Raw genomic sequence first — 144,179 nt, forward strand, 5'->3', positions numbered from 1 at the left:
TGTCAATTTTTCAGTTTCCTAAATGTGATGACAGGCACTTAGGGTGTTAATAGTGGAAGTACCAGCTCCTTAATTCCAGTCCCTCTTCCAGATCCACTGGCAGCCTTAGAAGGAATATTTCCTTTGGAGGGTCCAAGTCATTCTAGGAGATATTCCTGACAGCTCGGCCTAGAACCTCAGCTACCAATTCTTCCATCAGTTTTTAAGAACACAGTTCCCTGTATTAAATTTATTCTGCTTAAAATATTTTGAACATTTTCTGTGTACCCCTTGAAACCTGGCTAATACAAACTCTAATATAAAGAGCTATAGCAATCTGGAGACTTGTAAGGCAATAGTCATGTACTCTTATGTGCCGCAGTTAATTGCATATGGAGTACACATGCTTTCTTGGCCTTGTATGCCGTAGGTCCTCAGTATCCCAAAATATATAGCATAGAGTCAAATAGAATATCCAGAAAAGTGGATTAATCATGCATTCAGTTCTCATTATCCAGATCCCAGGCAGCATAGGGAGTACCTTCGCTGTTTATTTCTTGTTCTACTGGACTGTTCTTCCTCTACTCCCAAACCAACAATTAGACAGGGAAAGTAAAACATTCTGACACATCATACCATTCCCAATTTGCTAATATGTTCCTTTTGAACATGCTTTAGTGTCAAGGTTGGGGGTGCGGTGGAGAGAAAGAGAGCCTTGGCTCACTGTGCACTTATGGATTTCAAATATCTTTAAGACCCCTTCTCCAAAGACCACAGCTACCTGAAAATGGGATTTCATGTAAAAATTTGCTGGCAGAGAATCCTTACTGTTGATATGGAACAAGTACACAAGAATCAGGACCCAAACTCCGAAAATAATGCCAATAGAATGAAGCATTAAAATGATGCCAAAGAATGTTATTGTTGGCTATTTCTGCAAGTCTCATTGTAATTTTTGTAATTAATATATTTATATTTGTAGTTAAACATAAAACAGAACTAAGAAGAGATCATGAGCTTGAGTTTCATAAGTTGCTGCTTTCCACAGCCATGGGAATTCTGAGGTGTTTTAGGTATTTTATGATGCAATTATTATCTTTTTTAGGCTCCAACTCACAAATATTGAATTTGGTTTCTTTACCCAATTTGTAAATTATCTTTGTCTGACCCATCTGCAAATAGAAAACAGCAAAATATGTGTTATGATTAATTTTCTTTCCCGCATGTTACAAAATTTCTAGTTCAGCCCAAGTACTTGCCTAAGAAATGCAAGAACAGAGTACTGAAAGTTGAGAAAGTTAAAACAATTAGTACATTAATTCATTGTTAAAGACCAGTCTTAATCTAAAACAAAAGCAAGGAACAAGGTGGTATATAAAAATTCGGTAAGTGTTTTTCAAAATGAATGACCAAGAAATGTTTACGTGATCCATTTTTCTTCTACCCTGTCATTTCCACTGGAAAAAGTCCACATATCGTCATATTCAACAAACATAAGCAGCCACTTGAAAATACATATTTGGGTTCTTCACAAATGCCCCAATGTCCCTATCATGTAGATGCAAGTGTCAATAGAAGAAGATACTTAATGCATTAAGTGCTTTGACATTCTGGGCATGTTGACTTAGCCTTTTGGTATGTCATTAGTACTTAAATTGCTACTCCTCTAGCTCAAGTCCGATTTCTTGGGCTTGGCCTTTATGATGGTATTACTGAAATTCATCAATGTTATATCCTCTCCCTTAACTGAGAAGCTACCATATTTACAATTAAAAATCAAGGAACTATCAGGAGGAGTCAACCATTTTCAGTTGCCTCTTGCTTCTTTCACAGAGAAGCTGAGCTCATCAAAGAGAAGCCAGACTTTTTTTTTTAACCAAGGAGGTGCCCATCCCACAGACACATGAGATACACATTTTACTTGTTAATTCATTCTTTCACTTTCCATGTGCTAAACAAGAGGATTATTTTGAAGAAGTCTAGTTTCAGACTTGGAAAGCCCATAGTCGTCTCCTGGGGGAGACAGACACATCAATAAAACTTGCCCAACTCAGTGATGCTTCCTGCCACAGAAGCATCAACAGTGCCCTCTGGGAACACTGGGAAGGGGCAACCCAGAAAGGAGCCCTGAATACATTCTCAGTAAATATGCAAACTTCTCACTAAATGTGTTGTGGTGGCAGTGGAGGACAAGTTGATGTCATTGCATTCCTTTTAGAGAGAGAAAAAAAAAATTCTGAGATGCAGGAAAAAATGGAAGTAAACTTTTCCACAACCATCATACAGAGCTGAGATTAGAACCGCTTCTGATGGCACAGTGACTCAGCCCAGCAAAATAGATGTGCTGTTCCAGCATTGCTTGGCAAAAAGCCCTCCCTGCCATGGGTAGAAAAGATGCTACATTATGCTTCATATTCCAAATATGTTATACAATCCAGCTGGAATTCACTGAAGCTGTGTTTCTCACTTCATTCCAGACTCTTAAGGGACACCTGAAAGTAAATGGTGGGCAAAGTACCACCTATTTTTTTGTGTCTTCTCCTTTACAAAGTCAGCTCTTCCTCCTGACATTCCTATTCATGCTAAAGTGGCTACTATTTCTCTGTTTTACAGGAACAAAGAATCAGAATCAACTGTGAGCCCTTTCTTTTTCCCTTTTACTCCTATTTAATCAGAACCTAAAGTTTATCCATTTTTCTGACTATTACATGCCCATATATTCTTTTCTATTCCCTGTCCCTCTATTCATACCGTGACACCCTGACTCTTCCAGTGGTAGCCCACCTGCCTGTCCATCTCTAAGCTCTTTGTATTAACACCTCTGATTTGTCTTCCTGCATTTCTCCTAAGATCAATTTACCATGTACCCAAGTCCCTGAACACTAGTCTCTCTTCTGCTTTAAAGAAAAAGAATCTTAGCTTGGTCCCCACCACCTTTCTAGACTCAGTCTCATAGGTCTCCTTCTCGCTCCCTAACCCAGCCAGTCACTTCCTCACTGTTGCTCATATTCACCTGGAGTTCCCACATTTTCCTTTTTGCCTGGGTCACTGGAAGAATGAAATTCCATGGATTGCACCTTTCTTTATATCTGCCGTTCTTAAAATCCCACCCTTTGTCAAGGTTCTACTTCATTCTCTTGAAAACTTTCTCGATTATTCCAGATAATCACATTTTCTTTCTGCTCTGACCTCTCAAAGACCTTATAAGCCAAACCCCTACTTTGGTCCTCCCCATTAACAGAGCTGGTAAGGAAATACTGTATTTTCATGCCTGCACATCAAATGTTCTCAGATATTTATTGAAGGCCTAATATATGCCAGTCACTGTGAGAAATGCTTTATTTATATCATCTTAATAAAGTCTTCCAAATACCTCATGCATCAGTAGTCCATTTTCAGGTGAGAAAACTAAGTTCCAAGAAAAGAAATCCCTGAAAGACCTAGATCCACACAGCTAGCAAGCATCAAGTCTGGAATGGAGCTTGTCTGTCAGATGGCAGGTTGATTAGATCTCTATTGATACTATTCTATAAACACCTTGATAATCAGGACTATGCCTAGGACCTCTTTAGAAGCCACCAGTGTTAACATAATGCAAATGCTCAATGGATAAGTATCAATTAATAGCTTTTTTTCAGATGCTCTGCAACCTGTGTTTTAAAAGAGTAACAATGGAGTATAAGCCAACTACAGGCTCTAAGTGTCCAACTATGTTTATATTCTGCAGAAGTCTAAATACAAGCCTATTGCATCCCTCAAGGGAACTACAAGAAAGTAGATTTGTTCATTACTGAGAAAGTAAGGATCTTAGAAATCACACCTGTCTGTAAGCAAAGAGGCCTCAATATGTCCTGGTAGCCTTTTTCTCTTCACCATTAGATTTGGGGTTAGGGTAATGGCACAAATCACCCAGGGTATGTTTTGACAGAGAAGATGGTGACACCAAGTCTGTGAATTTACATCACTCTGCTCTTTGGGATTTGGTCCTCCACAGAAACCTTCCACCTGTTTGCACCAATACAATTAGGTACTCCCAATGGCCCTAGTGAGAAGTGGTGACCTGCTGTTTCACCACAGTGCCAGAGGGAAGGAGTGTCAAGTCCTGCTTGGGACAAGGTTTCTTTGGATATAGAAGTCTTCATCATAACCAGGTTAAAAAAAGGAGAGTTGAGCATCTGAGATTCCTCAAAAAACTGAACAGAGATATGACTTGCTTTAAGTTCAAAAAGTTCATGTCTGCACAGCCAGTGATTAAGGAAATTTTTCATAAACCTCAGAGGTTCTGTGAAGATTCTGGCTTCTAAGAATGTCAGTCTCTGTGATGAAAGATAACTGAAGTCAGGTTAAAGAATAATGTTTGCATCTTAACTGTGTGGGTTCAAGAAGCTGTACCCCACTAGAGTTAGCTAATATTATGCAAGCTTTGAAAAGAGAGATGTTTTTGTGACTAGGATAACCTAGGGAGAATAAAAAGTCTGATTTGATGAAAAGCCTCTGGTAAAATTAGAACCTGCTTCTATGCTTATTCAAAGAAAATGGAAAGTAATGAAAATTAAAAGAGTGGCAAAGGAATCTTGCAAAAATCCTGACAAGATGGCAATCTAGAATTCAATAGAGTTGATTTTGTCTTTCTCTATGGTTTCATCAGATTTTTTCTCTTCCTTTCCATTTCTCTCTCTTTCTGTCTTTCTCAAATAGCAACACATGCCTTCTTTCTTAGCAAATTTATTATATTCATAAAAAAACAATTTTAGAGAGTGCATGTAATCTTTTAAAGAAGAGGCTTTTTCTTTAAACAATGGGCAAACTATGCACATCAGCAATCTATCAACAAACAGTTACCTGATACAAACTTAATTCAAGATGCAGTGCAGGGTTCTACAGAGACAGAAAGTGGCTGATTTTAGGCAATTCTTCAATTTTAAAAATTTAGCCTGGAAAATGGCATTTTCCTGGGATATCATGATTTGAAAACTGTTTATTATATCAAGAACCAGGAATAGAACCTGGAATGGGGATTAGAGACACTGACATGTTTAACACAGCGTGCCAGGAAGGGGCTGAAGCCAGGACACAATTGAGATCAGAGTGTGTTACCCACAGAGGACATCCACACAGTTAAGATCAAAATCAGGAGACATGGAGTTAGCCAATTTTAACCAGCATAATATTCATTAATTGATCAAATCTAATAAGTTCCATACTCTCCACTGCACAGGCTTCAGAGTGTGAATACAGGCCAGACCAGGTGGGCCAAGCCAGATCCTGAAGTCAAAGCTGCAGGTACAAGAATAAGAATCAGGAGAGCAAACTGAGCTATAGAAGTCTAAATCCCAAGACCCTCAGAAAAACACCATTAGGTCACTGTTGAGCCAACCACAGTAAACAGCAGTCTGCTTATTTCCAAGGATTAATGATTAATATTTTATCCCTGGGCAGGGTTCGAACAGGCCAGGGATTTAGTCTGATCCTGGAAGCCAGGGGTATCCCAGGTGCCTGAGGACCTTTCCTCTTGTTTCTTGATCTAGCACACAAGAAAGAAATCATGTCATGGAGAAAGTGTGGACTACTGAGACTTCTTCCCAGGGCTGACGTACGGAGTCATGATCGTTAGAGACAGGAAGCATCTAGGACAGTGCCTGGCAAATACTGGGCTGAAATTTTTATCCTTCAATGTCTCATTAGGCGTCCTTGAGTAAACCACACAGCCCCTCTGAGCCTCAGTTTCTACATGTGTAATATGGGCATCATGATCCCCCATAACTTGTCCTTGGTATGCCTGTCCTCACATCTGATTTCTGCCTGTTCTCTGCTCTGCTCTATATTTCAGGGTGCTGACTCTACAAACAGCATTTCTCTGCTTTCTGGCCAATGAGAGGGACTGGGGGTGGGTGGTATGAAGGGTAAGAGAATGAGAGATTTCCCTCTCAGTCTCACTGCCTTGGATGGCATTTCCAGAAGTAACCGTCTTTCCTCTGTGGTTCTCTATGGGCTTTAGAAATTCCACCTTCTTCCTTTTCCTGCCAATATGAGAGTGCCTCGCCATTCCGGGTTTGGCTTCTCAGTCTTACATTGCCTGTATTAACCATTCACTGTCTTCAGTTCTCTGGATTACCAGTTCTCTGTATCCTATCTTCACTGTTATAAATATTTAGAGGTTTCCTGCTTGGATCCTGACTAATGCACTTTCCTCACAGTGTTGTTGTAAGGGGTAGTGATAATTACAGACACTATGCATCTAATACAGTGCCTGGTAAATAATAAAGTGCTCATTCACTTGCCAAATGTGTATGGTTGTAGAAGGAAGGCCTGCTCTATGTGAGCCTTTCCGGTTCCCATTCCAGGCTCTAGCTCTACTTTGTCTTCATTATGTCTATACTCTGCATGGCATTTTTTGGTAACAACACGTGCATGGCTTTGCATGTGAGATTAGATGGTACTTTTAAATTAATGTTTTATTCCACTTATGGCCATAAATGTACCAGAAATAGCAGGTTCTGATTAAAGCCTTGTTGCTGTAAGTCTGAATATTCACATTTACTTCCCCCTCCCCTCTGAGGGTAGTTTGTGAGAGTGCCCAGTTCCCCAGGTGGTCTGAGGCTGGGCACTCCCTCCTGAGCCCAACTGATGCTTTCTCACTTAGCTTGAGGGGACTATACATGGGCCCATGGCAGCTGGGACAGATCCTGGACAGCTATCACAGGCCAGGGTTTCTTGGCCATGGTGTTAGGCGTCTATGTGCTCACCTAGAGGAATAAGAGCAGTGCAATGTCATTGTTGCTTACAGGTGTCTTTTGCTCCTATAGGCTACCACAAAACCCTTTACCTAGATGTACAATTAGTATCTCTTTCCTGCGCAATTCATTATTAAAACTCAGGAGTGCAGAATAGGTCTTTCAACCACAATTTTACTTCAAGATCAATACTCTTTCCTTGAGAATATGGATCATGACTAGGGACATCCTCTGTATGTCTTTGGCATGATATTTAACCTCTTAGAGCCATAGTGTCCTCAGCTATAAAACCAGCACAACAGGACCTTCCTAATAAGACTTTGTTTTGAATCACAAGTATCAGCTGTTTAAAAATCAAGGGATCCATGAAGTAAACAAGTCATCTCATCTGTGTGGATCTAAAGAATCTTAGATTGGTTAGATGCAGGATGTTTAATCTCAAGACTGTAGGACAGACAGAATCACTTTGGTCTCCAGTGGCTCCTTGCATAACCTTTGTCCTGTTTCTTAGCTCAACTGGAAAACCCAAGATTTACACCATTTTATGTTCTGTGGTAGCTACACAATTAGAATAAAGTATGCCTGTTGCCCACAAGAAAGTTGTAGTTCAGTTGAAGAACAGAATAGTTTCTCTTCCATTCTGCTTAGCTGTCATAAAGAGAAACTCATGCCTGACAAAGTATGGCCTGTTTCTTATAAGATGAGGCCTAGAGATCACTGATAGCAACTATTTCTCATGCTAGAATGTTTTGAATAATGGAAGAAAATTGAAATTTACCAGTAAAACAAATCCCAAGCTAAGTTGCGAGCCCCCAGGCTATCTACTATAAAAACTCATTTCTTAGGGCTAAATTCTCTTGGACTGGCTCACCAGAAGGGTCTCATCATAAAGTCAGGCATCTTTCCTTTTCCAGAAATTAACTCTTTTAACTCTTTAAATTTTTCCCTTTGTGTTTTTCTATGTAAAATCCTGATCTCCAAAACTATGTTGATAAATTTTGTTTAAAAATGTCCAATTTTTGTTTCTAGAAAAATTAAGGTAAGTAATTTATGAGCCCAGCATCTAGTGTTTCCTTCTATTGATTCTTTCCTACGCTAAATAGGAAGACAGGAAACACTTCGACCAAAGGCGATCCTCAGCCCATTGTCCATGCTGGTCTTCCTTTAAAAGAAGGGACTTCAAAATCATACTTAATAGAAATAAATGGCAAACGGGCATGGTGTAGAAACTACAGAGCCTTGAATGCTGGGTTATCTGATTTGGGAAACTCATGCCTACATTCATAGAAATTTGGAGCATTTATGGAGTCATCAGGATAGTTTAGTAGGGCAGGGGAAGGAACAAGAGTGGAGAGGGTGGTGAATGTATTTTTTCCTTTGCCTGGCTCCTAGCATTTTCTTATCTGAAGATCTGGTGATATAAACTTTCAATGGCTTTCTCTTCCTACCACACCACCTTTTCCCTTTTTCTTTTTGTCTTTTCCTTTTTTCTTTCTTTTCAGGTAGCTTCTATCTGTAACGTCAGCAATAATCACTGTGGTATTGTTGCTTAGGCAGTTTTGAAGAGTCAGAAGTGGGCTATAATTGAAGAGTTCATTACTAAGATCAGTTGGTTCCCTGATTACAGTGGCAAGGTGAAATATTTATCCTCCCCAAAAAGCTCCTGCACAACCATTCTCCAAGTCACCCACTTCTCACTCTTTTTTCATTCGAACCCGGATGAGCTTGTCAGCAAAATTAAAGGTATGTCATTCACATCGTGCCTGCATTGCAAAGGACTATAAACCTGCCAACCTCTTTGATGAAATAAAAGGGTTTTATTTATGATTCATGTAGGAATATGAGGTTATTTTTATTCCGTCAGTACACTAATAATCAGACGAGGGCTCGGGAAATGAGGAGCCCACTGACAGGGAAGGTTCTGATAAAGGGGAACCCTCTAGGGTGTTTGCCCCTCTTTGTAATATTCTTTCTAGTGTGAGGTTATGAGCATGGCAGAGTGTGAGCCAGCTATAAGGCTTGGCTGCAGGAACAAAGACAGTTGCAATCCAGCAGGACTTGGGATGCCATCCGTTGAAGGGGAAATAAAAAAAGCAGTCCCTTCGACGAAAAAAAGTTTTTGCTCCGGCCTCAGGTTAGCAATTTGGAGCCTCCCCAGTTTCCTGTGATGTCTCCAGTTCAAAAGACAGCCGATCCTCCAGTCTGCACTCCTACTGGGCATTCTAGCCTAAGTTAAAAAAATACTAATAATATGAAAAGATAAGCAAAAGAAAAAGAGAGAAAGAAAAGCCAATTGGCCAGGTTCCTTCTACAATCATTAACCATTTGTTCCTGCCACCCAACGTCCTTGGTTAAGGTGATCTGACTTAAAGGCAAACAAATGTGGCTGAGTATATTTCAAAGGACACCCTTGTCTTGTTATTTCAAATACTCCCATAATTTTGGGCCCCTTTCATCTTTGTTCCTGCTCTAGGAAGTGCTTGGAAGTTATTTTAATTCAAGCTGGGGGTAAATTCTCATTCTTACCCATTACTCCCATTGAGATGACCTCAAGCAATTCTGAATAAAAAGTTATCACGGCATGAACTGGGCAGCATTAAGGCCTGTGATTTGTTCAACGGTGACATCTTGGCAGAGAAACACAAAGACATACAATCTACTGAGAATGAAGTGCAAGAAAGTTCACTGGAGGAAGGAAAATAATACTAATCCTTTATTCAATAAGCAGTAAGTTGAATAAGGTGCTTTTTTTTTAAGGTTTGGTAAGTGAAAAGTAAATTTTAAAGGCAGTGTCAGTTCAGATGGGGCAGGAGTTGTTATCTGATGGGGTCCTGTCAAGAGATTTGTTTTTAATGACAAAGTGTCAATGAATGTTATCTGTGTGTATTTGTGTATATGCATCCATATGTCTGTCTAGAAAAGACACACTGGCAGGAGGATTTGTCAGAAAATCAGGAGTCCTGGCTAAGTTTTCAGAATCAAGGGTTCGCTATTGGCCTTCCTCATTCCATACAGAAGGGTGCTTTTATCAATGATGTTATTGCATCCTTGACTGAAACATGCGTTAAATGACACCAGAACATTCTTGCAGAATGGCCTAATCCCTGGAAGTGTTATCTCCAGAAGTGAAACCCCTGGCTTCCCTCCAGAGTAACCAAGGCTTGAACCATAGATCCTGTGAGAAAGCACACACAATGTTTCACCCCAGAATCTGTCTGCTTGGCCACCGAGTGGTTAAGTTTCACCTGTCATCCTGTACTACCAGAACAAAGTCAGACAAAAAAATGTCTTGCTTAGGAACTATCTGGTCAAAATAATTAGTCCCTTTAGAAAGCCAAAAAGTAATCTAAAAAAAAGTTTTCAATACATAATCTGATGAAGTAACCCCTTCATTTCAGAGAAATGGCATGTTTGGAAGTGCCCTTTGCTGGAAGCCTGTAAACCTGCATTCTAGTCTGCATTCCACAGCTAAACTTTGATATGGCGTTAGCAAGTAGCCTTACATCTACATGCCTCTGTTTCATCATATCCAAAGCAAGACTCTTTCAGCCCCTCTCTCAACTGCTTGAGCAGCAAAGGATATATTGGGTGTGAATGTTTGGGAAGGGATAAACCTTCATTCAGAAGCTATGGTAAGTGTGAAATTCTAAATTTGGTAATGGGCTTTGTAGTAATGTGTGCCAACCAGTATCTTAGAGCTGGGTTCTAGAAATGGTTTCTACTCTAAGACAGGATCTGTCATTTCCTTGCCACTTGGTGGGTGGAAAAAGCTGGGGAATGATGGGCCTAGGGAGGCAGTTGTGGGGTTGTGCTTGGCACCCACTTCAGACTTCCATTAGATAAATCAAGGGCCCAGTGGTCACTCTCAGAACAAAGTGGGATAAATTCTGGACCCCTAAATATCTTAGAATGATCTAGTTCCTGGGATCCAGAGAGTCCAAGTTTTATTTTTTTATTTTTTATTAAAGAGCACAAAAATGATGAGTCCTTTAGTTAGCAGTAGAGAATTGACAAAAAAAAAATATGCAGGAACTATTTGAGAAATTATAGCATCTCTCTAGTCCCAAATCGTGATCTTTAAATGCAACCTCTTTCACCATGACAAGGAAAACCCTGAGATATAAGGGAAGTGGCCTTATGCCTTTATTTCCCACAGCCATGAAGCTCACCTCCCATGCCTGCCCTACAGCCAGAAGGTAGAGCAGGTAACTACTCCATTGGCCCTAGATTTCATTCTCATGGAGCAGCGAGGTTCATTATACTCTCTTTATCAGCAGCGAGGTTTACAGCTGAAGCCATAAGAGAGATCTGTGTGAAACATGAGCCGAGAGAGAGGCACTGCATCTCACCATTAATAAGCCCTCTTCTGGGATCCGGCATTAGTGAGATTCAGCGGATCATGGAGCACAGGGGTATCATTTTTACATGATTACTCTAAATTCTTAAACCAGAGGCTTAAGAGAGAGGCTTCTCACAAAGGCAGCCATGGGAATTGTTGACTGATTGGTACAATACTTGCAGTGGGTTAAACCACTTCAGGTAGCTCCACTTGTGGGGCTTACAATCAGGTATTTAGCAATCTGCTTTCCAAGGAAGGGGAGAGGGAGCCCAGGAAAGGGAGGGATGTCAGGAGATAACAGGTGAGACTGACTCACTGCTAGCCATGGTGCACTCCTTGTTAGCAGTATCTTCAGCCCCACCGTTCCCTTCTTCCACCTCTGCTGGATTTGTCTGGCTTCTCACCAGTTTGGTAATTGGGATTATCTGCTTTTCGAACACTAATGCCATTACTTGTCTTTGAAAAGGACTGCACCCTGTCCCTGTAAACTCAACCTCTCCCTTCTCTGCAGAAGTGGGAAGCCTGGTTGGAATGACTAGTTCAGACAACTGGAACCTGTCCTCTCAGCCCAAACATGCTTCCATTTTCTAAAATAACATTCATTTTCAGAAAAAAAAAAAAAATACTGATGCTATTTCTTGTCTCCCTTTGATCCAAAATTCCGGCAACTCCCATAGTCTCTAGAAGGCCTCTCTGAAGGTAATGTGCCTAATTATGCCTGGGTCAAACTCCACTGGGTGTCTCTGTCCATGCATCAAGCAAAGTTTGATTTTACCAGCTCAGAACAGGGTTACCTGCCTCCATTCAGAACAAGTTAACACTCAAAGAAGTTTTCTCAGGAGAAATTTGATGCCACTTTCTGCTTTGCCTCTGAAGGTGGTAAAAACCCAGAAAACGGTCTCAGCACAACTTTAGTGTTTGAACTCCAAAGATGCATTCTTATCTGATTGTAAGTAGAAACTTTTTTGAAGCCCACAACTTGCCCTTAATGATATTGGATTTTATACTATTCTCTTGTTGTTTCAGAGGTTAGCATCACCTCCTCACAATGAATGAGTGGCTATGCTCATTGAAGAGCAGGGGCTGTGCTTGTATGCTCCTCTTGAACAACCAAGGCTCCAAGCACAACCCCGGGCAGACTTCAATACAAATTGGTTGACTTCGATGGAAATGCAATTTGCATTTTTCAGGCTCCTTTTCCCAAAGCCACTGGCACTTACTTGAAATGGTGTTCAAAGTGTTTAAATCTGTACGACATCTGGATATCTACATTATTATAGACTGAATTGTGTCCCTCCAAAATTTGTGGATTGATGCCCTAACCCCCCAATATGACTGCATTTGGAGACAGAGACTTTAAAGAGGCAGTTAAGGTTACATGAGGTCAGAGGGTAGGGCTCCAATCTCGAAGGACTGGTGTCCTTACATGAAAAGGAAGAGACAGCAGAGATCTCTCTCTCTCTCACTGAATACACATAGAAGAAAGGCCATTTGCAGGCCAAAGACAGAGGCCTCACCAAAAACCAACTCTGCTGGCACCTTGATCTTGGAATTCCAGACCACAGAACTAGGAGAAAATAAATTTCTGTTGTTTAAGCCAGCTAGTCTGTGGTATTTTGTTATACCAGCCAGAGTAGATGAAAGCATACACCCCATTTTGCAAAAGATTGAGAGATGCAAGTTCGTGGCAGAGCCAGGGTTAAAATACACATGAGTGCTCCCACAGCTGATGCTCCTTTCACTCCACCATGTTACAGTTGTGAGGTGCAGAAAACACCGGCAGAGAATGGAAGGGAATTGGAGTATACACATAAAATATTCATATTAAATCATAGTGAGTTTCTTACATTATGTTTGCCTTTTACTTGTCAATTTATCTCAGATACAACAGTCTTTGGAAACTTACAGATCTGTAGATAGTAAGAAGGAAAGGGAAGAGAAGGCTGATGGCTTCCTCCAAAAGTGATATATATTAGGACGTCCCAAAGATCCACTACAAGAGGAAGTTTTCCAAGGAGTAGTGTCAGGGAGCACCCTCCTAAAGAGATGTTTTGCTTCATTTCATTTCTCCCAGACCATGCATATATATGTAACTGAGATATCTGTTCAGAACTTTTCTCTCACAGAAAATGAGAGAAATGATAACCATTCAGACAACAGACTGACAATATGAAAAATGAAGTTATTCTTCCACATACAATTTCAGATGAATCTAAGATCTAAGTGTAAAAATAAACTGGAAAATACCAGAAGAAAATTTGAGTGAATATTTATATAATTTTGGAGGAGGAGAAGTCTTTTCACATATGACATTGAAGATGGACATTCTAAAAGAACATATTGATTCATTTGTGCCTTATAAAATCCATCATACTTGTACAACAATGAAAGCATATGAGTTAAAAATACTATTAACAATTATTTTAAATGTCTGGGAACATTTGCAAATATGTAGCCAATACAGTTTTAATATATTTAATATATTTGCACATATGCAGTGAACAAAGTGTTAACATAAAATGTAGTCAACAAACTGTTAGGTGTTAGCTTGAAGCTTCTATTTAGTAAGAAAAGGCAAATGCTTCAAGAACATAGTGGACAAAGCATGTCAAAAAGCAGCTCATAACATAAGAATCTGAGGTGGCAAACATACAGTAAGAAATAGAAAAGATTCATTCTCATTCTATGAGTCCAACAACTGCACATTAAAACAATAAAAATAATTTTTCTATCAAAGCATATGGGAATAGTTGTTGTTTTTTTTTAAATTATAATATCCAGATTGGCAAGAGGTGTTTCCTCATTTTTATAAAGTGCTGCTGAGAGAATAAATCAGGAAACATTTCTTGGGGACATTTGGCAATTTATCAAAGCCTTAAAATCTATTATCCTTTGACTTGACAATTCTGCTACTAAGAATCTGTCCTTAGGAAATGATTGAACAAGTAGGCATATGTACAGAAATGTTCATCACAGGTTTGTTTACAATATAGAACTATTGGGAGAAAATCTAAATATTCAGTTCTAGGGCACTGACTGAATAACCATACATCTGTTTAGTGGAACAGCCATTAAAATGATGATGAAGATATTATGGAATTGCCAGTATGCAAAGGCATTTATGATTTATTAAGTGAACTAAACAACCTATAAAGTGTAGACATATACACATACATTTTATATTATGTGTGTGTATACATTTTTAAGAATACACTCAAAAAGTTAATAATTTAACATGAGTTATTTCTCTGGTTGTGAGTTTGATTTAATTTTCATTTTTATCCATCCATCTGTATTTTCTAATTTTCCAACAAGAATCTAATTTTCTTTCAAAGCAACAGTAGTAAAAAGGGTGGGATAAATAAACAGAAGATCTAATTGGAGAAACAATTTTGAGAAATGAAACCTTTTATTCTGCTGGCTTCTCTCGGTGTTCCTTAACGTGTGGTCTGAGCATCGTCTGTATCAAAACCACTCAGAGGCTTTCTTAGAAGTGCAGATTACAGAGCTCAGATGTCAGGTATAAAATGGATCTCTGGGACAGGGCCCAGGAATCTACCAATTTAACAAGCCCAGCCCCTAGGTGCTTTCTGTGTATTGCAAAGGCTGAGTACTATTGGCTGTAGAAATTACCTGGATCCCTTACATCTCAGAGTTACTGTAATATGGTCAGTCATACTGAGTGATAATTCTGTGCTAAGTAGATTCTAGTGGCTTTCTTACCAGTGCAGTGACTATTGGGTGTCCATTAAGGTGTTAAGGGATGCAGCTCAAGGCATTTGTGATGCAAGGAGAAAAGCCACTTCAGTTTGCACTCTTTCCTTCCTCTCCCCAGAGCATCCCCTTCTATGATTTGTAGGCCACAGAAATTATCCTGGTATCTAAGTCTCTTTGCATGTGAGTGTCCCAGGGCACTGTCAACGGACAACAAAGTGGACATTATTCTTAGGAAATGAGCTCCAAGAGTTGGAGAGAAAGCGCCCACTCGGGAGCTTGCCAAGGAGGCAGCATTGGGGTAAAGTGAATACAGAGGCGTTTGAAAACCTAAGCTCTCACAAGGCTGAGGTTGGGTTGGAGTGAATTGAGGAAAAGAGGAGAAAGAGTTCTTTTTTAAGTTAGCCAGTTTTCCAGGAGTGTGAGATGCCAAAACTAAGTTTTCCATAAGTTTCAGCACAAGCTCTGCATCTGTCAGCCCTCCAGACTCTGATGATAAAATGATACCCAAAGAGTGTGGTTGCTCCCAAATACCACAGTGAGTACGTCAGTCCCTGTCTGGCATTTGATTGCTTTCCTAAATTGCCAGCAGGTGGTGCAAGAGTTTCCAAGTCAGTGAACTTCCCCTTCACATGGCTTCTGCTCTGGGAAGTCTGGCAGAAGCCCACCCCTCCTTCTTGAGTTCCTCTCATAATCCTTACATGGCTCCTCTGTGCTCAAATAATCACAAGGGAATGGGAAGCGTCTTTAAAACGCATTTTGTACCTTTTAAAATGTGTTAAATATAAATGTAGAATCAAAGAAACATGCATTAATTATAGAACTGTGTTAAGGAAAAGAAAAAAAAATCCCATTACTAGCAAATCCAGCAGAAACACAAGCCTTCCCCTGTTGGCAAAAGAGGAATGGGGAAAATTAGCAGAAACCTTTAGGATGTAACGCCCTTTGTCTCCTACTAAGAAGACTATGAATATGGATTTGGGAAAAGGGGTTGTGGGTGGGGGGAAGGGATTAAATTAGCTTAACAGGAAAAATCGAAAGGAATGAGAGGATATAAAATTGGCCACATCCTGAATGGCATTGGTAGCTTCATTGGTTATGTAAGAAGTGAGGAAGAATCTCTAATAGGGAATTCCCAGAATGTCGTTTTGGAATATTTCAGGCCAAGGAGGAGTGGGGAAAGTCTGTTTTAAGAAAACACCAGGCAGTCAGAAGGAAGTTCAGCAGGGTTTCCAGACCTAGCTAAGGAAGAGCTGGAAGCAAAGGGGACTAAGGCTTGAGTTTACTTGAAGTGGAATAGAAAACTGCATCTCTAGTTGAGAGTGAAACCCTGACATGGTCACAAGCAGGGATGCTATGGGATTCTCGAATTCAGGCGTCTATTACAAAGTGGTAGCAAACTTGGGACTGTGAGTATTCACACATCACATGCAAGAATTCAGATGTAGAGACAGATTGCATCATCAAATAGACAGGGTATTAATGCAGTTGTATTGTACATCTCTGATTAAAGCTTGGAATTGACACTACAGTCTTGCACAAATAGAACTCCAAAGGAAAAGGAAGAAAAATGATCAGGTTCGACTCATGAGGCAGAATTTAGTCCAGGCTGAATGGATCTGCTTTTCTAAAGATCATCCCCTTTTCTAGGGAACTTTTTCACAGACCCTTTCCAGGCCTGCGGTTACTGTCTCTAAAATTGCTAACTGCTCTAGAGAACCAACCTATAAAGACCATGACCAAGACGATATATTTGGTGACTTTGGGCAACCTATTTAAACACTATGGGCTATATGTTAAGGCCACAAACGTAGAGCCCCCAACTCACAGTGAAAAGTTTGATGTTACTCTGAAAACAATAATTAAAAGGTATATACTGTATACAAATTTGGGGTGGGGAGGAAGGGAGGACACGAAATCTATTCTATTGCACTCAACTACATTTGCTGAAATCATATTATATACAAAAATGTGTTCTAAAATGCAGCTGAAACATGGTTTGCTGCTTGAGATTAGGGCTTGTTATGACAATTCAGAATACACCGATTGTCACTAAAAGATGACTACGGGAGCATAATGAAGTAAAATGTGCTAGTAGATAGGTAGGTGCAGGTGACGTAGTGACAGCTAATGAAACAATATAATGTGTAATTGGAAAATGTACTACCTTGGTTACTGTGAATTTTATTGCCATCCATAATAAAGGGACCAAGATTATACATCAACAATTAGTCCCCCAACATGTGTCAATTCCTGCATAAATATAGTGAGGGAGGTAGGAGCCCAACAAAGAGTTGAGAAACATAGGCTAAGACAAGTATTAGGCAAAAGCAGAGTAAAAGGCCACGTTCTCTACAAAATGGCTCAATTGTCCTACGGCCTCCCTCCATTTTAGAGGGTTTCTTTAGCATCATCTGATATTTTTACCATTTTTCTTGGAGAAAGTGGTATTTCTCCTCCTAAGACTGAATATCAAAAATATTTCTCTTCCATAACACACATCAGTATCTAACAAATTTTATGTTTTACTTATTTCATTTTCTGTCTCTTCCCACTCTAATGTGAACTATGAAAGGCAAAGATCTTTACCTTTTTTCTTTCCTGCTGCTGTGTCTCTAATGCTGAAAAGAATGAGGTTTGCATAGTAGGTGCTCAATAAATAATTTCACATCTTCCTATACCTCTCAGGATCCTTAGGCCTCCCGTCTTCCTGGAGATAAGCCTAGAAATTTGTATTATAAAAATAATAATTCTCCATTAAAGCTACTGTTGTAACGTCCTCTTCCTTTTTTTCCTGCCAGAAATCCCAAATAAGTCTGCTCTTGGCCAACATCCCCATCTTCATCACCTAAAGCTATGTTTTATCCATTGCCCTTCACTCAAAGAGTCTTTCAAAGTTTATTTACAAGTTCATGAGGTCTTTTTATAAACAATACGCTAGCAACTTCTCTGCCACTCTCTTCCTCTTAAAGTTTTCTTTCTATTTTGTCTTCTATGACACTGCATAATCTTGTTTCTCTTCCTATTTCTTCAAAGGATCTATATCTGTCTCCATAAGATACTTATCATTGTGTAACAAATTATAGAAAAATTTAACAGACTAAAGTAACAATGCTTACTATCTCATAGTGTCTACAGGTCAGCAATGAAGGCATGATTTTGCTGGTCCTCTGCTATATGAGCTCTACACCCTACAAACAAACTCAAAATCAACACTTTACAAGACTTCAATCAAGATGCTAAAGGATACACAGTAACAGATAGGAAGAATAAGTTCTAGTGGGCTGGACATAGTGGCTTATATCAATAATCCCAGCACTTTGGGAGGCGGAGTCGGGAGAATTATGTGAGGTCGAGAGTTCAAGACCAGCCTGACCAACATGGAGAAACCCTGTCTCTACTAAAAAAATAAAAAAATTAGCAGGCTGTGGTGGTGCATGGGATGGTGCATGCCTGTAACCCCAGCTACTTAGGAGACTGAGGCAGGAGAATGGCTTGAACCTGGAAGGCAGAGGTTGCGGTAAGCCAAGATTACAACAAGAGCAAAACTCCATCTCAAACAAAGAAACAAAACAAAACGTTCTAATGTTCTGTCCTATATCAATGTAGGATGAGAATAGTTAACAATGTAGAGTTTCAAATAGCTAGAAGGTGGATATGGGGCTGGGCACAGTGGCTCACACCTGTAATCCCAGCACTTTGTGAGGCTGAGACAGGCAGACACTTGAAGTCAGGAGTTCAAGACCTGCCTGGTCAACATGGTGAAAACCTGTCTCTACTAAAAATACAAAAATTAGCTGTATGTGCTGGCACACACCTGTAATCCCATCTCCTCAGAAGGATGAGGCAGGAGAATCACTTGAACCCGGGTGGAGAGGTTGCAGCAAGCCTAGATTGCGCCACTGCAATCCAGCCTCTCAGAGAGAGCAAGACTCTGTTTCAAAGAAAAAGAAAAAAGGAGGAGGATATTGAGGATATTGAACTTTTCCAACACAAAAAAATGACAAATATTTGAGATGATAGATATGCTAATTACCCTGATCTGATCAGATCATATAGATTATATGTCTAGAGACATCACTATGTATGCTATGAATGTGTACAATTATTATTTGTCAATTAAAATTAAAAAAAAATTAACTCAAATTTTTAAAAAGGATATTGGCCCAGGATCTGTGGCATTATCTGAAGGCTTAATTAGGGAAAGATCTGCTTGGCATGAACATGAACTGGTTTAATCTTTCCAAACACAACTCTGAAAGGTAGCAGGTATTTTCACGATACATCAATGCGATTCTAAACCTTGCTGGTTAATTTTACTTAACAAAATAGCCCAGTTCAGGCTGAAACAGCAGTTTCATTTCAGATTCAGGAATCTCCCCCTCTCTACCATAAACCAAACTGTATGTGTTTAATGATGGGTTGTATCTGCATGTTTATTTGTATATACATTTGTGGGGTGGGGATTGAGGGGTGGGTGGTGGTCCCTCTTTTTTATTGTCTTTCACGCTTCATTCTTCTAAGTTCTGTCCTCTTTGTTGTTGCGCACAATGAAGAGATAATTTTTTAAAATTTTTCACTTTTGTGTTTCCTATTTAAAGGGAAATGGCTAGCAGTTGATTGCTCACATAGAGGGCATACTGTTAATTCACTATAGCTCTGGTAGGATTTGTTGCTCACAATTATTTGCACTGTTTGATCAAGAGTGTGAGATACTAGACTCCTCATTTTTTTCATCTCTAAATAATTCAAGAATAACAAGAAACAATCCTTTCAACATTATTAAAGTGATGTGCCCAAAATCTCACAGTTACTAAGTAATGGGGCAAAAGTTTATCTGAGTGTATAGTACTATACTACTACTAAACAATCGAGTCAATATACTCTCCTAGTCATGATATCCTGCACATCTGCGTAACTGCACATCTTCTGATTATGGTGGTTCATTTTTAGATCTGCCTCTAGGAAAAAGATGGGTCATTCCAGCCACTAGAAATATTCTGATTTTTGTGACAGCTATTATTCTCATTGAAAACTGATCATTCTGGTTTCTTCATGAGACTGTGAGCTTGGCTGATGCAACCCTGTCCCTGAGAGATGGATTCATTCTTTCTGTGTTGATAATGTAAACATTTAAAACTTGTAAGTCTGAACAACAGATTCTGGAACTGTGGTGACCTTCCAAAGTGAGAAGCACATTGTGCCTCTTCATAGTGGTACCACTTACAAAGCCAGTAAGCAAACAAACAAATCATCTAGCATCACCAATATCTCAAGCCTTCCACAATAAAGATCAATAATTGTGTAGGTTTACCAAATTATGATGACAACTGAAATGAAAATATCCTTTAATTGAAACAAAATGTATTTTACATAACATATACGTGCCTGAGAAGATCAAAGTCTACTTTAGGTTTTCTTTTTTTTTTAAGTTAACTTATCACTTAAACAAACCCTTTAATAGAATGTTTTCTGTGATATAAATATTTTTATTAATTTATTTGTAGATTACTTTCAATTATCAGTATCTATTTATAATAAAAATACATTCATTCATCCTGCTAGATGGCAGTCATCTCTAGTCTTTCATTTAAACAGTTATTAAATGTCAGCACACACAGACATCATGTTGGAGACAAACTTCTTGATACCTGTTATATACATGCTTTTAAGCGAATCAGTAACCCCCACCCAAAAACAAATTCTCAGACTGTCATTAACTATTTGATAAGTACCATATGTTATTTTAATTTATTAAAACAAAGTTCACACTTTAGATTCTGGCCAAAATAGAGTAATCCCACTATACCTATCAATCCCACTGATTTCAGTTAAAGTATTTAAAAGGCAACTATTGAGAACTCGGTAAAGTTAGCAATAGCAGATAAACTAGAGAGACAGCCAAACCTGAAGAATGACCATAATAGAGATATACACTTTGACCTTAACATGAGGCAGTAAAACCTCTGAGAGAAAAAGAGATCCCTAATAGCTAGAGAATTTTAAGAGAAATCTCAGAAAGGAGAAAGCTAGAGATGACCCCCACTTTATATATGAACAGACACAAGTCCTAGGCTCACTCCTAAGCTGTGTATGTGAGTAATAGACATTAATATGAATCAGCATAGTAAAGGCTTTGGGAATTGAACTGTAATATAAACCACCACCCAAGTCCCAGAATTACCTCTGAGAGATACGTGGGCAAAACAGTCAAAGCAATATAATAAAGTGTTTGAAACCATAGCTGACATTGAAAATACCACACAGAGAAAAAAAGAAAAAATTTTTTAGTCTGAACTTAACTGGGTTAATTGCTTGATAAGTTAAAAATTTGACATTCACAGAAAGTTTTAATGGCACCCAGAGTCTCACAAGATAATATTTAAAATATCCAGGATACAACCCCAAATTACTAGGAAAACAAGTAACCAGAAAAAGATGAGAAATTCTCAAAGGATGGTAAATAATAAGACTTAAAGGAAGAGAAACAGATAAATTCACAAATATACTTCAAGATTGTAGCTCTCTTCTTTGAATTATCAACAAATAAATAGATAGGAGACCAGCATGTATATACAAGATCTGAACAACACTATCAAATAATTTGATGTAACTGACATTTATTGAACACTATACCTAGAAACAGCTGAATACATATTCTTATTAAGTGTACACAAACAATCACTAGAGGACCTATATCATGGCTCTTACAACAAACTATAACATATTGTAAAAATAGAAATAATACAAAATATCTTATTTGATTATAGTGAAAATCAAAACTAAAAAGATATTTGGAAAGTACCAAAATCTTTGCAAATCAAATAGCATACTTCTAAATAGACACAGATAAAGAAAAAGTTAGAAGTAGACAGATAAAATATTTTGAACTGAATGGAATTGATGAGAATGAAGCTAAATTTGTGGAATGAAGCTAAAATAGTGCCTAGAGGAAAATTTATAGCATTAAATGTTTATGTTAGAAATTCAGAATGGTCTCAAACCAATAATCTAAGTCTGCAACTTAAGAATCTAGAAAAAGAGAAATTAAAGCACAAGAAAAAGACAAGGAACAATAAAAAATAACCAAAATTAATGAAAAAGAAAAAGAAATAGAGAAAATAAATGAAACCAAAAGCTGGTTCCTTGAAATAATCAATAGAATTCAAAAATATCTGCACAGACTGACCAAGAAAAAAGTGAGGATATAACAATTTTCAATACCAAGAATAAAAGGGAAATATCATTTCAGACCCCCAGATCATAAAATAGAAGGAAATTGGAAATGATAAGAAAATAATAAAAACATTTTTATGCCTATATATTTGGCAACTTAAATGAACAAATTACTTAAAAAGATAGAAACTACAAAATTTATTCAAGAAGAAATAGATAACTTGAATAGCTTTATTAATTAAAGAACATTATTCATAATTTAAAACTTTGTAGCAAGAAGTCTAGGACCAAATTGCTTCACTGATGAGTTCTGCCAAATTTTTAAGGAATATATAAACTTTATACAATTTGTTTTTCAGAAAATAGAAAAGGAAATATTTTCAACTCATTTTGTCATAAAAAAGCCAGATAAACATAATACAAGAAACAAGAAATTAAAAAACAATATCCCTCTTACACATGGACATACAAATACTAAACAAAATATTAGCCAAAAAATACAGCAGCACATGAAATAATATTAATACATCATGACTTAGTTGAGTCTATCACACTAATGTAAGACTTGCTCAACATTCAAAAGCTAATCAATATAATTTATCATAAGACTAAAAAATGATTATTAAAATAGATAAAGAAAACTCTTTGAACAAAATTTAGCATCCAATTTCCTCATAACAAATGATACTGGGCATTTTTGTATGATTATTTGACATTTGTATATCTTCCTTGGTGAGATATCTCTGCAGGTATTTTGTCCATTTCTTTCTTGGGTTATTCTTTTATTGTTAAGAATTCTTTGTGTATTGTGGATACAATACCTTTATCAAACATGTGTTTTGAAAATATTTTCTCCCAGTTTGTGTCTTGTCTTTTTGTTCTCTTAACAATGTCATTTGCAGAGCAAAAAACTCAAAAGATATAATTTATCATTTGTTTTTCCTCTCATAGATTATGCTTTTGATGTTGTACCTAAAAGCTCATCACCAAACCTAAAGTCACATAGACTGCCTCCTACATTTTTTTCTAGAGATTTTACAGTATTATGTTTTATATTTATGTCTATGATTGATTTTGAGCTAATTTTTATGAATAGTGTGATGTCTGTGTCTAAATTTTTTTTTCTTTTGCATATGGGCATCCAATTGTTCCAGCAACATTTATTGTAAAGACTATCATCTCTTCATCGAATTTCCAGTTTTCCTTTTTCAAAGATATTTGTATTGGTCTTTTTATGAACTCTCTATTCTGTTCCATTGATTTTGCCTATTATTTTGCTAATCCCAGCCTGTCTTGATTACTGCAGTTTTTTAGTAAGTTTCAAGTTGGGTATTGTTACTCATTTAACTGTGTTCTCCTTCAGAATTATGTTGGCTACTTTGATATTTTACCTTTTCATAAAAATTTTAGAGTATATACTCAAAACATCTTATTGAGATTTTCATTGGGATTATATTGACTCTACAGCAAGTTGGGAAATTGACATCTTAACAATATTAAGTATTCCAATCCATGAAGATGGAATATTTCTCCATTTATTGAGAATTGTTTTGATTCTTTCTTTTGATTTTTAGCATTTTCTACATATACATTCTCTATATAATTTTTTGTATCTATACTAAGTTTTATTTTATTTTAAGTTCTGGGATACAAGTGCAGGACATGCAGTTTTGTTACACAGGTAAACATGTGCAATGGTATTTTGCTGAGTATTTTTCTTTTCTTATCATTTGAAACCAATAGTACTTGACTTCTGTCTTTCTCCTTTCTAAAATAGGTGGCACATTTTCTACCATGAAAATAATTCTCTACTGTTCCTTCCTCTTGTGGATACCGCATAATAAAGGAAGAAAGTACGAAATAAGATTTGACAATCCTCTGTTTAGAAAAGTATCTTAATGACTCTAACACAAAACCTGGGAATAGGAACTTGGTGACTATAGAGGTCTTTGAAACTAGACAATTAATAAGGGCAGGTCTTCGAAAGTGGATCAGAGGAAAAAAACCATCCAAAGAGAACTTAGACACAAATACACAATAGCAAAAGGGGTATAGCTATAATAGCAAAAAGCACCTGAAGTTATTATTTAATGACCAGGAATACTTCCCATTCCAATATGTACAACCTTCTGCAATATGACATTGGCATGCCTCCCATTCAGAGGTAGAATTTATATTTCTACCCCTTTGAATCCAGGTTGGTCTTGTAACTTGCTTTGTCTAATAGAACATGATAGAAATAACTTTGTGCAAGTTGTGGAGGCTTGTCCTTAAAAGACTATGCAGCTTCCGTGTTTACTCAATTGGAGACCTGCCTTCATAACACCATAAAAGGAAACCAGCCTTGCCTAGCAGAGGATAAAAGGCCACGTGGAGGAGAATCAAGGTACCATAGAAAGTAGACTAAGAAGTGAGTGAGGTCTTGGAAATTTCAGCCCAGCCAACTCTCCAGCTAAATGCATTCACATGAGTGAATCCAGGCTAAACAAGAAAGGATGCCATGCAGCCAAACCACTGACTGTGAGAAGCAATAAATTGCTATTATTTCAAGATACTACAGTTTGAGGTTATTTGTTATGCAGCAGAAGACAACTGATAGAGTGGCATAAAACAGAAATATTTATGTTTTGAGGTTCACCAAACAATGCAAGAGCCCACTTGTAAGCTCTGAAGCCCCGTTTCCTAAGGTCTGATGGCTTAGAAATTAGATGATAGAATAAAATTTAGATAATAAAAGAAAGGAAGGTGTTCCAGAGATGTAGAACAGCATGAGTATAAGCAAGAGGCAGGACAAAAAAAAACAAAATGAGTCTTTGTTTCACGCATTTTTTTCTTTTCAAAAGAAGTTGTTCTGTGTTCCTCTTTAAATCTTCCAAGATTTTCATCTATTGGGGTATATTTAGTGTATATATCTAAAATAGTAGAATTAGATTGTAAGTTCTGAAGAAGCAGGGAAACAAAAAGACCAACACTCATTGAGCATTCACCATGTACCAGGAACATGATATTGCCTAATCTCATTCAATCATCACAAAACATTCTTATGCTACAGGTATTTTCCCCCATTTTACAGAAGAGGCAACTAAAGCTTAGGGAGAGTAAGTAATTTGCCCAAGTTCACTAAGCTAGTCAATGGTATTGCTTTGCTTCTTTCTCTTTCAAAATCCATACCATTTCCATAATCACCTACTACCTCCCAGACTCTCTATTTAGCTCACTATCAGCAATGCTTAGTTTATTTCCTCTCACAATGAAGCCACTCAAAATGTGCCTCTAAGAGAATTTAGAGGAGGAGAAAAAACTTACCTGAAATATATTTCATTATCTGATAGAATTTATAGGAAAAAACTTACATGAAATAAATTTCATTAATCTTAGACTGTAGTGACATTAACAGATAGTTTCCTGTGTGGAGCTCACTTCCTTTATGTAACCACTAATTCACAACTCAATCATTTACTAACCCATTTAAAAAATAGGTATTAAGCATCTCATAAGTACCAGCTTTTCAGGCACTAACACAGTGGTGGGCATGGGGACCCCATACACATTCACACTCAGAGTCTCTAACTTATGGATGGAGATTATTGGTCACTTTTTTGTCTTTCCTAAAGATATCCTGGGCATTGATGTCAACCTTGACATCACCAAGCAAGTTGGCTTCTCACTCGTTTCCATGTCTGCATGATCTCCTGACAAAACAATGAGGGGGTGGTAAATAATATACTCAACTCTCTTTGATCCTCACAAAAGAATAATAATGATGGAGTGCCCTTAACCAGAAGGAGGAATAGAATATACCAATGATTCCTTGTTTATCTTTAAGAGTTACAAAGCTTAGAACAACTATTTGCTCCTTGTAAGAAATTTACATGTTGTCTAGTTAGAATGGTTTAAAATGATATTAAAAAATTCATTATTCTGTAACACATACCAAAGACCCTGGAACTTAAACTTAACTGAAAACGCACATGTAAGTCAGACCACAGTCTCTTGAAGTTTCTGTGGCAAGTTTGTCAAAGTTGGAGAGTGTCACTTACTCCCAGCTGTTTCTAAGGTTCACAACTTCCACCCCGCCCCCGTACGTTGTCTGAGATTCTTGGCTGAGAGAGCTGTTTGTTTCTTTATTTAGCAAAATCTAGCACAGCTCTGCTTAGCAGAGGGACAAACTGGAATTTGCAAGTTTCTGCATTATCACCCAGGCAATTGCCAACTTGTCACAGGTGTACAGCACGAGAACAATGGGAAGAAGACAGCCGGGGACTGCTATGGACCTGAATGCCGGGGGCACCATCTGCAATGTCCCACGCACCTTACTGCATCTCATAGGGGATCCGCTTTTCGTGATCGGCAGAGGTGGGGGGTGCAGGTCCTACTTGCAGCTTACAAGACATTTTAAGTCAGCAATTATAAGCAGAGCTGTTAACAGAACGCTGCTTAATTATTATGTCATGAAGAAAAGAAAAGAATGGCAAGGGTAACTTGAAAAAATAAATGAAGAGCTGTGAGTTTTCCGAGCAGCAGAGAATGAAACTGAGAGATTCTTGTTATTTTTAAAAGCTGCTGAGTTGGTCTCACTTCTTTGCTAAGTCTCTCAAGTACTTTTTTTTCCCCTCAAAAGGCTTGAATAAATACCTGCCCTGCACTGAAGGGGAAACGCAGAGGCTCAGCTTACCTACAAGTGGACAGGTGGCAAAACAGGTATGGGCATTTCTGTTTCAGGTCAGCTTTTCATGGGACTTAATTGAATAATATCACCTCTCACTTTTTTCCTTTTCCCCCCTCATTGATCAAGCTGCTTTTGAGAAAAGTGATACTTTGCATATCTGGCTAAGTACTGTTAACAGCCTCTGCCTGCGGTTTGTTAAAATTAAAAAAAAAAAAAAAGTGTGATCTTGCCGGAGAAGTAATTTGCTTCTCTCCAACCAATGATGGCTTGTACTTTATGCAAATTGGTATCTAGGGACAACAAATCCCATTTAATACATATGCATAGTTCATAAAAAAAAACGACGTGAGAGAAAGAGGAAAAAAGATAAAGCAACGAGTCAGCAAAAGAACAGGTTCCGAGGAAATTTATTGTCCCAAATTGGACATTTGTAACAGATGATGTGAACAAGTGTTAACTTTGTTTTCAGCAGCTCTTCACGTACATTCACTAGACATCACACAGATTATGTTTTAAGGATCTGAACTGTAATAAAAAAAAGTGTCTATGGGCTTTAGAGTGTTGTGTTCCATATGGTTAGGGAAGTACGGAGTTATTGCGACAAGCATCTTGTGAAGCTCATTACGCGCGGTGGTGTTAGATGCGAATTGCCGCGCATAGCTATAGGGTACGTACATGACATCCCACAGTCAGCAGATAGCAACTGGAAATGAAAGATATGAAGGCACAGAGTACAGCTTCAGGGAACATGTTAGACAAAACATCTGCTGGTATCAGAACACTGCATTATCAGATCATTGTGGCCATGAATTTTTTATAGACACTTTTTTCCCCCAAACTGCAACTTTGAAAGTGACATTTTGTGCAAAAAGTTTTTGATTGAAGTGTGATGTCAGGAGGAAGTCCAGTGCTGTAAGTCATTGTATAGAAAGCTGACACTGGCAGCCCAAGAAAACTCCTTTTTGCAAAGTGGGGCAACCTCGACTAGGAAAATTTATGCTGCAGTGCATGCACACGGGAACGCAGAAGCAAGGAAGTTTTCTAAGCAAAAAACTTGATGGAGATGCTTTGGTCTTTCTGTGCCACTCAACGTGTGGACAGGTTCATATTCTAGACATTCCCTTAACACGTCCTTTCTTCATATGGACAGAGGGTTGGTCAGCAGCTCCCATTAAGCAAGAAGGGCATATTCCATCAACTCATCTCTGGTATCTGCTTGTTAATGGAAGCATTTCTCTTGTGCCACTTCTGCCTGAGAGTGGCTCTTGTAAGAGGTTCCTTCATTGCAGGAAACATGCATGGATGAAAAACTAGTTGAGTTCTGATTATCAGGAGTGTACGTTAACAGCCTCACAGTCCTTGAGAGAGGGTGACGGGAAGGCCTGAAGAGAGGGAAGCAGTGGGGAGATGGTTCTCACCTTGAGAAAAGCTAAAGGTCCTGATATTTAGGACCCATTACAGGATGTCATATATTTCATCTTGGAAGATAATAAAGTGCTTCTAAAAGCATTATGACTTATGGAAGAATCAGGCTATCGATAGCCACCTTTCTATTAATGTGGTTCTGAGAAATGGAATGATTTCACTGATTCTGACCACCCAGGCCACGAGGTGCAGGCATAAAAATGTATTAATCTTAAAAGAGCTAATGGGAAAGAGGAGTAGAGGAAGAAGAGCTCAAAGACAAGTGGCAGGTCCTTGAAATGGATTCTGGAGAACTAGAGGAAGTACTTTTCTCTACAATGCAACCAGTATTCAATTTAATGTCCTTTTCAATAAACCACTGGATTCTTCTTTTAGCCCATTAGAGAAGTGACATACTAGATGAGATCAGAGTGTGAGGCTCAGAAACTCTCAAGAGTCAGAATATATCTACTTACGCAGTAGATACACAGGAACATCTGTACAATAATTGGCAATAGTTCCAGATATGAAAGAGAAAAGTAAAAGGTACTCATGAATGAGTAAGCACCAACTACAGAGACGTGTACTTCACAGCTCCAGCTGTTCTCTTATTCTACACATTCCTTCCATTTTCTTTTTGTCTTATTTTCTTCTTTCTTTCTTATTATCTTTTAGCAAAAGCAAAGTGAGGAAGAGAGTTTCTTTTCATTTTCGATAATTCCTTTTTTCTTCTGCTTTATTAGAAGAGATATGGGTATAGCGAAATGCCTTCTGGGAAAAGGATATATTCTCTATTATTCTCCCTGAAAGTTTTGATGAGCAATCGACTGTATTCAGGAAGACGTGAAAGCTCATTCATTCAATAAATATTTACTGAGCACCTACTACTGCAAGTGGCCCTTGTGCCAAGAACAACTACAAATTTTAATAACAGTATTTATTTATTTTAAATATTATTTTTGAGACAGGGTCTTGCTCTATTGCACAGGCTGGAGTGCAGTGGCACAAGCATGACTCGCTATAGTCTTGACCTCCAGGCTCAAGTGATCCTCTCACCTCAGTCTCCCAAAAAGCTGGGACCACAGGTGTGCACCACCATGCCCAGATACTTTTTAAAATTATTTGTAAAGATGAGTTCTCACTATCTTCCCCAAGCTGGTCAGGAACTCCCATATTGAAGCAATCCTCCTGCCTCAGCCTCCCAGAGTGTTGGGATTATACGCATGAGCCATTGAGCCCAGTCTTATATTTGTTTTTGAAAAAATTATAAATAACAAATTAATAAATAATACTCAAAGGAAAACATCAAGTAAAAGGGGAAAAAGAGTTAGGTAACCTTGAACCTGATTTTGTCTTGAGAACATTTGCTATTCCAAGTAACTTTAGCTCTGTTTTTCTTGATCTCTGAGGGTATGGAAAAGACTTCATCTAGGGATTATCCTAAGTGGGAAATATAGATGGAAATATCCCTACATCTAATCCCTCCAAAGGCCACATGCTCAGTGTCACATAAAACACAAGTAAGCACATCCCAGTCACCAGCTCACAACACAATAAAACAAAGACTTCAGAAAACATATTTATCAGGTATAAAAGAAATATGTCTAATTAGTGCTAAGAAGGTGAATAAGAGACAAATTATAAAAAATACTTAAAGGTTATAAAAATGTAAAAGCATATTTGAGTAAGAAACGAAACAAAATGAACATATAGAAATAACATATAACTCAATGAATGGGTTTAACAGTTGAATACAAATAAAGACAGAAATTTTGTGAGCTGGAAGAGAAGCAAAAAGTTTTAAAAGTTAAATCATGATGGGGAAGAAAAAAGTTTTAATTTATGCCTAATTAAGTTTCAGAAACAAGAGAGAAGGGGGCTGCAGTAGTATTTGGAAGCATACCAGTTTAGAATTTTCTAAAATTTATTATTTTTAATACCAATTCTCAGACTTATGAAGCTAAATGAATCCTAACCAGGAAAATAAACACCTAGAACACAAAACTGCAGACCATAAAAGACATAAATGTATTAAAGTACCAAGACTAAAAATGAGAACTTTCAACGTTTGATGAACTGACAGTAAACTTCTCCACAGCAGCTATGGAAGCCACACACTGTGGTAACATCTTCAATGTGCTCAGAGAAAATAACTGTCAGCTGAGACTGCACGTTAATCAAAGTGCTTTTCAAGAAAGTGGGTAAGATAATGATATTTGTTGACACAAAATTAATAGTTCACTATCAACAGATCTTCTTTGAATGAACTTTTAAGAAATGGAATTCACAAAAAAATGAAAGTGATCTCAGATGTTAGCTTTGAGTAACAGGAATATATTAGGAGCAAAGAAAATGATAATATGTGGATAAATTTAAATAAACTTTGGTTGCATAAAATTACAGTGGAATTCTTCATGAGGTTAAAAAACAAATAGAAAAAACTAATAAAGACACAAAAAAGGTAAAATGAGGGGAATGTTTTTATTAAGATAGTCTAGGCTGGGTATAGTCGCTCATGCCTGAAATCCAAGCACTTTGGGAGCCCAAGGTGGGCCAATTGCTTGAGCCTAAGACTTCAAAACCAACCTGAGCAACGTGACAAAACCTTGTCTCTACAAAATATACAAAAACTTAGCCAGTGTGGTGGCTTGTGCCTGTAGTCCCAGCTACCCAGGAGGCTGAAGTGGGAGGATCACCTTAATCTGGGAAGTCAAGGCTGCAGAAAGCTGAGATCTTGCCACTACACTAAGACCCAGTCTCAAAAAAAAAAAAAAAAAAAAAAAAGTACACAATTTATTGAATGTTTAGGTTGAAAGGAAAGCTAACAATTTAAAGTTGATAAATAATGTTTGCATGCTAAAATATTTAAGGGAACCGTTGAGCTAATACAAATAGGTCATAACATTTATTAATAAGCAGCTAGGGGGAAAATGGAAATAAAAATATGATAAGCATTCCAAACAAAAGCTATAAGGGAAGAGGAATGTGAAACAAAATTTGGAGCAAGTAGAAGCAGAAATTAAAATGGAATATATACCTTCATATAAATTACAGTAAATGTAAGTCAACTTTACGATCTAGTTAAAAGACCAAGATTGTCCAATTGAGAGCGACTGGGAGAGAGAGAGTGACAGACAGAGACAGAAGGAGAAGGAGAGAGAAGGAGGAAAAACAAGAAGAATAAGGAGGAGGGGAGAAGGCCTGAAGAAGAGCAGGAATATAAAAAGAAGAAGAAAAAATAGAGGAAAGGAAAGATAAAAAATGAGAATAAGAACAAGAAGAAAAAATGTAAAAGAGAAAAAAAGAGAAAAGATAAACCAGGAGATTGTTAATCAAAAGAAAGATGGTATATAAGGCAAAATAAATATTATTCTTGTGAAAGATAAAGAGAGTTGCTACATAATGATAAAACATTTAATTTTAAACTTGCATGTACCTAGTAATAGCTTAGAACATGTAAAGTCAAAACTGACTGAAGAATGTAGGAGAACTCGACAAACCCACTATCATAGCAGCATATTTTAAGGCCCCTCCCACAGTTATTGATAGATCAAGAAAATAAAAACATTAAAATTTGAAGTTTTTAGGCAATATAAATAGTATGCATGATATAACGGGCATATATAGACTAAGGTACCAATAACTACATAATATTTTTAGATACTCATAAAACATTTACAAAAATTGACTATCTTTAATTATAAAGCATGTATTAATGAATTTCAAACTTTTATGTATTATACATTCTCTAACAAAAGTAAAGTCAGAAATAAATAATTTAAAATTTAAGTAGGAAACCTATGTAATTTGGAATTTAAAAACATATTTCTGAATATCTTATAAGTGAAAAAGCATTGCAGAAAACAGAAAATGTTTAGATTTTAATAGAAATAAAAATACCTTCGATCAAAAAACTATAGAATACAGCTAAATTGTAGCTGTAGACATTTTATTAGAAGAGAATACATTTTAAATATTTCACTACAAAATTGATAAATGAGATGATGAATATGTTAATTAGCTTTTTAAATTATTCCACAGTGTATACATATATCTAAACGTCACATTGTACCACATAAATGTATGCAATTATAATTTGTCAATTAAGAATGTTATTAACAAAAAAGAAGAGAATAAAGGCTAACAATTAATGAGTTAAATATCTGTAATGGTTAATATTAGGTGTCAGCTTGATTGAATTGAAGGATACCTAGATAACTGTTAAGTATTGTTTCTGGGTATGTCTGTGAAGGGTTGCAGAAGAGACTAACATTTGAGTCAGTGGACTGGGAGAGGGAGACCCACCATCAATGTGTGTGGTCAACATCCAATCGGCTGCCAGCTGGCTAGAACAAAGCAAGTGGAGAAGGTGGGATAAGCTTCTGGCTTTCATCTTTCTCCCATACTGGATGCTTCCTGTCCTTGGACATGAACCTCCAAGTTCTTTGGCCTTTGGACTCTTGTTTTTACACCAGTGGTTTGCCTGGGGCTCTCAGTACTTCAGCCACAGACTGAACATCTGCACTGTTGGCTTCCCTACTTTTGAGGCTTTTGGACTTGGACTGAGCCACTACTGGCTTCCTACCTCCTCAGCTTGCAGGCAGCCTATTGTGGGACTTCATCTTGTGATCCTGTGTATCAGTTGTCCTTAATAAACTTCCTTTCGTGTATACATACATTCTATTAGTCCTGTCCCTCTTAAGAACCCTAGTACAATACCCAAATAATCAAATTAGAAAGAGAACACCACTACCGAAATAAATGGTGAAGGACGAAAATAACAATGAAACAGTAGAGATTAAGAAACTATGTAACAAAAAAATCCAATAAAGCCATTGACAAATCTATGCTATTGACAAAGATTGTTTTCCGAAAAGCAAAATGTGAAATTCCTGTAGCACAATTCATCAAAGAGATGAAAAATTAATTAAAACCATTAGAAGTAAATAATCCATAATTCTAGATATTAAATATGGTATGAGTAACTTTATGTCAGCATACCTGGAAACATAAAATAATCAACCTCAGAAGAAAAAAAAAGTAGAACTTTCCTCTAAAGAAACTGAATTATCCTCCAAAGAAACTCCAAACCCAAGTTATGTTAAAATTATGTTCTACCAAATATGCAAGATATAAATAGTCTTAATCTCACACACAATATCTCAAAGCATAAAGTGGGAGTAATATGCAACACAATTTGGTGGGCCAGCAAATTCTTAACAACATAACCTGGCAAGGACAACATAAAAAATCAGATTATATCTATAATTCACTCTTGAATAGAGGTGTAAAAATTCCAAACAATATATAAAATAAAACTAGCATTGTGATGATTTTCAGATCTACTCACAAATATGCTTACACTGGCTTTTCCTGGGCAGGTAGTAGGATTTAACTTCCCTACATACTTATGGTTAGATTTTTTAATGTAATGTTTTGGCCAATAAAATGTAAATAGAAGGGCTGTGTGCCAATTCAAATCAGATGCTTCTAGAGTCAGAATGCAAGGACTTGTGTAATTTCTTTCTTTACAATACACCTCATCCCCTGCCACTTCCATATCCTCTCCAAATGGTGAAGGTGCCATCAGCCTGAGTTCCTGTTGAAGACAAGATAGAGCAGAGACTCAATCTGACCCACAACTGACATATAACATTATTGAGAAATAAACCTTTGTTATATAAATTACAAAAACACAGAGGTTGTTTGTTATAGCATTATATCCCAAACCATTCTACCTGGTGGAAGCATTGTAAAAAAAAATGAATTTACTTTGTAACTGAAAGAAATTTATCACAGAAACATAATTGTTGCTTCACATTGGAAGATCAGCACATTAAGAGATTAAGAGAAAAAATATACAATCTTCTCAACAAATGAAGAGAAAGATTTGATAAAAATAAAAATGTATTTATATAAAAGCTCTCACAAGACTATTGATAAAGACAACTTCCTTCGTGAACAATGTACACCTTTAGAAAACATGAAACCTGGAGAGAGATCCAAGATGGCTGATCACTAGCAGCTCGGGCTCCTAGCTCCCAGTGAAAGCGCAGAGAACGAGAGGATGCCACACTTTCAGATGAACATTTGTTGCTCACGGACCAGGAGATTCCCAGCAGAGGAGCCCCACATGTCACCAGGGCGACTCTTGTGGCTGGCGTGGCGGTTTTGCTGGCGACTCAGCGCGCCAGTTTTTGGTGCAGAGTCCGGAGATTCCCGGGCAGAAAAGCACCATCAATCTTAACACCGCTATTTTGGCCAGTGCAGTGGACTGCTCAGATTTCGGCGCTGGGAATCAACAAGTTGGACATCCACTCAGAGACCTAGTTAGAAAGTCGGTAATTACAAAGACAACAGACGGATAAATATATAATGAAGGGAAGAAATCAGAGTAAAAAGGCAGAGAATACTCAAAATCAGAATGCCTCTTCCTCTACAGGGGATCGCAATTCCTCATCAGTAACGGAACAAGGCTTAATAGATTACAAGTGTGTTCTAATAACAGAAGCAGGCTTCAAAACGTGGGTGATAAGAAACTTCTGTGAATTAAAAGAACTTGTTCTAACCCAATGCAAAGAAACTAAGAACCTTGAAAAAAGGTTTGACGAAATGTTAACGAGAATGGACAATTTAGAGAGGAATATAAGTTAATTGATGGAGCTGAAAAACACAACACGAGAACTTCGCGAAGCATGCACAAGTTTAAACAGTCGAATTGATCAAGTAGAAGAAAGGACATCAGAAGTCGAGAACCAGCTCAGTGAAATGAAACGACAAGACAAGATTGGAGAAAAAAGGATGAAAAGGAATGAGCAAAGTGTCCAGGAAATATGGGACTATGTGAAAAGACCTAATTTACGTCTGATAGGTGTACCTGAATGTGACGAAGAGAATGAATCCAAGTTGGAAAATACTCTTCAGGATATCATTCAGAAGAATTTTCCCAACCTGGCAAGGCAGGGTAATATTCAACTCCAGGTAATACAGAGAACACCACAAAGATATTCTTCAAGAAGACCAACCCCAAGGCACCTAATTGCCAGATTTATTAGGATTGAAATGAAGGAGAAAATACTAAGGGCAGCCAGAGAGAAAGGTCAGGTTACCCATAAAGGGAAACCTATCAGACTTACAGCAAATCTTTCAGCAGAAACCCTACAAGCCAGAAAAGAGTGGGGACCAATATTTAACATCCTTAAAGAAAAGAACTTTCAACCCAGAATTTCCTATCCAGCCAAACTAAGCTTTATAATCGAAGGAAAAATTAAATCCTTTGCGAACAAACAAGTACTTAGAGACTTCACCACCACCAGGCCTGCTTTACAAGAGCTTCTGAAAGAAGCACTATACATATAAAGGAACAACCAATATCAGCCTTTCCAAAAATATATCAAAAAGAAAAGAACATTAACACAACGAAAAATTTACACTAATGGGCAAAACAGCCAGCTAGCATCAAATGCCAGTATTAAAGTTATATATATTCTAATCGGATAAAAAGCCAAAACCCATTGGTATGCTGCATCCAGCCCCATCTCACATGCAACGATACGCAAAGACTCAAAACAAAGAGAAGGAAGAAGATTTATCAACCAATTAGAGAGTAAAAATAAACAAATAAAAAGCAGGAGATGCAATTCTCGCCTCTGATAAAGTAGACTTTAAAGTAACAAAGAGCAAAAGAGGCAAAGAAGGACATTACATAACGGCAAAAGGATCAATGTAACAGGAAGAGCTAACGATTTTATAGATCAACGAGACAGAAAATTAACAAGGACATCCAGGACTTGAACTCAGACCCGGAACAAGTAAACTTAATAAACATTTATAGAACTCTCCACTTCAAATACATAAAACATACATTACTACCTCACACCTATTCCATAAGTGACTACATAATTGGAAGTAAATCACTCCTCAGTAATTGCATAACATTTCATAGGTTTAAATGAAATATTGGTTGGCTGCTCGTTTGTTATTTTCTTCCCTTATTCCTTCCTGTTTACATCAAGTATAATTATTGGTATAAAAGAGGTTTTCAATACCCATTACTAAACTGCATTCTAGCCTGGGCAAGAAAGCAATACTCCCATTCTCTCTCTCTCTTTCTCTTCCTTTTTCCTTCTCTTCTTTATTCTTTTTCTTTCTTTCAAAAAAAAAAAAAAAAAAAAAAGAAAACATGAAACCTACATTATACTTCATAGTAAATGTTGATAGTATGCTCTTTAAGGTCAATACAAATGGCAACCATGCTCTTCATGATCATTTCTAATTGGCATTGCATAGAAGACCTTAGAGCACTAAGGCAAGAAAAAGAAATAAAAAGTAGAAGGATTAGAAATAGAGATACAAAAACGTATTTACTCACAAATAAAATTTATATAATTACCGTGGTAGAAAATCCAAAAGAATCAGTAAGTAAATTGTTAGAATTAATAAGATAGCCTAGGAAGACCTCTGACTATAAAAATCAATTCAAAAACTATTTGGAAATCTATTCAATAGAAAGGAATATGTAAAATGTGATTTTAAAGGAGATGCCATTTACAAAAACATTAAATATACCATATACATGGATAAATCAAGGTTATGAAGAAAATTATAACATAATTGGAAATAATCAGAGATATCAGTTAGTGGAAAGGTATGTCATACTCAAATATAAAATTTTATGTTCAAATATTGGGGAAAAATAATTGCAAAAATTTAAATTGATTTATGAATTCAATGTAACTTATCTAAAATTTAACTCTATGTATCTGCCAATGAACAAGCTGGTTCCTAGGTAGGTTGGTGCAAAAGTAATTGTGGTTTTTGCTATTACTTTCAATGGCAAAAGCTGGAATTACTTTTGTACCAACATCATATATATGGAGAGCAAAAAATCAAAAACAGTCAAGACATTGTCAACTATCAGGAATCATCATAAAGCTGCCTACATGTGTATGCCAATGTAATATGTGACTTATTTTCCATTGCAGTTCAATGGGAAATAATAGATTGTTAAATAAATGGTGCTGAACCAAGTGTTTTTCTACATTGTAAAATATATAATTTAGAGCCAAACCACACCACACATAGCAAGATCTGTCTCCAGAAAAAAATAATAATTAAATTAAATTCAGTTGAATTTAAGACTAAAATTGGAAAGACAAGTTATAAAGCTTTTTAGGACAATATAAGAGGTAGAAAAGTCATTATCTCAGGGTGGAGAATAAAAATGTAGAAAGTGTAAACCATAATGAAAAAGCTCCATAAATTTAATTATACTGAATCAAGAATTTAGATTAATTATAAAGAAATCAGAGAGTGAAAGAAAAGCCTAAAAAGTGAAAAAAAAAAACATTTATGACATATATAATTCAAAAAGGATTATTATATAGAATAGTAACTAGATTAGGAATTAGGCCCCTCCCTGGAATATTCCCTGCCCCACAGTGATTCCAATCAAGCATACACAAAACACTTCCTAAAGGGTAGTGACTTATCTTGACATTTGGGGTTGTTATCTCTTGGTTTTGGTGGTTGATGCAGAAAAACTGGGGATTCATGGACAGAAACAGAATTCTTCCAAGATCCTCTTTGGGTCAGATAAGCAGAAATAGTGGGCCTATGTGAAGAATCATGCAAAGGAGTCAATTACACAAGAAGCAACAGGAATCTGGGTAGGGAAGCAAAGAAAGAGACAGCCTTTAGGATATGAAGATGAAAGCTGACCCTGGCCCATCCTCTTCCACAGGCATCTCTTGCAAGACATGTACATAGGTCATTAAAGGTCTCACATATGTCATTCAAGTTTATTCCTATGTATTATTCGTACCTGTTGTTATTGTAAATGGAAATTTCATGTTACATTTTTAATAGGTTGTAATTTTTACACATGAAATATATACATTGTTTATTGTACCACTCTACTACTGAATTGCCTTTGTTTGGGGTATATTTTCACTTGATTCTTCGGGGTTTATTTAGATATACAATCACGTTATTTGTAAATTGGAAAAGTTTACCTCCTTTTCAATATTATCTAGTTAATTGCTTTTTTCAAGTTTGCAGTTAGTAATTGTGATAAAAATGAATGTTCTTTGCATTTTTTATATTTTAATGGAGACATCATTTACATTTGGGCAGGGATAAATAAGTTTTAATTATTTTAAAGTCGTATTAATAAATTTCTATTTTAGTAAATTTTTTCAAAAACATTAAATTTATCAAATATCCTTTGGAGTCTGTGAAAGCAATCAAATGAGTTTTATCCTTATGTTTATTTATTTAAAAAAAAATTAGACACAAGATCTCATTCTGTTGCCCAGGCTGGAGTGCAGTGGTGCAATCACATGTAATTGCAGTCTAGAACTCCTGGGATCCTGGGGTCAAGGGATCCTCTTGCCTCAGCCTCCCAAGTAGTGAGGACCACAAGTATGTGCCACAACACCAGGCTAATTTCTTTTAATTTTTTTGTAGATACAGGGTCACAAGATGTGTCCTTGTCTTGAATGCCTGGCCTCAAGTGATCCTCCTGAATTGGTCTATCAAAGTGCTGGGATTACAGGTGTGAACCACTGCACTTGGTCTTTACATTTATTTACATAATAAATTATGTAACTAGATTTTTTGGTATTAACTAACCTATTTTCCTGGCCACTTATTTATGAAGTACTATTTTTTAATGTTATTCCAAAATCTGTAAGCTGATGTTTTATTTAGAATCCTTGCATTAATATTCATGAGGTTTTGGTCTGTAGTTTTCTTTCTTCATAAAATCATTTTTAGTTTCAGTATTAATGTTACACTCAGTACATACAAATATATAAATAAGAAGAATGTCAACACATTGGAATTTTCCACTCCTTAAAAGTTTCTTACTAACATTTCTGGACCTAGTACTTTATGGGATATGGAGCATGGACACATGCTGAACAGGAAAAAAGAGTTTTTATTTTATTTTATTTTTAAACAGCTTTGCTGAGATACAATATACATAGCATAAAGTTCATCCACCTAATATGTACAATTCAATGATTTTTAGTGCACTTGCAGAGTTATGTAATCATCACAATAATCTAATCATGTAATATTTTTAATATGCCCAAAGGAAAACACAAATCAATTAGCAATCACTCTAACTCCCCTCCAGTTCTAGGTGATCACTAATCTCTTTTCTATCTCTATAGATTTTTCTATTGGGACATTTTAAATAAAAGGTTTTATACAACACATGGTGTTTTGTGACTAGATTCTCTCATAGCATAGTGTATTTTGAGGTTCATCCATTTTGTAGTATGTATCAGTACTTCATTTTTTATATTGCCAAATAATATCCATTGAATGGATAGAGCATGTTTTATTTATCCATTCATCAGTCGATGGGCATTTGGGCTGTTTCTACTTTTGGCTATCATGAACAATGCTAATGTGAACATTTGCACACAAGTTTTTCTGTAGACAAATGTTTTTATTTTTCTTGGTTATATACCTAGGCAGGTGTAGAGAATTTGAAGGGCTTAGTGGAGGTTCAATAGGAATTTTAGAAGTTGAGATCCTTTGGGGAAAAATTAAGAGATGATTGAAAAATATTTAATACCAAAAAATATTTTGAGGATACATAGAAAGATACCAAGTGGATTACCTGGATTATATAACAACTCTATATTTAACATTTTCAGCAACTCCAAAACTGTTCTCCAAAGTAGCTGCACTATCTTATATTTTTTTAGCAATGTATAGTTCCAATTTTCCACATCCTCACCCATACTTATTATCGCTTGTCATTCTGATTGGCGGCTTTGAGTGGTATCTTATGATTTGCCGTCTACCTAGTGACTAATGGTATTAAGAATCATTTTATGTTTATTCACAGTTTGTATATCATCTTAAAAAATATCGATTTAAATATTTTGCCTATTTTTAATTGGGTCACTTATTTTTTTTAACAAATACTTTTAAAGTTCAAGGGTACAAGTATAGGTTTGTTACATAGGTAAACTTGTGTCATTGGGGTTTGTTGTACAGACTATTTCATCACCTAGAAATTAAGCCTAGTACTCATTAGTTATTGTTCCTGATCCTCTCCCTCCTCCCACTCTCCACCCTCCAAAAGGCCCTAGTGGGTGTTGTTCCTCTCTATGTGTCCATGCGTTCTCATCATTTAGCTCCCACTTATAAGTGAGAACATGTGGTATTTGTTAATTTGTAAGAGCATTTTATATATTCTGGATACAAGTCCCTTATCAGACATATTATTTGCAAATATTTTCTTGGTACATAGGTTATATTTTTACTTTCTTATGAAGCTTTTTTAAAGCAAAACATTTTTAATTTTGACAAAGTTCTATTTGTCAATCCCTTTTATCACTTGTGTTTTTGGTTAGCATATCTAAAAAGTGATTGCCAAACCCAACACACAGAGACTTACTCTTTTATTTTCTTTTGAGTTTTATAGCTTTAGCTTTTATATGTAGGTCTGTGATCTACTTTGAGTCAATTTCCGTGTATGATGTGATGCAGGGGTGTAAATTCACCTTTTGCATCTGGATATTCATTTGTCTCAAATACAAATTTTTGTTAAATGTTGTTAATATTTAAACTATAAGAATACATTCAAAAATATTTGGATAAATGAGCAGGGAAGAGAACCACGCTATTCACAAAAAAAATTGCAGAGAATAAAATCCCTATTCTGTTGATATTTATAAGATAATAGATATAATTTGGTAATCCAGAAGTAGATTTTATTTTATTTTTTCAAAATTCCAAAACTATCTATGAAAGGGTTATCTGGTAATAAGATTTTTAAAAATTACTTACAATATGTCTGTACAATGAAATATTCTGTAGCTACTAAGAAAAATAGCTTATTTCCACATGTATGAATATGGAAAGGTTCTAAAATATATTAGATAACAAAATTAAGTTGTAGAAATGTCTTTATATCTTGTAAACATTTGTATGATAAACATATATAAATATATATATATAATACAAATGCAGGCAAATGTATAGAACATTTCTTGAAGACTATATCCAAAATGATAGTCAAGAAATTGGCAAAATGTTTGCCCTAGATGAAAGCATGGGTGGTTGGGTGGTCAAAAGAGAGATAGAAACTTACTGTTCACTTAATGCCATTTTCTACCTTGTAAGTTTTGAGCAAAGCATATGTCTTACATATTTAAAACTTAATAAAGCTAATAAAATGGCTTATTAATTTTACTAAATTTTAGTAGAAAATGTCTTTCTCAAGTTGCCTGTAAGATATTGACTGTAGAACTCTAATATATTTCCTATTAAATAATATGACTATACAAATGATTCCACAGAAGTTACCAATCCAAATTCCTTGAACATTCTAACACTGCAGCCAGAACCCACTCAGTATGAAGCAACATTCAGAAATCACCCAGAAAGAGCATATTATATAGTATTCTTCTTAAAGAGAATGTGGCACATTAGCATACATTACATTTGCTTGTTCACAAATCTCAGAACATTAAACCAAAAACTCTCCTTGAATTTTGAGAAAGATATAATGACATGATACATAGGAAATTTATAGAGGCCAAGGAGTCATAAATCACATTCTTTATCAAGAAGACATTAGATAAAGGTGTTGACTTCAGTGAAGGAATGCTGTGGATGTTTGGGAGATCATTTTCTAACATTATTTTGATGTTAATGTCAGAAAACAAATCATTCACTCACAAATATTATGCTTTTTACTCATCACTATCCCTTTAAAACAATGGGTCGAATAGACTCACAGATCTGACTCTATGTGGCATCCTCTGATGTTCTCAAATCAGCTTAGAGATGGTGACTAAATAGTCCTTTAACCATGGCCATTTCTTATGATAACTCTGTTACCTGAATTTGGATTCTAAAAAAGGAATCCAAATTTCTACGTGTTTATTACAGTGCCTTAGCTGCCTCAGGAGATTTAATCTGTCTGACTTACTGTAATTTGAGAACCATTCTTTGCTAGTCTGCATTTTATTTTAAAGTTTACGAAAAATAAAGATTAAAATGTCAATGTAAATGAAGCATGCTTTGCTGTAAAAGGCCAGTTGCACCTGTTTCAGACATTCTTATATTTTGTTATCAATTTGTTCCAAAGTCCAAAACTGTTCATATATCACAGAAGATACTTAAACAACAAATGGCTAGTTTCTTTCAGTTGGAACCCTGACCTCCTCAATGGCAGACTGTGGGAACATAGACTTCTTAGTTTTAAAGAGGCAAATAAATTTACAAATGAAGTTACCTGTTGGTAAGTTCCATAATGGGAACAAAGAGAGGGCCTCTGTAAATATTCACCCCACTGCCAGGTCTGTCCATCTGAAGGTTGTGATTGATGATGTCACCAAAACAAAGGAGAGCATTTAGTCTAATAAGCCAACTTGAAAAGACATTGAAAGGTTGGAATTATGTATGGCAGAAGACAATTACGCAAGCTACATGATTCTTTAATTAATAATGAGATCCATCACAGACTGAAGAGAAAGACTCACAGGATGGAAAGCATTGTAATTTACTCTGTGTGTGGCCATATGTGTCTGCAGTGTATATATTTTGGGATATAAATGATATATGCAGTGTGGGTGCTGTGGCATCTGAATCTATATGCTTGTTGTCTGAGATCATGACTCATTTTTACATTGGGTGGGTGGCTGTCTAGAATGTACTAATTGTTTCTTAAGAGATAGAAAGCTTTGCCTGGTTCCTAAAGCCATATGTTTTTATTAGAAAAACAGTTGAATTTCATTGATGTCATGTATGTTTCCCTATTTTCAGAATACAAGTAGTTGCTTTATGCTGTCCCAATTTAATTTTTTTTAAAGGTTGGATCAAACCATGGAAGTACCCATACATCAATATCAATGTAAATGCATAAATAAACAAAATGCCACTTACTGCACTTTTAAATGTTTCCAGTGATATGGTTTGGCTGTGTCCCTACCCCAATCTCATCTTGAACTGTAGTTCCCATAATCCCCATGTGTCCTGGGAGGAACCTAGTGGGAGGTAATTGAGTCATGAGGGTGATTACTTCCAGGCTGTTCTTGTGAGAGTGAGTGAGTTCTCACAATGTCTGATGGTGTAAGTCAGTTAACCTTTTTCCCTTCATAAGTTACCCAGTCTCGAGTATGTCGGGTATGTCCTTATGGTAGTGTGAGAATGAACTAATACACCCTGTCTCTGGATGAACACAGGCTTCTAACTAACTAATGAAATTTGTTTTCAAATTTCAGATATCTTAGAACAACATTGGTTTTCAAACTGTGTTATATGGAATGCTAAGTATTCAATAGAGCTCACCCCTTCTTCTTCTCCACCCTCTTAGAAATGACAAAGTGTGGGAAGTAAGGGAAACAATGAGACAGAACTCCAACCCAAAGAGCTGCAATTTTATTTGGGGGAAAGGGGGATTTATTTTATGGTTTTGTGTAAACAAAGATTTCTATGGCTATAAATAGTTTTAAAACCACCATTAAAATGCATTTGAAACAAAACTAAAGTTAGTTTCTTACTTCATATTATATATGAGAAAAATTCACATAAAACATAAAACTCATACTATGAAAGCACAAGAAAAGATATTAGGAGAATTTTAAAAATAATTTTGATTTATTAAAACAAAGCCTATGCACACCCACCATGCATGCATGCATGTGTGCACGCATGCACACATGCACACACGTACACGCACGTGCGCGCGCGTGCGCACACACACACACACACACATATATACCTTGCCGGAATAGAAAAAACTTAAACTTCTACATAGCACAAAATAACATTTAAAAGTAAAAGAGAAAGTTATAATAAAAATAGCATAGTGGGACGAAATATTTTCAGCATTCGTAACAGACAACAGATTACTATCCATAGTAAATACAGAACTCTTAAACATGTATTCAGAAGCAAGTAACTAGATTTAAAATGATGGAGGACATTAACGAAAGATATATTAAAGAATAGAGATGGTCACTACATATAAGATGCTAAATTCACCAGTAACCAGGTAAAAAGAAATTTTATTAAATACATTGTTTTTACCGTATTAGACTGGCAAAATATAAAAACAGGCCTGCTAATGTCAAATGTTCATGAGACTGTAGAAAAACAAGCAATACTTAAGGTCTTTGTGGAGTTTTAACCTACTTTTTGGAGGAAAATATGGCGATACCTTTCAACTTTTGAAATATGCATAGGGATTTATTCAGCAATTCCATTTCTAGTAATATATCTGAGAAATACTTCATGTCATTTACTTATTTGTTTACTTGCTTATTTTTTGTGGTGGTGTTTTAAAACATTTCAGCAAATTATTTGACACTCCTTCCTTAAAAAGGTAAAGTGGAATTCACCTCCCGTGGAATGTTGGCCAGAATTTTTATTGATACATAATAGATGTGAGTATTTTCAGGATATATAGGATAATCTTTTACATTCTTATCATCAAATCAGGGTAATTGAGATACCGTTACCTTAAATATGTATGTTTTCTTATGTTAAGTACATTTGAATTATTCTCTTCTAGCTATTTTGAAAGGTACAATAGAGTCATGTTAACTATAATCACCCTATTAATTCCCCTCCCTTGAATGTTGGACAGATTTTGTAACTTACTTTAACCAGGAAAATGTGATGGTAGTGATGCTAGGTGACTTTCAAGGCTAGGTCTCAGAAAGGATAGCTTCTACCTGGCTCTTGCTTTCTTGGATAGCTCATGTTGGGGAAGCCAGCTGCCATATCATGAGGACATTCAAGCAGCCCATGTTGGAAAGAACTGAGGCTCTATGGAGAGGCCTACGCTAAGAAGAACTGAGGTCTCCCACTAACATCTTGCATCAAACTACCAACCATTTAGTGAGCCATCTTAGGTCCTCCAGCCCCAGTCCAGTCTTCAAATGACTGTAACACCTTGACTGCACCCTAATGAGAGATTCCAATCCTAAACTAGCCAGCTATGCTGCTTCAAGATTTCTGACCAGCAGGAACTATGAGCTAATGAAGATTTGTTATTATTTGAGGCCACTAACTTTTAACATAATTCGTTATGTGCAAAGTGTATGGTTGAATTAATTGTGGTTAATCCATTTCATGAAACATATGCAACTGTTAAATTAATACAGTAGCTCTATGTATTCTAAAATAAAAATGTCTTCAGGAAATATTAAATAATAAATCATTCAAACAATATAAATTTCATCTTATTAAGATATATTTGGATAGATATAGTTTACATACACACCTACATACAGATGTCGTAATTCCATATGTAAATGCTTTCAGAAACCTATGGAATAGAGGATTGGACTATGAAAGATAGCAAGGAGAGTTCCACCTTATGTATTTCTGTGTATTTGAAATTTTTAAATTACAAACATGTTTATGCATCCATATTTACTTTTATAATTTTATTTTTAAAAATTTAACTAATGAAAAATAAATGAAGTAGCATACTCTTCTTTGAAGGGCTTTCATTGTTATTAGTGAATTACCAGGTAGAAGACAAGAAAATGGGATGAGTTAAGATGCATAATTTACTTTAATAGCTTTGTGGCTGAGAGGAAGCAAGTAAAATGACTGTTATAGTTTTGATTCATGGCCAGGTAGCTTTATGTCATTCTATGGCCACAGCCTACCTGTTTGTCAAATGGGACAGTGAGTGTGGAGAGGTAAGCTGCGGAGGGAATGAGGATAACTTAGTCTGAATACACCCCTATCAGTGGACAAAGTCCAGAACCCACACCAGATGCCAGATGAATTGTAGGTCGATAGCGACATCTCCATGTACAAAGGACAGCACATTAAAGAGGGGGATGAAATAGATATCTACCTGTGGGAGCTATTGATTGGATTTAATGTTAGGGCTTTTATCCCATTATGCTGCATGTAATATGCTGAGGATTTCAGAAAAAAATAATACATGGGCTGTCCCAAGAACTATAGGTCAAAAGGGAGTGGATAATAGAATTTGAATAAAAAGGAAAAATTGATTAGCTGATAGTGATTATTAGGCAAGATTATAGAAGGCAATATTACAACGAGCAGATCATCACTAAATGATGCCCATTACTTAATACAAAGCCGTCTGAATCAACCTGAAGTACAAAAGATGAAGACTCAAGTGACCAAGGCAAATTTAAATGGGAATCACAAATATCATTTGGCAAAACATGGCAAATAAAACGATCCTTGAGAGTATTTATGTAAAATCTTATGTTTTTCTTTCAAGATTTCTTGAAAGGAGTTCCAGAAAATATCTTTAATTCCAGTTTATAGAATTTCCTTATTTTAATGTTTGCATCTCTAGTGTAGGCATATTATAAATGGAATTAACTACATTACAAATGCTTTTAATCTGATTTTACTGGTGCCTAGGGCTGATGACTAGGAATCAGCATGTGTGTCATTAAAAGAAAAATAAAGTTATATAGAAGCTAAATTACATGTCCAAATAAACACATTTATCTGTGTGCTTTATTTATTATCCCAAGTAGCCAAAGCACAGAGTCCTGACTACCTGTCTTCAAAAATAAAGTCACTACAAAGCAGTTAGTCTGGCTACTGGAATCAAAAACTCTCACTTGACACAAGAACTGACAAGAGTAGCCCAATATGTTATGATGTATTCCTTTGTTTATAATTCCTGGATCTTAGGCCTGGAACTAGACATTTGTGGGCCACTGCATGCATTTTTGTAAGACTATTTATATTAAGGAAATAACTGACAGTGTTTTAGTCACTCAAATCAATTGCTGAGCAATCCATTGAGCTGCCGCACAGTCGATCTGAGTTGGCTCTTCAGACAAGTGAAGTATCAGCATTTACTGGGTACAATTAATTGAAAGTCTTCTCCATGAGCCTATGATTTTGGACCTGGTGGAAGATAAGGACAGAAATGCTAGAGTATGTGGGCTGAGAATTTTGTATGAAATAAGTAAAAAGGAAATGAGGCACTGTCCAAAATGTCAAATCTGATTCCTGAAATCCCAAGAGACTTTTTCTCAACTTGCATTTGATTATATTTACTTTGGAATATTTCCAAATTCTGTACTATATCAATCATAAATCAATGCGTCCTAAATGCTGTCTCATCTTCCTACTCTCTACCAAATCTACTGCAAAGACCTACCGGTGACTTTGCCACCTGCAAAATACCTGCTCTGACCACCTCTGGTTGAGGGGTTTTGGTTGACCTGTGATGACAATTCTTTTCTGAAAAATTTAATGGGAAGCACCTCCCTTTTTTTTTAGCCATTGCTTCTGTTGTTATTTTGGATTATTATTTAAATTATGTGTGCTATCATTTGACTTTGTACATTGTTTATAACTCAGGTACATAAAAAGCTTTCAGAATGCAAATGATTGTATTTTATCTTGTTTCCTTTTCTTTCTTTTTTTTTTTTCCCTTTCTCACTCCTCCTCCCTCCCAGCGACTAAAACCTGTGCCTTCCAGGTCTATCACAGTGCCATACACTTAAGAGATTCTTATACATATTTGTTGTTTTGCAATTTGAAATTCATAATACATTCTGCCCTCAGAAATTTCAGATCTTAGTTGTGTCAGGACCACATGTACACCCCAAAAAATCTTTTTAACCAATTACAGAGACAAAGGAAAGGGAAATATATGTAAGAACGAGAATATTTTCACAGTACAATTTACTCTTCCCAAAATCTGCACAATGAGGTGGGTATTATTGTCGTTTTTACTTTACAGATAAGGAAACCAGACTGATAGATCTTAAGCAATTTGCCTAGCCATACTGATTTTAATTGGCAGATCTGATTCAAACCCAGGTCAGTTGGATTCGATCCTCTGGACCAGTTCAACAATAAACAATATTAAAGAAGCTGCACTAATATCCCTAAAAAGCAGGGTAACCAGTGAGGGAATGGGGAGTGAGGGAAGCATGTGGAAATGGGTCATGAATTGGGAGAGGCTTACTGGGTGAGGGAACGTTGAAAGGAGCGAGAGACAGAGGGAATAGAGCTCTGAAAAATAGAGGATGAAATAAGTGGAGCAAGGTAATAAAGAAAAGAAAAAGCCTTTGCCATTAAGGCTGTGGAAATATTTACAGTTGGTTTCCAATTTCCTCATATTTTCTATCTAGCCAAACAGCAATAAAGGTATGTGGAAAAAACATATATATTAAATTACTAGGTGTCAGATTTCTGATTTGATAACACTTGGTGTAAAAATAACAGTTATTATTACTCTTCATTTATCTAGCTCTGAGAGTGTACACAGCACAGTATAATAAGTAGAATTTATCAGAAGAGGGACAAGATCGGTGCCCTGAGGGCTTTTCCACTTGAGTAGAGGCTCAAGTGGAAACTGCGACACCCAAGAAGCAGGGCACTGCCATCACAGAGATGTAGACTCTCCCGCTCTCTCAGACTGCAGCTGAAGATACGTAGTCTTATTGTGGGTGGCGTTTTTCTTTTGTAGGAAGATATGGAAAGAGATTTTAATGTCTGTCTTCTACACAGAGATGTTAATTGAAATCTTTTTCTAACATTATATGTCCCACATTACTACAGATGAAAAAAAAGAGATCCCTTTTTTTTTTCTTTAAGAGCCTGCTTTGTGTCTTCTGAGCAGTGGGCAAGGTTCACTCATGATCCAGTGAGACTGACCATCTGGGAGCAAGGGCAGATGGACAGCTGTCTTCCTCAGGGTGCTCAGGAATACGAATTTAGGCTCATAACAATTCAGTGTTCTAATTACAGAGCATACACCTGTACTAGTAAATATGTATACAAAAATACCCTGCTTACGCGCTGTCACCCAGACATCCAGAAGATAATCAAGAAATAGCGATTAAGGAAAACAAGGATAAGAAACCTAGTTTCTTCACTCAAATTTGAGCACAGAGTCTCAATCTTATCTGGTTAACTTTTACTCTAGACGCAAGTTTAATAAACGTGGTTTATAGTTGTCTAGCTCCCATTCAGTACTTCAGCAGCAGCAAATGAGAAGTATGAGGGAAGACATGGCAGAGAGCTGGACGACCAGGGAGGAAAGAGAAATGCTGAAAACTTATAGCTAGAACTGGGGATGAGGGGGAGGCCACAGCACAGAGCAGACAACGCTGTAACTTCAGTGGTTTCTGAGGGTGTCAGCACTTCTGCAAAAGGTTATAACTCAGAATTCAGTTTGTTTGTTACAGATGCTATACGTTACATGTTAAGTGTAATAAAATAATTATATCTTAATTGAAAAAAGAATTGTATATTCTGCAAAAACAAATATGGAACCAACTACTCCATTTGAAAGAGAAAACTAAAATAATAGAAATATAAATGTGAGAATAGAGAAGTCACGGTGTAGAATAGAAGTGGCAAGTAAAATTTGGAATTAAGTTTAAATAGTTGCTATTAATTATGATGAAGATTTAAGGCAAATGTTATTAACAATTTCTTAAATTAGCTTGTAAATGCAAAATTCTAATGATCAATTGGCAGAAAATTAAGGTTATTCCAAAGACATTATGAAGTAAGAGATGTCAGAAACTAAAATCATATTCAAGTTTATTTAACACTGAATAAATATTTATTGAACCCCTATTTTGTGTCAGAAGCTATACCAAGTGCTAGGATCTTAGTACAAAACAGTACAAACTTATAAGCATAAACATGACATTCTACTTTAGAACTGGACAATAAACAAATAAACAAATATGTAACTGTATAATTTCTGTTTGTGAAACATGCACTGAAGAATAAACCAGGGTAAGATTGTCAAGAGACAGGCAAGCGGGGAGACTGCTACTATGTTAGCTGTGTTATTCTTAGAAATCCTCTCTTTGAAGGTCACATTTGGACAGAGCCTATGTAAACAATATGACCATCCAGAGGAAGAGGATTCCAGGAAAAGTGCTAGCTGAGTGCAAAGGCCCTGAGGCAGGGTTGAGTTTGATGTATTTCACAAGCAGTAAGAAGCAGAACGAGAGAGGAAGAGGAGGTAGCCGACTTTGACAGCACAGACGGTATTCCAGAGGAACAGGATCTACCATTGAATTAGATGTGGGACATAATGAAAGGAGAGTGGAATCAAGGAGAGTTTACGCATTCTCCCTACTCTCACCCTCCCCATCACCCTGACTCTAGATACTGGGTAAATAGTGAAACTAATTGCTGTACTGAAGAAAACTAGAAAAGAAGCACATACGTGAGGAAGTTGAGGGGTTTGGTCTAGAGGGTGATTTCATGGGAGATCTGGAGGATGGATGCCAGGGATCCATCAGTGTATAGAGGATACATAAAGCTGGCAGGCTGGATATGAGAGCTCAGGCAGAGGGCATAGATGCAGAAGACAATAGGTCTAAAGACTGGCTGACAACTCATGCATTTAGAAATCAGCAGAGAAGGAGTGTGTGAAGAAGTAAGAAGGTGCTCAAGGGTCCATGAAAAGATAGAGACTTAGTCCTAAAAGTGGAAAATGAAATATTTAAGAAAGGGTGAATGATCAGCTGAGGTATCACTTGAGAAGTTGAGGAAGTCTGATGTGCACTGAGAACCCAGAGCCTGTCAGATCAGGCAATCTAAGGCCATTGGCAACCTAGAGGTAGGGACTGGGAGATGGATTTACAGCTTCATACATAGTTTAAAAGCTTGAAAATGATAGAGGAATATGAGGCACTGTGTTAAGGAAAAAACCTGTCTTCCTGAGTCCACAAGGAGCGTGATTTCAAAGGCAAGAACTTCCCAGCAACATGCCTCCATCCACCTCCCCATCCAGGAACCTAGAGTTATTTGTCTAACTTGCCCATGCAGGCTAGGTAGAAATTCCAGGTGAGCTTCCTTTGTTCAGAAAGCCCGCCAAAAGCCTTGGAAGGAGGTGCTCTGCTGTGGGCCCAAGCAACCAATCCAGAATCACAGTCGAAGATCAATTGCTCCATAGGAAGTTTGAAAGAATTCCTCTTATTGGACAGGAACATAAATGGGAAGGGAATAACTTCAAGGTTAAAACCCCATTGACCCTTACCTGTGCGGATTTTCCTCTCTGGGATCCCCTCCCACAACAATGTGGGAGCTGTCTCCCTCTTTACCTGTGCGGATATCCCCTTTGGATTCCTCCTCCCATGGCAGCGTGGGAGCTCTCTCTCTTTCTCACTCTCTCTCTCTAACAAATCGCTTTCTGCTAAACTCTTTGGGTCCTTATTTACTTGAACTGTAAGTGCCGCCAGGGCCCCTTCCCCATTCTTGGGGCAAAGAGAGGCCAAGAACCTAGGTCACATCAAATCGAGGAGGGAGCTGAGCCCTGTCCTGTCCCACGTCCTGGTTACAGAATGTTGTACAAAGTTTAAAGATAAGTCAAACTACTAAAATAATAAATACACCTTAGAGGGATGACTTCTACCCCACCCTTCCCTGGTGACTCCTGCTCTTGATACAAGAATGTCACATTCTTGGATGTAATGGGGCACAGAATTTAGGGCAGAACTATCCCTTTTTGTTACAGTGAGTCATAAACGAGAGCTGAAACTGCCCATAATTTAGAGGAAAACTAATTCAAACAAGTTAAAGAAATAGAGACATTAAGAACATGGCCGAGCGCGGTGGCTCATGCCTGTAATCCCAGCACTTAGGGAGATAGAGGTGGGCAAATCACGAGGTCAGGAGTTCCAGACCAGCCAGGCCAATATGGTAAAACCCTGTCTTTACTAAAAATATAGGAAAAAAAAAAAATTAACTGGACATGGTGGCGGGCCCCTGTAATCCCAGCTACTCAGGAGGCTGAGGCAGGAGAAACCCTTGAACCCGGGAGGCGAAGGTGCAGTGAGTCAAGACCAGCCATTGCACTCCAACCTGGGTGACAGAGTGTGACTCACTTTCAAATAAAATAAAATAAAATAAAATAAAATAGAAAGAACCAAAGAGCCTCATATTGGGGCTACTGAGTCAAATGCAAAGGCATAGCAGGGGGATCTGAGGGAACCCTCAGTAGTCCAGCCATGTCTTGCCTCAAAGAAAAGCAATTCTAATAAATACTGAATTTGATTTTGTTTTTGATTTATGCATTTAACTTTTTTCTTCACCCAGTGAAATAAAATAACGGAGAAGCTACACTGCCTGTTTGGAATTTTGTAGGGAAACAGAGGAAAGAGATGCGGGTGCTTGTGGGACAAGGAATGGTGTGGGGCAGCTCCTTTACAGGGGATGATATTTTCCCTGCAATTGTAAAAATTTGATATAATTGCTCATTGGGAGATAATCTAACCATCAGCACCATGCTTTTTCTTCTTTAGAGCCACCTATGTCTTATTGTATGCGGTTGTGGCATTGATGTATGGTAACATTCCTTTTTCTTTTTTAAGTACACCATGAAGGAAAAAGAAAAAAAAAACGGAATTTCATTGTGATAGTGAGGCAGCCACGATTTAAAGGTTGTGCTGGACTTACAATTGAAATGCAAATCACTCTTTGCAAACAGCCTCCTGCTGAGGCCCAAATTTTTACAGATCAGGTTCTGCTGTCCTGATGAGGAATCACTGAACAGCATTTCCCAGGATTCACAAATTAGTTGCCGTCTAAGGTATCATTTTCTACGTTATAATTGTAACTTACCAGAGGAAACTTTGTCACAAAAGACAGTACCCTGTGCTTCCATTATTTTTCCAGCTGCACAGCCACTAAGGATTCTTTCACACACAATAAAAATACACACATCACGACCTCCCTCTCTGAAATACACACTCCTTGAATATAAACATTTTGAGAATATTGGTGTGCTTTTCTTCCCCTTCTTTTTTAGATGTGCAGGTGGTAAAATACTGGCTGCCATGAATTGCAGACAATAAATAAAAATTACCAGCTTCTTATGGCTGCCTGATAGAAACATGCCAGCCTGGGAAAGCCTGATTCTCCAGCAGAATCGTTCTCCGGGCAAGATGTCTGTCATTAATAAGGCCCATTTGCTGGTTGCTCTTGAACGTGCAGGTAAGGGTGATCCAGTGCAGATGTGATTAGTGGCCCCCAGAAATAGGAGGCCCTTAAAACCCTGAAATGTTACCTTTCATCTCTACATTAAAAAATGCTAATACTCTAAGAGGGGGCAGAATTACACACAGGACAGGGAAAACGAACAAACAAAAAAAGTTGAGAGTTTAAAAGTCAAAGGTGAGAGATGAAAATAATTTCAAAAAGTAAGCTGTATTGTGGGAGAATCAGTAGCTAGTACTCTTACACTTGGTCTTATCATTGACCCTTGCTAGCTGAGTTATCTTGGCAAATCCCAGAAATGTCTGTGGACATCTCTGTCACATACAAATGTTCTGGATCAGAATTGCTCAAAGAGAGGTCTGAGCATCACCTGTTCCAGGAGTACACAGGGAATTTGCTCTGAAAAAAGTTCAAGGGATTCATCTCCAGAGATTCTGATTTATTATATCTGGGATAGTCTCCAGGAATTTTTAATTTTAATAAATTCCCCAGATGATTTTTTAATAGATTTTATTTTTTTGAGCAGTTTTAGGTTCACAGCAAAACTGAACAGAAGGTATAGAAATTTTCCATATACTCCCTGACCCTACACATGCATAGCATCTGCTATTATCAACATTCCCCACCCCGAGAGTGATATATTTGTTCCAATTGATGAACCTACATAAACACATTATCCCCCAAGTCCATAGTTTATATTATGGTTCACTCGTGACATTCTTCTTGCTATGGATTCAGACAAATTTATAATGATGTAAATCCACATTGTAGAATCATACAGATACTAGTATACACTACTAGTATCATACAGAATAGTTTTACTGCTATAAAGATGCTCTGTCCTTCTCCTATTCTCCCTCCCTCTCTCCTAGCTCCTGAAGATCACAGATATTTTTTCTATCTTCCATAATTTTGCCTTTTCAGAATGTCACATAGTTTGAATCATATAGTGTAGACTTTTCAGTCTGGCTTCTTTGACTTGGTAGTATGCATTTAAGTTTCCTCCAAGCCTTTTCATGGTTTGAGAGCTCATTTATTTTTAGCTATGAATAATATTCCATTGTCTGGATGTACCACAGTTTATTTATCTAGCCACAGAAGATTTTAATGCACACTAAATTTGAGAAGAACTACAGTAGATGAACTCTGAAATTCCTTCCAGTCTTCAAGTTTGATAAATTCATAGGTTAGTCAAGCATACCCACCATGAAGACTGAACCTCTTAATCAGATATGTATGTGCATATCTATCTATCTATCTATCTATCTATCTATCTATCTATCTATGTATCTATCAATCTATCTAAAGAGAAATAAAAGGCAAAAAGCTTGCTCCAGAACAGGTTACTAGCTACATCTAGAGAGAAACTACTATAGGTCCCTTCAGTCAAGTATGTGCTAAGAACATGATCAAATCCCAAAGATCACTTTCCATATCTCACTGGTAAATGAAAAGAGGTGATTCTCATAGCAGTAGTCTTCCTCCTGCAGAGCAGGAGAGACTCCTGAGGAAGAGAAGGGCACGGGGAGAAATAAAGTCCTACTTCCAGTCCCTGTGGTTTGGGGAGGAGGAAAAACTTCTCCCAATATATGTTTTTGCCTCCAATTTCATCACAGAAACTGAACTGAATTGGAAGAAGAGTAAGAATTAAGAACTAAGGATGGAAGAAAAAGGGGGTTAGGGTTATTATTAAAGGGAATGCATGTGAAATCTGTGCAAAGTGAAGAAACACTTGTGGTGAGTTGCTTGAGTCCCAACTGGGGTGATAGCATGCTGTGGTCTGAATATCCCCCCACCCCCCAATTCATATATTTCTACCTAATCACTAATGCAATAATATTAAGAGGTGGGACCTTTAGGGGGTGATTAGATCACCAGGATGAATGGGATGAGCTCTCTGATAAAAAAAGGTGTGAGGAAGCTTGTTTGGAACTTCTACCCTGTGAGTGAAAAGAAACCATCTATGAATAGGCCCTCATCAGGCATCAAATTTACTGGCACATTGATCTTAGACTTCCCAGCCTCCAGAACTGCAATAAATAAATTTCTGTTTTTCGTTAGCCTCAGAGTTTATAGTATTTTTGTTTAGCAATCCAAACAAACTAAGATTGAGGCTTTGGAATTTCATTAATGCTAATCAGCTGAATTGTGAGATTGTTTATATCAACATTTCATTCTATGAAATCTAGGAAAACTGGATATTTCTTCTCATCTTCATTGATTACATATAATTTTTATGAATATACTTTGTTTATTAATATACTTTATTTACACTTTCTTGTATTTTCCTTTTTAATTTCTTTGACCATTTCACATGCTGCATAAAGTCACCCTTCATTTTATGTGCTGCAAATAGTTTATTTTATTGTGTTTATTTTTTTAATGTGCATGTTTTATTTGTATTTACCAAATCACTGAACTTCCTTTTTATATTTTCTCCATTTTCATTAACCTTACAAGTCTATATTACTGAAGAGAACCAAATATTTTTAGGATTTTTCATCTTTTGCCTTGTAATTTTTGGTTCAACTAACATTTTTCTTTTGTGGTCCAATCTTTATTTTTTTCCCTCCAAATGGCTAAGGAATTGTACAGTCAACTCTCAATTATTCACAAGTTAGGGAGACTGGCATAACATGCATGATTATTTATTCCACAAATGAGTACAGAAAATTATTTGTTTTCCCTCTGTAAATCTTTCACTTCAATGAACTCTTGATCCAAAGCATCAGCTTGCAATAATAACACTTAACGTCTTTGCAAAACGATAAAACTGGTTTCATTGGGTGACTCTGCTTTACTGGGTCTTAGTCTTCCTACCCATGATATAAGACATGTTTTAGGTGATTCTCAAAAACTATCTCAGCTTTGAAATTGTGTTATTCTTATGAGCACAGTGGACAATAATCACTGCATTAACTAGAAATATAAAGCAACCTGCCTTCCTGAGAGCAGGGGTCAACACTGACCAGTAGTCTGTTTTATAAGGCCCTTGAGCTAAGTTTTACATTTTTAAAGAGTTGTTACAACAGCAACAAGAATATTTCATACAGACCAGAGATCATATGGGGAGCCTTTAGAGAATCATCTTACTGACCCTTGCTTTAGGGTCAGCAGTTATGTCTTTTGTTATCACCAGCACCTCTTCAAAAGTACCATTGGCAGAGAGTGGTATGTGCACCACGTCTCCTTTTCTTCCTGGCCACCGCATTAGAACGTATTTCCAGCATCCTTTGCAATTAAGGCAGGCCACTGGCTGAACCATGCAGAATGGGATGTGGGCTAATATGAGGAATGCTACCTCTAGACCTCTGCTAAACCTAGACTATTCTGGAGATGCATCACACTCCCTCTTTTTCCTATAAACCGGTTGTAGATAGAAAATCCAGCAGAAGCAACTAGTACTTTAGAAGACGGTGGAGTCATAAGGTAGAGGGGACCCGAGTCCCTGACTGACTTCATGGTAGTTTATACACTGTCAAAGAACATCCCATCTGACTCAATATATAAGCTTATGTTGGTGGAGACAGTGAAATGTGGCCATTCATTACAACAGCTGCTAGCATTTATCCCAGATAATATTCCCACCATAGCTCAGCTACTGTGTTACTTCTGTCTGCTTTCAGCTCAGAAATCAGAACACCAATACTGTTTAAAACAAAAGTGTGACACTAAGGACTAGTCAGTGTCTGAGTGAAAGATTCTATTACATTAATTTAGAACAGAGATTTGGGGCGATCAAAGACCTTTGTCCATTTCCAGTTAGTTTGAGACTATTTTTTCTGAGAGATAATTTTGATTAAAGAGTAATCTTCAAGCAAGTGGAGTGCCAGGCTGTCATCATTATCTGCATTGAGTCTCCCTTCTTCCTACCTTAGGGTTGGTGCTAATCACAGGTGAATGGCTTAAAGTGAATATAAGCACATTGTGACTAACCACCCACAAGGTTTAGTTCTAAAGCAATATGAAGAAGAAAAACTCTCTTTGGATATTCATATTGCCTGGGAAGGTTGCAAAAATAATTAATTCTAGTAAGTTTCTAAAACAGAGTGCCTCCATGACAGGCACTGTCATGGGAATACTATATCCAGAATATTTGTACATCACAACAACAAAAAATAGGTGTTGACTAGTAAAGTGAAATTGTCCTATACGGAGGAGTTAAGAGCATGAACGAAGTTAGCCAATCTAGATTTGAATTCTTGCAACTCCCTTTATTAACTGTGTGGACTTTTATGCACACGATCTCTCTGTTCTTTTGTTTCCTCACTGGTAAATAAAGAAAAAGTATAATAATGGTATCTACCACATAGGGTTGCAGTAAAGACTAAGTGGATTATTATCTTTCGCTTAAACAGTGCAGGCACATGTAAATGTTCGTTTATTCTTACTAGTACATGGATGCAAAATAAAGGGATTAATTCTATGTGTGAGGTCTAATGTCACACTTTGAAAATCTACATGTCCTTTCAGTCATTCATTTCTGTGAACAACTCCCTAGTATTTCACTTTTGTCTAAATTATCCAGTAATTTGTTCCAAGCCAAATTTTGAGATCAGGCTTGAGTTATAGTTGCAACAAGTGGACAAGAAATGAAGGATATTCCACTTAGATGTAATGACAGGGGAAAGATATAAGTAGGAAAATGGGGTGTGCTTGGTTAGTTTTGGTGGCTATTTTTATAGTGCAACATATTTTTTTGGCGGTCCTATGTTCTAAAAATGAGATTTAGAGACCAAAAACACAAACAAACAAACAAAAGCCCAATTATTTTTGTCTCCTCTAAAGAAAAGAAGAAAATAGCCTCTCTTTCAAAATGCTGTAAACTCTAGGTACCTCTAAGACTTCTTTATATTTTGAATTGGAAGAAAAGAAAAAAATTCATAATCAATAGAAAAAAGTCTATTTTGAAGAAAATTTTTAAGTTGCTACTGGATATACATTATTTAATTGCTTGCAAATGAACAACATTTGGCAGTTTGGATTATCTTGAGAATCTGGGTCTTTGCACAGTTTTTAAAAATAAGGGTATCTGTTTTTCCTTTGCTAAAATCTATAGTTGCTCAGAGAGCAGTATGAGGAACTCTATTCTTATTCAGAGCATTTAGAAGGGCTTGTTTTGTTTTCCTCAAGGAGAGGGAGATACATTTTTTTTTGTCAGAAAGCTTGAAGTCACCTTGTTTTCAGTCTCTTAAACAAGTGATAGTTTATCATGAAGAAAAATATATTCAGATACCATATGCAATATGAACACACTAGTTCCTACTATTAATTCATTATTCTTGGTCCATGCTGCATGCTTCATAGCCTAATACAGTGAAGTGAAAGAAATTTTATATATTTTAGTTCTGTCCCTCTACTGGCAGTGAGAGTAAATCCCAAAGTATTTCAGCAGGTGCTATTAATATGCAAATAACAGAGAATACCCTATTTCTAATAGACCTCCCAACTGCATGGGAGGCTTCGCTGTTGGAGCAAATTAGCTTTCTGTAATTTGCATGCTTTTCACAACCTCCTGGGATTATATTTTAGATCAGAGACAATAAAAGCATATGCAGTTAGCTTAAAATGTAACTAATTTTAGACTTTGAAACAATTTTAACCTAACTTCTTTGTGGTGTTAAACAGCTATTTGCAAAGAAACTTTTATAACAGTCTACAATTTTCATAGCGTTGATTTGCCATGAATGGCCCCATTTCTCTAGCATAAAAACAAATGTGGGAACAGACCAGGTGTATAGGTTTCCCAGTTGACTAAAATCACACAAGAGGGTGGTGAACTAGAGACCTGGAGGTATGGCTTGTTTGGGCAATTCCAAAGGACAGTATTAAATTAAGAGGGAATATGAAATCAGCCCAAATTAAGTGATCAGCCATAACAGTTTATGGCCAGAGGAACAAGCCATAATGATAAAGCCTATTTAGCTCACCCATGAACTTCAAACTATCTATATGTCTAAATACATTAACCAATATCTAAATGAACTATTAAGTATTAAATTAACTGATTATAGTGATGCCAACTTTTATCTTAAAAATAATGTATTTTTGGAACTTTTAACCCATATTTCAACACCCCTTCATGCTAAAAACTTTCAATAAACTAGGTATTGATGGAACATATCTCAAAATAATAAGAGCTCTTTATGACAAATGCACAGCCAATATCATACTAAATGGGCAAAAGCTGGAAGCATTCCCTTTGAAAACTGGCACAAGACAAGGATGCCTTCTATCACCACTCCTATTCAACATAGTATTACAAGTTCTGGCCAGGGCAATCAGGCAAGAGAAAGAAATAAAGAATAAAGAGAGAAAGTCAAATTGTCTCTGCAGATGACATGATTGTGTATTTAGAAGACCCCATTGTCCCAGCCCGAAATCTCCTTAAGCTGATAAGCAACGTCAGCAAAGTCTCAGTATACAAAATCAAAGTGCAAAAATCATAGGCATTCCCATAAACCAATAATTGACAAATTGACAGACAGCCAAATCATGAGTGAACTGCCATTCACAATGGCTACGAAGAGAATAAAGTACCTAGGAATACAACTTACAAGGGATGTGAAGGACCTCTTCAGAGAGAATTATAAACCACTGCTCAAGGAAATCAGAGATGACACAAGCAAATGGAAAAACATCCTATGCTTATGGATAGGAATAATCAGTATCATGAAAATGGCCATACTGCCCAAAGTAATTTATAGATAAAATGCTATCCTCATCAACCTACCATTGACTTTCTTCACAGATTTAGAAATACTAAATTTGATATGGAACCAAAAAAGAGCACATATAGCCAAGACAATCCTAAGAAAAAAGAACAAAGCTAGAGGCATCACACTACCTGACTTCAAACTATACTACAAGGCTACAGTAACCAAAACAGCATGGTACTGGTACCAAAACAGATGTATAGACCAATGGAACAGAACAGACGCCTCAGAAGTAATACCATACATCTACAACCATCTGATGTTTGACAAACTTGACAAAAACAAGCAATGGGGAAAAGATTCCCTATTTGATAAATGGTGTTGGGAAAACTGGCTAGCCATATGCAGAAAACAGAGACTGGACACCTTCTTTACACCTTATACAAAAATTAACCCAAGATGTATTAAAGACTTAAACATAAGACCTAAAACCACAAAAACCCTAGAAGATAACCTTGGCAATTACATTCAGGACTTAGGCATGGGCAAGGACTTCATGACTAAAACACCAAAAGCAATGACAGCAAAAGCCAAAATAGACAAATGGAATCTAATTAAACTAAAGACCTTCTGCACAGCAAAAGAAAGCATCATCAGTGTGAACAGGCAACCTACAGAATGGGAGAACATTTTCCTACATATATCCATCTGACAGAGGGCTAATCTACAAATAAGCAAATTTACAAGAAAAAAAAAATGACCCCATGCAAAGTCAAAACCACAATGAGATACCATCTCATATCAGTTAGAATGACAATCATTAAAAAGTCAGGAAACAACAGATGCTGGGGAGGATGTGGAGAAATAGGAACATTTTTACACTGTTGGTGGGAGTGTAAATTAGTTCAACCCTTATGAAAGACAGTGTGGGGATTCCTCAAGGATCTAGACAGTAATATCATTCGACCCAGCAATCTCATTACTGGGCACATATCTGAAGGATTATAAATCATTCTACTATAAAGACACATGCATACATATGTTTATTGCAGCACTGTTCACAATAGCAAAGACTTGGAACCAATCCAAATGCTCATCAATGATGTTCCAGATAAACAAAACATGGTACATATACACCATGGAATACTATGCTGCCATAAAAAAGGATGAGTTCATGTCCTTGGCAGGGGCATGGATGAAGCTGGGAATCATCAATCTCAGCAAACTAACACAGGAACAGCAAACCAAACACCTCATGTTCTCACTCATCAGGGGAGTTGAACAATGAGAACACATGGACACAGGGAGGGAAATATCACACATCAGGGCCTGTTGGGGGCTGGGGGACTAGGAGAGGGATAGCATTAGGAGAAATGCCTAATATAGATGACTAGTTGATGGGTGCAGCAAACCACCATGGCATGTGTATACCTATGTACGTTCTGCACATGTATCCTAGAACTTAAAGTATAATTAAAAAAAAAAATTAGAAAACTTTCTTGAAAAATATTCAGCCAGTTGGGGAACATCCAAAGTCATTGGGAATTTAGCATAATTTGTCAGAACCACATTTTTCCATTACTCTCATTAGTGAGAAGATGAAAGTTGCCTCATCTAGTGCACATTTCATTGAGAAAATAAGTTATTCTGATTTCTTCTTGAACTTGATAAGCTCATTTTTTGTAAATAAATGTATTTAGATGATTTTTTAGCTTTTTGCTGTCTTAAATCCACATATGAAAATTAAATTGAAGAAATAAAATAATCAGATGTTTAAAGCTTAAATGTCACCTTTGAGTATGTGATTTTGATTTGGAGCACAAATTATCTAATGACTATATTATTCTGCATTTCTTATTTCTATAGACACCACTATATCAGTTTAAAATATATGCATATGAGAATATGTCATAAATGGGAATTACTTATGAAAATGTACTGTCTAAATATGTTCCTACCCATCAGTCCAGAAATGAGTAACTTATGACAGGTAAAACGACTTAGAGAAAAAAGAAGAAAAATAAAAGATAACTTTGCTATGAAGAAAGACTATAATGGTCATTCCAATATTTCTGGTTACATTGTGTACTAATTCAATTTAAGTTATTTCTATGCATTAATTTTGCAGAGATGTGTGAATCAACTTGCAATAAATACTTGTAGCGCTGTTCACAATAGTGAATAGTGCATTCAACATACTCTGAATCTGCAAAGTAAAAAATAATTAAATATGACAAATTTAGCCAAATCGTTAATTCCAGTTATGTATATATATTTATAGTGAATATAATACTATTTTTATCTATGAATTAAAGCTTTAAATATGTTATTTTGCACTCAATAATTATATTTTAAAAAATTATTCTTCTATGTCAAATAGAGAATTCATGCATGGTATACACCAGTAAAGCAACACGTTATTAAAAGAAGTTATTTGAAAAACTGACACTGAGAATAATAGTTTTGCAATAAAACTAAAATCTTCTAATATCACAAATTATAAGAAGCATAATTATATATATACAATTTTACAACTATTATTTATATAATTACTCCCAAATATGGCACAGGTTTTGTTTGGTATCATGTATCTTCTTTAACTTCTGTCCCTCCAAATCAACCCTCTTAAAGCTCTGCCCCAGCCCATCTTATTACCCAATGAATAGCTGTTGTTTTACCTTTCTGTTGATAATACAGCTCTTATGCTTTTGGTTTTCTTCTTAAGCTGAAGATTTGAATTCAGGTCATGCATTAATGAAAGTCCAACTCAGATGTGAACTCCACCAATGAAGTTTAAATAATGCTGCTGACTCAAACCCTTCTCTCAATCTCCGAAGTCCCAGGAAGATTTTGGCTGTGGGGTCCTCAATTCATCCTATTCTTAACATATGTCACTTCCTCCATTTTTAAATTGTATTACAATTGTCTTATTTCCTTTGACTAAACTGTATGCATTCTGACAGCAAGGTGTGTTATCATATACTAAGACCAATTCCTTAAATGTAGCATGAACCCCAGAAATATTTGTTAAATAATATGTAAAATTTTTATCAACATCAATGTGTCCTCTTACTTACTGTGTTAGATATGGGGAGAGCTTTATATTTTGTATCTCCCTCCTCCCCACTTCTTTCCACAGGTATTTACTCTTCCCAGGCAGAGTGATTAACTATGTAAGCACAGAACACATTTTGAGACTCAACTGAGTTGTACTGCTTATGTGACCTTAGGTACATCATTTACCTCTATTTGTGAAATATTAAAGGCTTAATCTATCAACCCCTCTGAGCTGCTGTGAGGATTATCTAATGCAATTTGCTTTGCACAAACATGTTCTCAAGAAAGGTTTTTATAAACAGACACTGGCAGTTCTTGGTATTCCGGTCCGGGCCAGCAATGCCTAAAGTTGCTGAGGGGCCTGGCTGCCTCTCCACTGGGACAACATCGGAATGTCCTCACTTTCAGTTACTTGGCTAGCACCTTCATGAAAAAAAGTCTTTATGGTCTCTGCTTTTCTCACAGAGTGATTGTTTGGACATGACCTCCTTACGAGCTGACTTCAAGTCAAGAAGAACTTTTTTTGGCAGCTAATGTGAAACATTCTGGTCAGACATGTTTGGGGCCTCAAGTCACAGACCTGTGTTTATTTTTATTGAAAAAGAGCAGAGCAGGGAGACTTGGCCCCATGGCCTTTAGTAGCACACAACAGCAAGGCTCCAAGTCCAATGATAGAAAGAAAAAATATTTCAAGTATTTTAACCAAAGAACACAAGATTATTAGTTTTTAGTCTGAGCAAAAGATTGCTCTTCTAGGTACATTAAACAGATATAAGCCAATGAAGAGATTTCTTTTTTGAAAACAGTCACATTTGTTACTCTGAAAAATATCTTAAACACATCTCAACTTAAATAGTCCGAGGAGTTTTGCCTTTTACTAGAAATAACTGACTCTGTCCCCAGACCCCCACCCATGCCCTACCCTTTACAAACACCAGAACTTCTCTTTTTTGATGATATTTTGAAAGATGATAGTGCTGAATATAGGTTTCTTTAGTGAATTTTGCATATTTTTCATGTATATTAATGGCCTATATTTGATACCTCTGATTAATACTGGAGATTCCTTTCTTTGTGACAAGAGATGAGTCCTCTTACACAGCCTTCCTCAGGCACTGTTTCAGGCACTGCTCATTTTTATTGTCAGGAAGAGACAGACCACAGTTTGCATATATTGACCACTTTCTGTGAGCTGCTCACTATGCCAGGAGCTTTACATCATCTTTCATCTTCACAACTACCTTCAAAGGCAGATAGCATTATACTGATTTTAAAGATGAGAAGATTGAGTCTCTAAGAGGCCTAGAGAAAAACTGTTAAATAACAATGGAGCCAATATTTATATTCAAGGCAGGGTGATTGTAGTTTCACATTCTTTTCAGTACACAACAAAAATGAATAAATAAATTCCCAAAAATATATGGGCACACACAAACACACATATGCATATACACACAGAACACCTGTTGTTGAGGCTTCATAACACCTAAAATAATCTCATATTAGACAAAAACCAATTTGTCATTTCAGGGGTTAGCAGATGAACTAAGTACTACTGAAACAGAAGATGTGTCATATTATCACTGGTTGTTTTAGAACGTCATAGGCACAGATTCATATACAGAAATACTTCCATGGCTAACATATATACAGGAAGACCTGTGGAAAAACTCTTTCCCCCAGTCTGCTGATTTAATCTCATTCCTTCATATCTGCAGGTGGCCCTAATCCAGCAGATCATGGCACTAGAAGGACAGGTCGGCAGATATTCAATGGGCACAAGTGTTCAGGCTAAAAGACATTGAGCAAGCATTTGGAATGGAGATGGGGTAAGAGGTAGTTACTATCTTCAAAGGAAGAAAAGATTAAGTCCCAGATTCTGGATGGAGAGTCTCGGTCCCATGCAGAACTAGCAGCTATCCTGACCAAGAGCTCAACCACTGGTGGACTGGAACAGGGAGCCTGATTATCCCTGACCACAGCAAAGATTGTCTGCACAGTCTGCAGCAAAGCTGAACCTAGAGATGATTAAATGCTCACAGCTTCAAAGATTAGAGGGCTAAAGGGGACAGATATAATTCAAGGAACACCAGTCCTGCTCTTTCCTATCTGTGTTTTAGCCTTCTTGTTTAAGCCTTCAAGAGCATGATTACTCTTCAGCAGACCATGGCGATACGTGCTTGGGAAAAAACGAAACTAAACTAGTGTTTCAGGAATTCTTTCATAATGTAATCTGAACCAGTCCTTATTAATGAGCCCAAAGTATTTCCCATCCAACTGAAGTCCTGCAATTATTTAAATGTGTAAGTGAAACCATTCTTTATACCTTCATTCACAGTCCATTTAAGTCAGAAACTGAGTTTACTTGGTTTACTAACTGGGCATTAGGCACCATTTGAGCAGCTTAAGAACTATCAAGAATTGCAATGGCCCATAATAAATATATGTACAATTATATCTATATAGGTTGTCCTTCATAGTTAAAAATGATGTTGCTGATTCAGTTACTAATCACATGCTTAACTGTAACTGCAGAGATAGAATTTTAGTGTATATAAGCATGAAGATTTGCCATTTTTAGAGCATTTACATTATCTCATTTATTACTCAACGTAACCCAGGTAATTCGGTGTTGTTATTATCATTACTACTATTTTACCATGAAGAAAACAAGATGCAGAGATACATACTTATAATTGTGGATTATTTGAATTCAGATAATGTGAAATCATACAATCAGGAAGTTGGAGACCAAAGGGCTTTACATATAATGTATGTATGCATCCTATAAATAAGCATGATTATTTCTTTCACAATCACTATCCAAAATTCTGTGTTAGCAATCATACTTGAGTATCAGTCATTTACATGAAATACATCCATTTTAAGAATGGTTATTTTATGTCATTAAATCCATATCTAGTTGAATTATTCTTTAATCAATTCCTTCATTGAGTATTTAAGTTACTTATTTGAGGCATTTAGTTATTTGCAAATACGATAGAATTTTGCAGCAAAGGATATAAAAGTAACATTCTTCAAGAGTCTAATGTGATCAACATTTTTATTTTAAATTTAATCATATATTTAATTTAAAAATACACTATACAGTATACGTATACCAACAGAGTTTTCTTCATTTCACAATATATTAAAAGTAGGCATTTTAATTTAAGTATATTCTTAGAGGTCGAAAAATACTGGAAAACTTTAATAATATAATTTCATACCTTGATGTCTAGTATTCAAAGTCTTGTAGATTTTCACTGTTATAAAAGAGAGCTCATGAAAATTATTTGAATATGTCATTTTGGACAGAGAAGAAGAAAGGTTTTTATTGACTTCATTCCTTTCAAATCTCTTTGCCTTGGAAATATTTCTGAGAGATTGCTCAGGGTAATTAATATGAGGGAAGAGTAGACTATAGCATAGCAGAACTGACTAGAACTTCCTAATGCAGCCTCTCCCCAAATCCCAATAAAGAACCATAAAAGCCTAAAAAAGATAAAAAGTCACAAAACTCTAATAACTGAAAGTGAAGCTATTGCCAAAAGTTGGGAGAATATTATATTACCTACAAAATCTATGTAGTTGTGTGAAACAGCACAATTTGCCATTATGCATATGGTACTAAAACAAGGGTCTTCTAGGCCTGATAAAAAAGAGAGACATAATTTCTCCCTCTATCATTGCTTGTCTTGGAAGTGGAAATCCCTGCCCTGAGAAAGCTTTGCTCCTAGGTAGCTTATTTTGACACAAATTACTGTTTCTAATTTTTCATCTTTAAATTTCCCCTATGATTCAGAAAGTAAATCCCCCAGAAAAAAAAAAAGGTAAGAAATAGGGAGATGCTGATGGAAATCCATTTTACCTTTGAGGTCTAACCACAATAAATTTGACACTGTGGATGGGAGCAGTGACAGGAGGATGTTTGTTGGTAGGAAATACTGATAATTGCAGGTTATTTGTACTTAACTGGTTTCATGTCAATGAATCATGCAATGAATGCTGGAGACAAACCTAACTCAATCCAGCAGAGACATGCTTAAAATCTGTTCTACAGGCATAGATTGAGAATGGAATTTTAGGGATAAATATAAGTGATACTTAAGAAAGTTGTAGGCATCAACCGTTAGAAAAATACTGAGTATGATTCTATCACTTCCAATTTCAGGACCCGCAGAAAATGTTAGGATACTATTTGTTTGAAACAATAGGCAAGAATATGTGATTTATGTCAATCAAGAGAACAGAGAGCCATATAAGAATCATACTGAGTTGTAAAGAAAGCAAAGAAAGGTAAAACATGAGATGAGTAACGTAAGAAAAGATAATGGTAAATGAAAATTAACAACAGTCAAATTAAAATCTGGACTGTGGATATTAAAGCAGAAAACTGTCTTACTAGGTAGAAAGCAAACTTTAAAAGTTTTTTTTTTTTTTTTTCAGAATAATAGGGAAATAAAAAATGTATGAGAGAAGTTGATGTAAAAAAAGATGACACAAACATGGAAACTAGTATTTTTGAGAGAGAGAGAAAGAAAAAAACTAGGAAAAAATACATCAGAAGCAATAATCAAGACTTTTTTTAAAAAGAGAAAGAATGGTTTTTTAGACTGGAAGCCCTTCACACTTAGAAGCATTATTATACCTAAAGTTTAAATTAGAGTTTAAAAACATCTCCAAACATCCAAGCTGAAAAAATAGGTTACCTAGAGATAAACAAAATTAAGTCTTGCCTGAGACTTCTCCTTCACATTATTGAACAACATGAGACCCTGTACTTTAATAGTCTACAGCAATCTTTGGGGAAACATTTGTGATTAAAATTTGAATAACATTTCAAGTTCATATTAATATGTGAAAAAATTCATTCTCAGATATTTGGGGAGGATAAATTTAGCATCCATTTTTCCTTCTTGGGAAAAAATTATTTAAAGACTTATTGGAGACCTATTTCAGGTAATTGAGTGATGAATCAAGATTACAAAGTCAAGAAAGAGAAATAGGATATTGGAGTTTTCTTAAATGTTATGATTCTGAACATTGGAATCAGTATTGCAATGGTTATGAGTCAAAAAGCAATTTATGCTACTATAACTAAATGCAAAATATAATGCAGGAGTCAGAAACACTTTTGAAAGAAAACTGTAATGCAAAATATGATAACTGATTGGTATTAATCTATGTCTAAAATTATAAGCAACAAATTTTAAAAAGGAATTGATAGTAAATTTTTACTTATTTCCCCAACTAATTAGTAGAGCTTAAAAATACTGTTTTTGTCTTTAAAAATCATTTCTTAATTACTAAAAGACATTCTAATTTGGAAAAATAAACAACATAGATATGTGTATAATTAAAGTAGCAGATTCCTCACTTACACTCCCTGCCATGTAAATGATGTAACCACAAAAAACTATTATATATATATTTTATATATATTATATATATTATATATAAAATACATATTATATATAATATGTATTTTATATATTTTATATAGATTATATAGATTATATAATATATAAAATTATATATAAATTTCTATATTATATAATATATATAATATATAAAATATATAGATTATATAATATATAATATAGATTATATAAATACACTTTTATAAATATATATGCTATATAATCTCTCTATACATATATTATATATATTGTTATATATAATATATATATGTAGAGAGAATGCATATCTGCAAGATATATATAATATATATGTAGAGAGAATGCATATCTGCAATAATATCTATATCTTTTGATACAGTACCTATATATTACATATGAAATACATAATTATTGTTTTATAAATATTTTCTACAAAATTACAATATGCATACTATTTTGCAATTTGTTTTCTGCACTCAAAAAGCTATAATGGACATTCTTGTTCACTAGATATACCTAAGTTTAAAAATATATATATATATAAACTTGATAATTTATTTAACCATCTTTCTATAAGAAATTATAGATTGTCTCTAAATATATATTATTAAAATAATGATGCAGTATACACTCTTGAACATACATCATTGCATAGCTGTAGTATTTTTGGAAGATATGCTTCTAGAAGCACAATATTTGTTTTAGTGAATATGTATGCTTTTTATTTCAAACAACAGCATTTGACCCTTTCTCAAGGAATTCAGCCTTTAACCTAAGCAAAAGCCCTAAGACTGGCTCTCAGAACAATAAGAGTATCCCCTCTGGTAATTTGCCTATGCTTCCTGAGCAAGGGACTCCTAAAGGCACAAGGCAGGTATACAGATGCATCCTTCCCCATATGTATATCATGGCTTGGGAACTATTAACGAAATTTTCTAATTACCAGTCTTAGACAGTAAATGTTAAGTTTATTGAAGAAGCTACTGCAATTGTTAGTAGTTATCACTTCAGATCCTTAGTTACAAATATCCACAAAATAGACCAGTAAGAACAACTATAATTTGGGGAAACATTTTTTAAAAATTATAAAACAAACAATAGAATTAAGAGTAACCAGGTTGAACCATGACAGAAAATATATCCTAAGGAAACAGATGTAATGTAGGAAATAAAATAATTAGTTAAATTTGTGTCCCTAGAAAGATTCAGTGATTGATTACAAACATAAAGCAAATGTATGCTGATATGAAGCTCAAGAACACAGGAAAAACAAAATATAAAACAACACAATCATGAAACAAAATTAATAGGCATGCTAAAAAGTTGAACTGATATTACTTAACTGATATTAATTAAAACTGAAATAATAATGTAGATTCAGACTGCAAGGGACAATAATAGCTAGATATCAATCAATATAAGTTATAATTAACTCTAAATAATATTTAATGCCTGATACGATTTAACTCTATGTCCACAACCAAATCTCATCTCCAATCGTAATCTCCACATGTCAGGGAGGAACCTGATATAATCACAGGGGAGGTCTGCCTCATGCTGTTCTCATGATAGTGAGAGAGTTCTCACAAGAACTGATGGTTTTATAAGTGTTGGTTTCCCCTGCTCTTCTCTCTCCTACCACCTTGTGAAGAAGGTGCCTGCTTTTCCTTCTGCCAATATTGTAAGTTTCCTGAGGCCTCCCTAGCCATCCAGAACTGTGAGTGAATCAAACCTTTTTCCTTTGTAAATTACCCAGTCTCAATTAAGTTATTTATAACAGTATTAAAATGGACTAATACAATGTCACAATTATTGTCAGTTTTAAATAAAGATAGGCATAATATGAAATCAGTTTTATTATCTAGGAAAGGATTTTCAAATTGTTCCCATAAAGCTGAACAAAGAAGAAAGTTAAAAAAAACCAGGGAGGGGAATGCAAATAGTACTGTCCTGACTGAGGAAGAAATTACAGATACTAATTAACTTCTTTTAGTCAATTTTTTAAGGTATAATTAACATACAATAAAGTGTTCCCTTTTAAGTGTATATGTTTTTTGAGAATTGATAAATACAAACACCTGTGCAACCACCACCACAATAAAGATGTAGAATATTTATTTTACAAAATATGTTTGTTTTGTCCTTTTTGAATCTCTACTCATACATCTCACACCAGACAACCACTGACCTACTTTCTGTTACTGAAGATTTGATACCTTTTCTACACTTCCCCATAAATTGGATCACACAGCGTGTGTGCTCTTTCATGTCTGGCTTCTTTTGACCAGCATGTTTCTGAAATTCATCCATGTTGTTGCATCTAGCAGTAATGTGTTTATATTTATTTGTAAATAATATTTCATTGTATAGATATACCACAATGTGTTCATTCACCTCTTGATGGGCATTTGAATTGATTCCTGTCTTAGGGCATTTAATAATATTCAAATCTTCTATGTAAAGGTGTGAAAATACGTGGTCATTCTCAGAAGAGAAGGATACAGTTTTACCAATGGGTAAAAGTGGTGGATTATAGGCACCCTGTATATTTAACTGTTTTAGAGCATGCCTCACTTTCTTCTAAAGTGGTTTCAACTTTTTTATTCTCAACCAGAAATATATGGGAGTCCTGGTTGCTCCACATGCTCATCAACACTTAATATCATCAGTATTTTTAAATGTAGCCATTCTGATAAGGATTTAGGATCTAAACATCTGTTATAGTATGGCTCATTGGCCATACATATATCATGTTATCTTTGTGGAGTGCTTAATCCAATCTTTTGCGCAGTTTAATTGGGAAGAATGAAAGAGTTCTGGCTGGGTGCCATGGCTCACGTCTGTAATCCCAGTAATTAGGGAGGCTGAGGCGGGTGGATCATGGGGTCAGGAGTTTGAGACCAGCCTGGCCAAGATGGTGAAACCCCAGCTCTACTAAAAAAACAAAAATTAGCCAGGCGTGGTGGTGCGTGCCTACAATCCCAGCTACTCAGGAGGCTGAGGTAGGTAAATTTCTTTGTCAAGTAAATGAGTTATAAATATTTTCATTTTCTTAAGGGCTCCTTTTATAAAGCAAATTTTTTTTAGTTTAGTGAGGTCTAAATACTTTTTTAATGATTTATGATTTTTCTATTTTAAGAAATATTTTTCTACTCTGACTTTGAAAGTTTTATAACCTTCATCATTACATTTTATTTTAGATTACACTTTGAGTTTTGTAGCAGTATGAGGGAATAGTCAAAATTTATTTTTCTTTAATATGGGTATCCAATTTGTTGACAAAAAAACTATGTATCCTATGGAATTGATTAAGCAGATTTGTTGGTAATTGACCATATTTGCATGGGTTATAAACATATTGTTTTTCAATTTACAAATATGGTATATCTTTTCATTTAATCAAGTCTTTGTCGATTTCTCTCTGCAGCATTTTGTAGTTTTCATTGAACAGAACTTATTTAAATTTATCTCTATGTATTGCAAGCCTTTGGATAGCATTTAAAATGATAATTTTATTTCAATTTCCAGTTGTTTGTTGTGATTGTATAAAATAAAATATGAGTTTTGCATATTGGTCTAATGTCCCTAGATCTTGCTAAATTTACATATTAGTTCTAATACAGATATTTTTAGCATTTCTTTAGGATTTTCTATGTATACCATTAAGTTATCTGTGAATAAAGACAGCAATACTTATTTTCCAATTTTATATTGTTTATTTTTTACTTATCTTGTTGCACTAGCTAAGACCTCCAATTGAATGTTGAATACAAGTGGTAAGAATGGACCTTCTTGGCTTGTTCCTAATCTTATGGAGAAAGCATTTCATCTGTCCCTGTGAAGTATGATAGCATAGTTTTGTTTTGTTTTTAATAGATACTCATTCCGGGTAAGGAAGTCACCTTCCATATCTAGTTTCTAAAAGGTCTTATAATAATGAGTGTTGAATTTTGTCCAATGCTATTTCTGTATCTTTGAGATAATACTTTTTGTCTGTTTTATTCTGTGAATATGATAAATTACATTCATTGATATTTGAATAGTTCAAAATTGTATTTTTTGGGTTAAAATTCAACTTGATTTGATTGCTAATAATCTTTTAAAAATTTCTAGGTGTATGTTTATGAGAGATACTGATATTTTTTATAATATATTTGTGACTTTAAAATATAATGGCAACTGTGACCTCAAAAAATAAAGTTAGATATATTTATTCCTCCTAAATTATTTGAAAATTTTTTCTATATATATTTGAAAGATATCACCCAGGAATCAGATATCAGTTTTCCATAGAGTAAATATTTCTGTCACTGGAGATTTTAAGCTTCAAAAGTGACATCCCTGAAGGTAGAGTTGCAAAAAGATGTGCAGTAGGATACCATTATATAGTATTTTCATCATATAGAGACAACAGCTATAAAGAATGTCAAGGGGATTGATAACAGAAAAAATATATTAAGGTAATTAAAAGATAATAACTCTTTTTGTATTTCTTTCATTGGCTTCAACATAGTCCATTTAAGTGTAGTTTATATAACTTAATTTTTAAAGATGGTTATATTTAAATATCAGCTAGTATCATTTTTGAAAATTTTCCATGATCTGTCCTGAGTTGCAATGTTGAGTATAGAGCAACTGTGTTAGTTACCTATTGCTGCTGTTAAATTACCAAAGTTTGGTGGCATAGAAGACACAGTTCTTATTTTCTTCCAGAGGTTGAAACTCTGAAATGGGTTTTAATAGATTAAAATCAAAGTGTGAACATGCCTGTGTTCCTTTTGGAAACTCCAGGGGAAAATCTGTTCTCTTACCTTTTCTAAATTTTATAGGCCATCTTCTTTCTTAGTTTGTGGCCATTTTCAAAGACAGCAGCATTGTATCTTTCAATTTGTTTCTTTTTGTTTGTTTGCTTATTTATTTGTAATCAAACTGTAATGCCTCCTCTTTCACTTAAAGAACATTTGTGGGCTGGGCGCGGTGGTTCACGCTTATAATTTCAGCACCTTGGGAGGTTGAGGTGGGCAGATCACCTGAGCTCAGTAGTTCAATACCAGCCTGGCCAACATGCTGAAACCCCATCTCTACCAAAAATACAAAAATTAGCTGGGTGTGGTGGTGCATACCTGTAATCTCAACTACTCAGGAGGCTGAGGCAGGAAAATTGCTTGAACATGGAAGGCAGAGGTTGCAGTGAGCCCAGATCACACCATTGCACTCCAGCCTGGGCGACAAGAGCAAAACTATTTTTATTTTTTAAGAAAAAGAAAGGAATCCTTGTGGTTGTATTGAGCCTATGTGTCTAATCCAAGATGATCTCCTCATCTCAGAATCCTTAACTTAATCATACCCACAAAGTTTCTGTTTGCCTTGTAAGGTAACATATTCACAGATTGCAGAAACTAAGACATGGGCATTTTGGAGGCCAATGTTCTACCTGCCACAGCAGCCTTTGCTGTTACTATGTTTAATCCTCTGATGTCTCCACTCTGGCAAATGAAAACTAGAATAATTCTCAACCCTGTGTGAGTTTTAACAATATTTCTACTTATAGTTCTCTAGTAATATTCTTCTCCCACAAGTTAATTTTTGTCTGGCCTCATGGAGTTTTACGGTATTCGTGTACAGATTATTATGCAGCAGAGGATTCAGAGGAATATCAAGCAGCTTTTGGAATTTCTTTCTTTTTATAGTCACTTTCTTTCTAATACTTTTCCTTTCAAATTTTAGCCACCTCCATATTCCTAAATACTAATCTGTCTCCTCAACTCAATGAAACCTCTGGTTACTGTTTGAGATTCCCTTACTTGTGAACCATTTTGGAAACTGGCTTCAGACAGAAAGCTGAGGCAATGATAGAACTAACCTCATTTGTTTACCTTCTCTTTGAAATCACAGTCCAACTCTGCTTATAAACCAATGTCTAAAAACAGTTACTTCATATATTTTGCCTAGCTTTTTGTTTACTACAAGATATTAAGTTTGGATTATGTTACTCTCCTAAGAGAAGAAATGGAAGTTGATATAAATTTTTAGTTGAACTTTTAGTTCAAATTTTATTTATACATTTAGAGAAAACTATTAGAAAATAAATAAAAGCTATTATTTGCAAACACTGGAAGAACTGAAATAGAAAGAATAAAGAGAATATCTAAAATGCAATATATTTAAGAAGTCAGAAAAGCAAACAAAATAAATAGACTATTGTAAGTAGCAATTACAATAAATGTGGAGTGAACAGATTGAATTATCTGAGAAAAGTCAGTCATGCTTAGATTGGATTTACAAATAAAACCACATGTTCATTAAAAGATATAATGGATATAATCAAAATAGTAATCAAATGGTTTGAAAGTTAATGGTGAAATAATCTCATTTTAAATTTTGCTGCATAGAAATATATATAGCCATGTTATTTAAAAGTTAACATTAAATTGAACAAAAGTCATGTTAAAACAGAAATATTATTAATAAGATTAAAAGTAAATAAGATACATTTTTCATAATGCAATATACAAGACCCTTATCTCTAAAAATAAAGGAAACATTAATGAATATTAGGAATTATAAAAATATATCAAATGTACCAAATATCACAATAAATGTAAATGGATAAAGTGTGAAACATCTGTGTTTGATGTTAATAGAAGGCCATGTATATGCTACCCACTCCTAAAACATGTCACAGTAACTAGAGGTGTATAAAAAGAATATTGGGTAAAAATATACCAATCAAACAAAAACCTTTAAATGGCAATATTAATATCAATAAATAGATCTCTAGAAAAATCAAGACAATAAATAATAAGTCAGAAAATTGCATGTAATTTCAAAAGTAACAAAGATAGGGCTATTCCATTAAAAATATTAAAACTATGAATTTTTGATGCTTTCTTTTTTAACATTTATTTTAGGTTCAGGGGTATATGTGCAGTTTCTTATATAAGTAAATTCATGTCACAGGGCTTTGTTGTACAGATTAGTTCATTACCCAGGTACTAAGCCTAATACCCAATTGTTATTTTTTTTCCGATCCTCTAGCTTTTCCCACCCTTCACTTCAAATTATTCTCATCACTTATAAGTGAGAACAATTCATGATACTTTCTAATTCAAAAATATAAACTTATTGAAAGCCAAGGAAAGGCAGAAATAATACATTGCAAAAATTAATAAATATCTAATTTCTATACTGTAAATTTCTAAGGTACTAACAAGATGAGGAAGTTATTGTTTTTGAAGATAGTAAGACATAGCAAATTATAACATATAAAATGAGTTCCAGTAATTATGAGGATTTTGAGAAATAGTTAATAATATCTAACCTATTTTGAGTACTTACCTAGTTTCACACAGTGTTCTAACCCTTTAAATGAATTTGAATTATACTATTTAATTCTCAGGTAAAACAATATTATAAGAAAGGAAGTTTTCACATAAGGAAACTGAGGCAGTGAGTCGTTAAGTAATTTGTTCAAGGTTAAACAGATGACAAGTGGCAGAACTGCAATTAGAAGAAAAATCTGGCTTTAGAGTCTCTGTCCTAACCATCACACTGCACTACTACTTGTTTAGAAGATTTTATGTGAAACTAAAAAGTAGAAAAAAAGCCGATTGCATAGAAAAATATGTGAAAACATCTGCTAACTCCAAGAAAGATTTAAGATCAGGCAAATCTTACAAATTATTATTTTCCCAAACTTGCAAGGCACTACTATCATGTGATCAGGAATTAAACAAGCACCCAGAGAGAAATGACACTATATTGGAAGAAAGGAAGCAAGGAGGGAGGGAGGGGGAGAGAAGAAGGAAGAAGGGAGGAAGGAAAGGAGGGAGAGGAAAGAAAGAGAAGAAGAGAGAGGGAGAGGGAAGGAATAAATAGATAAACAGGGAGAGGCAGAGAGGTAGGAAGATAAGAAGTGCACCCACAATAGCTAAATTTTAGTGTCAACAGTTTGTTGAAACAGTGAGGTGGAAAAATAATAAAGATGATGGAAATGTATAAGGAATACATTCATGAAGTGATAGGAAATTAAAGAGATTTTACTGGAACAAAAGCCAGATGTAAGTAAAGTCAGGATTTTCTTTGTGATGCTCATGTATTATAAGTATGCATTTATATTTATGTAATTATTAGTAGTAATCCTTCAGAATAGAAAACACTAATTTAAACCTGAAAAATGTTTAACTAGTAACTACTGCTTTTTAATTGAAATAATTGTTTTAAATATGGAATCTACAAAATCATAAGATTTCTTAGGAAGGCAACTGTGGTATATGGCCGAACAGAATGTGTATGTCTTTACCATAAGTAAGCATTTATATCTAAAACGAACAGAAAACATAATATTTAAAAATAAATAACAAATAAGATCATCAAAAAGTTTACTGAGAAAAAAAAAAACTTGACCACTACCATCATTATTTCTGAACACTTTCTGAATGAGCCATGCAAAAATAATTAGAAACTAGAATTAAAGGTGTAATCAATAATAGAGCACAATTGTGTTTATTATTCATAGCTGTCATCTTTACAACAGAACAATCAGTAGAAAAATGAAAATTTATTATTAGATGAGAAAATGGCCAGATAAAAGATGAACACACATAGAAACATTTACCTTCACAATGCCAATCACCAATTGGAAAGCAAGAAACAGCATTTTCTCCACAAAAAATTATGTTTGTTGTGTTTGCATATGTGTATGTCTATAGATAAATGTCTGTGTATGTGATTATACATGCACATATGTGTATGCATTCAGACATAATACTTAAACAAAATCCCTTTACCCACAATCACTTGTTGGCTACTTACCTTGTTTTTTCTTATAGCATCTAACATATCATAAAATTATTTAAAAATTATAATCTTTCTGCCCCAGAATAATGAAAGCCCCAGGAGAAGATGATGTTTTTTCACTGCTGTACTTAGTGACTGCCACACAGTGCACATTCAATAAATAATTGTGATGCTGGTTATTATAGAAGGAAAAAACAAAACCTTACAGAATTGTTCATCACTATCTTAGTTGAATAATCTAAATATTGCTAAGATGCCAATCTAATATATTTAAAAATAGTTCTTTGGTGTCTCAATGAATACCTTATTCTTCAAACTGATAAAAAAAATATTCAGTATTACAACTAGAAAAAGCAACAAACAGGAAGAAACCACTAAGAATAGGCTGGAAAAGAAGAAAGTTGAGAGTTTCTCCAGTAGATTTTAAGGCAATGTTTTCATTTGTGCCAAAATTAGCAGACCCATCAATGGTGTCTAATAAATAGCCCTAAAATTGATTTTAATCAAAATAAGAATTTAGCTAATGAAAAAGGAAAGATCACAGAATAATAAATGAAGAATTGCTTATTCAATACATGAAATAAAAAAAATTGAATTGAAGAAAAAATGTATATTAAAGGAAATCCTAAATATACTGAAAACTTAAACATAAAATGAATATCATATAATATAAGGAGAAAACACAGATGAATATTTAACAATTGTGGAATAGGAAAATGCTTTCCACAAATTCAAAAAGGCAGAAACTTTGTATCAAAAATACCATAAATATTAAATATCTAAGAGGAAACTGAGAAAAATTTATTCTCATCAAATATTCAGGAAAGAGTTATTATTCTTAACATCAAATGAACTCTTGCAAATTAATATAATATCACAAATTAACATAGTAAGCATTATATAGTGAGTAGAAATGTGAAATGATAATAGAAGCAAATAATTTGTTCATATACAAAAAATTGAAATATCCAATAAATGCACTAAAAATTACCCAGTAATGGCATTTTACTCTTAATCTGCCAAAGAGTAAATGATTTTTAGAATTATTTATATTCAGTAACGGTGAGTGTGTAAAATGTGGGAGATGGGCAATAGTGGGCTAATAAATTTTAACAACCAGCTGTCATTGACTGATATTTAAATTTAAAGTTAATGAGTAAGACAAGAGTAAAAAAAAAGGACAAAACTCAGAATGTCACTCAGTAAAAAAGCAACTTTTTCACCTAGGATAATTGATTGCTTAAAAGTGGAGTAGAAGAATTATCTAATCAAAGTTTACTACTATTCATAACATAACCACTAAAGACATGACATATTTTAAATGTAAACCTGCATTATAATATTTTCTCCATTGCTTTATTAAGCCTTGACAATCAGCAAAACAATAAGTCAGACCCTGGTTTGTAGTGTTTGTTGTATTGATGTAATGAAATGATCCCACCATAATTGATTTAAACTGTTAATATGTAGTTGCTAAAAGACATACCATACCACCTCATCATATAGTATTTCCACCAAACAGACACCACGGATGTGAATATTAGAAAGTGATGGGTTTTATCATATTATGGGTGAAACTGTGTGTTTTATTTAAACTGGAAAGAAATTGTATGTTATTTGATCTTATATTTGTAAATTCTGTTGCATGTGTATGTGTGTGTGTTTCTTAATGTGTGTTTTGGGACATGTATGTTTATATTTGTTTACCTGGGTAGTACATTTATATATAATTTATATGTTTCTATTTCCATTTTTCTGTTATTTTCCAAATTTTCTACTATTAGCAAGTACTTTCCAATTACGAAACATTTACTATTTTGCAGCTCTTTCAATGTAAGCCAGAAAGAACTAATTCCTGTTAAAAAAATATTCTGCTTTGAGTCTTCCAGGTTTTAAGAGGGAGAGAAAAAGGGAGGACACCCCAAAAATAGTATGTTGTCCAAAAGATCAAGTCCTGTGAAATGTGTACATTTAGCTTAATTTTGCAGACTCTAAACAGATTATAAATTCAATTTAAATAGCCCAGTCCAGTCTCTAAATTCTTCCAAACCACATTTTTAGGTCCCTTATCAAATTAGAAGTGGTCTTGAATTGCCAAGTTGAGGTTTTTTTAATCCATTAAACTGAATGCTGCCTAGCAGTTGTCATCCCTGAGAGTGGTGTAGCATGTATTCTGTATTTCCGTATACATTTTCCACATACTGATTATAGAGAAGGCGGTAAGCTCCACTTTGATTCATTAGTTCAGTAAAAGAGGTGTTCAGAATTATTCAGTATAATTCACAGCACTTAAACATATATTTTCATAATACTCTAAATCTATTGCTTTCAGTACTAACTCAAGCATATTATGACTGGTTTGCTGTAGCACTGTCATTTTTAAATTGTGGTAGTACTGTTTTCCCTCATTGTAACTGGCCAATATAAGAATTGATTTAGTATAATACTTTTATTAAGCACCTAATACAAAGTCTTGTGATTGTTTGTACTGCTGTCATAAAGGAGGTATCATACTTTTAAATCTGTTATAACCTGAACTGTTTTAAGCTGGAAACTGGTGAGCCAACACACACACATACACACACACACACACACAATTTATGTGTGTATATAGTTATCAAGTATGTGACTTTTTCCTAGTTAATTTTACCAATTGGCAGAATTTGGGATTTGTTCAATTTTTACAGTCAAAGAGATCAAATGTAAGTATTTTAATATGCTAAGTATTCCACTTCTCTACATACAGATGATTTTTCAAATCTATATATACCCCTATATTATTAAAATTACTGGAAACACATGATTTTCAATCTTTTATTACTGACAAGTTAGCTTCTCTGATACCCAATAATAAAAAGGATGCTGTTAAATACATTACTGACGTAGTTGTTCCTGGTGGAAGTTTTATCGTAAACAGAACTATCCATTTCAGAATCACAAACCAACATCCACTACAGTAAAACAGAAAAAGCCTATTTTACCAGTTTCCCTCTGTTCCTAAAATTCATATCTAGTTGGCTGATGCTATCTTAGATAGCTACAAACTAACTATTCTTGAACATTGTTTAAACCTTTTAGTTATCTCTGTTTAATCAATTTATGTTTTATTTTCATGCTCTCTTCTACAGAGGTCACTGTATCAAAAAGTCTGAGATATAACCTACTTTGTACACAGCATAGAATATGTATGTTGTAGTTTTACCTCTAGACATTTCACGCTTTTCAAATTAACTCTGCAAAGAGCAAGTGATGAAGGAGATCCGACTTCTACAAAATGACAAATACTGGTGGAGTGTTGCAAGCAGATAAAATTAGGCAAAATTCTTATAGTCACGACTTTCTTCATGAAGGCTTAGATATGCCTCTGATTTTGGACAAAGGCTCAGTCTCATTAATAAATTAAGGTAATTTAGTCAAAATTTAATAGATTTTTGTAAAAAGTTGAGCTTGGTTACTTGGAACTAAATAACTAAAATAGAATAAAATAAACAAAACTCAACATGGTAGGCAGAACTAATGGTTTTCTTGGAAGTTTAACATTCCCAATGAAAATTAAACGTACCTGGTAGCTCTATCATTTGAATTGTCCTGTTAATTCCATGCCAATTATTTATTTCATAGCATTTTATAGCAGTGAAATAATGTACCAATCATTAAATGTATGACCAAAAGTTAATTAAATGTGTTTTCGAGTTAACAGATGACACAAGAGCCAAAATAAACTGAAAAGGCAAAAAGTTTAATTTAGTACTGGTCATTTAATTGAGTAGCATCTATGAGTGAGAAATTTGTTTTTTATGGATATTCATTTTTAAACTCCTGGTAACAGAGAGACATCTAATTTACTAAATGTGAAGTCATCACATTTTAGCTCATACTGCCTTTAAAGCATCAGCCTGCTTCATTCTATTACAGTCTTGCTCAGACCCAAGAAAAAGAAAAAGACAGGATGTAAAAAGTCTAGGAAATGACCCACCATGCAAATTTCATGCTGTATCAGAACAGAATGGAAACAAAATTTAAAAAAAAATTGAAGAGAAAATGAGTTTAACTAAACAAGCAAAGTTTACACCTAAGGAAGAGGAATTAAAAGAAAATATTAAAAATGCATATACACATAACATCTGTATAGTATACTAAAAAAAAAAAAAAAAAAACTCACACATACCTAGCAACAACAGAAGCAGCAAGTTTGCTAATGAACAAAGAAAAGGATGAATTCAATTTGATAATTGACAAATGTGAAATGCCAATGGAATGTTCAAGTAGCAATATCTAGAAAGTTGGTATTTTGAGAGAGAAAGTTGGGCACATTCTAGAGTACAAGATATATATAATGGATACATTTTGAAAACAGAGATAAATTGCAGCCTGGAGTTTCATTAAGAGTGATAAATTAGGGCTTATTGCAGAAGAAAAGCAAGCCATTGGCCCACTCTTTCATTGCACACCCCTACATGTTTGGAATAATATATGCTATCAATTACAGTGATATTTGTAAGAGCAATATATTGGAAACAAACCAAATGTTTATCAATAGAGGAATGGTCAGATAAACTAGGATATCATAACAAAAGGAATCATTATGCAGTTATTGGAAAGGTACAGCAACATGGAACAATTACCAGAATATATAGTTAAGTAAAAAAAGGCATGGAGCAGAATAGTACATAAAGTATATGACCGTTTGTGTAAAAAAAGTTTGGGAAAGTAGAATATATATTTTATTTGCTGACATCTGAAAAAAAAAACAAGAAATATACAAAATTAATAAAGGTAGTCATAGATGATAGAAAGGAAAAATGGGAAAAATAAGGAACAGGTTGGAAGGGAATCTTGTCTGTATACACCTTGTGTTTTTGTTTGTGAACCATGAAAATGCATTTATTATTAAAAAATAATAAATAAGACTTTAAAAAAATATTGAAGGTGAGAGAGATGAAAACAACAAGAACAAATTCTCCAGGATGAAAATAAAGCATGAAGACAAGACGAAACCTCACAAAACTGAGAGGTAAGAAAAGAAACAAGAGAATGAAATGTGGCAGGGTAGGAGGAGAAGAAGATCATTCATATTTTCAAATGCTGCCAAAAGAATGTAGATTATGAGACCTAAAGAGAACAAGGGAGAGTTCATCAATGACAAGCGTTTTCCTTCCAATAGCTAACACTGCTGGTGGCAGACGACATCTGCATGTCTGTGTTGCCATTAGCATTTAAATGTTTGCCACACAGCAGCAACACTTCTTTAGAACTAGTCACTAGATCCTGGTTCCCCCTCCCTTATTTTTATTAAAAATGTCCCATTTTAAAGTTAAAAAACCAAAGAATAAACCTGACAGATTAGAAAATAATTCTTATAAATAATAAAATCTAACATTCATTTCAGCCTTTTCTTAAAAATAAAAACTAAAAGCCTATTTGGTATAAGAAAAAGTATTTTACGTGAATGTTTTCTATTGAAAGCTGCAGTTTTTTTGTAATAAAAAAATAAACATTTTGGTGGACTGTTGAGGTCAGAAAGTTGAAACTAACTTTAAGGTAGAATTACCCTTTGAAAAGTGAATTTTATCCTGGCATAAGGTTGACTAAAGTAAAATACAAGTATTGGAGAACTGATGAGGCTCTGGAACTTTAACAGTGTAAACTAAAATAAGTGGATCACTGAATCCATTTTTTTTTCTGAAAGTTTTCCGAAATCTATAAGCTACAAAAATTTTGTAGGATTTTATAAGCTACCAGAAAAGTCATTTTGATTCCTTATAGTTGAATGACTTATGATTTTTTTAATGCTACTATTGTTTTGTTGTCACTATTTTAAATTTTTAATATTTAAAATTATTCAATTTTATGTGGGCAGAGAACATTTCCTTCTGAAACTGTAATCTTACTAAATATATGCCCTCTCTTCAGCATGTTTTGTATGTAGTGAAGTCATTCACTAACTAGAAAAGGTGATACATAAAGGATTTCTTAATAAAGTTTCCTGGATAATTCTCCTTTTACATCAAAGTAAACTAAAGCTTTTCCAAACTCAGCCTCCAAAAGCAGGAAGTTATGAAGTCATGAAAATATCTGCATAATATTTAACATTTGTATTGTTAATTTTCTTTTGATTGTATTTGTAATTTCAAGTTGACTTTGAAAACATTTTATTAAGCATAATAATTTTTGCATTTTAAAAAATGCTTTGTTGTTAGGCCTGCTCCCAACTAAGATCCTCAAGTTCAAAGCTGTTTGGGACAGTTTGAAATTAACTGATCTGATGAAATGATCAGTCCTCAGATGTGAGTACCTCTGTGTGTGTGTGTGTGTGTGTGTGTGTATACCTCTTCATGATTGAACCTTTTCTAGAGCAGCTGACATGTGGTTTGGCTGACAGAAAAAACAAATTTTTGAAATCAATTTGGAAAGATTTGGATATCATATAAACCATGGGTGGTAGATACACTTTTATTTTTGGAAACAGATTTTAATTCAAAATAATGGGAAGCCATGCTCAAGTGCAGACCTTCGATGACATTAAAGCAGAATCAGGTGGGAGAACTTTGGGAAGTAGATATTCTTTCCTCTAAGTAAAACTAAAACCCTGGACAATATATATGAAACAAAAGTAACTCCTCCCCAAGCATTATAGGTGGAGACCACGTGGCCTAGAACACCACACTCAACCAGAAGTAGGGAAATTTCTGACCACTCCTTATTTCTCCACTGGGAAGGTTTTAGAGCAGGAATAGTGGAAAGTCATGACTTTCATCCAGGAGTAATGAGATTTACCCATCCACTCTCTTTCAGTGGAAGCCATGTGGGAGGCAGTGAGAAGGCACTCCAACACCTGCCAGCCAGGAAGGTATCAGTGGAGACATAGTGGAGTGCCAGAATGCCTACTCACACCCAGCAGTAATGGAGTATAAAGAAGAATACTGTCCATGTTGATTGTGAAAGCGAGGTGAGTGAAGAACTGGATTTCTCTCCCAACATAGCAGTAATAAGGTAGCACTCTCATTTTCCTTTTAGATCCCTGCCAGAGAAGTCAGTTAAAAGAAAAGGTTTAAATAAAATTCACTCATGATATAATATCCAACATGTCAATGATTCAATTGAAAATCACTTGTTATACTAAGAACCCAGAAGATATCAAACTGAAGGGAAAAACGACAATGAATAGATGCCAACACAGAGATAAAAGAGATGTTAGAATTACTTGACAAAGATTTTAAAGCAATCATCAAAAAAGTGCTTCAATGAGCAATTACAAGCACACATGAAACAATGAAAACAATAAAGACACAGCAAAGAAACAGAAAGTCTTGGCAAATAAGTAGACAACATAAAGAAGAAGCAGATGGAAATTTTAGAACTGAAAAATATAATAAAGACTCTAAACTGAAATTAAAAATTCAGTGAATGTACTCAATAACAGAATAAAAGGCAGAAGGAAAGAATTACTAAACTTAATGATGGAACAATACAAATGACCTAAGTCGTGAACAGCAGAGAGAAAATAGGTTGAAAAAGAAAAATAAACAGAGCCTCAGGGATCTGTAAGACTATTTAAAAAAATTTAATGCTTATGCCATTAGAGTTTCACAAGGAAGGAGAAAGAGGGTGAGGTTAAAAACTTCTCAAAGAAATAGTGGCTAAAGATTTCTCAAATTTGACAAAAGGCATAAACCTGAAGATTAAAAAAAACTAAGCAAACCCCACATAAAATAAACTCCAAGGAATTCACACCGAGACACACCATAATAAACTTCTGAAACTAAAGACAAAAAAAAAAATCTCGTTAATATCGGGAGAAATTACCCTTACCTACAGAGTGAAAAAAAATTTGGATGGCAAAATTTATTATCAAAAACCATGGAGGCCAGAAGAAAATTGCACAACCATAATAGCTAAAACAATTTTGAAAGAATACAGTGGAAGAAATCATTTTATTTGATTTCAAGACATTATATAGCTACAGTAATGAAGACACATGCAATTGACAAAGAGATAGAGACACAGATCAATGGACTAAAATACAGAACTCAGAAAAAACCCACACAAATATGCCCAATTGATTTTAACAAAGGGGCAAAAGCTTTCAATGGAGTCAAAATAGACTTTTCAACAAGTGGTGCTGGGGAAATTGAACATACCTTGTTTAAAAAAATAAACATTTACCTAAGTCTCACTCCTATACAAATAAAAACTGAAATGGGTCACATAATTGAATGTAAAATATAAAATAATAAAATTTTAGAAAAAACAGAAGAAAATCTTTCTGATCTAAGTAGTGTTTTGACTTGACAGCAAAATCACAATTAATGTAAGCAAATATTGATTAGACTTTATCAAAAATAAAGACTTTTTTTCCTGTGAAAGAGAAATTCTTTCTGTTAAAAGAATAAAAAACAAACTACAGAAAGCCATCTATCTGGTAAAGGATGATTATTTAGAATATTTAAAGAACTCTGAAAACTCAACATTTAAAAAAATGCCATTTGAAAATTGACAAAATAGAGAAAAGAGTATACAGATAAAAAAATAAGCTCATGAAAAGATAGTCAACATCATTAGCCATTAGAGAAATGCAAATTAAACCACAATGAGATATTACTACACACCTATCAAAGTAGCAAAATAAAATAACTAATGACAACACCAAATGCTGAAGAGGATGTGGAAAACTAGGTCGCTCATTCATTGCTGTGGGGATGTAAAGTGGTACAGGGACCATGAAAAATAATTTGTCAGTGTCTTAAAATACTGAACATGCAGCTACCACATGACTCAGCAATTGCATGCTTGAACATGTATCCTAGAGAAATAAAAACATGCTTACCCAGAAATTTATACACAACAGTTTATAGTTTTCTTTTTAACAACCCGAAACTGGACACAGTTTTAGTGTCCTTCATCAGTTGAACAGTTAAACGAACTTGGTATGTCCCTACTATGGAATACTAGTTAGCAATAAAAAGAAACAGATCATTGACATATGTAAAAACTTGAATGAATCTCCAGAAAATTATGCTAAGTGAAAAAACCCAATCCCAATATTTCACATATATAAAGTATTGAAATGACAAAATTATAGAAATGGAATAAGATTAACTTTTTTTAAGGGCTAAGAAGAGGTGGTGATGGAAAGTAAGTGGATGTGGCTATAAAAGCGAAAATATGAGGTGTCCTTGTATGGATGAAACATCTGTATCTTAACTAAATCAATTTCAAAATACTGGTTGTTATATTTCCTACAGTTTAAGACATTACCATTGTGGGACAACTAGGTAAAGGACACAAGAGTTCTTGCTGTATTATTTCTTACAACTGCATGTAAATCTATAATCATCTCAAAATAAAAAGTTTAATTAAAAAAAAAGAGAGAGAAAGCTCCTACCTGGCTGCCTTCAAACTGGGACATTAGCTTTTTCTAGTCTTTGTACTTGAGTTGAAACATCAGCTCATCCTGAGTCTTGAGCCTGCTGGCTGTCACACTGGAGCTACACCATAGGCTCTCCTGGGTTTTCAGCCAATCAACCCACTCTGGAGATCTTGGGAATTGTCAGCCTCCATAACTGGGAAAGTCTCACTGCAGCATTCTGGAGGTCAGCCTGTCTGCATGCAGACTATCCAGAAAGGAAACTTGTTTGTTGGTATGAGATTTTAAAAAGTAAACAATATTCCACTCAATACTTACCAACAAAAGGAAAACATATATTTGTCAGAAGGTCCAAGGTATTGAGGGAACAGAGACCTAGACCCTCCATTGCACTGATAGGCTACAAGCTGACTGCCTAGAGACACAAAACACTCACCTCCTCCACAAAGAACCAAAATAGTGAGTAGATAATCACACTTTGAATAGAGGACCCAAGAGAGAACATTGGAATTCAGCAGAGAAGTGATGGAAAACACATGAGGCAGGAAAGGAGAGGGAAGCAAGGCAGTAGCCTTGCTGGGATCAGCTGAGTGCCTGGAGAAGCTCCCCATTGTGGGGAAAGGGTAAAATATATCCTTCCCAGAAGTCTACCTTTACACTGTGGATTCCTGCAATCCTAACCATGGGAGGGTCTCTCCACCATTGAGGATGCTGAAACTAGTTTACAGAGTTGCCTGGAAAAATGTTTAATGGCATTGCTTTATAGAATAAATTCATGCTGGGTCCCACACACTCCTCAAAACATTGCAGCTGCAGCATGGTACCATTTTGAAAGCCAAACCCCACCTACTGTGTCCTGTCTGGGGCCCAACAACCCCTGAATCTCCACATCCCTGGAGCCTCACTGATATTCCCTCATGTCCACCCAGAGGGCTGCAGCAGTGCAATGCCAGTTGAACCCAAAAGTATGATAGGGACCCCAACACTCTAGCTTAAAGAGTATCCTACACTCTGGGTAACAGGTGATGAAGTGCAGCAGGAAGGCTGTCCCTGAGTCAAAGAGAACCAAAGTATGTGCTCCCCGAGCCTGAGAATCACGTGCCTGGGGCTGCTTCCACTGACAGCAACACCGCCCCCACCAGCAGCAGGGTCCTGCCCTCTTGCACATGTTCTAAGGACAGGTTCTCCTTGCCCACTGTGACCACTGCTACTGCCTTCTGAGCATACTGCATGGGAGCGTGAGGATAGCCCCACTGTACACACCACAGTCTGTACTTGTGTGCACTGCCTGAGTGGGGTCCTGAGGACAGGTTTGCCCAGCCTGGCAATGTTCTTCACCCCTCAGTGCCCAAGCACACTATCTGGGGGCCTGGGTATTACCCTGCCCGATTGGTCACCTTGGGTGAACATGCATACTACCAGAGAGCCCAAAAATAGGCACAGAACACCTGCTGCCAGCACCCAAGTACACTATCCATAGGCCTGGGGATTGCCCTGCTCTATCCACTACTGCTGGCATCTGTGTATTCCTCCTGGAAATCTAAGGATGGGCCCACTTAGCCTACTACCAATATCACTGCTGGCAGCTACCTGCATGTACCATCTAGGGATCTGAGAACTGACTCACCAGGCTGTAGCAGAAGCTGCTAAAACCAGCACATGCTGCTTGAGAATTCAAAGATTGTCCTACAACCATTGCCACTGTTGCCCATACCATGGATCCTTCCAGGGATCTGAGGTCCTGTCCACCCACCCAGCTTACCACTGCCACTACCAGCACCTTGGCAAGCCTCCTAGAGGCCCAAGAATTTCTCTTGGCCCTCTAACATGAGTGACTCTGTATGCTGCAAGGGGGCCAAGGACAGGCATGATCAGCCCTCTGCTGCCATCACTGGGGCCCAAGATATGGTCCACTGGACATCCCTATTTCCAGCAAAGCCTCATCATAGCCTCCACCAACAACTACAGCCTAAGCCACTGAGGAAATTGCAGACAACACTGATGCTGTTTACAGCTGAAGAAATCATAGAGAGCCTACATTACTGCGAGTACCCAGAAACAAAATCAAAGTGATCTACCCAACCAACGCCATAGATACATCTATAGAAGAAAGTCTTTCCCTACTAAAGCCAATCTGCAAAACTGGAAGAAGCAACTATTACATCAAAAGTGCATATAAGGACACAAGAAACATGAAAAAGCAAGGAAATATGACATCTTCAAAGAAAAACAAGAATTCTCTAGCAATAAATTCCAATAAAAAAAGTATGTAATACCTAAAATATATTCAAAATAATCATATCAAAGCAGTTTAATGAAACACAAAAGAACACAGGTAAACCATAAAAAGAAATCAGAAGATAACATGAATGAGACATTCACCAAAAAAGCAGATATTGTTAAAAAAAATTAAAATGGTAGGATTTATTGAATGAATTTTTAAAAATACAACTGGGAACTTCAGCAATAGTCTAGATTAAGTGAAGGAAAGAAATTCAGAACTTGAAAACAAGTCTTTAGAAGTAACCCAGTAAGACTAAATAAATAAACAAATAAATAAGAATAAACAAAGCCTATGTGACATATGGGACACCATAAAGCAACAAAATATTGAAATGTTGGATGTTTCCAAAGGTAAGGAGAATAGCAAAGGCATAGAAAATTTAGTTAAAGAAATAATAACTGAAAACTTCTCACTTCTCACATCCAGATTAGACATCCAAGATACAGAAAGATGCAAGATTCTCAAATAAATACAACCCGAAGAAATCTTCTCCAATGCACATTATGTTCAAATTGCCAAAACTCAGATACAATGAATGAATTCTAAAAGCAGCAAGAGCAAATTGTCTAGTAACATGTAAAGAAACCCACATTAAACTAACAAAAGATTCCTCAGCAGAAACCTTATGGTCCAGGAGAGAATGGAATAATATATTCAAACTGCTAAAAGAAAAACTGTAAGTCAATGATACTATACCCAAGAAAGTTACCCTTCAGAAGTGAAGGAGAAATAGTCTTTCCTAGCAAGCAAAAACAGGGAATTCATCACTACTAGACTAGCCCTACAAGAAATTCTTACACCTGCAAGCAAAAGGACAATATCTACCATCAAGAAAACACACGAAAGTATGAAACTGACTGGTAAAGGAAATACTCACTGGTAAAGCAAACACATAAATGAGGAAGAGAAAGAACTTGTGTTACCACTACAGAAAAACACCAAACTGCAATGATAAACAGTAAGAGAGAAAGAAATGAACAAAGGATACACAAAACAAGTACAAAGCAATTAACAAAATGACAGGAATAATTTCTCAGATTTTAATATTAACCCTACATGTAAACAGATTAAACTTTTCATTTAAAAGATATAGACCAGTTGAATGGATATAAGAGAAAACAAAAAGCATGACCCAACAGTATGCTGTCTATCAAAAAAAAAAAAAAAAAAAAAAAACTCAGTTCATCTGTAAAGACACATAAACTAAAAGCAAAGAAATGCAAAAATATATTCCATATAAACAGAAAAACATATTCCATGCAAACAGAAAACTGAGCAGGAGTAACTATACTATATCAGATAAAAGATACTTTAAGTCAAAAACAGTAAAAGGGAAAAAGATGATTATATATTAAAATATATCAATTTAGCAGAAGCATATAACAATTCTAAATATATATACACCCAACACTGGAGCACTCAGATATATAGAGCAAATGTTATTAGACTGACAAAAAGATATAGACTCTATTCTCAGCATTCACCCCATTGTCAGCATTAGACAGGCCATTACACAGAAAAGCAACAAAGAAATATTGGATTTAAACTGCACTTTAGACCAATGGACCTAACAAATATATCCAACAGCTTTAGAATACACATTCTTCTAATCAGCACATGGAACATTCTTTAGTTTAGAACACGTTAGGCTACAAAACAAGTCTTAAAAATGTTTAAAAATCAATATCATATCAAGTATCAGATCACAATGAAATACATTTAGAAGTCAATAACAAGAGAAACTTTGGAAACTCTATACATACATGTAAGTTAAACAGAACCATGCAAAATGGAGCATACAAAAGATAAACAAAATGAAAAGGGTTCTTTTTGAAGAAGTAAACAAAGTTGATAAACTTCTAGCTGAACTAATTAAAAAAAAAAGGAGAGAAGACCCAAATCAACCAAAGGAAAAACAAATAAACGAACAAAAAAGGAGACATAGCAACTGACACCACAGAAATACAAAAGATCATCAGAGACTATTACGAACAACTATGTCATAAGAAACCAGAAAATCTGTAGGATATGAATACATTGCTGGACACGCATAGCCCAACAAGATTAAATCAGTAAGAAATAGAAAACCTAAACAGACCAGTAATGAATAATGAGATTGAATTAGTAATAAAATTCTCCCCAGGATGGGATGACATTACTGCCAGATTCTGCCCAACTTACAAAGAAGACTGACACGAATTCTCCTGAAACTATCCCAAAAAATTGAAGAGAAAATAATTATTTCTAACTCATTTTTCTGAGGCCAGCATTATCCTGATATCAAAACCAAAGGCACAACAAAAATGTGAGAATGCTACAATTCAATATTCTTGTTTATCGTAGACACAAAAATCCCCAAGAAATGCTAGCAAACCAAATCCAACAGCACATCAAAAAGATAATACACCATTATCAAGTGGAATTTATACTAGAAATGCAAAGATGGTTCTACATACACAAACAAATAAATATATCAACAAAATGAAGGACAAAAACCTTATGATCATTTCAATAGACACAGAAAAAATATTTGACAAAATGCAATTTCTCTTCATAATAATAAAAAAATTTCTCAACAAACTAGCCAAAGAATAAACATACCTCAACATAACAAAGTCCATATATGACAAGCCCACAGCTAACATCATACTGAATGGAGAAAAGCTAAAAGCTTTTCTTTTACGAACTGGAACAAGACAAGGATGCCCATTTTCACCACTCCTATTCAACATGCTACTGGAAATCCTAGCTAGGCCAATGAGGAAAGAGAGAGAAATAAAAGTCATCCAAATTGGAAAAGTAGAAGTCACATTATCCATCTTTGCAGAAGACATAATTTTGTATTGAGAAAAAACTAAAACCTCCATCAAAACCCACTTAGATCTGATAAAAAAAAATTCAGTAAAGTTGCAGAATACAAAATCAACACACAAAATCAGTAAGATTTCTACACACTAATAATGAGCTAGTTGAAAAATAAATCAAGAAATCAATAATAGCTATAAAAAATAAAATAAAATACTTAGGAATAAATTTAACCAAAGAAGTAAAAAACTTGGTTGGGCATAGTTACTCATGCCTATAGTCCCAGTCTTTGAAAGGCTGAGGGCAGAAGATCACTTGAGGCCAGGAGTTCAAGACCAGCCTGAGCAACATGGTGAGACTCCATTTCTTCAAAAAAGTTTTTAAAAAAATCTTTACTAGGAAAACTATAAAACATTGATGAAAAAAATTTGAAGATACAAACAAATGAAAAGACATTCCTTGCCCATGAATTAGAAGAATTAATAATGTTAAAATTAGAATACTGCCCAAAGAAATCTACAGATTAAATACAATACCTATCAAGATACCAATGATAATTTTCACAGAAATAGAAAAAACAGTCCTAAAATGTGCATGGAAGCAAAAAGAGCCCAAATAGACAAAGCAATCCTAAGCAAACAGAACAAAGCTGGAGGTATCACATTACCTGACTTTAAAATACATTACAAGACTACAGTAACCAAAACCGCATGAAACTGGAATAAAAGCAGACACACAGACCAATGGAACAGACTTGAGAACCCAGAAATAAATAAATCTATGTATTTACAGCCAAATGATTTTCAACAAAAGCACCAAGAACACATATGAGAGAAAGGATAATTTCTTCAATAAATGGTGCTGGAAAAGAATGGATCTCCATATGTAGAAGAATGAAATTTCATTCCTATATCTCAACATATACAAAAATAAATTCAAAATGAATTAAAGATTTAAATGTAAAACCTATAATTATAAATGTATTAGAAGAAAACATAAGGGGAACTCCTTAGGATATCTGTCTAGGCAAAGATTTTATGGCTAAAAAGTATAGCCAACAGAAACAAAAACAGATAAATGGGACTATATTGAACTGAACTTCTGCACAGCAAAGGAAACAGTTAACAGAGTGAAGAGACACCCTGTTGAATGGGAGAAAATATTTGCAAACTATTCATCTGATAGGGGACTAACAGTGAGATATCATCCTACCCAGTTAGATGACTAATACTAGAAAGACAAAATATAATAGTCCTGCTGGTGGGGATATGGCAGAAAGGGAACTCTTATGCATTGGTGAGAATGTAAATTAGCACAATGATTATAGAATACAATATGGTGATTTCTCAAGAAAACTAAAAACAGAACTATCATATGAACTAGCAATCCCACTACTGGGTATTTATCCAAAGGAAAGAAAATGAGTGTATCAATGAGATACCTTCCTGCCACCCACATGTTTATTGTAGCACTGTGCACAATAGCAAAGATATGGAATCAACCCAAGTGTCCATCAATAAATGAATGAATAAAGAAAATGTGGTATATATGCATAATAGAATACCATGAGGCCATTAAAAAAATAAAATCTTATTTGTAGCAACATGGTCTGAACTGCAGGTCATCATATTAAGTAAAATAAGCCAGGCACAAAAAGACAAATATTGCAATGTTTTTACTCATATGTGTGAGCTAAAAAAGTTGATCTCGCCAAAATAGAGAGGAGAATGATAGTTACCAGAGACTGGGAGGATGTGTATGTGAAGGAGTGAGGGGATGAAGAGAGGTTGTTTAACAGGTACATTCAATTAGATAGAAAGAATAAGTTCTAATGTTTGATAGCAGAATGGTGTGACTATAGTTAACAATATATTGTATATTTCAAAATAGCTAGAAGAGAGGACATAAAATATTCCCAACACATAGAAATCATAAATATTTGAGGTGATGGATATCCTAAATAAACTGATTTGACCTTTACATATTGTATGCATGTAACAAAATATCATGTGTACCCCATAAATGTTTGTACATATTATATATCTATAAAACTAAAAATAGAGATTAAAAAAAAAGAAGAAAGCATACTAAAACATAAGCAAAGAAAAACAAAACAGAGTGAAAGGAGTTTTCTTAGAATCTTCCAGCTTGGAAAATAATAATATTTTTTATCACTTCACACCTGATTTCTCTATACAGATCATGGAGAATCCACAGATAGACTCTACAAGATGTATCATCTTTCCTTCTAGGATTGTACTGTCGTGCCTCATGATGGGGCTCATTGAGTTCTGTTTCTGAACAGACCAACAATTTTTCTGGATTAAAATTGTGACATGTTCTTTTAGCACTGCAAGCAAGCTACTTGGGCTTCCTAGTATTCCAGCATTTTGCTTGTAAAACAGCCAACAACATGGCAAATCCATTAGAGCATGCCCTTGTCAACCTCCTGAGTTTATTGATATTTACATTTATGATACAGACAAGTTTTTTGAGAGCCTCTTTTTCTGCTGCCTGGTGTTTGCTTTCATAGAGAGAGGCCAGACAATTGGGAGGGAAAGAGGCAGCACTTGTGCTAGATTTATTGGCACAGCACACTGAAGAGCAAACACACCACCCAATAGAGGATATTGATAAGGAGACTAAATTCATTTGAAATCACTAAAACTCAGTTAGGGGCATATTGTATTAAGTGAAATGCCATTACTGAAGGGCCAAGGGAAAGACTGTATGCCAAGTCATGAGAGCTATTCAGCTCACTGGAAGGCAGCCATTGCACCCACGCACTACATTTGATGGTTTGGAAGAAGAGATAATTTCTGCATAGATCATAAAGGGACTTAAATCTCTCAGTCCCTAGGAGCACAGGCATGAACTGAATTGTCCCCAAGTGAGGGTGTACAAGAGACAATCCCTGTGTAGTAAAAGCATACACTAAGCAAGTATAAATTCCAACTTTCCATAAAGGCATTCTTTCCCTGTGATTGTGGCACAATAGTGTATTAAAGCATTCTACACTAAGGAGCATTATTTGATTGTGTGTGTGTGTGTGTGTGTGTGTGTGTGTGTGTAAGGCATCTTACTCTTTGTAGAGAGGATGAAAGAACTCTGGCTTACTTCGTGTATTTTAAACATTTTTAATTGGAAAGTTCCTCCAACTAACCTAAGTTCCTGCCCAGGCCATAAGAGCAACTGGGTGTCTATTCTGGGTGCAGGAGAGAGGTTGCTACCCGCCACAAGTCAAAGAGTAGATTCCGAAATGCTGTTTTTTTCCTAAGCACTCTCCTAGCACTTCCCTGAAGGTTGTTTGAGGTTTCCTCACTTGATGTCTCTCATGCTGCCCTTGCACTGTTAATCCTAGTGAGCAAGGACAGGCGGTAAACAGGAGTCAATTTCAGTGATGTGTATAAATCTTCTTCGGGTTATTCAGACTAAGACAGCCCCTTATCTAACAAGCACCAGAGCAGACTTTGGAAAACACTTTTAACCTGTGACAATAGCAGCCCAGTTTTGTCCTCTCCAACAATGGAATAAATGTAATATCTCATGTCAGCCAACTCCATGTCTTATTTATGCCAAATTCTTCTGGGTTCAGCATTTTAACACAGCCTTTGCATTAGGATTTTATTCGAGCACAGACTCCTAGAATAGCATCTTCTGCAAAAAGAGAAGAGATCTTCTTTTAAGTAAAATTGTATAATGACCAGAATAGAAGTGAATTGTTCTCTTTGCTGTGCTATCTCACCTGACTCTTTATTAAGCAAGAAGAATGTTGGCAGATCACGAGACATCATATTTCGAATCACTGAAAACTATCAGAGTTGTGCTGAAACATATGAAATAATTCCAGTAGTCACAAACAGAACCATGGCTAGTTGGAGGAACATTAAAGGTTATTTATTGCCCATTGAAAAATGAAACTTTTGGAGGATATGCATTTGAATGCAAGGTCCTAAAAAGAATACAAACACAATAGAAAATGCTCATATACAAGAAACACATATTCCATTCTCTGTGGTCAAAAATGCATATGGCTGGCCTTTTGGCAACATGATCATAGTTTTTCTTGATACAGTCAAAGCACAAAAATGAGCTTCATTCTACTGAACTAATATGCATATGGCAAAATAATTACAAATTGCAAATGTTTGTAAGATTATCAGACATGATTTGCAAGCATGTGTTTTAGTATATCAAACAGTATCAAATGAAGCAATTTTGAAACAACCAAATTCACATTCTTTAATTATGAAGCTTTAATTGAAGAAAGAAGATATAGGTCCTGAAAATAAAAAAATAAATAAAAAAAAAACAAGAAAAGAGGTGTAGATCATCAGTATTTGTATTTATCACTCTGATGTACACTCTATATAAAATCTCAGCGGTCTTTCACCTTTCCCATCTGATGATATCTTTCTCCTGGCGAAACTCCTCAATTATTGCCCAGTTTCTCCAGAATAAAGGCTACGCTACAGCGAATGGAAACACTGCATATCTACCAGTCTGGCCTCCGTCTAGCTCTGCCACCTCATTTCTAGATTTTTCTCTGTTACTTTTTATGATCCAGCAACACTGAACTACTTATTCCCCAAACATGCCATGTCCTCCTGACATCTGTGTTTTTGCATTTTTCTGTGTTTTGCATTTTTGCATTACTCAAGTGGCAAACTTGTATTTATTATTTTAAACCTGAGCTTAAATGTAACTCCCTCTTGGAAGCCTTCCTTAATATTCATAGCAGACAATTCTTCGACTGTGATGTGATCCCATCTTATTTTGTGTGTATATACATTATTGTCATTACAAATACTTGTCAACATATCTGGTTCTTAATGGTAGAAACCATGTAATTTCTTCCTTGTTTTATCAGTCCATACTATAGTATTTGGGATATATGCGGTCTTAAAGTATGAATGAATAAATGAACCAATCCATAAATGAATTAATGAATGAGAGTAGCTGTAGAGAATTCATTTATAATTTTAAACACATTGCAAATATTAAAAAAGAAAAGATAAGTTCCCAATTTCTCTCATTTTGTGATTTGCAATATAATTTAGGGAGACCTAGAGCTGGACTTCCCAGAGCTGATAGTGTGGTGGTTTTCCTTGCCACAGTGAATCACGCTGAACTTGTCTCAGAGGCACAGTATTTCTCTCCTCCTCATCTTCTCCCTCCTCCTTCTCCTCCTCCTAATCATCGATATATACATAATCAAAATTATACTCTTGTTCAGAATCTGCTCATTCATTAAAACAAAATTAAAGAAACTCTTACACATAACCATTCATGGCTCAAAGAAAACCACCGTTATGTGCTGTTTTTAGCTTTTAAAATAAGCAAGGTACTATTTTGACATGATGGCTTCATACTTGAGTCCCTCAAATCTTTTCCTGCAAAGAGTTCCATGTCTGGCCAAGGCAGTGTGCTCTATGACAAAATGATGAGAACACGCCAGTATTTTCTAATGCCATTTTTGCATTCTCATAAGCAGAGTATTCATGGTTCCCATTTAAAAATACTGTTTATTTAAATATTTCCTTAATGATGATACCCTCGAACACAGTATTCACACCTACCTCACAGTAGTATTGGTAGATACACTAGATACTATTGATAAAAGGTATACTTTCTTTCTTAGAAGGAATTGTATTAAAAATTTAAAATATTAAGGATGTAGTTGAGCAATACCATATTAATAACTGTAGTGCCCAGAGAATAAAGTGTGCTAGATACTTGAATTTTCTTGTTAATTGAGTGTTGTACTTTCTAAGAGAGCAGATTAGGACGGTAGACTTGAACTTAAACAACTTACGTTCAATACTGAACTCTGCTACTTCCTAGCTGTGCAAGCTTGGACAACATTATTCACTTCTCTAGAACCTCAGAGTCTTCATTTTTTGAAAAAAGAATCATGATGATATCTATCTCCAGTGCTGTGCTAAGTCCTATTCGAGCCTGAAGCAAAAAAGAAAATGGTGTGCTACTATACACACTATGAAATATCCTCTAATATTTTTAATCAAGCAGGAAAAGGAAAAAGTAAGTTCCATAATTAGAAAAGCATGTCAACATTTAAAGCTTTGCATTGTCCAATCTGTTCACAGCCATTGTCAACCCTTATAAATTTACCCAGCAGGGTATGCAATGATACCCCAGGACCAGAACCTTCGACTGGTTGAAAATTACTGTTTAATTGTACGACAAATCAGTATCACAAGAGGCAATAATCTATCTTTATTTTAAACTCTGATATTTATTGTGAATTTTTGTATTTATTTTTATTTAAAAATATTTCGTTGAAATATGACTTATTTTGATTATTGAGATTTTTGGTATCCACTTTAATTTTATACACTAACCTCACCTGAGTCCTGACTATGCCTAGCTCATGTGTTGTTGTGAGGATGAAATGCAATAATTATTGTAAAGACCTTAGCAGTAGGCCTGATGCATACTTAATGCTCAGTAGTATTGTTAATTAACATTATTCTTGAAAAGGTAATAGGCATAGGAAGTATAGGTTCTGAACCTTTTTGCCCTTTGTGGAATAATCTTCCCAATATGTCAGTATTATCCCTTAATTCTCTTGAGTCCCACTAACTTATCACCACCAAACTAACCACATTAATTCATTTTAGAACCCATTGTATTCCTTTAAACAGAGTAGTTACTGTACAAATATCATAATTTCTGCCTTTTGTCTTTCTGAACAAACTCGCCATTTGGATTGAGGAGGTTGGTTGATTCAGTTCAACACTGAAGTTCGTGCTTTCTTATTGAATTGGTTATTTGTATGAGTTGGTTGACTATCCAGTCATAACACTTAAGCTAGGTATTTGTGCAGATTTAGTGCTAAAGCTAGGCCTATGTTGTGAGGCTAAGTAAAGGTGGGCTCCTAGAAAAATATAGCTAATTGAAGACTGATCTCTCCAATTAAATTGCTCTTTATGTCTTCACAAAGTAACATCTATGACAGTTCTGCCACGATCTGAATGTCTGTGAATGTCTGTGACCCCTGTAAGCAATGCCCTCTGCTGCCTTCTGAAATCAATTCACCTGACCAGATTATGATGCTGATTGTGATGTGACACATGAGATATTTAAAAAGTGTTTCCAGTAGCAACCTTGTCAAAATACATTTGCCCTCTCACAAAAGGAATACAACGACTGCATAGCCGATTCCAACATACACAAAATGCATGATAGATAACCAAAAAAAAAAAATAAATAAATGCAAAAGGAAAGTTAGCTGATGTTATTTTAAGTGAGTGATATTTTGGAAGGGGTTAGGTATTCCTACAACTAATATATGACTAAGAAGATTCAACCTTAGTAACTGCATGAGAATATTAAAAACCAACCCCACATAATATTAAAATTAGTTAAAATACATGCAAAATTTATGAGAGAATGTCAGGTGTAATGCTTGATAAAGTAAGCTTAATGCTTAAGAAATTTATCTTCAGGCTGAAAAGCCAACTCTTGCAATTCTGAGTTAGAGTATAATTTTAGAAACTCTTTTCTGTAAAGTCATTCTTTTATTAATGAGATCAACTCTAGGTGAGCTGGAAGAGGTAACTTCCTAAAGCAGGGGGAGAAACAAGACCCTCAAAAGCACTGGGACTTCAGTAGTACCTGTTAAAAAAATAGTGGGGAAAAAAATAAAAGAATATGTCCTCAAAATTTGTGTTTGTTCAGTCCTATCTCTGTTGTTTGGGATCTTGCTGAAGCTTGTGAAAAGTTAAAGTTTGGGGGCTGACGGAGGTGCTGCATTACCTTAGACTTTTCTTCTTCACTGGGTGACACCTTTATTATCAGGCCAGACTTCAGTGTAAATATACCACCAGAAAGTCCAGAGAGCAGACTTGCATTGGCTAATTAGTCACATACTACAGCTTCCAGCTGAATAATACTGTGGATGAAATAAGAGAAAAATCTGCATATTCCACAGTCCCTCTGCAGGATAACTCAACCTCTTCTTTGTAACCCAAATAATTTTATTCACAAAGCAGGCAAGTATAAACTTAATCAGCCAGGGTAAATTATAGACAGCTGATATTGTTGAAGCATCCATCTTCAACAATGAACATCAGGCATGTTTAAGCTTGTGAAACCACATCAGTTTTAGGAACACTAGTAATTTTTAGATGACCTTAATCCCTAGGCTTTTGGCATGCTGCCCAAGAGCTGGGATTTGGTGTGTATATCCTTCTCAAGGGCCTGACTGGGGAAAAAGTTTCTAGGAATTCAGTACTTTTCATGCACCATGAATTTGAAAACTGTCACTTTGCAAGTATCTCAATTCCTGACTTTTGTCTCTAATGCGCAAAGCATTTCTGAACAAGCGTGGCATTCTGAAACAAAGTTGGACTTAAAGAAACATCTAAGTGACTTATTTTATACCCACCACAACTCTTTTCAGTCACATCTTCAATTCTGCAACTCAATATCAAAAACAATAATGAAAACAAAAGAATGTAATGGTTTGGTTAACCTTTACTATAACAGCTAAACTTCTTCCTGGCATTACAGAGCAGTTGGATAAAGGATTACCACTATTGTAGAATGGTGTTCCCAGCAACACAGCATTAGAAGATACTTGGCTTGGTAATCCTGCCTAAAATATTCAAATAGGGACAATTAACTTGTTCATAGCTACTTTACATCTCTTATTACCTCATATAATTTTTTTAAAAGCTTTCGTACCAAAGAATAGCATTAGTTTACTATTAACTTCCCTTGCTCTGAAGTCAACTGTTTTTCTTCTTTCATTGTGTCGTGTTTCTGTCCTACTCCCCTACTCCTCCCTTTACATTTTTCTTTTACCTTCAGCTTCTCCAAACATTTTTTTAACTAGATTTTATTTTATTCAGGTTTTATTTCTTGAAAACTATTCTAAATCTTTCTTACAAAATGAGGACGATCAATAAATTGTCTGCTTGCCAATTCTTAAAAAAAGAGAGAGGTTTAAAAAGTGAAGAAAATTGCTGTGAAGGTGTGACTGCCAGATGCCAGAAGAGTTTAGATGAGTCAATGCAAATCTCTCTATATGTGAAGAAAGAAATCTGTAGATGGATTTCTATATTCAGTGGAATTAGGTGAAGCTCTTACATCAATATTAGGTATTGAATCTGACCTTTTTTGAGGAATAGTTTATGGAATGGATAGCCAACATTATTTAAGGTTGCATGAGTTACAAGGTAGTATACTTACCGTAAGCATTAAAGGCTTCTGGAGAAAGAAATGAGTAGCCTCAGAGGATAACGGCTCTCAATATTCATGGTCAGAGGCCGGAATGTCAGAAAGAAAGTGATCATCTGCTTTTTTAACAGTGACTTCCCCTGGATGGGGAATGGAAAGCCTCTTTGGTATTCACTATGCACCAGCAAGGAGTGTGGCTCCTTCTGGGTTTGTACAGGACCCAGCTCTATGCACACTCATTACAAGGTTATTACTATCATTATGGTGGACAATGCAATAATATTTTAAAAGGGCCAAATTTGGCTCCTAGCTATTCATCTGCTGCTCTTGCAGGCCTTAGGGAAAATACGTTATGAGTGCAAGAAAATCGATTCTGGCCCACATCCCATTGCTTCCTCTATGACAAATCGAAAAGAACCTCTATGAAAAATATCCATGGTTCTGGTTTGCATGAGCTCTGATGATAAGAAGTAGACTTTGTGGATAACTCTTTGGGCCTAATAGAAGAACTTATTTGGGGCAAAAATATAAAACAAGTGAAGTTAGTTGCCGAAGCCCTCCATCATCCCTTTCTGATGCATTTCCCTGACAACTGTATGTCTTTCTCTGAACCTATTCTCTTACTCCATTTTCCTCTTGTAAAGAAGAAAAAGTTCAAAGAAAGTCAACATCTGCCAAAGTATGTTTCATGGGATAGTGGTTCTCCAAAGCAGCTTGCCATAAAAAATTCTGGAGTCAAGTAGATTTTGGAGAAGTCTCTCTTAGAGAGTCATAGAGCACACATGAACATGCTAGAGATTTTGAGTGGCTCCAGAGGAAAGGGGCCTGTAGAACTATATGTAGGACCCCTGTTTGTGACATAAGCTTTAATATCTCTTAGAATTAGTATTGTTCTATGGAATTAAGTTTCAAATTTTACAGGTCTCATGGAAATAATAATGTTTAATATTGAGGGTATCATGTTAAGGTCAGCTGCACTTCAAATCTAAGTGCTACCAACTGAATATTTAAATGAGAAAGAGTCTTTCAAATCCTCATCTCCAAAGCAGTTAATCTAGATGAGAGCTTCAAAAAAATTTATAAAGGCACTTATTTATTTGCAGACACAACTCTGTATGACAAACAAAGTATCCGGTATGAGAAAATTCTTGATATTATCCAGTATAACTGACTCTTATCATAGTTTTAGCAACTCCAACTCATAATAATAAGAAAGTGTGCTAAACATGGGATATCTTCCCTGATTCAGGAAATAGCTTTGCCATCAGTTGAATGACTTCTGGGAGTCAAAGCTAAATTCTGAACATTGTTTTGTATTTATTGCAAATGTGAAAAACTAAGCCAAGTAACTATTTAGAATACGGACTCTTGCAACGTCAAAATGAACATTTCTTTTCAACCAGATTTCTGGTAACTTACAGTCTTGGTGAAGTAATTAGCTAACTGATTTTCAACTAATTTAAGAATGAGATTCCAGCAAAACAGCTTGTACATACAACCAGCTAGGCAAAGATGCCCCTGGCAATTGTTAGCTTGGTCTCCCTCTGCAGAATTCCTGGGGAAACATGGTCCAGATCAACTAACCATTTTCATTAATAAGCTCTTAGCGCTGTATAAAGAAACATAACAGGCTACTCCATCCACAGACTTTATGCATGCAGCTTGTAAGCAAGTGAAGCCTCCATGATGTTGTTCTACTTTCATTCCTCTGTGAAGTGGCATTATTACTAGGGAACATTTAAGGGGAGTGTGTGTGGGCAGAAAATGATGCCAAAACTTTTTCCTGTAGAAGTGATTCTTTACCTGGATTAAGAGCAGTACACAATTTTATGAGAAACAGAGCTTTCTGTAATTGTTACATTGGGATACATGTAAAGAGACACATCATACTACATACATGTAACATGGCCGTTTTGCAGTATTGATGTTTCTTGTGATAAAAAGTAGACAAAATGAACATTCAAGGTCCATTTTAGAATAGGATTTTCAACTAAGCAGTCAAACAAGAAAGCTACACAGAATAAAATATTTATCCAATTAAAAAAAAAAACTTATGCATAAACTAAAGCCAAGAGCACTGTATTAATCCATTTTCACTCTGATATAAAGAACTGCCCAAGACTGGGTAATTTATAAAGAAAAAAATTTTAATTGACTCAGTTATGCATGACTGGGGAGGCCTCAGGAAACTTATAATCATGATGGAAAGAGAAGAGGCATGTCTTACATGGTAGCAGGCGAGAGAGAGTGAGTGTGTGAAGAAGGAACTGTCAGACACTTATAAAATTATCAAATCTTGTGAGAACTCACTTACTATTGTGAGAATAGCAGAGGTGACACCACTCCCTTGATCCAATCACCTCCTACCAGGTCTTTCTCTGAACATGTGGGGATTATGGGGCTTCCAATTCAAGATGAGATTTGGGTGGGGACATAAAACCTAACCATATCAAGCACTAAGATCAACAATTTACTTTGAAAACATAAAGGCCAGTTGTTCTCCTTTATTTTTGGTTGTTGGGTTGTTTGCAAAGACAGGATCTAAGATCAACCAAGGCAGAATTGTCCCTATTTAAGATCTGTAAAAGAAAATTTTAGTGGACAGCAGGGCAAATAATTTAACTGAAAATAGTCAGGTTTTCAAAGTAAATTGGAACATTTTAAATTATCCCATACATTTAATAAATGTTTACTAATAATGTATTAAAATCAAGCACTGCTCTATGCTAGTTGAGGAAGTTTTTTAACAAGTTTGAAGTCACTACTACCTGTATACAGAATGACTTAAACCTAGTCTTCAGCTCAGAAAAAAATGAGTCCTGTGGAGGAGTAGTCCTGTCCATTTGCATGGTTGTGAAGACAGTAAAGTCAGAGCAGGAAGTCTATGAAAGATAAATAAATATACACTCTGATTCAAGACTTATTGATTCAGTATTGATCCAGTATTGGTGTAGACTCAGTTCAAGTTAGATCAATCTCTATATTAGGTAACAAATCACTTCTCCTGGTTTTCAATCATCTTTTCCCAATTCTCACTTAAAATGCTCCTTTGCTCTTGCCTCATTCAAGTCTACTATTCTCAAAGCTCTTTTTCTTCATGAAATCCACAGATTGGCTGCTTTTCTTAAACTATCACTTTCATCAGGCTTTCCCTGTATTTGAAAACTTACAATTATTTCTGATTTCCTGACTCAGGTCAGTGCTTAGCACAGATTTGAGGTGAGCTAAGTTAGTGTGGACCACTCTCAACCTGCTCATTTGCACCCTCTCTTCTTGATAACAGCTGTCCCTTTCAGTGTACCTCTATGCTGCCTTCTGCTCTAATTTTGATAATGAAGACTTCAGCGTGCCACTACCTTACCTAGTGGAATTTGCAACCCCCAAGAGGAGTCACTTTTAAACTAAAAAAATTGAGCTACAAATGGAAGGTTTTCATGTGCCATTTATGAAACAAAAGAAAATTTGAAGACCATGTGGACCTTCTGGTTTGCAAGGCAGCACCAGATGATGTATAAGGCTGATTCATTGATTTCTCTGTATTACAGTTTCTGAACTACTAAAATGAGAATTATAAAAGTTTTTTATATAGCTGTTATAGGCATAAATGACTTAGTAGTTGTTAAATGCTCAGGTCATAAATACTATGTAAGTGTTTAATCATTAGCTAAAAATTGGCATCCCAGATATGTTAAGATGTGAGAATAACACTTCATACTAAAATTGAACATGGAGTTCAAGGTCATTTATGATATGATTTCTATCCCTTCCTTCTGTATGTAATTCCTACTTACTGCCCTGGGAAGTAACATCTTTCATTCCCACTTCTCTACATAGGAGAGACCTAGGCTAACGGACAATTCAACCTGCTTCTCTCTCTTTTATAACTGTGGATGAGCATGCTTAGACTGAAATGGCCCCTTGGTGTATGTCTTAACATTTGTGATGACCAGTCCTCTTCACCCTACTATCTATTCTGAACTGCTGTTAATGCACTGCACACGCTTCCCTCTAGAAAATGAAATACAAAGACAAACAGGGAAATACAGAAGTGCACCCTTATTAGCTTTTTGTTGTGCTTTTAAAAAAATGTTTCACATGGTCTTGGTCTCTGGATCATAGCTGCATATTCAACAAATGCTTACTGAGCATCTACTGTGCAATGCACTAAGCAATGAGATGAGACAAAAAGAGGGGAGGATAAATAAGACAGTTCTTGCCTTCAAGGAGCTTTCTTTTACAAGTCACTCTGTAATTGTTGCAGCTCATTAAAATAAAATAAAATATCCAAAAAGAGATGTTTGGAAAGCTGATGCATAGAAAATTAAGAAGAATTAAAAAATTTTTATGAATCTTAATAATTCTCCCAGGAGGAAATTTTAAGAATGAAGAGAGAAATATTTAACATTTTGTTAAAACTGTTCTAATATGGCTTCCTTTTTAGACTTGGGCAAAGTTGAAGCATCAAACCTAAGTCAGCATTAATGCAGTTGAAATATTATGAAGAATTAGGGACTTTTATATGACCTGGATTCATAATTAGAAGCAGTACATCCCTGAGATATGAAAGACAAGGCTCCCTGCCTCAGCCTTCACTTTAGCAGGTCTTGGTCTAGCTCTCCCAGGTCATGTGTTCCCCTCAGAGGAAAGATTTGTGAAGCAATGGTAACAAGTTCTCTTTTTAAATGGCACCTCAGGTACCAGGATCCTGAATTTCCCACAATGGTTCCAGTGAACCACCCTAACTGTTGTATGGCCAGAAGGTGCTGTTGGTGTGAGTATGAATGGGGCTTACCTGTGTGCACTGGCACATCCCCAAGGGTACACTGGGGCTCCTCATAGTGCAGGATAGAGTAGGGGAAAGGTAAAAGAAGGGGGCGAATCAGGACCATGAACTGTGGCTGGCCCTGAACACCATGACCTCATGTGGAACTCCTAGGAATCTAAGAATTCTAAATTCTCCTTTGGGCTTTTACATTATTGTGAAGGTATGTTTTTCAAGGTAGGAAAATAGAAAGTGTGTTATTCAACATTTTGTTAGATTGATTTATAACTTTTGAATATTAGACATATCATTTGTGGTCTTCCATATTCATTCTTCCCCTAGCCTCATAAATGTCAGAATATAAATACAAAATGGAGTTTGGCTCTGTCTTTCTTCAGGAAATTCCTCTAGGTTCCTTCTTCCATGAAGCCTTTCTGTGCTCTCCCTCATTTACCGGATCATTTCCAGCTATAGATCTACCTCTCTGCCTGACTTTGTAAGGAGTAGACTAGTTTTCTGGATCATAGGTTCGATCTCTGCTCTTGTCTTCTCTCTTACTACCTTTATATTTTCGTATCCCTAAAGTCTGAACCCAGGTTCACTTTATTTCCTTGCTCAACAAAGTCAAGGTCAAATGAAATTTGTATGAGAGCTGGTTCAGGGGCTCATTCAGAGGCTGGGATTAGTCAGCTGCTCTATAGCTCAGTTATTCTCTGTCATAATGTATAATAAGCCCTTTCCTTGATATAACAACAACAACAACAACAACAAAAGTCCTCAAAAACAAATGCAAGAATTAGCACTGACAAAAGATGTTAATTAAAAAGATGTAAAAAGATGTAACCAAAAATCTTTGAAGTCATTAAAGCTTGGAATTATGATAGTGATAATGCTGAGGTCCATGACATAGGCAATCTCCATATAATGTAACTATTATGAATAGCAGGGCCTACCATAAAGTCAATTCTGTTAGACCCTAGAAATGTAAATAGTTTAATAGTTACTAAAATTCATTAATTGGTTGAATCATTATTTCACTCATACCTCAAATATTCATCTTGCATCTGCCCAAGAGACCAACTGGTCTGTTCCCAAACAGGCCCACCATGGGTTGTGCCAATATACGTAGACATTACACAGCTATTATGGAAAAACGAACTCCTTTGCCCACTCTTCTAGCAATTAAAACTCCCCCTCCAACAGGAACACATCTAATTTTAACTATATTTAGTATAAATATTTCTAAAGTTTCCTAATTTCCTTAGAGTATACTAAATATTCTTTAATCACTCACAAAGTCAATCAATCACCATGTTTTAATAAATTCTGAGATGTACTAAGGGAATTTCAGTGTATAAATGGCAATGTGTTTGGTTTTGGTTTCTGTGTTTGTTCTTTATAATTTTTTCATGCACTCTCATTCTTTACTTCCATCAGTGTGACTTCCTAGTACCTCTACTCCCTTTAGTGTGCCTCTCACCCTTGGATTGGAAAACCATATTTGGAAAACATTTTCTAAAATAGCAGTGAGCATCTGATATATTGTCTATGAAAATAAATGACATAAGATTTAATACACCAATATTAAGGCATCCTTTTTGACTATCCAAGAACAAATTTAATTATTTTCTGGTTTGCAGTTGCATTTAAAAGGGAACTTATATGGTGAATAGTTAGTAGGTAAATTAGGTATTATTGAAATATGCTATAAGACATGTCATAAGACAACTGACTAGTTCAGAAAATGTAATTTCTTAAAAAGAAGTAAATTCAATGAAACTAGTTTGATTTAATTGACTGTCAATCAGATCAATTCACTCAACTGGCTATGTGTTTGCATTAGTGTTAAATATTTATTTGTTCTCTAAATGCTTTGCAACTCAAACTGGAAAATCTAAGAAAACTGTTAAAAATAATTAAAATAGGTTAAAAGATCAACTTTCAGCATGATAGCATGAGGAACTATTCTAGTGTGCTCCTCAACAAAACTGGAGTGTGTGTTTGTGTGTGTGTGTGTGTGTATTTTTTTTTTCTGGAAATTGTGCTATTGATGAAAAGCAAATGAAGAAATGTCTATTCAATAATATTTATAAAAATTTGTTAACAAAAGTGAGGATTTGTGATATTTTAACTAAAATCACTTCTTCTTTCTCCTACTCTCAGCTCAGTGAGGTAGAGACTCTACTCCAGATCGTTTTCATGAAAAACACAGGGCTCACTCTCCCTCAGTACCCAAATAGAGGGATTTGTTCTTATTAGGGCTACCATGTCATAGTATACAGGATGTCAGTATTTCTCATTCTGTCCCCAGTTTCCTGTTACTGAGGCTAAGTCCTGGGCAAGTTTGTTTGAGTGGTAGGAGTTCCCTTTTTGTACCAAGCCCATACTTGTGAAATGGAGGCTCCCCACTGGGCACAGTGTGCTGAGAACACTGAGCCCCTGATGACTCTTGCCTCAGCTTGTGAGGACATGGTTCCACACTAGGAGAGGCAAGCTGAGAGAACACAAGGTTTGTGCCACCTTCTCCATGAGGCTTTTAGCTCCTGTATTAGCCTGTTCTTGCAGTGCTATAAAGAAATACCTGAGACTGGGTAATTCATAAATAGAAGAAGTTTAATTGGCTTATGGTACTGCAGGCTGTACAGGAAGCATGGTGCTGGCATCTCCTCAGCTTCTGGGGAGGCCTCAGAAAATTTACAATCATGGAAGGTGAAGGGGAGCATGTACTCCACTGGGGTACATGGCTGCAGTAGGCGCAAGAGCAAGAGCAGGGGAAGTGCTACACACTTTGAAATAACCAGGTCTTGTAAGAACTCACTATCATGAGAATAGCACAAAGAGGATGGTGCTAAACCATTCACGGAGGATCCACTCCCATGATCCAGTCATCTCCCCCCAGGCCCCACCTCCAACACTGGGATTACAACGGAACATAAGATTTGGATGGGAACACAGACCCAAACCATATCAAGCTCCTAAATCAGGGATGTCATTAAGAAATCAGCCTGTCATTGTCTCCATCTCCAGCTCGAGAGCCCTGGCTCTTAGATTTAGCCTGGAAAGAGAAACAGGCTGTAAAGCAGACAGGACAGTTTCCAAGAAGCAACCTCAGCAAGAAGGCAAAATAGGAAATCTCAGGCTCCACTCACCACTACAGAAAGTTCAACTATTAGGTTGATGCAAAAGCAATTGCAGTTTTTGCCACTGAAAGTAGTGACAAAACCGCAGTTACTTTTGCACCAACCTAATAGCAACTAACTTCAAAATAGGACATCTTTTTGAAAACCTCAACACTCGGAAACAAGCTGGAGATATTGCATGTTCTGTAGAACTGAATGAAATATAAATTAGAAGGGAAAGAAGAATGGTCTCACTCTATGTCAACCCCTCCCCACCCCACCCCAAGTCTGCGATACCAGATGAAGATTTCCCTGGGCCCACAGTTTCCATAGGGAGAAAAGAGAATTGAGAATCAGAGGCAGTCATCCAACTTCTCTAGCATTCTAAGACACTTCCCACTCTTGTTTCATTTCATGGGGAATACGTGAAAAAATGTCATGGCTAAAGGGCCTGGGGTCAGATAGAAACAAAGAAAGGAGACAGAGATCATTACCTACCTGCAAAGCTGATCTGGTTGCCTTCAGAATTCTGGTGGGAAGAACAACTTAGTTTGAGTTTCTAGACTGGTAGTTTCCCCATCTAGCCTCAGAGTCCACCTCAATGACCAGACCCAAAAAGGGAGACATTGGTCTCTGCTCATTTTGAAATAGCAAAGTAGCTAGACCACATCATTCAGATAGAAGATTGTTAAGGAAACATTAGGCTTGAGCAACGCATTAAACCAAATGGACCTAGTAGACATATATAAAGCATTTCATCCAACAGTGATAGAATACACTTTCTTCTCAAGTGCACATGAAACAGTCTTCTGGATAGATCAAATGTTAGGGCACTAATATGCATCAACAAATTTAAGAGGAATAAAATTATATCAAATATCTTTTCTGACTGCAATAATATGAAACTAACTAGAAATCCATAACAGGAAGAATTATGGAAAATTCACAAATACATAGAAACTAAACAACATGCTTCTGAACAATTAATGAGTTAATGAAGAAGTTAAAAAAATTTAAAAATATATTCAGGAACATTAAAATGGAAACTCAACATACCAAAACTTGTAGGATACAGCAAAGGCAGGTATAAGAGGAATGTTTATAGCAATATGCGTATCAAAAAGCAGAAAGATCTCACGAAAATGACCCAAAGTTACATAGCAAATAACTAAAAATTAAGAACAAAGTAAGCCCAAAGTTAGCAGAAGGAAATAATAAAGATTAGTGCAGAAATATATAAAATAGAGACCAAGAAAAAATGCAAAAGATCAACACAATTAAGAGTTGATTCTTTGAAAAATTAAAATGGACAAATCTTCAGCTAGACTAAGAAAAAATGAGAAAAGACTCAAATAAAATTAGAAATGAAAGAGAAGACATTACAATTGATACCACAGAAATACAAAAAAACATAAGAAATTACTAAGAAAAAATGCCAACAAATTTGATAACCTGGAAGAAATGAATAAATTTCTAGACACATACCAATACTATTCTCCAAATAAATTTCTAGATGATCTATAAGACTGAATAATGAAGAAATAGAAAATCTGAACAGACCAGTAATGAATAGGAGATTGAATCAATAATAAAACGTCTCCCCCTAAGGAAATCTCAGGACTTGACAGTGTCATGACTAAATGCTACCAAATATTTAGAAAGGATATAATAGCAATTCTTCTTAAACTCTTCTTTAAAAAAATCTATAAAGAAATACTTTCAAACTCTTTTTATAAGGTCAGAGTTACCCTGATACCCAACACAAAGACAGAAGAAAGGAAGGAAGGAAGGAAGGAAGGCAGGCAGGCAGGAAGGAGGGAAGGAGGGGAGAGAAAGAGGTGGGAGAAGAAAGACAAACAGAGAGACAGAAAGAAAGAAAAAGAAAGAAAGAAACAAAAGGAAAGAAAGAAAGGAAAAGAAAAGAAAGAAAACTAGTAGCTAATAACCTTGATGAAGATAGAAAAATCTTCAGCAAAATGCTAGCAAATCAAATTCTTCAACACATTACATAAAGTGAGAATAATCTCTGAGATGGAAGGATGATTCAACATACACAAATCAACACATATGATCTATCATAGTAACAAAATGAAGAATAAAGACCATATGATCATTTCATTAGGTGCAGAAAAAGTAATTGACAGAATTAAACTTTTTTAATGATAAAAACTGTCACCAAATTAAGTACTGAAGAAATGTAGCTCCATACAATAAAGGCCATATTGAAAAGTTCATAGCCGATGATAAACAGTGAAAAGTCTTCCCTCAAAGATCTGGAACAAGAAAAGGATGCCCATCCCATCTGCTTCTGTTCCACATAGTATTGGAAGTCCTTTTCAGAGCAATTAGGCAAGAGAATGAAACCAAAGTCATCCAAATAGGAAAGAAAAAAGCAAAATTATTTGCTTTCAGAAAACAATTATTCTTTCAGAAATTATTTGCTGATGATATGACATTATATAATAGAGAAAACCCTAAAGATGCCACCAAAAACTGTTAGAACTAATAAATGAAGTTGCAGGATACAAAAAAACCCCACAAAATCAGTAGATTTTATACACTAATAATGAACCACCTGAAAAAGAAATTAAAAGAGCAATTCCATTTAAAACAGCTAAAAAAGCAATTACATACTTAGAATAAATTTAACAAAGAAGGTGAAAAACCTGTACACTAAAAATAAAAAAAGGCCAGTGGAAGAAACTAAATACACAAATAAATGGAAAGACACCCTGTGTTCATGAATAAGGATAATTAATATTGTCAAAATATTCATACTGCTCAAAGTGATCTAGAGAGTCTATGCAATCACTAGCAAAACTCCAATATCATTATTTTGTAGAAAAAGAAAAAAATCCTAAAATTTGTATGGAGGTACAAAAAATAACCCAAATAGCCAAGGCAATCAGAAGCTAAGAACACAAAGCTAGAGGTATCACACTACCTGATTTAAAATTATACTAAAAAGCTACAGTAATTATTTTATTTATTTATCTTATTTTTATTTTTTATTTTATTTATTTATATATTTATTTATTTATTTATTTTGGAAAGGAAGTCTCGCTCTGTCACCCTGGCTGGAATGCAGTGGTGCAATCTCGGCTCACTGCAACCACCACCTCCCAGGTTCAAGTGATTCTCCTACCTTAGCCTCACAAGTAGCTGGGATTACAGGCACCCACTGCTATTCCTGGCTAATTTTTGTATTTTTAGTAGAGATGGGGTTTAACCATGTTGGGCAGGCTGGTCTCGAACTCCTGACCTTCATTGATCCACCTGCCTTGGCTTCTCAGAGTGCTGGGATTACAAGCATGAGCCACCATACCTGGCTTTATTTTTATTTTTTTAAAACAATGCCTCACTCTGTTGCCCAAGCTGGAGTGCAGTGGCAGGAACATGGCTCACTGTGGCCTCGAATTCCTGGGTTCAAGTGATCCTCCCACTTCAGTCTCCTGAGTATCTGAGACCACAGTCACATACCACTGTGCCCAGCTGATTTCCGTGTGTGTGTGTATGTGTGTGTGTGTGTGGAGATGAGGTTTTGCCATGTTGCCTAGGCTAGTCTTGAACTCCTGGGCTCAAACAATCTTCCTGCCTCATCTTCCCAAAATGCCGGGATTACAGACATGAGCCACTACATCCAGCCAAAGCTAAAAATAATCAAAACAGTATGCTACTGGCAAAAAACAGGAAGCAGAATGAAGCAGAATAGAGAACCCAAGAATGAACCCATGCATGTATAGACAATTGACTTTCAATGAAGTTGCAAAGAACATGCAATGAAAAAAGGATAATCTCTCCAATAAATGGAGTTGGGAAAACTGGACATCTATATATAAAATAATAGAATTGAACCCCTATCTCACATCATATACAAAAATCTCAAAGACAAAGTCTTTGAATTAACACAATTCAACAAAGACAAAAAAGAATGAGAAGGCCGGGCGCGGTGGCTCAAGCCTGTAATCCCAGCACTTTGGGAGGCCGAGGCGGGTGGATCACGAGGTCGAGAGATCGAGACCATCCTGGTCAACATGGTGAAACCCCGTCTCTATTAATACAAAAAAAAAAAATTAGCTGGGCACGGTGGCGCGTGCCTGTAATCCCAGCTACTCAGGAGGCTGAGGCAGGAGAATTGCCTGAACCCAGGAGGCGGAGGTTGCGGTGAGCCGAGATCGCGCCATTGCACTCCAGCCTGGGTAACAAGAGCGAGACTCCGTCTCAAAAAAAAAAAAAAAAAAAAAAAAAAAAAAAAAAAAAGAATGAGAAAATATGAACACAGTCTTCAAAAAGTTTGGGGTTATGTTCCTTGATCAAATCTAAGAATAACTGGCATTCCCAAGGAAGCAGAGAAATCTAAAAGTTTGGAAAACATATTTGGCAGAATAATTGAAGAAAACTTCTCTGGCCTTGCTAGAAACCTAGACGTCCAAATACAAGAAGCACAGAAAACACCTGGGAAATTAATCACAAAAAGATCATCACCTAGGCACATTGTTATCAGGTTAACTAAAGTTAAGGCAAATGAAAACATTTTAAGAGATGTGAGACAATAGCACCAGGTAATCTACCAAAAAAAAAAAAAAAAAAACTATCAGATAAACAGCAGATTTGTCAGCAGACATCCTATGTGCTAGAAGGGTCTGGGGCCCTATCTTCAGCCTCCACAAACAAAACAATCATCAGCCAAGAATTTTGTATCCTGCAAAACTAAGCTTCATATATGAAGGAAAGATACAGTCTTTTCAGAAAAACAAATGCTGAGAGAATTGCAACTACCAAGCCACCACTAAAAGGAGTTCTAAATCTTGAAAAAAAATCCTGGAAACACATCAAAACAGTTCCTCTTTAAGCATAAATCTCACAGGACTTATAAAACAAAAATATAATTAAAGAACAAACAAAACCAAAAAAACCAAGGTTTACAGGCAACAAATAGCATGATGAATGAAATGGTACCTCACATCTCAAAACTAATGTTGAATGTAAATGGCATAAATGCTCCATTTAAAAGATACAGAATTGCAGAGTGGATAAGAATTCACCAACCACCTATCTTCTGCCTTCAAGAGACCCACCTAATACATAAGGATTCACATAAACTTAAGGTAAAGGGGTAGAAAAAGACAGTTCATGCAAATGGACTCCAAGTAGGAGTACCTATCTTTATCAGACAAAACACACTTTAAAGCAATAGCAGTTAAAAAATAGAAAGAGGAAAATAATTATGATAAAAAACTTAGATTTTTGGTCATAAAATTCTTGCCTAAACCAACGTCTACAAGGGTTTCTTTCAATGTTATCTTCTGGAATTTTATAGTTTCAGGTCTTAGATTTAAGTCTTTAATCCATCTTGCGTTGATTTTTGTATAATGTCAGACATGAGGATCCAGTTTCATTCTCCTACATGTAGCTAGAAAGTTATCCTTACACCATTTGTTGAACAGGGTGTCCTTTCCCCACATTAGGTTTTTGTTTGTCATGTCAAATATCAGTTTGCTGTAAGTATTTGGGTTTACTTCTGGGTTCTCTATTCTGTTCCATTGTTCTATGTGCCTATTTGTATAACAGTACCATGCTGTTTTCGTGACTATAGCCTTAAAGTATAGTTTGAAATCAGGTAATGTGATGCCTCCAGATTTGTTCTTCTTGCTTAGTCTTGCTTTACGCTATACAGGCTCTTTTCTGGTTCCATATGAATTTTAGGATTTTTTTTTCTAATTCTGTGATGAATGATGGTGATATTTTGATGGGAATAGCATTGAATTTGTAAACTGCTTTTGGCAGAGTATAATTTAAATTTATTGTTTCTTTGTTGACTTTCTGTGTTGACAACTTGTCTAGTACTGCTAGTGGAGTATTGAAGTCTTCCACTATTACTGTATTGCTGTCTATCTCATTTCTTAGGTCTATTAGTAATTGTTTTATAAATGTGGGAGCTACAGTGCTAGGTGTATATATGTTTAGGATTGTGATATTTTCCTGTTGAACAAGGCCTTTTATCATTATATAATTTTCCTCTTTATATTTTTTAACTAATGTTGCTTTAGCATTAAACATTCAACATTAGTATTGGGATATGAGGTGCCATTCCATTCATAGTGCTATTTGTTGCCTGTATACCTTGGATTTTGTTTTTTGTCTTTTTTAAATTGTATTTTTGTTTTTTTAATTGTAGTTTGTTTTTTTGTCCTGTGACATTCATGCTTTAAAAAGGTTCTGCTTTAATTTGTTTCCAGGATTTGTTTTAAGATTCTGAGCTCCTTTTAACAGTTCACTTGAGCAGTTCTTGTAGTTTGGGGACAGTGAATTCCCTCAGCATTTGTTTTTCTGAAAAAGACTGTATCTTTCTTTCATTTATGAAGCTTGGTTTTGCTGGAAACAAAATTGGCTGATAATTGTTTTCTTTAATGAGGCTGAAGATAGGGCCCTAGACCCTGTCTTGCAGGGTTTCTGCTGAGAAATCTGCTGTTATCTGATATGTTTTATATATATATATACACACACACACACACACACGTATATATGTATATATACATATATATATACACGTATATATGTATATATACATATATATATGTGTGTGTGTGTGTGTGTGTGTGTATATATCTTAACTAAAGTTAAGATGAAGGGAAGAATCTTAACAGTTGTGAGACAAAAGCACCAGGTAACATATATTATATATATATTGGGTTAATTCTAAAACCTTATCTTCAAGCTCAAATGTTCTTTCTTTTGGTTGTACAATTCTACTGCTGAGACTTTCCAGAGTATTTTGCATTTCTATAAGTGCATCCATTTTTTCCTGAAGTTTTTGTTTTTATTTATGCTATTTCATTGAAAATTTCTCCCTTTACTTTTTGTATTATTTTTTTCATTTTCTTAAGTTGGGCTTCACCTTCCTCTGGTGCCTCCCTGGTTAGCTTAAGAACTAACCTTCTGAATTCTTTTTCAGGTAAATCAGGAATTTCTTCTTGGTTTGAATCCATTGCTGGTGAGCTAGTGTGATTTCTGAATGTAAGAATCTCGTTTTGTCATATTACCAGAGTTGGTTTTCTGGTTCCTTCTCATTTGGGTAAGCTCCATCATAGGCAAGGTGTAGGGCTCAAGGCAGTTGTTCAGATTCTTTTGTCCCACAGGGTGCTTCCTTGATGTGGTGTTCTCTCCCTTTTCCTAGGGATGTGGCTTCCTGAGAGCCAAGCTGTAGTGAATGTTATTTCTCTTCTGGATCTAGCCATCCAGCAAGTCTACCAGGCTCCAGGCTGGTACTGGGGGTTGTCTGCACAGAGTCCTGTGATGTGAACCATCTGTGGGTCTCTCAGCTGTGGATAGCAGCACCCGGTCCAGTGGAGGTGGCAGGGGGATGAAATAAACTCTGTGAGGGTCCTTAGCTTTGGTTGTTTAATGTACTATTTTTCTGCTGGTAGGCTTCCTGCCAGGAGGCAGCACTTTCAGCTTTGGTTGTATGGAGAGGAATAGGCCGTAAGTGGGGCCCTGGAATCCCAAAAATATGTGCCTTTTGTCTTCAGTTACCAGGATGGATAGAGAAGGACAATTAGGTAGGGGCAGGGCTGAGTGTGTCTGAGCTCAGAGTCTCTATGTGTGGGTCTTGCAGTGGCTGCTGTGTGGGAGATGGAAGGGAGGTTCCTAGGTCAATGGAATTATGTTCCTTGAAAGATTATGGCTGCCTCTAATGTGTTACGCAGGTTGTCAGGGAAGTGGGGCAAAGCTGGCAGTCACAGACCTCATCCAGCTCCCATGCAACCCAAAGGGCCAGTCTCACTTCCAGCATGCCCCCACAACAGCACTAAGTCTGTTTCCAGACAGTGGGTGAACAGGGCTGAAAACTTGCCCCAGGCTACCCACCTCCCAGCTGCAAAAGCAAGTAGGGCTTTCATTCTTGCCCCATCTGTAGAGTCTGCACACTGGATTCATGCCCTCCCCCAAGTTCTGGCCAGGAGACTTCTTGATCAGTTCAAATTGTTACAAAGTTCAGCTGGAAGTTTCCTTCTCCTTGTGGCCTTTTCCCAGTGCTTCTGGCTACCCTCCCCAAGGACTCCTGTGAGGGAAAGGATTCTTAGAAAAGACACCAAAAATGCAAGCAACAACAGAAAAAATATATGTAAACTGGACTTCATAGAAAAATGTGCGCCAAAAGACCATTAAAAAAGTGACACCCACAGAATGGGACATAATATTTGCAAATTGTGTATCTGATGAAGGACTTGTATCCAGAATTTATTAAAACAAAAACTCTTGTAATAAAATAATAAATGGACAAATAATCTAACTAAAGAATGGGCAAAGGATCTTAACAGAAATTTCTCCACGGAATATTTGCAAATGGCCAATTTCATATGCAAATTTTTATTTGCATATGAAAAGTTGCTCAACATCATTAGTTATTAGAGAATGCAACTCAAACCACAATGAGAGTCTACCTCACACTAATTAGGATAGCTAGAATCAAAAACCAGATAACAACAAATGCTGGTAAGGATGTAAAGAAATTAGAAGCCTCATATACTGCCAGAGGAAAAGTAAAATTAGTGCAGTCACACCCAACAGATTCCCTGCCCTTATTAGAATACAGAATGTGCTCACAAAGAAAACAACCAGAGAACAAGATCAATAATTAGGTAAATGCCATGACCTCCCCTCACCACCCCCCCACCCACCAGCCCATGAAAAAAGAGTTTGGCAAGAGTAATCAGGGAAGACTGTTTCATTTGTTTGCTTCTTTTTTAAGTGAAAATAGAATTTGTTTGAGGAATGAGGCAAAAATGGTATGGCAAAGAATAAAAGGTCAGAAGCAAGAATGAACTTTACCTGAAGAAGAGCTATTTGCTTGTTAGGAAGAGAGAGTTTAACTCAAGGGGTGGGAGACACTCAGACAGATATGCAAGGTAGGTGCCCTAAATATGAGAATTATACTTTATCATAATTGAAGAGGGGTTTCTGATAGGGCTGATCCTAAGAACTATTTTATGAGGAAGTGGTTTTGCTTTGAATCATCAGAGAGGAGAAATTAGAATTTTATTTTATATCAGTAGGCTATACCTTGAACCACCAGATAAAGTAGAAGACAGTTGAATGGATTATCAACATGACAGGATCTCCTTCAGAGCAAATACCTGCATACATAACTAAACAAATTTAGTTTTAAAAACAAAGGTATATTTTAAGGGAGAAAAAAGTAACTAGCTGTAAAACCTCTCACCACTTCTTTTCTGGAGCTCACAGAGAGCCCTAGGGCTGTCTTTACAAGGACCCAACAAGCTCTTGAAAACAAGCTTTTCATGTGATTTAATAACACTGTTCCCAGAAAACAAAACTTAACTTTTAAAATACTCACTAAGAGAATGGAGGCAGAGGGATAGTGGTTAGCCAGCGAACAATTCATTATCTTTGTGAAAACAAACATGTAAAATAATCATTTATTTAATTTCGTGAATGAGGAGTGGGCAACAGAGAAAGTAAATCCTTTTCAGACACTATGCTGGTGGCTGTAAAAACCCTTTCACCCTACCCTGTGGTCCCACCGACATCCTGGTGCTAAAGTGAAAATACTCTACCAATTCTAACAGGCTGGAAATAAAAATAAACAGCTTAATTACATGGTGGGTGTTTGTTAATAGCTTCCTGAATTTTAAAGTGCTCATGATATGTCTGTATTATCTTCACACACCACAAGAGTTCCTCCCTTGAAGTACTCAATGAATTGAGATTAATGTAACAAATAGCCAGGAAACATCATGTTTTGAACTCTGGTTTCTGTGTTTATTTTCATCATTGAAAAGTGTGGGGAAGTAATAAATATCATGGCAACCTTGTTGCCCATGTATTTACTTGAATGTCATGCTTAGCTGAAAACTTTTACTTCAAATCAGGGGATTAAGAAATACCAATATAGAAATATTTTATCAGTTTTCTTTGGTTAACTGAGACAGGGAGTTCTAGATTTTAGGATATGCTACAAGCTTTTGGAGGATAGAACCATATCTATTGCACTTGGTGTGGTGTTGTGCTGAAAGGAAAGTCTAAGTAATAGCTTCATGAAAACAGTGAAAATACAATGTCATGTTACTAACAAAAATAAAAAATAAAATAACTTTTTCTCTAAAAGTTAATGGGTAAGCTGTGAGCCAATTGGCCACCTTTTTTGAGGAGCTTTAAAATTATGGATGAGGGGAGGACTGGGAAGAGGACAAGGAAGAGAAAAAGAAAGAGGAAAAAGGAGAACAAAGGGAAAGGGGAAAAATGAAAAAACAAAGTGATAAAGGAAAGAAAAAATGAAGTCCAGAATTTTTACAATTAAGCAAATGTGGTTTTCAAAACTTTCTACCAGGATCTTAAGTATATATTTGAACAAATTGATAACCGGAATTTCTCTTTTTAAGCTGTCTTAGAGACAATTTATTTGTCATAAAAGATAGTCTTATTACATTATACTGTTTTTATTTAGATGGAGTCTCACTCTGTTTCCCAGGCTGGAGTGTAATGGTATGATCTTGGGTCACTGCAACCTCTGCCTCCTGGGTTCAAGTGATTCTCCCTCCTCAGCCTCCTGAGTAGCTGGGACTACAGGCATTCGCCATCACACCTGCTTAATTTTTGTATTTTTAGTAGAGACAGGGTTTCACCATGTTGCCCATGCTGGTCTCGAACTCCTAACCTCAAGTGATCCACCCACCTTTGCCTCCCAAAGTGCTGGGATTAAAGGGGTGAGCCACCACACCAAGCCTATACTGTTTTATAATAACTAAAATGTGCTACCTACCATATCCATCTGTCTTAATTGTGAATTATGGTTTTTTCCCCCTAAATATCAGTCTGGGATGGTCTTTAGAAAGAAGGAGATGCAAACATGCAGAAGACATACAAAATTGAATTCTTACCATGTGAACTGAAAAAAAAAAAGTGAGTCTGCTGAGAGAGAATAGAAAAGCAAACCCACACAGAGAAAGGAGATATATAGTGTAAGGCCGGTTGCCTCACCGGGAGCTCGGATGCACCTCCCACCTTTTTTTTTCCCCAAAGCCCGGACATCCTCGGGCAAGCTCAGACAAGCTCAGACATGCTCGGACATGTTCCCTCCTCCCCTTCTCGCACAGCCTGGCCTTCAAACAAAGGTCTGTAACCATAGCCAGTAGTAGTCCTGCTTTGCCCACACCCTGCTCTCCCAAACCAATAGAGCTATTTCACTCCCTGTAAAACCCCATGTCTGAGAGGAGTCCATGCGACTTCTCTGGCTCCTCCTGTGGGACCGCAGAACCTCACCCGGGAGCCTGAATAAATCCTTCGCATTGGATCTTCTTGTGCTGGCCTCAGTTTCTTCATTTTAAACTCGGCGAAAACAAACCTTACATATAGGTGGAGGAAAAGCTCCCCCTGTATTTTTTAACTCTTTCCATTTCCTGTTTCCTGAAGTCCTTTGGGTTCTAAGAGACACCTTTGTAACTTTTACTTTGTTTTATCTCAGGTACAGAAGCTTTTCTTATTCATATTTCTCAGTTCATTTCATTCTCTTATTGGTTCATGAAAGACCCCTCTGTTTTATGACTTTATGTATAAACAGAAGAATGTAGATAAGATATATACACTTTTATTTTTATTCTCCACCCTCATTTTTCCAACTTTCCTAACAACTACTCCAATATGTTTAATACATAAGATTGAAACTGAATTTAATATTGCAAAATACATGGTATTTTTGTGTATATAGTTTTTTGTTTACATGAGTGACATCATAGTATAGTTTTAATTGTATTTTTTTCATCTCTGTGATTTTAAGATTTATTCATGTTGCTCTGTGTATCTACCCTCTTGATTACTTCTAACTGCTGCATAGTTACATTCCATAATGTGACTGACTGTACTACTTTTTTCTTTTTTCTTTTTGAGATGAAGTCTTGCTCTGTCGCTTAGGCTGGAGTGCTGTGGTGTGATCTTGACTAACTGTAACCTCTGCCTCCCAAGCGGTTCTCCTGCCTCAGCCTCCCAAGTAGCTGGGATTACAGGCGTGCACCACCATGCCCTGCTAATTTTTTGTATTTTTAGTAGAGACAGAGTTTCATCATGTTGGCCAGGCTGGTCTTGAACCCCTGGCCTAAGGCGATCTGCCTGTCTTGGCCTTCCAAACTGCTGGGATTACAGGCATGAGCCACCATGCCTAGCCAATGTACTACATTTTTTATGTACTTCCTCAATGTATAACTAAGAAGTCTTCCGTTTTCTGCTACCAAACAAATTTTACAGTAAACATCCCAGAGCATGTCCCATTATGGAAGTTCACTGTATTGAACTGATGACGCATGAGGTTTATGAATATAACAAAGTTCTGCTAAATGGCTCTCCAGGAGACTATAACAGCTTCACACCTATTAATATTAAAAGCATAAGAGGCCTTCTTATCTTCAACTATACTAAAATTTGGCATTACACAGCTCTAATTTCTATAAATCTCATGGCTATAAATTAACATCTCATTCTTAGTTTGACTTTCACTTATTACTATCGAATTTGAACATATTTTCCTTTTCCTGTTTCCATCTACTTTTTTTATTCTGAGAATTATGTGTTCATATTCATTTTTTTATTCTCAATTGGGTCTTATCTTTTTCATTAATTTGAATATATGAGTTTTTTATGTATTCAGGATACTAGACCTATTTTCCAGTATCTTGCTTATTCTTAAACTGATTATTACTTTACTGTGTGGTGTATTTCAATGAACAGATATTCATAACATTGAAATAACTTAATTTGTTGTTCTATAGGACTTTCAAAAAGATATCACTTCTGTTTTATAACAGTTGCTCCCCCAAAGGGAAAACCATGCAACTCACTCATAGGATTAGAAAAACATTAATTCAAATAACCAGATATGGTCATTACAAAAAAGTATAGTCCCACATGACTTATATGCATAGATGATAAATGCCTAACTACAGTATTAACTTTATTTAAAAGTGGATTAAAATGAATATAAAGTGATAAATGTTTTATTAAAGGAATTCAAGGATAGTTGAATATCAAACAATTTACAATTCATCTATACATATTAAAGGAGAAATATCATAGGATTTTATCAAATAAAATCATTAATAAAACAATTAAAAGGGGAAAAAAAGCTCTAAAAATCTAGAAAGACTATTTCTTTAACCAACATTAAGTAATAAAAACCTACAGAAAACACATGCAAAATGAAAAAAATAGATGAATTCACTTGAAAACTAGGAATAAGTATTCCAACTATCTATTACAATACTCTAGGTTTTTAGCATCTCCATAAAGCAATAAGTAAAATATGAGGTATAAGATTAGAAAAGCTAAAACTTTATTAACATTCCTAGAAAATTAAACAAAATAAAGCAAAGTATTAAAACTAATAATACAATTAAACTAGTTTGTCTGGTAAAAGACAACTACTATCCAAAAACTGATAGCATTTCTTGACTATATAAAAAATCAATTAGATATATGATTTTAAAGAATAAAAGTCGGTTGACAATTTAAAGAAAAACTCTAAATTATTTGGATATTACATTAACAAAAATATACAAGATCTCTGTGGAGAGAATTTTAAATGTATTAAAGGACATAAAGGGAGAACAAATTTAATTACATTCCATCATCAATAGGTGAGATAGCCAACCTTTGTAAAGCTATTAGTTCTGGTCAAATTATCCTATAATTTCAAAATGATCCTTATCATAACACTGGCTGAAATTTTTTTTAAAAACTTGACAAATATTATAAAATTAAATGTAAAAATGAATAATGAATCCATAAATACTAAGTCAATTTTGAAAAAGAACAGTCAAAAGTGGGGACTTGCCTACTAAATATTAAGAATTTAAAGCCATTGTAAGAAAAATACTTTTCTAATCCTAAAGGGATAGACACATATAACTATGGAACATAATTTATTGCTCATAGTTCATAGTCCCCATATGGGGACTTGATAAGTTATAAAAGGGGCAACACAAATCAATAAATATAAGACAAGTTGTGAAGTAGAAGGTCCTAGAAATAACCTCCTCTGTTGCAGCATTTGCAAAATTAGACTCCAGATGGATTAAAAAGTTACATTAAAAAGTTGAAACGAAGTTTTTTGGAAAAATGTCAATTAATAATTTTGTCACCTGGTGTGAAGAAGAAATGTTAAGGATTCCCAAACCTAGACAGTGGGTCCAAAAATTAGCTCTTGTATCTTTGCAATATATCTTCTTTTAAAAATAGAACTAACAAGCTTGAATGAGTTTCTGTTGTGTACACCTTTTTCATCCAATTATATCAACTCTCAGAACATATATGCTACCTCCAGGGATATGCAGCCGACTGAAATAGACTCTGATGATCTTTTAAAAAGCGAGAATTGCAATATGAATACAGCATCATTGGATTGAATCTCTTAACTCTAAACGAGACCATTAGGAAGAGAAACCCCTCATGTGACTGTTGACCTTCTGACTTACCAGCATGCCAAACTTTAGATAGTCATTCACATTTTTTTATGGCTACCCTCTTAGGACTTGGAACAAGGAGCCTGTGGTCAGTGTCAGGGCCCTGGGTAGTGCTGACCATAGGATACTGACCAAGTCATGAACCTTTCAGAACCAATTTTCTCACCCTATATTAAAATTGTAAGACCTGTCTTAACTCTACTCATGAGTGGATTTCAGACAGGCCACATGCAAATTCTATGTAGCATAATGTGGTAAAGAAAAATATTAGAGTTTGATGGATAAAAGAGACTGGGAAATAATTTGTGAGATGAAATCTGAACAAAAGTTGTTGACTCATCACTTACATATAATTTTCCTTTCTTAAAACATGTTCCTCAGATTCACTTACACTTAAAAATTTTTGTTTCCTCCTGTGGGAAGAGTCCATGTAAATTGCTATTGTTATGCTTAGTCTAATTCAGAATAAAGAAATCTTGACCTGATTTAAACATATTTTTAGGTAGAAAAATATTGCTGACCCCATCATCACAGCAAAAATCACTTGATATATAGTAAGAGAATGAGAACAAAAAAACAAAGGCACACCAATACACAAAGAACAGTGTGTGGTACTGGTGGTACTGATTCCTAGTCTATAAGGGAAACAATATATACCAATCAAGAGTTAACTAGGAAAGCTATGCAGCAAATAAAACAGTAAAGCAATAGTCTAAGTGTTTTTGGAATTTAGAGGTTATTATAAGATGATAAGACAACTTTCTGGAAGAGCCAGACATGGGAGGAGAAATTGAGAAGAGAAGGAAATATGTTGTGAATTCCAGTGTAGTTGAATAAAATCACTGTGTCACCTTCAATGCACCTGTTTGTTTGCTCGTAGCACAGAAAATAGAGAATCTATGTTTGGAATCTGCCCTGTCTGCGGCAATTCCAGGAAACACGAAGTGGGGCAAGGAGAGGAGTAGGTGGGGCAAGCTAAATATTTACTGTATTCTTCAAAAAGAGCGAAAACATTTCATGATACCTAATTTTAGCATTTGTCCAGAAAGATGATATGACTTTTTGAGTTCAGTCATAGGTTAATTCAAGTGGCTCAATAGTATAAAATGAAGAGAGTCATTTTATATTTTAAATGCTCTCAGGGCCAAGTAGTGCTTAGCAAGACTTTAGCAGACTCTTGTTAAAGTCAATAGTAAGAGAAGATGATTTCAAGTCAAGAAATTGGGCTTTGCCCTTTTCAGCTTAAATTTTTATCTGGGAAAGCTATGAGAGGTGGAAAAATGAAAGGACTGACTCTCATTGTGTTCAGACTAGGATGAGAAGGAGATGCACTGGCAAGTCTTCATATAAGAAATTAGTTCTGATTGGTGACAGCTTATTTATATACATTGTGCATTCTGTCTTCAGCAAATCTTTCTCTTTCCCTTCTTTTCTCCATCCCTTCATCCTTTCTTCCATCTCTTCCTCCTTCCCTTTCTTCTTTCCTCCTTCCTTTCCTTTCTTCCTTCTTATAATTATTTGATACTTCCTAAGTGCTAGTCATTGTTCTCAGCATAAGAAATGAAAAGAAACATTTGCCTAAGATGTGGTAGCTCAATGAGACTATCTCTATTCTCATTGATAGCTTTGACAAAGCAAAGCAGGATCCATGTGCATGGAAAAGAGGTGGAATGTCCTTCTAACCCTCATCAGCTAGTTTGTGATTCCTGCAATTCTCCTGAAGAAGACTGTAGTAATACATGAGGATGTTCTAAGACTGAAGCCTGCAACAGTGCCTTCACACCTTCATTCCTCTTATCTTAGGTTGTTAAGATTTATCAGTGCCAAAGGAGGTAAAATCTTCATTTATCTTTTTGCATGCTCCAGAATGACATCTGACCTTTTTATTTGAGGATAGTAAGTCAAGTTCCTTGGGAAATGGTTTTATTTTTAAGGTCATTAATTCTGTATGTGGCAAATTGTTGACTGTGGAATTCAAAGGGAACTCAGAGTTGATCATCTTGGACAATTAGTGATGTAAGGAAGGAGGACCATGCTTAGTTTAAAGGTTGTAGATGAAGAGCCTATGTAATCACTCAATATCTCTAACTTTTTCTTTTAACATATGGGTCTCCCTATGTTGCCCCAGCTGGAGTACAATGGCTATTCATAGATGCAATGATAGTGCATTATAGCCTTGAATTCCTGGGCTCAAGTGATTGAATTCCTCATCCTTGAACTCCTCAGCCTCCTGAGCAGCTGGGACTACAGGTACATGCCACCACACCTGGCCTTACTGCCTCAAAAGTTAGAGGAAAAGTTGAAATTAGAGGCAGTAAAGCCTCATAATCATTGCCTCTATGTTGCTTTGACAATCTCCAGTGGCTAATAGCTTATGTATCCCAACTCATTCTGTGGCTGTTTCTATTGTCAAACTACTCCAGGTACACATAGTTTTTTCCTATGTATAATAAACATTTCCTTCCTCCTTTTTGTCATTTATTCATTGATTCACATTTTTTTTTGTTAATAAGAGTATGTTTACTATACAGTTATAGCCATTGTTCCAGATTCTGACTTTCAGAGCAGCTAAATGAAGCCTTTCTAATATCTTGCACAATTTTAAATGCTGATTTGAATTTGGATTTCAATACTTTCAACTCTGGTTCAATTTTCAAACTTGCCCCATCTTAATTTTCTTCCTCTGGATTAAGTGTCCCCCTTAAAATATGGCATCCAGAACTGAACAAAATATGCCGGATGTGGTCTGAGCTACAGAGTATAGGAAGACTATTACAGGCTGCAATTTAGAAAAAGGGCTTCTACTATTGCAACCTATGAATGTGATTTTTTAAGGCATCTGCCTCTCACTGATGGGTCCTATTAAAGTTGTGGTCAGCTCAATCCTCCAGATTTTTATAATGAATTTCTGCCAAGCCAAACCTCTCCATCCTGTACTTATACAATTAATTATTTGAACTTTTACGCAGGATACTGTATTATCCCTGTTAAATTTCATCTTATTGGAATTGGCTCAGAATTCTGGCCTGTCAGAACAATTTTGAATGTTGATTATTGTATTTACTATCCTTTCCAGCTTTGTGCCTTTCAGATTTTATAAGCTTCCTTTCCATGTTGTCATCAAAATCATTGGTAAACACACTCCATGAGGCAGGGTCAGAGAGAAATCAAGTGGCCATCTACTAGATTAAGGAGGTTAAAATAAATTATTTATGTTCGATTGTTCAATTCAGTTAACTCACGTTCACCCAGCTTGCATTTCATCACATACATTAATGTTAGAGGAAATATTATTGAATATTTTATTTAAATCAATATATTTCTGCAGATTTATCATGATTTGCCATGTTTATTAATTGTAAGGGGGGAAAAGTTCATCCATTCATGTATTATTCACAAATTTATTAGTGCCTACTATGTGCTGGGCATCACTCTGTGTGGAGATATTCTGCAGACCATTATAAGAAATTTGTATTTTTAATTGCAATGAGAGATTATTGGAGAATTTATTAGGAATAGTAAAATAAAGTCAATTTTGAGTTGAAAAGATCACTTTGATATTGCAGATAGAATGAATTATAGAAGAGCAAAAATGGAAATAGGTAGAATTGATATGGTGTTATGGAGATTAATTAAAGGAATGCTGTCTCAGAGATGGAAGATCTAGGTTCTGCTTCTATCTGCACCACTAGGAGAGACATTTCAGCACCCTCACCTGGGTTCCCTTATCTATGAAATGAAGGAATAAGGCAGCTTTATGAAACAACTTCTACAGTATTACTTACTAGCTCCAACATTTCATGTATATGTGATTGAACCATTACTAGTTGATTTGTTTATGGCCAAACCCAAAATGTTCCATGGCTCAATAACAATATAAACTTTCTTCAGTTTCTGAGATAACATATACCTCCCTTATTTCAGAATTAGGAGTTCTCTGGTGTGATGCCTCTAAAGCTTTGAGGGTTAGATCTTTGAGACAACATCAACTAATTATATACCTGAACCAAACGAGTGGTATTTACTTCAAGTAGCTATGTTCTCCTTTACTAACCCTGTCTTAGACGATAATATTAATTTTATATCATTCATTGTTTCTCTCTGAAGATCATGCTCTTTGTTTGGAAGGGTATATAGTGAATTAAGACTTAAATAGTCCTGCCTTCTTCAGATATTATTATATGTTAGTGTCATTGCAGATATATTTACTGTTAGCACTGGGGTTACAGAGGGCACAAGCTGAATAGAGCTATTTCAGCCAGAAACAGTTAAAGTGACTTTCTTGAGGTGTAGGCCTACTCACATATCAAGCAATCTCTCCATCTTCAGGAAGAAATGCATCTTCTCCTGGGTTACATCAGCAGCATCCACATCAACAGCAACATCCTGTCCCTGAAATCCATTCAATGTACAGTATATATCTGGCACTGAACTAAAAGATTTATGTGCATTATCTCATTTTACAGGGCTGTTTATTCAGACATCCACTCATTCATTTGATTACTATTTATGGTGCACCTCTGATGCACCAGCTATTGAGTAAGCACTGGAATGTGGGGGGTAAACCAAGCAGTCATATTTCCTGCTTCATGTAATATGTGGCCTGGAGGGAATGATAAGCATTAAACAAGTGATCACAATGAAGTGGGTATTATTATTATTTTTTTTTGGAAAATGCAAAGTCTATGGGTGCTCACAATAAATGGACCTACGAGATGACTCCAAGTGTTGCTCTTTTCTAAATATGCCAAACATTCTTCTATTTGGGGCTTTTGGATTTCCTGTTCTCTTTATCTAAGGTTCTCTTCTAGATAGCCACATGGCCCACTCTCATATTTTATTCATGTCAAAAGCAGCTTTTTTTGACACTCTACCTAATGGTGCAAGTTCTCAGTGATTTCTGTATCTTTGTCCTACCTAACTTTTCTTTATAGAATTCATTAGTACCTAAAAGATATGTATGTCTTCCCTCAATCTGTTCCTCTAATAAGGAAGTTGCACAAGGCCAGGGACTTTATTTTGTTCACTGCTATTTCCTGAATGCTGAGAACAATATCTGGCCCATATTAGGTTCTTGCTCAATAAATGTCAGTTAAATGACTGCTTAATTGAATGAATGATTAAATGAATGATCACCTAACTGAAAGACTCACATTTGTCATACTGTATCTTAGATCAATGCTCTGTGCTCTGCCAAGGACAATATGAGTAAGACTCAAGTATCTGGATAACTTGTCTCTGGCTATCCAGATGGACATTTGACATCCGTGTTGGAGGATGACTCTGTAAGTTTAGGATACCTGCACATCTAGGAGAAATAATTGTGAGCAATCATGTAAAAAGAGGCAATGAGAAAGTAAAATATTTGTTCCAGACAGGCATTGAGTTGATGAACAAATGCACACACATCTAAGTGAATGAGTACAATTTGGTCTTGGTCTATTTCCTTTTGTTGGATTGTGTACAAGATTTCCCTCTTCTTGTGCCCTGTGAACCTCACATCTTTTCCTAGCCAAATCAGTCTCTCTCTTATTTTTGAATCTCTTTCTACATTATTCTGGCCCAGATACTTGCTCTGAGAGTTAACAGTAAAAGATGCCAATAAAAAGAAGGCAGGATCCAAAGTCAAATAGTAGCAAGGGTCACAGAAAGAGAATTACAAATTAAAAAGTAAAAACAAAGAAAATTAGCCAAATGAGAACCAGAATGTGGCCTTAAGAAAGCAACATTTGGGGAAGGGCAGGAGCCAAAAGCAGTCTCTTTTCCTAGGCACAAGCTGGCTAGAAAGCAAACCAGCCTGATGGGGAGATAGTATCTCCACGGAGAAAAGGGCAGAAGCAGAAGTGATGCTATCAACACTTGGGAAAAAGCAGTCCTCAAATGAAAGGGCACCTCTGGCTTTAGGAAATCAAAAGAAGCACAGAAACAGCACAGTCAGAGTGAAGTATGCAGGGACCCCAGCAGACCACCTAGGGTGACCCAGTAACCAGAAGGAGAAGGCAAAGGGCTGGGTTCAGGGAAGGAGGTGGTTTAGAAAATTCAGAGTATTGCAGAAAGCATAGCAGAGTCCCTGCGGGATGACAATCATCTTTCCACCATTACAAATCTGGCTTTTCCCTTTGCATAAGAAGGTTCTCCATACATCATTATGTTTTCAACAAGAGGCAACATAAAATGCCTAGAAGCAGCATTGTTCTTAGGCACCACAGAACAACTGACTAAAAATACTCAAACTCAAACTAGTTTGTCGATCTCATGAAATTAAAAAAGGAAGTCTTTTTTTTTTTTTTTTTTTTTACAAAATCCCCACAAATTTCAGCTATTTTGATATGTACATGTGGACGGGGCCCCAACTTGTAGCTTCATTAACCTAAAAATGCTACAAGCAAAGTAATAGAAGGAAATTATGCCCAAAGAGTGTTTTTAAATGAAAATTTACAAATGAACCTGGGCAGTCGACAGAGGATCTCTTGGCAGGTAAACATCAACACGAGGCCTTCTAAGTCCATTCCTTGTTTCTTCCTTTAAGAAATATGAGATAATGTTCAGTGAATCACCAGATGGAGAATTTGTTCAGGCAAAATGGCTTTGCAAGTTCTCTTGTAAATCGCCTCTGGCTTCTAAAAAACAGTAGCAAATGTGCGGAAGACTGAATTAGCTAGAACAGAAGTTTTACTTTTTCACTACAAGAATTATCTGGGACTGAGCTAAAACCCGGACTCCCAAAGCTGGAAGGGATGTGAAAGACTGTCAACAAGGCCTCTGATTTCAGCCAGGAAGACTCAAAAAATATATGACATTTAGAAGAGGGTAAGGTCCCTTCCAGACTTGAGAAAAATCCGATCCTTTGAGAACCTTGAATTTATAGGAACTTACTCCCTGTAGGATGTGGACAATGAGGGAGAGATATTGCATGATACACATTGCTAAGCTCTTGAAGGGACTCCCACATGGCTCAGGAGTATTGGAAGAGGATAGACAGCGAGAGAGGAGAATCTTCCAAAAACAGAGAAAACCTGTCTTGCTTCTGACATCTTTCAAACCTCCTGGAAGTTAAGATTTAATCAAAGAGGCTTCAATTGAATTGCACAAAGGACAATATTTTAGACTGAGAGCTCCACTGGGCCCTCAAGTGACCCTTGACCCTTGACCCTCAGGCCATCAATAGTTGCAAGGACTGCATCTTGAGAAGGTACCAGATTCTGAAGACTCCTCAGGAAAGGATGTCTTGGAGGTACCCCTACCTTTCCTCCCACATAACCCCACAAGTGGGGGCTCTGATGAGTGAGACCCCACTGAGGAAAAGGCTTCCAGATTTACTTCTCCAGAAGTAGAAAAAGATGTGGAGACAAAGTGGGAAGAATAGCATTTGGCTATTTTTAAGCCTTACCTTTAAACAGCTTGAATTAAAATCAGGGCATTGAGTCAAATTTATGGAGCAACTCGCCCAAAATTGACTGAGCTTTACATGTGTTTCTTTCCTTGAAACTAAAGCTTGCACTTTGGGGTGGGGGGAAGTCTGAGGGGATTATGGAATATGTGCAGTTTAAATTCTTTTGCATTTATTGACTTTTTCTGGCTAGGGAGGGATTCAGATATTTGGATAATTTCATAAACCATTGACTTTTTAAAAGAGCAATATGAAGAAACATATGCCAATTGAGTTAGAAGCTGGGCATAGCTGTGAGATAGATATTAGTTCCTTTTACCAAAATGTGCTTTATGAGGCTTTTAATAGAGATTAAATTGGTGGAAACCAGGTTTTACCTTATTATGGATTTGATAGTTTCCACATTTATCTCGCCGATGTAACGCTGAACTGTTGGACCCAATGCAGAATATTTAACTCTGCATAGATCACCTGTTTCCATTTTAAAATTCAGAAATGACAAATGTCTAAATAAAAATCAAAATAATTCATCAGTTATTAGTTGTTTCCCTCTATACAAATTCCTCCTGATAACCCTGGTTCTGTTAATGGCCCTAGGGACCACAGTGAGTCATGTGGAGTCACATTCACCTCTATACCCAATTCCCATCCTGGGCTATTCCTCACCTAGCAAAATTCTACCCATTCAGCAAATATTATTGAGTGTTTATCACTGCTAAAAATTTCTCTCTATGATATATACTATGAGAAAATGGTGATAAGTACTATGAGGAAAAGTTAAGCAGACGAACGAGAAGTAGAATGCCTGGTTTGATGTGATGTGAGCTTTATAATAGAATAGTGGTCAGGAAGAGCTCTGTGAGAAGGTGAGAAGCTACCTTTTTTTTTTTTTTGGAAAGGCGAAGTGGACAAAAGCAGGATTAGTACACTCATGAATGGTAAGGACCTCACTGGAGGAAAGTGAGGAAAAGAATGGTGGAGGACAAGGGTAGAGAAGCAGGCAGGGGCCAGAATATGCATGAAATTTGCTTTAAGTGTGAAATCAGTGGATGATTATGGGAGTGAGAGTAATAAACATGGCAAAGTGCCTACCTGCAGGAAGCTTATGCTCTAGTGGGAAAAAAAAGATGATTAACAAGTAAACCAGATGTGAGTTGGCTCCTATTTTAAAAGACAACACTACACGGACATTTTACAAAATCGTGAATTCATGAGGCCCTAAACTAAGTTTCTCCCAAACTGTAGAGGGCCATTATCCATCTAGAACTTTCATCTACATGTTAGTTTTTTTTATCACTTTACAATATAAATTTAATGCTCAGGATGGCATATGTGTTTTCTAACCCACATTGGGATAGAAGATAACATTTGATTTTAAATTGCTTAATTAACTATTGTGTAGAATTAATTTTAAAAGGGTTATCTTTTCTTGAAAAAAAATTCTTTTATGTATATTTGCTTTTCAACATAGACTCTTAAGACTGATGAAATTATGACTTACACTGTCAGATAGTATGTTGGTCAGCTAGCCTGCCACAACAAAATATTACAGACTAGGTAAGCTAAACAACAGAAATCAATTTTTTTTACTTTCAAATGTTTTATTTCTCATTCTTTCATATTTATATATGAAGAAATAATATATATATATATTTTTTTCGGTTCTGGGATACATATGCAGAATATGCAGGTTTGCTACATAGATATACATGTGCAATGGAGGTTTGCTGCTATCAACCCGTCATCTACATTAGGTATTTCTCTCTCCCCTAGATCCCCACCTCCAAACATTCCCTGGTGTGTGATGTTCCCCTCCTTGTGTCCTTATGTTCTCATTGTTCAACTCCCACTATGAGTGAGAACATGTGGTGTTTGGTTTTCTATTCCTACATTAGTTTGCTGAGAATGATGGTCTTCATCTTCACCCATGTTCCTGCAAAGCACATGAACTCATCCTTTTTTATGGTTGCATAGTATTCCATGACATGTATGTGCCACATTAACTTTATCCAGTCTATCATTGATGGACATTTGGGTTAGTTCCAAGTCTTTGCTATTATGAACAGTGCTGTAATAAACATAGGTGTGCATGTGTTTTTATAGTAGAATGATTTATAATCCTTTGGGTATATAGTCAGCAATGGGATTACTGGGTCAAATGTTATTTCTGGTTCTAGATCCTTGAGGAATTGCCACACTGTCTTCCACAATGGTTGAACTAATTTACACTCCCACCAACAGTGTAAAAGTGCTCCTATTTCTCCACATCCTCTCCAGCATCTGTTGTTTCCTGACTTTTAATGATTGCCATTCTAACTGGCATGAGATGGTATCTCATTGTGGTTTTGATTTGCATTTCTCTAACGACCAGTCATGATGAGCTTTTATTTCATGTTTGTTGGCTGCATAAACATCTTCTATTCAGAAGTATCAGTTCATATCTTTTACTCACTTTTTGATGGGGTTGTTTTTTTCTTGTAAATTTGTTTAAGTTTTTTTGTAGATTCTAGATATAAACCCTTTGTCAGATGGATAGATTACAAAATTTTTCTCCCATTCTGTAGGTTGCCTGTTCACTCTGATGATAGTTTCTTTTGCTGTGGAGAAGCTCTTTCATTTAATTAGATCCTATTTGTCAATTTTGGCTTTTGTTGCCATTGCTTTTGATGTTTTAGTCATGAAGTCTTTGCCCATGCCTATGTCCTGAATGGTATTGCCTAGGTTATCTCCTAGGGGTTTTTATGGTGTTAGGTCTTATGTTTAAGTCTTTAATCCATCTTGAGTTATTTTTTTGCATAAGGTATAAGGAAGGGGTCCAGTTTCAGTTTTCTGCATATGGCTAGCCAGTTTTCCCAACATCAATTACTAAATATGGAATCCTTTCACCACTGATCCCACAGAATTACAATCTACCAAGAGAGAATACTATAAATACCTCTATGCAAATAAACTAGAAAATCTAGAAGAAATGGCTAAATTCCTGGACACATACACCCTCCCAAGACTAAACCAGGAAGAAGTTGAATCCCTGAATAGACCAATGCCAAGGTCTGAAATTGAGGCAATAATTAATAGCCTACCAACCAAAAAAAGCCCAGAACCAGACAGATTTACAGCCAAATTCTACCAGAAGTATAAAGAGGAGCTGGTACCATTCCTTCTGAAACTATTTCAAACAATAGACAAAGTGGGACTCCTCCCCAACTCATTTTATGAGGCCAGCATCATCTTGATACCAAAATCTGGCAGAGACATAACAAAAAAAGAAAATTGCAGGCCAATATTTTTGATGAACATCAGTGTAAAAATCCTCAATAAAATACTGGCAAACCAAATCCAGCAGCACATCAAAAAGCTTATCCACCATGATCAACTCAGCTTCATCTCTGGGATGCAAGGCTGGTTCAACATATGCAAGTTAATAAATGTAATCCATCATATAAACAGAATCAATGATAAAAACCAAATGATTACCTGAATAGATGCAGAAAAGGTCTTTGATAAAATTCAACACCCCTTCATGCTAAAAACCCCCAATAAACTAGTTATTGATGGAACATATCTAAAAATAATAAGAGCTATTTATGACAAACCCACAGCCAATGTCATACTGAATGAGCAAAAGCTGGAAGCATTCCCTTTGAAAACTGGCACAAGAAAAGGATGCCCTCTTTTACCACTCCTATTTAACATAGTATTGCAAGTTCTGGCCAGGGCAATCAGGCAAGAGAAAGAAATAAAAAGTATCCAACTAGGAAAAGAGGAAGTCAAATTGTCTCTGTTTGCAGATTACATGATTGCATATTTAGAAAACCCTGTCATCTCAGCCCCAAATCTCCTTAAGCTGATAAGCAACTTCAGCAAAGTCTCAGGATACAAAATCAATGTGCAAAAATCACAAGTGTTCCTATACACCAATAATAGAGAGCCAAATCATGAGTGAACTTCCATTCACAATTGCTATAAAGAGAATAAAATACCTAGGAATACAACTTACAAGGGATGTGAAAGACCTCTTCAAGGAGAACTACAAACCACTGCTTAAGGAAATGAGAGGACACAAACAAATGGAAAAACATTCCATGCTCATGGATAGGAAGAATCAATATCATGAAAATGGCCACATAGCCTAAAGTAATTTATAGATTCAGTGCTATCCCCATCAAGCTGCCATTGACTTCCTTCACAGAAATAGAAAAAACTACTTTAAATTTCATATTGAACCAAAAAAGAGCCCGTATAGCCAAGGCAACCCTAAGCAAAAAGAACAAAGCTGGAGGCATCATGCTACATGACTATACTACAAGGCTACCGTAATCAAAACAGCATGGTACCGGTACCAATACAGATATATAGACCAATGGAACAGAATAGAGGCCTCAGAAATAATGCCACACATCTATAACCATTTGATCTTTTACAAACCTAACAGAAATTTATTAACTCACAGTTCTGAAGGCTGAAAGTCCAACATCAGGGTGCCAGCATGGCTAAGTCCTGTGAGGCATTCTTCCTGGCTGTCATCTTGCTCTGTGCCCATATGACCTCTTCTTTGTGCAACAGGCAGTAGGGGGTAGAGCAAGCTTTTATATTGCTATTCTTAAGAGGGCACTAATTTCATCATAAGAGCCCCAACCTCATAACCACATCTAACCCTAATCACCACCTACTGAAGGCGCCATCTCTAAATATCATTATACTAGGGGTTAAGGCTTCAACATATAAATTTGGCGGGGGAATACAATGCAGTCCATAGCAATGAGAAATACTGATTACATTCCATTAAAAAATTAGTCTGTGTGTTCATTTCAGTGTTTGCCATCATATATGCTGATATGGTTTTTCTGTATCCCCACCCAAATCTCACCTTGAATTGTAATAATTCCTATGCATCAAGGCCAGGGCCAGGTGGACCTAACTGAATCATGGGGGCAGTTTACCCCATACTGTTTTCATGGTAGTAAGTCTCAAGAGATCTGATGGTTTTATAAATGGGGTTTCTCTTGCACAAGCTCTCTTTTGCCTGCCACCATGTAATACATATCTTGCTTTCCTTTTGCTTTCTGCCATGATTGTGAGGCCTTACCAGCCACATGGAACTGTGAGTCAATTAAACCTCTTTTCTTTATAAATTATCCAGTCTCAGGTAAGTCTGTATTAGCAGTCTGAGAACAGACTAATACATATGTGAACAAATTAATGAAGGAGGATGTGGGAAGGAATGAGCTAATACTGCTATTTCTAAACTTTATTTTCTATCATCCTTCTTATCTTGGTAAAATAAGATAATGTAATTAAAACAAAGGTCCAGAAGAGGCAGCTCTTCCTTCTTCTGTCTCATGTGTCATGAACTCTCCAATGATGATCGTGGAAGATAAAGGCCTCATGTTCTCTCACACTGGACCTCTCAGACCACTTGCAGAAGAAAGGTTGGCACTAACTTGCTAATTTCTTGTCTTTGTCCTGAACATTCCACAAACTTAGCCCTATTTATTTCTTTCCAGATAAAGACATAAAAATCAGATAGTACTGGGTGAAATAAAAGCAGATTTAAATTCTTATTGCTCTCCAAACCACAGAGATGAAACTGGGTCAGACCACTTTGCCTGAAGCTGGTACCTCTGGATAAACAGTTCAAAGGGCTGTCCTGAGACCCATTGTTCTCCAAAGTCCTTGCAGCCATGTTTACAGACAGAAAACAGCAGGACTCTGAGACAGATGAAGGAGAGACTGAGTGAGGAGGGACAGCAAAAGATGAAGACAATTTCTGCAAAAAAAATTATCTTTTTGCCAATACTTTGGCCAATGACTTTTTTTTTTCATGTGGAGGTTCGTTACTTTCTTTCCATGCTTTCTATCTTGGAAGTACTAGAAGCTTCCCTTAAACAAAGGTAACCACAGGAGTGGAGCTTCGAGGTGCTTTGAGTTCTCTGACACTTGAAGTAAAATACCAGCAAGTTGCTTTGGTTTGAAGATGCTTATGTGTTTTTGCTCTATTTTAATTTTTTATTTTTTTGGACAGTGGTGGAAAGGGAGATTGAATGAATGAACAAGAGGAAGGCAAGCACCCAGCTTCCCCGAAAGCCCAAGGAATTAGAAGCCCTAAGCACTGCCAATCCTGTTCAGTTCACCCAAGTGAGAGCTAAATAATAAAATCACATTACACAATGTGGAAGTCAACTCAGAGCAATGAATACAGAACAATGGTACTTTGGAATATGCCATCCTAATATTCCTATATGCTCACTTTAGTGTTCTTAAATGTGTTTTATGTTTAATGAAAGAAACAATGACTTTCAGTGGAAGGAAAAAATAGATTTTAAAGATAATCAGGGCCTTAATCACCTACCTTAGGTAGCTGAGAAAAAGCTACTGTACTCTTTATTTTTTAACACTTCAGATATGTAATTTAATGCAGATCTAATGACAGTCTCAAACATGGGGCTTTAATCTAAATTGTTCAAGCTCAGTGCTGTGACAGGAACTCACAAGCCCCCAACAGTGCTGTCCATTTTCTCAGGTTCGGTAAGATAAAAGGGAAGAAGAAAAAACCTCTTGAACTTATATTGCTATTGATGTGTAATATACAATAAAAAAACAGTTAAATTTCAATTACCCACAGGTAATTATAATTTTATTGTTTGACTATACTACAGGGATTTTTGTAATTCCCAAGACTAATAATTTTCTATAATTTTACAGGTTGTCAAATAAACTATTAAAGATTATCTTTGAAAAGGCGTCTGCAATTGTAAGGACATATCATACTGTTCATGTACTGTATTAGTAATTAGAGATTCCTGGATAGTGAAAGATCTGCGCTGGGAGCTCACTACCAGGGAGCACATTTCTTCACAGCCGCCTCTAATCTCCCACGGAAGCTTTCAAACTTCTCAGGCATTCTCTCCACTGCTACAGGATGCATACTAACATTTTATTAATATTCCCCCAGCAATTCCAAACAGTTTGTCAAGATAAATCTCTACCTCCTGGTGGGAAGAAGTTACGATCAGAAAGATGGGTCCCACCTATTGTTAAGGAAAAATCCCAGGACCAGATGCAGAATAAGAGGGGCTGGTGTGGTGGGGGTGAGTGGTGAGTGGAGAGTGCTGAGAGATATTGGTTAAGGGATGTGTGCCTGTGTGTGTCAGAGGGAGGGAGGCCTGGCGACCAAGAACAGAAAGGTTTTTGTGGCCAAGAGAGTTATATAGTCACTTCTACCAATAACTGTTATACTTCATGATATAAAATTAGCCCAACAGTAAGGTTCTTTCTGAAACTTTCTATTTTGCAAGGCAATTTATTTTTGTGATTTCTCTATATACATTGTGGAGTATGTCCTCTGGACCTACAGAGATAAACCCTGTCCTTTTGGATTGGGTGTTAATGCTCTTCATTTAGGAAATGGACAGGTATGACTCCCTTTTGGAACCTCTTGTTCCTCTGTAAACATATCAAGTTGGTCTCCCTGTTTTTAGGCATATTGAATGCTCAGCCTAAATGCCTCCCTCCCTCTGTTTCTGTCAAACTCCATCTCACTCTTCAAGACCAGAGGAAATCATGGCTACTTGGAAAAAATATCACAAACTCTTCTTTTTCTGTTAAACATTTTCTCTTCTGTGTTCACAGAGAATTATTATTATTTTTATATCTGTATTATTGAGGCAGGGAGCACCATGTTAGGAATACCACAGGAAACCCAGGACTAAAGAAGCAGCTGGAGAATGTCTTGAGCTCTCTGATGAATACATCAAAGAGCCAGGAATGACTTTGAGGCATCCAAACCAGAGACAAGGATTCCGGTATATGTGCTAGTGGGGAGCTAGGACTGAAACAATGGTAGTTACTTGATATCAAGGAAAAGAAATTGAGAAGTGGAGAACAAAGATGATTTATTAGAAGACAAGACTTCGGGGGAAAAATGTTACATGGTCTGATTAAAATATTGTGAATAGATGTTTGAGGAAGGGATGAAAAGCAACATCAGGTCTGTTGGCCTGTGCCAAGCCCTACATGAGCCTGAGAGTACAGACATTGCATTGTCTTTTAAATCTCAGCTTCTGTCCATCTCTTCCACTAGTCTGTGAATTCCTAATGAGGAAGGATGGTTACATTCATTTTTGTTCCCCTAGCACCTTGTCCAGTAGGTAGTCATCTAACAGATGCTTACTGTCTATAGTCTGAAATGCACAGAGTTTGAGCCCTTTTCCTGGCCCTACCACAGTCTATCTCTACAACCTGTACCAAGATTGAGCCGCAAGTTTCTAGATTGTATATGTGCCACATTTTTTACCCTAGAGAGAGAGTAGAAACCATTTTTTATTAGCACCCTGAGACTTCTACTGCTTGGGTACTTACTTCTTGCATTTCTTTAATAGGAGAGTGAAATCATAACTGCAACCAAAAACAAGTACAAATACAACAAGGGACAGTAACTAGCCAGTTCTTTCTTACTATGAGGTAAATAGTTAATTGGAAATCTAGAAGGAGAACCCAGTTTGATGAGATGAGAGAGTTTATTGGTGAGACAAAGTGGCCTGTGGGTATGGGAAAGGGATACTGAGGGAGGAAGCAGGTCATGAAGAGAAAACAGATCAGAGGACATACAGGGGAGGAGTTCCAAGATGGCCAGTTAGATGCAGCTCAGGATTGCAGCTCTGAGTGAAAGTGCAGAGGGTGAGTGGATGCTGCATTTCCAGATGGATTTTTATTGCCCACAGACCAGGAGATTCCCAGGTGGAGGAGCCCCACGGGTCGCCAGGGTGACTGTTTAGGCCGGCGCAGCTGTTTTGCCTGCGCCCCGGCACAGCAGCTCCCGGAGCAGAGTAAATGGGACTGTGTTCCCACTTAGCCAGCAAGGGGAGTTGAAACAGGGAGCCAGGCCAGGAGATTCCCAGGCAAAAAAAGCACCACGAATCTCAGAGCCGCGGTTTCAGCAGCACAGTGGGTCACCGCACGGGAAATCACACAGATCCCAGCGCCTATTCAACAGGCGACCAGGACACCTGGTAGAGTGCTGACCGTTCAACTAAAAAACAAAAGGCTCTGAGGCAGGGAGCCAGGAGATCAGACCCGGCTGGTCCCACCCTGACAAAAACAAAAACAAAAAAACAGCAATTGGAAAGGCTCAGGGTTAAGAGTTTCACAGCAAGCACAGCTGAACCTGGGATGGTCCAGCTCTGTGGGTGAGGGGCATCCACCATTATGGAGGCAGTCCGCCATTCCTGAGGCAGCCTGTAGTTGCCGAGGCAATTACAGAGAGAGTCCATCATTAGAGAGGCAGGCCAACATCATGGAAGCAGTTCTAACTACACCCATATAAACAGGACTGCAGGGGAGTTCACACAGCAGCTGGGTGGAGCCCACAGCAGCTCAGCGAAGCCTCTGCAGGCTGAGAGTGACTAGGCTGCCTCCTTGTGGGCAGGGCAGCCCTGAAGAAAAAAAAAAGGCAGCAGCACAGCAGAAACTCATAAAGCCCTAACTCCCTGGGACAGAACATCTGGGAAAAAAAAAAGGGGGGGTTATGAGTTCTGCTGCTGCAGACTTAAATTTACTGGTCCAGCAGCTCTGAATGAACAATGGGGCTCACAGCTCAGCACCTGAGCTAATATAAAGAACAGACTGTTTCCTCAAGCAGCTCCCTAACCCCCATATATCCAAAGAGTCACCTCATAAAGGAGAGCTCAGACTGACATTTGGCAAGTATCCTGGGACAAAGCAGAAGAAGAAACTGGTAGCAACCTTTACTGTTCAGCAGCTGCTGCAAGTGATCCCCAGGCAAGCAGGGCCTGGAGTGGACCTCAGCAGTCCTACAGCAGAGAGGCCAGACAGTTAAAAGGAAAATTAAGAAACAGAAATAACTTCATCAACAACAAACAGGACGTCCACTCAGAGACCCAATCTGAAAGTCAACAACTACAAAGATGACAGGTGGATAAATCCACAAAGATGGGAAGAAACCAGCACAAAAAGGATGAAAACACCTGAAACCAGAACACCTCTCCTCCTACAAGGGATCACAACTCCTTACCAGCAAGGGAACAAGACTGGATGGAAAATGAGTGTGATGAAATGACAGACTCAGCCTTCAGAAAGTGGGTAATAAGAAACTTCTGTGAGCTAAAAGAACATGTTCTAACCCAATGCAAAGAAACTAAGAACTTTGTAAAAAGATTTGAGGAAATGCTAACGAGAATGGACAACTTAGAGAGGAATATAAGCGAATTGATGGAGCTGAAAAACACAACACGAGAACTTCATGAAGCATGCACAAGTTTCAACAGCCGAATTGACCAAGCAGAACAAAGGATATCAGAGCTTGAAGATCAACTCAATGAAATAAAAAGAGAAGGCAAGATTAGAGAAAACAGGGTAAAAAGGAATGAACAAAGTCAACAAGAAATATGGGATTATGTGAAAAGACCTAATCTACGTTTGATAGGTGTACCTGAATGTGACAAAGAGAATGAATCCAAGCTGGAAAATACTCTTCAGGATATTATCCAGGAAAACTTCCGCAACCTAGCAAGGCAGGCCAATATTCAAGTCCAGGAAATACAGAGAACACCACAAAAATATTCCTCAAGAAGAGCAACCCCAAGGCACATAATCGTCAGATTCACCAGGGTTGAAATGAAGGAGAAAATGCTAAGGGCAGCCAGAGAGAAAGGTCGGGTTACCCACAAAGGGAAGCCCATCAGACTCACAGCAGATCTCTCTGCAGAAACCCTACAAGCCAGAAGAGAGGGGGGGCCGATATTCAACATCCTTAAAGAAAAGAACTTTCAACCCAGAATTTCATATCCAGCCAAACTAAGCTTCATAAGTGAAGGAAAAATAAAATCCTTTATGAACAAGCAAGTACTCAGAGATTTCATCACCACCAGACTGGCTTTACAAGAGCTCCTGAAAGAGGCACTACACATAGAAAAGAACAACCAGTACCAGCCAATCCAAAAACACACCAAATGGTAAAGAGCATCAACACAATGAAGAATCTGCATCAACCAACGGGCAAAACAGTCGGCTAGCATCAAAATGGCAGGATCAAATTCATACATAACAATATTAACCCTAAATGTAAATGGACTAAATGCCCCAATCAAAAGACACAGACTGGCAAATTGGATAAAAAGCCAAAACCCATCAGTGTGCTGTATCCAGGAAACCCATCTCACATGCAAGGATACACAAAGGCTCAAAATAAAGGGATAGAGGAAGATTTACCAAGCAAATGGAGAGCAAAAAAGAGCAGGAGTTGCAATTCTCATCTCTGATAAAATAGACTTTAAAGCAACAAAGATCAAAAGAGACAAAGAAGGACATTACATAATGGTAAAAGGATCAATGCAACAAGAAGAGCTAATGATCCTAAATATATATGCACCTAATACAGGAGCACCCAGATACATAAGGCAAGTTCTTAATGACTTACAAAGAGACTTAGACTCCCACACAATAATAGTGGGAGACTTCAACACACCGTTGTCAATATTAGACAGATCAACAAGACAGAAAATTAACAAGGATATCCAGGACTTGAACTCAGACCAGGACCAAGCAAACCCAATAGACATTTACAGAACTCTCCACCCCAAATCCACAGAATATACATTATTCTCAGCACCACATCACACCTACTCTAAAATTGATCACATAATTGGAAGTAAATCACTCCTCAGCAGATGCAAAAGAACGGAAACCATAACAAACAGTCTGTCAGACCACAGTGCAATCAAGTTAGAACTCAGAATTCAGAAACCAAACCAGAACCGCACAGTTCATGGAAACTGAACAACTTTCTCTTGAATGTTGACTGGATAAACAATGAAATGAAGGCAGAAATAAAGATGTTCTTCGCAACCAACGAGAACGAAGACACCACATACCAGAATTTCTGGGACACATTTAAAGCAGTCTCTAGAGGAAAATATATAGCAATAAGTGCCCACATGAGAAGCAAGGAGAGATCTAAAATTGACACCCTAATGTCAAAATTGAAAGAGCTAGAGGAGCAAGATCAAAAAACTCAAAACCTAGCAGAAGACAAGAAATAACTAAGATCAGAGCAGAATTGAAGGAGATAGAGATACGAAAAACCCTTCAAAAAATCAATAAATCCAGGAGCTGGTTTTTTGAAAAGATCAACAAAATAGACAGACCACTAGCCAGATTAATAAAAAAGAAAAGAGAAAATAAACAAATAGATGCAATAAAAAATGATAAAGGGGATATCACCACAGATTCCACAGAAATTCAAACCATCATCAGAGATTATTACAAACAACTCTATGCACATAAACTAGTAAACCTGGAAGAAATGGATAAATTCCTGGACATTTGCCTCCTCCCAAGCCTAAACCAGGAAGAAGTAGAAACCCTGAATAGACCAATAAGAAAGTCTGAAGTCGAGGCAGCAATTAAGAGCCTACCACCCAAACAAAGCCCAGGTCCAGATGGGTTCACAGCTGAATTCTACCAGACACACAAAGAGGAACTGGTACCATTCCTTCTGAAACTATTCCAAATAATCCAAAAAGAGGGAATCCTTCCCAATTCATTTTATGAGACCAACATCATACTGATACCAAAACCCGTCAAAGACTCAACAAGAAAAGAAAACTACAGGCCAATATCCATGAAGAATATAGATGCAAAAATCTTCAATAAAATACTGGCAAGCTGATTGCAACAGCACATCAAAAAGCTTATCCACCATGATCAAGTAGGATTCATCCTGGGGATGCAAGGCTGGTTCAACATACAGAAGTCTATAAATGTAATTCACCACATAAACAGAACCAAAGACAAAAACCACATGATTATCTCAATTGATGCAGAGAAGGCCTTCGACAAAATTCAACAGCCCTTTATGCTAAAAACCCTCAATAAACTAGGTACCGACAGAACATATCTTAAAACAATAAAAGCTATTTACAACAAACCAACAGACAATATCATAATGAATGGGCAAAAACTGGAAGCATTCCATTTGAAATCTGGCACTAGACAAGGATGTCCTCTCTCACCACTCCTATTCAATATAGTACTGGAAGTTCTAGCCAGAGCAATCAGGCAAGAAAAAGAAATATAGGGTATTCAATTAGGAAAGAAGGAAGTCAAATTGTCTCTATTTGCAGACGACATGATTGTATATCTAGAGGACCCCATCATCTCAGCCCAAAATCTCCTGAAACTGATAAGCAACTTCAGCAAAGTCTCAGGATACAAAATCAATGTGCAAAAATCACAAGCATTCCTATACACCAATAACAGACTTAAAGAGAGCCAAATCAAGAATGAACTGCCATTCACAATTGCTACAAAGAGAATAAAATACTTAGGAATACAACTAACAAGGAACGTAAAGGACCTCTTCAAGGAGAACTACAAACCACTGCTCAACGAAATAAGAGAGGACACAAACGGAGAAACATTCCATGTTCATGGTTAGGAAGAATCAATATCGTGAAAATGGCCATACTGCCCAAAGTAATTTACAGATTCAACGCTATCCCCATCAAGCTACCAATGACATTCTTCACAGAACTGGAAAAAACCACCTTAAACTTCATATGGAACCCAAAGAGAGCCCGCATAGCCAATTCAATTCTAAGCAAAAAGAACAAAGCGGGAGGCATCACACTACTGGACATCAAACTATACTATAAGGCTACAGTAATCAAAACAGCATGGTACTGGTACCATAACAGAGATATAGACCAATGGAACAGAACAGAGGCCTCGGAGGCAACACAACGTATCTACAACCATCCGATCTTTGACAAATCTGATAAAAACAAGCAATGGGGAAAGGATTCCCTGTTTAATAAGTGGTGTTGGGAAAACTGGCTAGCCATGTGCAGAAAGCAGAAACTGGACCCCTTCCTGA

This window comes from Aotus nancymaae, unplaced genomic scaffold (assembly GCF_030222135.1).
Source record: "Aotus nancymaae isolate 86718 unplaced genomic scaffold, 86718_ANA_hifiasm-v0.15.2.pri h1tg000057l, whole genome shotgun sequence".
Taxonomy (NCBI): domain Eukaryota; kingdom Metazoa; phylum Chordata; class Mammalia; order Primates; family Aotidae; genus Aotus; species Aotus nancymaae.